Raw genomic sequence first — 144,179 nt, 5'->3', positions numbered from 1 at the left:
TGTTTTCAGACCTCAAATAATGCAAAGAAAACAAGTTCATAATCATTTAGAAACAACAATACTAATAATGTTTTAACTCAGGAAGAGTTCAGAAATCAATATTTTATGGAATAACCATGATTTTTAATCACAGCTTTCATGCGTCTTGGCTGCTTTCCACCAGTCTTTCACACTGCTTTTAAGTAACCTTATGCCACTCCTGGTACAAAAATGTAAGCAGTAGTTCTTTCTTTGATGGCTTGTGACTATCAATCTTCCTCTTGATTACATTTCAGAGGTTTTCAATGGGGTTCAGGTCTGGAGATTGGGCTGGCCATGACAGGGTTTTGATGTGGTGGTCCTTCATCCACACATTGATTGACCTAGCTGTGTGGCATGGCGCATTGTCCTGCTGGAAAAAACAGTCGTCAGAGTTGGGGAACATTGCATGAGCAGAAGGAAGAAACTGTTTTTCCAAAATAACCTTTTATGCGGCTTGAATCATACGTCCTTCGCAAAGTTTAATCTGCCCAATTCCAGCCTTGCTGAAGCATCCCTAGATCATCACCAATGCTCCACCAAACTTCACAGTGGGTTCAAAACACTGTGGCTTGTACACCTCTCCAGGTCTCCGTCTAACCATTAGACGAACATGTGTTAGGCAAAGCTGAAAATTAGACTCATCAGAGAAGATTACCTTACTCCAGTCCTCTATGGTCCAATCCTTATGGTCTTTGTCAAACTTTAACCTGGCTCTCCTTTGCTTCTCATTGATGAAAGGCTTTTTTCTAGCTTTACATGACTTGAGCCCTGCCTCTAGGAGCATGTTAAGAACTGTTCTTGCCGTGCACTGCACCCCAGTTGTCATTTTCCATTCATTTTGTAGGTCCCTTGATGTCATCCTGCGGTTGCTGAGTGACATTCAAATAAGATGACGGTCATCCCGGTCAGTGGAGAGTCGCATTCGCCCTCTGCCAGTCTGTACTTTGGTTGGAATTCAATTGACAATGGAATGGAATGTGTGGCAGACATGTAGAGAAGCTGATTTTTATAAAACTGTGCAGTGGTCTCTTAATTTTTGCCAGAGCGGTGCATTGAGAAGTGGCTACTGGCCCATACAGCAAACACTGGAATGATCTGGCCAGTCACAACTTTGGTCAAGAGGACAAAAGTCACACCAGAAACAGCACAAGAAGGTGACCGATAAGTATTTTATTATGGAACAGACAGTACTGAAATAAAAAAAAAATACACCACAGAGGCACTTTAAATAAAAAGGACACCCTCGATTGATGACAGGTCCTCTTTAAGGATTTATAGTTAGCCTAATCTCACATTTCATTTCAGGAATTTTAGCAATGGTTAGCTCTCTGCTTCCATTTACTCAAAATGACTCAACACAAGCTATTATTGTAAATACATTGATTATATCTTGGCTTTAACCTTGATGAATAATTAACATTTTAGAAAATTTGATCTCTAATTGATCTTACCAATATATTAGTAGCAGTAGAAATTAATATAACTGCTCACATTTCTAAAAAGCTGGAACATGAGAACAAAAGAAAACCATCTGCCAGGAGACGTTAATATCATAGACAGAATGAGTCAATAAATAAATATATTTCGAATGGAGAAAACATAAACTGGAATCAGGAAAAATGTGCAGCGCTTGATATGATTTTAGTTTAATTGTTCACAAATGAAAGAAATGAGTAAAACGAAAAAGAAACAAATTGGATTAGTTACTCGTTATGAGGCCAAAAACTTCTAAAACAGACCATAGTTTACAATTATTCCACTTATATAATTGTTTCCAGCGCTAAGGTGGCTGTTTTTTGCTTCTTCTTTTCATTCGGAAGTTCCCTTTGTCTCTCAAGTTTTGGAAGATAGCAAGATCCAAATGTTGCAATTAAAAATGTATTTTATTGTTTATAAGTCTGAAGTTTGAATTTGAAAAAACAGGATTGCTCATTGTGGGTGGTAGTTGTAGTCAAGGCACAGTCCTTGAACGCCCCGTCCATCTCCAAAAGAGTGGGGGACATTTTCTGTGATGGTGTGGTGGACATGGTTTGTGTGGTACAGGTCATACCTGTGCAGTGCAGGTCATACCTGTGCAGTGGCTGCATATCTCCGATGTCTCAGGTGAACCAGGAGGAGGCAACTAGTTCTTTTCTAATACGTCTTTGAGCGCAACACATTCAGCTTCAGGCATGAGGTAGTGGGCACATAACTGTAGCATTTCTTTATACAAAGTCCGGTGCTCAGCAATAAAGTCTCTTGAGATCAGTTCCTTACCCAATGGACTACCTTCATCTTCCCCTTCTATGGAGAATCTCCAAGAAGTACACTCAATATGGCAGGGATTGAGACCCAGGCCCTCAGATAAACCAAGTCCTAGCATGTCAGGATAACTTCCTCTGAAAGCCCTATCTTCTGAAGACAAGAGGTGAGTAAGGACATCACCATAGTCCAAGAGAAGAGCTCTGCACTTGCAATATCTGCTGAAGGTTCTGTGTCAAAACGTAGCTTCCTGCGGCATCTGAGCTGAGCCTTACCCCTGCCAACAAAGGTCAGGAGCTCAGCTTGCAGTATGTCCACTAAGTCAATCTCTAATATTGGGGCCATTCATCTGTTTCTATCCCTTTGATCTCCCGACTGAAATTGCAGACTCTCAAACAACCTTATTAGGCACATGTACTCCTCAGCAGCTGTTTTTGTTGGTGTTTTAAGTCTGGATACTACCTCCCAGCCTAGCATCACAGTACCATGCATAAAAGTCATTATAGCCCCCATCAGCTCCTCGTTTTCCCACCCACAGGGAGTCGCTATGTGCAAAGTCACGGCACTACCGAACAGGACTACCTACATCGTTTCCCATCCTTTCTTGCATCAACTTGTTCAGCCAAGCCTGTGCTAAGCATTCTTCTCTGGACCTTTCTCTGCTGAGGTCAGCCATTTGTGGTCAGAACTAGCTTCAGATGTTGATCATACGTGACTGTATCTATTTCCTCGCTTTATGCTACCTCACAATTGGAGTTCTGCTTCTATATTACATTCACCCACTAACTGCATCCTTTCAGATATATCATGACCTGTACACCCGAACTGAACTGAAATCAAACTCCATCTTGTCTACAAATACATTGCCTACAAGTAGTATTCAACCCCCTGCAGATTTAGCAGGTTTACACATTCGGAATTAACTTGGCATTGTGACATTTGGACTGTAGATCAGCCTGGAAGTGTGAAATGCACTGCAGCAAAAAAGAATGTTATTTATTTTTTTATTTTTTTTTTTAAATTGTGAAAAGTTTATTCAGAGGGTCATTTATTATTCAACCCCTCAAACCACAAAAATTCTGTTTGGTTCCCCTAAAGTATTAAGAAGTATTTCAGGCACAAAGAACAATGAGCTTCACATGTTTGGATTAATTATCTCTTTCTGACTAATTAAGACCCTCCCCAAACTTGTGAACAGCACTCATACTTGGTCAACATGGGAAAGACAAAGGAGCATTCCAAGGCCATCAGAGACAAGATCGTGGAGGGTCACAAGGCTGGCAAGGGGTACAAAACCCTTTCCAAGGAGTTGGGCCTACCTGTCTCCACTGTTGGGAGCATCATCTGGAAGTGGAAGGCTTATGAAACTACTGTTAGCCTTACACGGCCTGGACAGCCTTTGAAAGTTTCCACCCGTGCCGAGGCCAGGCTTGTCCGAAGAGTCAAGGCTAACCCAAGGACAACAAGGAAGGAGCTCCGGGAAGATCTCATGGCAGTGGGGACATTGGTTTCAGTCAATACCATAAGTAACGTACTCCACCACAATGGTCTCCGTTCCAGACGAGCCCGTAAGGTACCTTTACTTTCAAAGCGTCATGTCAAGGCTCGTCTACAGTTTGCTTATGATCACTTGGAGGACTCTGAGACAGACTGGTTCAAGGTTCTCTGGTCTGATGAGACCAAGATCGAGATCTTTGGTGCCAACCACACACGTGACGTTTGGAGACTGGTTGGCACTGCATACGACCCCAAGAATACCATCCCTACAGTCAAGCATGGTGGTGGCAGCATCATGCTGTGGGGCTGTTTCTCAGCCAAAGGGCCTGGCCATGTGGTCCGCATCCATGGGAAGATGGATAGCACGGCCTACCTGGAGATTTTGGCCAAGAACCTCCGCTCCTCCATCAAGGATCTTAAGATGGGTCGTCATTTCATCTTCCAACAAGACAACGACCCAAAGCACACAGCCAAGAAAACCAAGGCCTGGTTCAAGAGGGAAAAAATCAAGGTGTTGCAGTGGCCTAGTCAGTCTCCTGACCTTAACCCAATTGAAAACTTGTGGAAGGAGCTCAAGATTAAAGTCCACATGAGACACCCAAAGAACCTAGATAACTTAAAGAAGATCTGCATGGAGGAGTGGGCCAAGATAACTCCAGAGACCTGTGCCGGCCTGATCAGGTCTTATAAAAGACGATTATTAGCTGTAATTGCAAACAAGGGTTATTCCACAAAATATTAAACCTAGGGGTTGAATAATAATTGACCCACACTTTTATGTTGAAAATTTATTAAAATTTAACTGAGCAACATAACTTGTTGGTTTGTAAGATTTATGCATCTGTTAATAAATCCTGCTCTTGTTTGAAGTTTGCAGGCTCTAACTTATTTGCATCTTATCAAACCTGCTAAATCTGCAGGGGGTTGAATACTACTTGTAGGCACTGTATATATGTATCTCACAAATGCATTATATGCAATTTAACTGATGACAGTGGTTTCCTGTGTTTGATAGAAAATCATAGGATTTCATATGGTTCATAATGGAATATTAATACAAGTATATAAGATCATTTTTAAAGTTGAGAAGACCATTAGGACATCTTGTTCCTAGTTTAAGAATCCACAACGCCTATCTTTTTATGAGTAAATGAGCCAAGGCTTGGACTGGCCCACTGGAGAACAGGAGGATCCTCCGGTGGGCTGCTTTGCACTTACTCACTTAAACCCCAATTATAATCAATAGTTGGCACAACATACTTGTTTCACTATGTATAGACCAAGGAAGCATCTCCTCATTCATTTTACAAACTTCCCAGTATATTATTATATTGAAATATAGGTAAATTTGTGTATGTAATATTTGAATGTAGTTGATCAGTAGGCCCCTAGAGTCAATATTATTGGTGGGCCCCTGCCGTCCCAGTCTGACACTAGATGAGCCCAATAGCCACTTCCAAGTTGGTGGTTAACTCTTTACCTACCCTCAATGAAAAGAAAGGAGACATCCCTGTTATGTTTTTTCAAAAAATGTCTAGATAGACCTGACAAGGAACGTTTGATTATAAATGGGTCAGGAACAGCATCATGAATATGTTCAAATATTCTTATTTAGAGTTTGCATGTGGTACAACCTAAAGGCCGCTTTACACGCTGTGATATCGCTAGCGTGCGTACCTGCCCCCATCGTGGCTCGTGGCGCACAAAATCGCACAGACCCGTCACACTACTCACCTGCCTAGCGGCGTCGCTGTGACCGGCGAACCACCTCTTTTCTAAGGGGGCGGTCCATTTGGCGTCACAGCGACGTCACTAAGCGGCCGCCCAATCAAAGCGGAGGGGCGGAGATGAGTGGGACGTAACATTCCGCCCACCTCCTTCCTTCCTCATTGCGCGCGGCCGCAGGTAAGGTGAGGTTCCTCGTTCCTGCGGTGTCACACATAGCGATGTGTGCTACCGCAGGAATGACGAACAACATCGTAACTGCTGTAGCAACGATAGATTAGGGGGGATGTCACCGATGAGCGATTTTGAACGTTTTTGCGATGATTCAAAATCGCTCATAGGTGTCACACACAACAACTTCGGTAAAGCGGCCGGATGTGCGCCACAAATTCCGTGACCCCAACGACATCGCTTTAGCGACCTTTAGTAGTGAATAAACTTGGTGATAAAATATTGCCCAGAGAAGTAGAATGGTGTGCCGAAAATCCGACTCCTGAAGAGTGACTATGTGACAGAATATCATTGTGATACAATACAGGCAGAAGATTATGATGTCTCATACTTCGCTTCCAGCATCTTCATCTGTTTCCAGCATTGCTCCCATTGGTCTCCTGTGATTTGTGACCTGCTGGCAGCTCTAATGTTTCATGGAGTGCGCCGGAGGTCACAACTCAATATAAGTCTATGAGAGCCTCGTTCTGGCTTCATTCTGGTCTCATTTTGGCCTTGTTCTGGCTCTCAGAGAGATACATTGGGAGCTTGTGACGAAACTTCGAACTTCCGGCCAGTCAGAAGATACAGTCACAATACGGCGCCGCGGGACTGGAGATGCGAGGTAAAATGATGGAGTTACTGGAAGGTGAGTTTATGACAGAGGGCAGGGGACTTACATTTAAAGCTCCACCCCAGCACTGAACCCCCCCCCCAAAAAAAAACCCCCAAAAAAAACGCTGAGATGGTGCTTTAAATGTATTTTTATCTTTGGGGATGTATAATTTTTTATATCACTGTTTTTTTTTATAAAAAAAAAAAAGGAAATCTTGCCATTTTCCCACTGGACACTGGAGCTATTCTAGACTCCTACTTTCTATTCTTAGAAGAAATGCACATGAACATTAGCATATTGAAGCATCCAACAAGCCTGTGCAAATGTCATTGTTAAGGGAGAGGGAACAAAGTTAGGTGAGATATCACATATTGTGTATGGTGAATACTGTGTTACTGAGAAGAGACTTCTAATCTACCATTGTAATCCTGTCTGTGAAGATAATGAGACTCCTGAAACTCTTCCTAAAAGGACAGGAGGTATGTCACAATGTTACTTTGGTATAGCGAGAGACAGGCGGCTCCTATGTTGTCACTTACACTAGGGTACCTTAGGCTATCCCTCACCTCCAGATTACTCCTAATGGTGGAGACGCCGGAGTCCCGTGCCTTTCAATACTCCTGAGAAATACTACTGTTGGACCCCCAGGGAGGGACAGGGCAGAAGTGAAATGATAAACAGACAAAAATAGACAAGAGAAAACCAAAAATCTAAGGGGTACTTTGCCCGTTACAACAACGCTACTGTGATATCGTCAGGGTCAAATCGAAAGTGACGCACATCCGGCGCCGGTAACGACATCGCAACGTGTAAAGCCTAGATGCGCCGATAAACAATCGCAAAATCGTCGTAAATTGGTGATCTGTGTAGCGTCGGACATTTTCATAACGTCACACCAATAGGAGATACGATGTTGTTCCTCGTTCCTGCGGCAGCACACATCGCTGTGTGTGAAGCCGCAGGAGCGAGGAACATCTCCTTACCTGCCTCCACCGCCAATGCGGAAGGAAGGAGGTGGGCGGGATGTTTACCTCCCGCTCATCTCCGCCCCTCCGCTTCTATTGGCCGCCTGCCGTGTGATGTCGCTGTGACACCGCATGACCTGCTCCATTAGGAAGGAGGCGGGTCACCGGCCAGAGCGACGTCGCAGGGCAGGTAAATGCGTGTGAAGCTGCCATAGCGATAATGTTCGCTACGGCAGCTATGACAAGATATCGCATGTGCGACGGGGGCGGGTACTATCGCACTCGGCATCGCTAGCATCGGCTAGCGATGTCACAGCGTGCAAAGTACCCCTAACACACTGCACACACAGGAATAGACAAAGAGAGAATCAGGAGAAAAACAAAAGCAGGAGGGTTGCAACAAAAAGGCAACAAGGGGAAACTCCACAACCACACACAGAAACAATAATCACACTAAACAGATAAACCATAGCTGGCACTATTGGAAGTGTCCAGCCAGCATATATAGGTGGAGAGCAGATATGATTTGCTCCCCCACAACATGTAATCAAAGATGATTGATAAGCAGACCAGCAGAGATTAATAACTCTTGCTAGCATTGAGTCAAACAGCGCTGATTACAGACCTCAGATAAGTTATCAGGTGCAGTGTCAGAATCAGTAATCTAAACAGAACCCGACAATGCCAAGACAGTCTACAAAGTTTGTGAAAGTCTCTGTGTGACAAGTTATGAGTCTAAAGTAGCTCAGTTTGAAATTTGCAAATTTTCTTATTTTTTTGATATGAAAAAAACAAAACATTGCCATGTCTTTTTAAAATGTATTTAAACACACAAAAAGTTGATTCAAACAATAGGTAATTTGTTGATGATACATTCCTATTCCCATATAAAAACAAATGTAATGCTATAAATACAACACTAAAATATTTTTTATGTTCATTAGCTTTCTGAATATAAAATTAAGCAACTTTCTAAATAGTCTATTAAAAATTTTCAACCGTTTTGCTGCTGCAGAGTGAGTGTAATAGCCAGGTTAGACAGGCTGATACATGGGGAGCTCTTGTTCTCTACTATGAGATAGAAAGCCATGGAACACATAGGGTGGAGGGGGCGACATGACTAGAGGGAAGGGAAGGAGTGATGGGGTTAATAGGGACAGGAGGTGGTTTGTACAGGGCAGAGAGGGGATTTGTGGTAGGAGGAGTTTCCTGGAGGAAGAGGGGGGGGAAAAGATGAGAGGTTGTAAGTGAGGAACTTTGTCTTACCCCCTCTCTTCACTTCCGGACGTGGACCGAGCAGGACGGACGACAGGATGGCTGATCTCCAGGACCTTCAGCGACGGATCTAGGCTGCGATGGCGGTGCACGGGCCCAAGGCAGTGCAGTCCCACATCAGGGCTGCCGGGGTTAACCCGTCAGCACTTTCCCCTTGCTCCCTTGTCAGCAGCGGGCGGCGGTCTCGGCCCCCCTGCAGGTACTCGCCAAGTGCGGGGGTAGCGAGGAGGAGAACTGAAAGCCCCTCCAGGGACCCTCCGCGGCAGGACGGGCAACGGCAGCACTCAGCGGCTGCTCCGGCCGGCGGGAGGAATCTGGAGAACAGGATGCGGCGGTGGCTCCCGGCTGGGAGAGCGCCCAGCGGATGATGGAGGCCAGCAATACCCCCCCCCACAGTCAGCGGGGGCCCCGAGAGGCTGCAGCCTGCGGGGAGTTTGGCACCAGGGTAGGCGAGCGGCGGTCTGGTGCGATGGGCACTCGGGAGGCAGCGGTGAGTGGGGGTGATGTCAGGAGCCCTGCGGTTCCTGCCCGGTCACTCAGATCCGTTGTGCAGTGCTCGACAGCGGCGGTCTCCCTCAGGAGGGGGAGGACTCAGCAGATGGAGGCTTTCGTCAGCCTGAAGGGCAGGAGGCAGCAGCGGCTCTGGGTCAGAGTCAACTGGCAGCGGGACGAGCCACAGGTACCCCTTGCAGGTGGCAGGGGGGTGGACCAGGCCGGAAGAGGATGAGGCCCATGGTGGCAGCTCGTGGGACAGGACGATCTCACGGGTTATCACCGCAGGGTAAAAGACGGAGTCTGGACAGCGGTGCCCACGCGGCAGATCAGAAGGGTGGCCGTGATGGTGGCGGTGCATTGGTTGTGTCTGCTGGACCCAAAGCAGCGGTGGAAGGCTCCAGCGAGGAGGAGGGAGCTGCAACTTCTGAAGAGTCGGAGGTTCAGATGGCGGAGGATGGCGTGGCATCTATTCCAGCATACTCCGAGTCACGGTTGGGTGAGACAGACGTGGATTCGGCAGGGTTGGTGCCATTGGTGGTGCAGGGGGATAGTATTTGGGGGGCGGCTGCAAATACAGCAGCGCCAGGGGGGTCCGGATTTTGAACCAGTTATTGGGGCTCCTGCAGGGTCTAGTTGCAGTGGGTAATGCGGTTGCGGGGGGCGCGCGTGCACCGTCGGCGGCATGGACGGAATTGGCGGCGGACAGCGCAGCGTCAGCAGGTGGAGAGAGGGCGCCTGAGGAGGCCGGGGAGAGTGTTATGGTAGAGGCGACAGGGGGTGAGAAAGAGAAGGAGAAGGAAAAGGAGGATGAGGTGGTGCGTCTGTATAACAGAGCCAAAAGCGAGGTGTATGTGTACTTCGAGAGGCCCGCTGGGTGTCCACCTGAAGAAGGATGTGAGGGATAAGATTTGATTTCAGACAGCAGGAGAAAAGCAGGTTTAAATACCGCGGTATTTAAACTTGCTTTTCTCCTGCTGTCTGAAATCACTCCGTTCCGCGGGACCGCTGCCTTCCACGCTACTTTTATGCTGTCAAAGGGGTTGGAACTGGCACAACCACACCAGGTGAGTGTTCCTGCTAACATTCACCTCCCATTGTCATACCGGGTAAGACCCTATTGCGCCTGATCTTCCCACAATTTTTTTGCTTTAGGGATAAGATTTGGAAAGGGGAGTATGTAGAAATAGTTTCTCTGCTGCCCCTGGAAAAGTTTAACCTGGATAAGGACAAGCCAAGTGACTTCAAGAAGGAGAAGGAGGAGGAAGAGAAGCGCCGTTACAGGCTCATTTCTCGTATATTTGCAAATTGGCTACAGGCATTTGCGATATTGGTGAGTGTTATTGGAGAGACGGAACCGGAACATTGTTCGTCATTGTTTGTTACATGGATGTGATAGGGGAGGCTTATAGGACATACAGCGGTTTAGCCTGGTTGCGGAACGACGAGCAATTTAAGCAGAGGAAGGCGTTGCTTACAAGTATGCGGTGGGATCACAAGGACATATCCTTATGGATGCAGTTGATGGCGGCTCCTAGTCAGCCCTTTCGGGGGGGTGGGGGATCGGGAGTTGGGGCCCCGGCAAACCAGAAGAAGGGTTTTTGTTGGCAGTATAGCAAAGGGCAGTGCAAATTTGGAGCGGCCTGTCGTTTCAAGCACGGGTGCTCGGGCTGTGGAAGGGGAAGTCTGGCCAAGTGTTTCGAGAAGGGTAAAGGAAAGGCTAGGGATGGGGCTGGAAAAAGGGAGGACGCCGGTGAAAATAGAGGTGATGGGGATGTTTTTAAATAGGTACTTGGATGTTGAAGCGGTGCACCTTTTGAGGTTTGTTTTTTCCCACGGTTTTCACATTCCGTCGGTTGTTGGTTTGTCTTTGCCGCCTTATCGGAATTTGCGCTCTGCAAGGGAGCACCCGGATGTTGTGGGTGAAAACTTGGGTAAGGAAGTTGATTTGGGCAGGATGGGCGGGCCATTCAAGGCCCCTCCATGTCACAATTTGGTTGTTTCTCCATTGGGGGTGGTGCCAAAAAAGGAGCCGAACAAATTTCGGCTTATTCATCACTTATCTTACCCGGAAGGGTCATCGGTAAACGACAGCATTGCTCCGGAATTGTCGGCGGTGTATTATGTGTCGTTTCACAGAGCTCTGAAGTTAGTTAAGGCGGCGGGTCGTGGAGCATTGATGGCAAAGGCGGATGTGGAGGCGGCATTTAGGTTGTTACCGGTTCACCCTGATAGCCAGCATTTATTGGGTTGTTGGTGGGATGGGAGTTATTAAGTTGATCGCTGTTTACTGATGGGTTGTTCTATTTCTTGTTCCTATTTTGAGGCGTTTAGTTCATTTGTTGAGTGGGTTGTGCGTGATGTGTCCGGGCTCATATCTATCATTCATTATTTGGATGATTTCTTCTGTGTCAGGCTGGCGGGTTCGATGATTTCTGCGGGTTTCTTGTTTTCGTTGCAGAAGGTGGCGGACTCTTTTGGTATCCCTTTGGCGCAGGAAAAGACGGAAGGTCCAGCATCAATGATGCGGTTTTTAGGGATAGAGATTGATTCTATGGGTATGGAGTGTAGGCTTCCGGAGGAGAAGGTTCTAGACTTACAGTAGATAGATAGATAGATAGATAGACTAGTTTACTTTTCCTATAAAGTATAAATTAATTAATGCTATATTATGCCTCAATAATTATTTCTTTTTTAATTGGATCTTTTGAATCATAACTGAAAATAAACTCTGGTGAATCCTAAATTGTTTGTAATAATTAGCAGATATAGTAGACTCTTTTACCAGTCTTGAAATTTAAAAGAATCAATTTAAGTATTTTGAATTTTGGTGAATCAGTAAAAAACAGATGATTTTCTCTTCACATTAGTTCTGCCCAATGACAAAGTTCACTCTCGCCTTGGTGAAAAATTAGCGATGGCAACATGAAAATCTGGTTCCACCTAGTGGTGCTCCAGATGCATGTGTCCCCTGAGAATTCAAATGTAATCTTTAGGCAATATTTAATTTGTTTGTTTTGTTAGCTATCGTTTTTTTTGTAATTAAATTCTCTTTCCTTTTAATTTTTGGTTATTTCTACAAAATACACGTCAAGCATTGTTCTCTTCATGTACTCATGTATTCTCTATGATTCTGTATACACTGTTATATGACAGATCTAGAACTCTCAGCTTTGGAGTAAAGAACATTCTGCACAGAAATATTATGTGATAGTTTAGTTACGATTCCCAATACATACAGTTTTATAGATTTCATTTTTGCCATAATGTGTTGAAGTCTGCTTTCTATTGTACTAAATGTTATGTGAAAAGGTGCTCGGCTTATAAACAGATTGTATTTTTAACTTTTAAACATTTTATTACTGTAATGAACTGTAACAGATCTGGGAACACACACTATTAAGTATTATTAACTTGTTACATTTTACACTTACGTCTCGCATTTATATATTTGGTATCTAACATTCAATGTAATTCTAAACGTATCACCATTTTACATGGGTTTTAGGTGTTTTTTTACAGGGTGCCAGGGTAAGTGAGATTGTATTTTATGTTACATTCTGTTACTACATTTAGGAAGTACATCATCCATAGTAAAATCAATAAGAATTACTCACCCTTAACATTTTAGTATAGATTTTAACAAGCATATTTGTGGTTAAAGAACTTTGCAAATAGAACAAAAGGATAAAACATAAAGCAAAACTCATTAGACTAAAGTCATTCGAACCCACTGATATTGATTGGATCCGGATGCAGAATAATGTGTATGGTGGCCTCCTGACTCTTCATTTTTAGATGATGTTGGGCGAGAGAAAGATCTGACCAGATGAATCTCAGGGGCAGATCCTTTTGTTCTCCGAGAGATAAGCTCCTGGCAAACGAGTCTTAAGCTGGAGTCACACATAGCGACAGCGACAACGACGTCGCTGTTACGTCACCATTTTCTGTGACGCAACAGCGACCTTGTAAGTCGCTGTTATGATCGCTGCTTAGCTGTCAAACACAGCAGCCGCAGCAGCGATCATAACGACACGTGTCGCTGTGCCTGCACTCCTATCCACAGTACACATCGGGTTAATTACCCATGTGTACTCCAGCCACGTGTGCAGGGAGCAGGAGGCGGCACTAGCAGCGTGAGAGACGTGGAGGCTGGTAACGAAGGTAAATATCGGGTAACCAAGGTGAGGGCTTCCCTTGGTTACTCGATGTTTACCTTAGTTACAGCTTACCGCAGCTGCCAGACGCCGGCTCCCTGCTCCCTGCTCGCTTCAGTTCGTCGCTCTCTCGCTGTCACACACAGCGATGTGTGCTTCACAGCGGGAGAGCGACGAGCAAAAAATGAAGCAGGACATTCAGCAACGAGCGGCGACCTCACAGCAGGGGCCAGCTCGTTTCTGGATGTCACACACAGCGACAGCGACGGGACGTCACTGCTACGTCACAGAAAATGGCGACTTAGCAGCGACGTCGTTGTCGCTATGTGTGAACCCACCTTTACAGGGGCCCTCTCATAGAGATCACAGAAGCGCCCCTGTGTGTTCCTGAGTATGAGAACGTTGGGAAAGCTATTCATTCTGTATTGTGGCCTCCTGACTAGTGATGGGCGAATTCCCAAATAACCGGGACTGGTGGACATAACTGAATTAAAAATAAAATTCAGCTCTGGCTCGGAATTAATCCCTGATATCTGAACGGATGCCAGTCCCCATATAAGTATACTAGAAGGTGGCCCGATTCTAACACATTGGGTATTCTAGAACTTATTGTGTAGTTAATGTATGATTTTTGTTATACATATAGAGGTTGTTGTGTGTAGTTGCCAAGTGTTTGTGTAGGCGCTGTAAATGTTCTGGGTGTTGTCTGGGTGTGGCGGTGTGTGACAGCGGTGTTGTTTGTGTGTTGCGTTGTTTGTGGAGCACTGTGTGTCTGTAGCGTTGTGTGTGTGTGGTGCTGTGTGTGTTGCGCGGTTTGTGTGGGTGTTTGTTTGTCTTGGGGGAGGTATGTTGTGTGCAGTGTGTGTGTGTGTGTTGGAGGAGTAGTCCTGGGGAGAGAGGAGTATAATAGGAGGAGTAGTCCTGGGGAGAGAGGAGTATAATAAGAGGAGTAGTCCTGGGGGGAGAGCAGGATAACAGGAGGAGTAGTCCTGGGGGGAGAGGAGAATAATAGGAGGAGTAGTCCTGGGGGAGAGGAGGATAATAGGAGGAGTAGTCCTGGGGAGAGAGGAGAATAATAGGAGGAGTAGTCCTGGAGGGAGAGGAGGATAATAGGAGTAGTCCTGGGGAGAGAGGAGGATAATAGGAGGAGTAGTCCTGGAGGGAGAGGAGTATAATAGGAGGAGTAGTCCTGGAGGGAGAGGGGAATAATAGGAGGAGTAGTCCTGGAGGGAGGGGAGGATAATAGGAGGAGTAGTCCTGGAGGGAGAGGAGGATAATAGAAGGAGTAGTCCTGGGGAGAGAGGAGGATAATAGGCGGAGTAGTCCTGGAGGGAGAGGAGTATAATAGGAGGAGTAGTCCTGGGGGAAAGGACTATAGTAGGAGGAGTAATCCTGGGAAGAGAGGAGGATAATAGAAGGAGTAGTCCTGGGGAGAGAGGAGTGTAATAGGAGGAGTAGTCCTGGGGGGAGAGGAGTATAATAGGAGGAGTAGTCCTGGGGGAGAGGACTATAGTAGGAGGAGTAATCCTGGGAAGAGAGGAGTATAATAGGAGAAGTAGTCTTGGGGGGAGAGGAGCATAATAGGAGGAGTAGTCCTGGGGGGGAGAGGAGTCTAATAGGAGGAGTAGTCCTGGGGGATAGGAGTCTAATATGAGGAGTAGTCCTGGGGGATAGGAGTCTAATAGTAGGAGTAGTCCTGGGGGGAGAGGAGTATAATAGGAGGAGTAGTCCTGGGGGGATGAGTCTAATAGGTGTAGTAGTCCTGGGGGGGAGGAGTATAATAGGTGGAGTAGTCCTGGGGGGAGGTGTCTAATAGGTGGAGTAGTCCTGGGGAGAGGTGTCTAATAGGTGGAGTAGTCCTGGGGGGAGATGTCTATTAGGTGGAGTAGTCCTGGGGGGAGGCGTATAGGTGCCCAATGTGTGTGGGGGGCGTGGCCAAGCGGGCAGAGTGTGGGGGGCGTGGCCGAGTGGGCAGAATGTGTGGGGGTGTGGCAGAGCGGGCAGAGGTTGTGGGGGGCATGGCCGAGCGGGCAAAAGTGTGGGGGGGACGTGGCCGAGCGGCCAAAGTGTGTGGGGGGCGTGGCCGAGCGGGCAGAGTGTGTGGGGGCGTATCCGAGCGGGCAGAGCAAGCAGAGTGTGTGGGGGGTGTGGCCGAGTGGGCATAGTCTGTGGGGGGCGTGGCCGAGCGGGCAGAGTGTGTGGGGGCGTGTCCGAGCGTGCAGAGTGTGTGTGGGGCGTGGACCAGCAGGCAGAGTGTGTGGGGGGGCGTGGCCGAGCGGGCAAAGTGTGTGGGGGGCGTGGCCGAGCGGGCAAAGTGTGTGGGGAGCGGGGCCCAGGTAACTATGCAAAGTGGTTTCCATAGTTACCCAATGTGTACCATGGTTACCAGCGTACGCCAGCTCCGGCACAATCCCAGCAACGGAAGGAGTAGTCCTGTGGAGAGAGGAGTATAATAAGAAGAGTAGTCCTGGGGGGAGAGCAGGATAATAGGAGGAGTAGTCCTGGGGAGAGAAGAGGATAATAGGAGGAGTAGTCCTGGGGGGAGAGGAGGATAATAGGAGGAGTAGTCCTGGGGGGAGAGGAGTATAATAGGAGGAGTAGTCCTGGGGGGAGAGGAGAATAATAGGAGGAGTAGTCCTGGGGGGAGGTGTCTAATAGGTGGAGTAGTCCTGGGGAGAGGTGTCTAATAGGTGGAGTAGTCCTGGAGGGGAGGTGTCTGGGTTGCCGGTGTGGGCTCCCGGGGGTGCAGCAGTCACCTGGGAGTCGGGGCTCCGTGTGGTTCGTGGAATGCGTGGGGGGGGCAGGGCCAGGCCGAGCGTCCAATGCGTGAGGGGGCGGGGCCTGGCCGAGCGGCCAATGCGTGCGGTGGGGCGGGGCCAGGCCGAGCCGAGCGGCCAATGCGACGGTTGTCACTGTAATGACATCATTGTGGAGCAAGACAGACAGACAGAATAAGGCAATTATATATATAGATAGATAGGGACCAGAATCCGGCAATTACAAATGGTGATAGAAGCAATGGGATGATAGGAGGAAGTGGGCTATACTTACCAAGGCTCCAGCACGGCTGTAACTGCTCCTGCAGTCGCTCATTCACTTTCGGGGTCGCTTATTACCTTCATTGCATATGCACTGCTTTCCTTACCCAGCAGTGTCTATGATTGATTGCAGTTAGACACGCCCCAAGCCTGTGTGACAGAATGTCTGATGTTTCCAATCACAGATCTGGTCTGCGGGTCTATATCGTACAGTAAAAATAAATAGATAAAAATTGGCGTAGGGTCCCTCCATATTAAGATACCCAACACAGATAAAGCATACAGCTACAGGCTGCAGCCCTCAGCCGTGCACTTATCTTGGATGTGTATCAAAATAGGAGGAACCATATGTGGCTTTTTTAATTAAAATAAATAATTTAAAAAAACGTTGTGCAGTCCCCCCAATTTTGATACCCAGTCATGATAAAGCCCAACAGCTAGGGGCTGGTATTCTCAGGCTGGGGACACATAGTTATTGGGTACCCCAGCATAAAAATAGCAGCCTGCAGCCGCCCAGTATTGTCGCAGCACTTTACCCGACTCTTCCCAATTGCCCTTGTGCGGTAGCAATCTGGTAAATAAGGGGTTAATCGCAGCTCACAGCTAACAATAAGCCTTAGATTAGTAATGGGAGGCATATATGAGACCCCCCATTACTAATCTGAAAGTGAAAAGAAATAAACACAAAACACAGAAAAATCCTTTATTTGAAATAAAATACAAAAAAACACCCTTTTTCACCACTTCATTAACTCCAAAAATACTCCTACATATCTGATGTAATCCACACGTGGTACCATAATCATTCCAGCTCTGTTACATCTGGCAGAGACTTAGCAGAGATGAGTGGTGACATCAAGATTTGTTGCACCCACAGCTGGAAGTTCTCACGGCCCTACACCTGTGACCGCAGATAACTTGACCTCAGTATACTTGATTAAATTCAGTGACCCCACCTGAGGAGAGGTCACTGACTTTACTGAGATCACCTGAGGCCAGGTTACCTGCAGTCACAGGTGGAGGGCCATGAGAACCTCCAGCTGTGGCTGCAACTAACCTGAGTGATGTCACCACTCATCGCTGAGCCTCAGTCTCTGCCTGAAGTCCTCAGCTGGTGGTCATGTTCCATGATCACATGCTCTGACTTCAGATGTAGCAGTGCTAGAATCGTCGTTGGACCTGCAGGGGTGTTTTTGGAGTTAATGAAGTGGTGAAAGAGGGTGCTTTTTTGTATGTTATTTCAAATAAAGGATTTTTTTTGGTGTTTGTGTTTACTTTCACTTACAGATTAGTAATGGGGGTCTCAGACACCTCTCAATATTAATCTAGGGCTTAATGGCAGCTGTGAGCTTCGATTATCCCCTTATTACCCTGAGTAAGTGCCTTGTTAATCTCAAAATTAATTACAGGCTCTTTATGCTCTCAAGACTAACTACTGTTTCAATTATATATAATTGTACTAATATACTGTGTGTGTATATATCTAATATACAAAGCTGAATGTGTGTGTGTGTGCATGTGTGTGTGTGTGTGTGTGTGTGTGTATGTCCGGGATTGGTATCTGCACCGTCGCAGCTACAGCCACAAGATTTTGCACACTCACACTTCTGGACCCCGAGAGCGTCATAGGCTATGTTTTGAGGGGAAATTTTAACCCCGCGCTTTACAGTTATTCACCAAAAAACCTGCCTCCAATAAAGCGAATGGAGCTGGGAGCCACAGTGCAGCCAGAACTTCAGAAGAATGCGCAGCCATGCCCTTAAATGGAATGTTGGCGTGTCACAATGCAGCCAGGGAAAGAGACAGACACAGACAGGGAAAGAGGCAGACACAGACAGGGTAAGAAACAGACAGGGTAAGAGACAGACAAAGACAGGTAAAGAGACAGACAAAGAGACAGACACAGGGAAAGAGACAGAGGGAAAGAGGGAAAGAGACAGACAGGGAATGAGAGGGAAAGAGACAGACAGGGAAAGAGAGGGAAAGAGACAGACAGGGAAAGAGAGGGAAAGAGACAGACAGGGTAAGAGACAGACAAAGACAGGTAAAGAGACAGACAAAGAGACAGACACAGGGAAAGAGACAGAGGGAAAGAGGGAAAGAGACAGACAGGGAATGAGAGGGAAAGAGACAGACAGGGAAAGAGAGGGAAAGAGACAGACAGGGAAAGAGAGGGAAAGAGACAGACAGGGAAAGAGACAGACAGGGAAAGTGACAGAGATAGATAGACAGACAGGGAAAGAGATAGACAGACAGGGAAAGAGATTGAGACAGACAGAGAAAGAGACAGAGACAGTCAGAGACAGACAGGGAAAGAGTCAGACAGACAAAGAGATAGAGAGAGTGACAGGGAAAGAGACAGACAAAGATGGAGAGAGAGACAGAGAGATATATACAGAGGGGGAGACAGACATTATAATTACATCTATATCTATTTGTTTTGTGGATTTTGTGTGCAGAATACATTTTTATATATAATATTATTATAATTTATAGCAATAATTGTACAATTAATGCTAATTGTACTATATATATATATATATATATATATATATATATATATATATATATAGTACACATGAAAATAAGACATTTTGTAATGTTTCTTAGACAATTCAGGTTTTTCCTCCTCCTGGACTGATCTTTCATTCTCAAAGTGTCAGTTCCCCAGGTAAAATATATTGATCTCCTCCTTCCTTTTCCATTGAGTTTTAAAAGCACCGACTGTCATCTCATCTCTCAGTAATGGGAAAATCTGTCTTAATTGAATAAAGATTGTACACATTTTATTCATGAATTGAGAATAGATAAAGTAGAAGATATATATTACAAAATTTCTTACATTCATGTATACTATTGATTATAAAAAAGTAAATAATAAACAAGGATTACCCTTTAAAAATTTTATTATGTAATGAATACTATGGATGTAAGTGAGGGCACTATGTTCTGTATTTTAGATTTTTTTTCCCCATAATAATATAGTATATAATATTACAAAACAAACAACATATGAGGTCAACCTAAGATTGGGCAGCGTCCTAATGTGTTTAATCGCCTTCAGAAACTACAGTAAATATATTTATGTTAACACTCATAATATTTTACAAGCACATATGTCTATCAGCTACTTTACAACCCAAAGTTGAGTTATTAATGCCATAATAAAATGGCAGCTATTACAATAACCCCTTTTGAAAAAAATCCAAAACAATTGAAGGCGGAGATCATGAGAAACATTACAATCTGGTCTCCCCTTAAAGGACCTTTCAACTGGAAAACAAGTCTAAAGTTTATGTCAGGCTTAATGATTTGGAACATGAATTATGAAAGCAAAGTGTTCACGTAGAAGACAGATCCCAGGCTGCAGCCGTGGGTAATCCAGCACCTTTGAAGAATTACTGATGATTTGACTTTGCAAAAATGCACAACAAATTACAATGATTTTTTTCTTCTGTCAGTGTCTTGGTTGGCAAGACGTTCGCGCCTCAACCACAGCTGGAATCAATTTCTAATATTTAAAAGTAAAAAGAAAGCAAAATGTGAAACACACACATAGATCAGTCTGTTTCACATTTAGATTTTCCCAAACATTACAGTTTAGAAATAAACTTGGGAGATATTTCTTCTGTGTCCAACTGGCATCTAGCAATGGCACGTATTGTGCTGATATATCTCCTCACATCTGTCAGAGAGCTAACCATGTAACAAGATAAATTGCTAGATGCAACCTCTCGAATACTTTCACAGAAGAAAATTGACATTTCTCAGCAGTATTGTTTTGTGATCTAAAATGCAATATTAGCACAGGCATATTATTTTTTAATACCTTTTAAAACATAACTTTAGTTTCAGGTGACCTATAGATTAAGCTGTTTGTAAATATAACTGATAACAGTATTTCTCATCATTATGTGTCCAGTATCCTTAAAGCGCACCAATCACCAGGATTTTCCTATATAACCTAAAGCCGGTGCTATACTGGCACTATCAGGCTGATTCTATACATACCTTTAGTTGTCAGCTATGATGTAAAGATTTTGAAACACAAGCAAGTAAAGTTTGTAAAATGAGCAGATTTTTGAATGACAGCAGCTGCCGATCAGCTGGCAGCTGTGGTGCATTTTCATAGTCATTCCCGCCCCCCTGCCTGTCCATCCTCCCTGTTATTTATGCTAATTCTATTATAGAATCGTTTTACTAACTGACTAGAAGGACCTGTGCTTATGTCATTCCCATGTGACCAGAAGGGGCGTGGCCTCAGCAAACATAGCTGATACCAGGAAGCAACATTATTTTTCTGTTGGCTGAGGCCCTCCCCGTTCTGGTCGCATGGGTATGACATCAGCACAGGTCCTTCTAGTCAGTTAGTAAAACGATTCTATAATAGAATTATCATAAATAACAGGGGGAGGATGGACAGGCAGGGGGGCAGGAATCACTATGAAACCCTACACCAGCTATCAGCTGATTGGCAGCTGCTGCCACTCAAAAAGCTGCTCATTTTACAAACTTTACTTGCTTGTGTTTCAAAACCTATACATCCTACCTGATAACTAAAGGTATGTATAGAATCAGCATGATAGTGCGAGTATAACACTGGCTTTTGGTTATATAGGAAAATCCTTGTGATTGGTGCAATTTAATGTCAGCAGTTCAACCCACTAGTCAATCTTCAAAAATGTTTCCCATGCACAACATACACAGAGAAGAGGAGATCATGCTCCCCTATATCTATTGTTCACATCTTCAGTAGCAGCATCATACATGACATTATACAGCAGGAATAAGCAGTGTTACTGTGAATCCAGTGCTTGGATGAGAAAGAAGAGCATTTATTAGCAGCAGCAATATATGTGCTCCTCCCTTCTTTGTATCTGCTCCTTTCTTCTTCCACCTCCATTCTCTATAGAGATCCATGGGAAGCAGCCATCTCTTGGGGGAGCTGATAATTAGAGTTGAGCGCGGTTCTAGGTTCGAGGTTCTCCAGTTCTAGGCTCGAGTGATTTTGGGGGCTGTTCGAGATCGAACTAGAACTCGAGCTTTTTGCAAAAGCTCGATAGTTCTAGATACGTTCGAGAACGGTTCTAGCAGCAAAAAGCAGGGCTTTTTACAGCTACAGTGTGCAGGAGCCATCGCTGGCAGCCTGCCAGAAGCTGGTAACCAAGATAAACATCGGGTATCCAACCAAAGCGCTTTGGTTAGTAACCCGATGTTTATCCTAGTTACGTGCAGGAAGCCCACACTTCCCCGCTCAGCTCGCTCCGCCCCCTCCTGCCCGCGGCATGTACACACGTACACACACACACACACACACACACTCTGCACACACACTCTGCACACATGGTCCCGCTCGGCTTACCTGCGGTGATGAAGTCCCGCCATCCCGACCTCAGCGCTGTCACTGTCCTCCATGGCCGCCGCTTGTCACATCACCTCTCGCTTCCGACCCGAGACTGACTAGCGGTGACGTCACGGGCCTCTCGCGATACTTGGTGTGAAGGCGCCGGTCATTGAACTCAGTGACAGGTGCTGTCAGTGTGCTGGAGATCAGCGCAGGTAATGTACCTCACTGACAGCAGCACTTGTCATCCCCTGCAGTGACCTGGGCTGACCCATTGATGTTAGCTCAGGTCACTGCATTGCTCTCCCAGCCAATGGGGAACATCCTGCTCTTCATTGACTGGGACAGTGTGGATCGTCATGGCAACCCCTTGGATTACACCAGACCTGGATTTGTTTTTCTTTCTAATAAATTGGTTAAAGAGGGAATGTTTTGGGGAGTGTTTTTTCAAATAAAAATGTGTTTGTCGTCTATTTTTTTTTATTACTGACTGGGTTGGTGAGGTCGGGTATCTGATAGACGCCTGACCTCACCAACCCCAGGGCTTGATGCCAGGTGACATTACACATCTGGTATTAACCCCATATATTACCCCGTTTGCCACCGCACCAGGGTGCGGGATGAGCTGGGGCGAAGCACCAGGATTGGCGCATCTAATGGATGCGCCACTTCTGGGGCGGCTGCGGCCTGCTATTTTTAGGCTGGGGAGAGTCCAATAACCATGGACCTCCTTAGTCTGAGAATATCAGACCCCAGCTGTCTGCTTTACCTTGGCTGGTGATCCAATTTTGGGGGGACCCCTACGTGTTTTTTTTTTAATTATTTATTTAATTTAAAATAACAGCGTGGGGTGCCCTCAGTTTTGGATTACCAGCCAAGGTGAGGTTGCCAGCTGTGGCCTGCAGGCTGCAGCCGTCTGCTTTACCCTAGCTGGCTACAAAAATAGGGGGAACCCTACGTCATTTTTTTTTTTTTCATTTTTTTGGCTAAATACAAAGCTAAGCACCCCTTAGTGCCACATGAAAGGCACCAAAGGGTGCAAAATTACAAAATGCAGGAGAGTGGGACATTATGTGTCTTTCTGCCATTATAATGACAGAAAAGACTGATATGAAGTGCACAAGCACAAGAAAATCACCAGAGCGCTCTACGCTGTGAAAAGCAGTAGAAAATGACACTGGAGTGAACATGTGACCGCCTCATGTAGGATGAAGCTATGGATCCTGGGTAAATTTATGCATTTACCCTCATTCAGTTTTTTTGCAGTACACAAAAAAAACGGAAGGCACACGGATGACAAACAGATGACATACGGACCGTCTACAGAACGAAAACGGATGCCACACGGATGCACCCGTGAAAAAAACGGACTGTTTTTTGCAGACCACAAAAATGGATCGGTCGTGTTAATGTAGCCTTATTCTGATCTGCCGTTTATAAACAGCAGGCAGAAATAAGTGAATAACGCCCCCCAGCGTCAGAAAATCTCCGGGGTTTCAGGAGTAGCTGAGACCCTGGAGATCATGATTCAGGACGGTTTTTCCGGTCCCCGCTCACGTGATCACAGGTATACACCGTACACCGATGATCACGTTACAGTAAATGACAGCGCCGGTAAAAAATTATTTATCTCCCATCTGGCATGAACAAACACTTCTCCACTTCTTCTCCACTTCTTCTCCACTTCTCCACTTCTTCTCCACTTTTTCTCCACTTTTTTCTCCACTTTTTCTCCACTTTTTCTCCACTTTTTCTCCACTTTTTCTCCATTTTTTCTCCACTTTTTCTCCACTTTTTCTCCATTTTTTCTCCACTTTTTCTCCACTTTTTCTCCACTTTTTCTCCACTTTTTCTCCATTTTTTCTCCACTTTTTCTCCACTTTTTCTCCATTTTTTCTCCACTTTTTCTCCACTTTTTCTCCATTTTTTCTCCACTTTTTCTCCACTTTTTCTCCACTTTTTCTCCACTTTTTCTACATTTTTTCTCCACTTTTTCTCCACTTTTTCTCCACTTTTTCTCCACTTTTTCTACATTTTTTCTCCATTTTTTCTCCACTTTTTCTCCACTTTTTCTCCACTTTTTCTTTTTTCCACTTTTTCTCCACTTTTTCTCCACTTTTTCTCCGTTCTTCTTCTATGGTCGGTCTACCAATTAACTCTGCTATGCATAGTGTAGCTCTACACCTACTGCACATGTTACTTTATGATTGACATCTCTTTCGTACCAGAGCTGTCTAAGCCTACTCTGACCCCATATTTGTCATTACTATATTGTCCTTGTACTGTATTATGACATTTGTATCATGTGTTTCATTTCTTGCTGTGTTGCAATTTTTTTGCTGCATCCCAATTGTACCTCTACATTGTTCGAGTTTTTGTTATTGTTCTCTCACTCTTATGTGATACTGATTATTGTCATTTTTCATGATTACATGCAGATAAGTCCAATCTGACGAAGGCTCAGGCCGAAACATCATTTGTAACTTGTTTTGGACAAAAACATATATGCTTATGAAATTTTTTTTTTCTTAATACGGACCAATAATGATTTTGCATTACTATCCGTTGTGACTTACTGACTTAGTCTGGGAGATTTAGAGTGCCGAGGTTACTCACTAATTTTATCTATTATTACCTCTGAGCACCTATATACCAGTGAGCAGAGCTTCCTCTACAGTAGTTCTCCTGATTAGGCATGCCCTTACCTCATGAGCAGGGCATTGCAGCTTTGGTAGCAACCATTACGACATGGACTCTGCTGCTGTGGACCCGGGGAGAGTGAGTGCAGATTCATTGCACCCACACTCCTCACATGAAGGGTCCGCACTCCTAGAAAATGGGGGATACGTTCCCTGAGTGTCTCCCCCCCATATTCTAGACGGTCCAGAGTCGTCGTGGGACCCCTTTATTTTTTTTCTTACAATAAATTGGTAAATTGGTGAAAAATTGGTGTTTTTTCAAATAAATTTCTTTTGTCGATTTTTTTGTTTTTGTTAGTACTGACAGTTTATGATGTTGGGTATCTAATAGACGCCATGACATCACAAACTGCTGGGCTTGATCTCAGGTGACTTTACAGCTAGTATCAACCCGATTTATTACCCCGTTTGCCACTGCACCAGGGTACGGGATGAGCTGGGGTGAAGCGCCAGGATTGGCGCATCTAGTGTATGCGCCACGTCTGGGGTGCCTGCGGCCTGCTATTTTTAGGCTGTGAAGGCCCAATAACTATGGACCTTCCCACCCTGAGAATACCAGACCACAGCTGTCCGCTTTACCTTGGCTGGTGATCCAATTTGGAGGGGACCCTACTTTTTTTGTGTAATTATTAATATTTATAAAATAATTATAAAAAAAGAGCCTGGGGGGACCTCCACATTGGATCCCCAACCACGGTAAAGCTGCCAGCTGTGGTTTTCAGGCTACAGACGTCTGCTTTACCCTAGCTGGCTATCAAAAATGGGGGGACCCAACGTCATTTTTTTTTAAACTATTTTTTAAATAGAAAAAATTAATGGGCTTCCCTGTATTTTGATTGCCAACCAAGGTAACGACAGGCAGATGGGGGTGGAAACCCATAGCTGTCTGCTTTATCTGCGCTGAGAATCAAAAATACCGCGGAGCGCTATGTCATTTTTTTTAAAGATTTATTTTTACAGCACTGTGATGTCCAGCAATCAAAATACAGGGAAGCCCATTTTGTTTTTAGTTATTTAAATAAATAATTAAAAAAAATATATATGGGCTCCCGCTGCATTTTTTGTATTGCTAGCTAAGGGTAATCCAAGCAGCTACTGGCTGCTAACCCCCACTGCTTGGTGTTACCTTCACTGGCAATGGAAAATCCAGGGAAGCATTTTTTAATTTTTTGGCCGAAAAACTACAAAAAAAGGACGTGAGCTTCGCCATATTTTTGTATGCTAGCCAGGTATAGCAGGCAGGTGCTGGAAGAGTTGGATACAGCGCCAGAAGATGACGCTTCTATGAAAGTGCCATTTTCTGAGGCGGCTGCAGACTGCAATTCGCAGCAGTGGGGCCCAGAAAGCTCAGGCCAACCTGTGCTGCGTATTACAATCCCCAGCTGCCTAGATGTACCTGGCTGGACACAAAAATGGAGCGAAGCCTACGTCATTTGTTTTCTAATTATTTCATGAAATTCATGAAATAATAAAAAAAGGGCTTCCCTTTATTTTTGGTTCCCAGCCGGGTACACATAGGCAACTGGGGGTTGGGGACAGCCGTACCTGCCTGCTGTACCTGGCTAGCATACAAAAATATGGCGAGGCCCCTAAATTTTTTCAGCAAAAAACTTCTGCATACAGTCCTGGATGGAAATTGGTTAAGGGATTTCACCAGCACAAAACTGCAGGCATTTTGTTCTTTAAAATAAAACTTCCTTTATTTTCTTATCATTAAAAAGTCCATGCTATGGTGGTCAAGCCCATGTCAGAGAGGACGCGTTTCGAACATCCAGTTCTTATTCAGTCTCTAAACCATCTAGTCACAGAACTGTTTAAAAAGGGCTGAACCCAAACATGTGATCAAATGTCATTGGGAAGCAGCGTGCAGCCTTCACTCCGTGAGTGATCAGTGCTGCTAGCGGTAACAGCGGTAACGCTGACAGACGCGTTACCATAGCAACGGTGCTCCCGGAGCCGCGGTTAGTGGTGACGTCACCGCTAACTGCGTTGCTATGGCAATGGTAATCTCCGTTAATGACCAGCTGTGTCAGCCGGTCCCTAACGGAACGGGGAGTCGACCGTGTGCTAGAGCATATCGCCGGTACACGGCGATACACAAATGTGCACCGTGTACCGGAGAGATGCACTCGCAGGTCCTACATGACGTGTCATAGTCATGTGACCAGTCTGTAGCCAATGAGATAATAGCCACGTGACTGGTCACATGGCTATTTTGACGTCACGATAGGTCCTGCTTCTCTGCTGGCAGTGCCGGTCACCGGGAGGATTCAGCGATCATCGGATGGAATAGCGGCAGGAGACAGAGTGCATGAGGGATCGCGGGGACCGGTAAGTGTTATGGCAATGTTTATTAACTGTTTGTGTACATTTATCATGCATTTTTATGTGTTTGTGATTGCCTCCCATTATAGCCTATTGGTTCGAGTTTGGTTCGTCGAACGTTCGACGAACCGAACTCGAACGGGACCCCCGTTCGGCGAACCGACCTCGAGCCGAACCGCGACCGGTTCGCTCATCTCTACTGATAATCCTTTTCATTTCAGTGAGTCTGCAGAAACTACCTGAAGACAAGTGCAGGAAGATCACAAATGGCTAAAAAAAAACATTTGGAGACCGTCACTATTGCCAATGGTTGTGCAACTAAGTATTTCCAGCTCATATATAAGGCTTGTTCTTCCATTTTTTGTGGAATGTATCTTGACATGCTATTGAAGGGAACTTGTCACTCATATAATCTGTGGCCACCACCAGTGAGCCCTTATATACCGCATTCTAGAATACTGTATACAGTATACTGTGAGTGCCTAAGCCACTCTGTATAGCATACAAAAGATCCTTTATTATACTCACCTGTGGGGTGGTCCAGTCTGATGGGCGTCAATGCTCTTAGTCCGGTGCTTCCTATCTTCCTTCCATCTCCAGCCTCCTTCTTGCTTCATGTGGATGATGCGTCCTCCGTCATTCACACAGAGTCCTACATTGCTCCTGTGTATACGCATTTTTCTCTGCCATGCTGAGGTCAGATCAAAGAATTTCAGTGCGCATGCGTGGGTGGTCTCTGACCTTTCCCTGCACCTGTGCATAACAGTACTTTGCTCTGCACTCAGTAGGGCAGAGAGACGTTTGTGTGCGCAGGAACACAATCCACTGTGTGGATGATGTAGGACACATCATCCACAGGAAGCAGGGAAGTATGGCGATCACAAGAAGAGAGGAGGCACCAGATCAACATCAGCGATGCCCATCGGACCGGACTGGTTATACAGATCAGCTTGGGGATGTATATACAGCATTCTAGAATCCTGTATATGAAGGCTTAATGGTGGTGGCCGCAGCTTATGGGGGACAAAACTGGTGACAGGTTCCTTTTAAGATATTCCAATAATACACAGTTGGCACTTATTAATGAAGATATTGGCTTTATTTTTTTTTTAATAATAAACGGTGAAGAGTGTCAATAACGTTGACCAGGAATGTGTACATATACCATCTCACCCACCAAACAAATTGCACATACAGTGGAATTAGATTAGAATGCAAAATCAGTACATCCGGCTTTCCAACTCCAAACTAACACTTGGCTTTATTACATTTTTATAAAAAAATCACAGTATGACATAATCAAGGTATATAAAAGTTTCTGACGCATTTTGAGAGTGAAATAAAAATGCTTACACTTCACCTCCAATTCATCAAGACTGGCGTTTTGTACATCAGTATTGATGAAGTGTGTGCTGGAATGAGATAAACCAAATTTATTAAGTTGTGTACTGCTCTTATTTAATTTGACATATTTTTCACTTGCCGTGCTCCGAAAGTAAAGTGCTCCAAACAGGGACTGACGTACATTTCTTACATAGTTTACACCACTTTGGGGGGGGTGAATTATAATGAATTTGTCAGTTGCATTCGGCCACACTTCACCAGTATTCAGCTGCTCCCATGTTTTAAAAAATTTGACAGAGATGACCATCCAATACTTGTGTAAAAATTACATTTTTCTGCTTAATTATATGAGTAGCAACATTTCAAGCAGTTTTATAAAAGAAAATTGCTTGACAAATCAGGGCCTTAGGGGTACTTTGCAAACTACGACATCGCAGGTGCGATGTCGGTGGGGTCAAATTGAAAATGACGTACTTCCGGCATCGCATGCGACATCGTAGTGTGTAAAGTTTCGATGATACGATTAACGAGCGCAAAAGCGTCGTAATCGTATCATCGGTGCAGCGTCGGCGTAATCCATAATTACGGTGACGCGACGGTCCGATGTTGTTCCTCGCTCCTGCGGCAGCACACCATCGCTGTGTGTGAAGCCGCAGGAGCGAGGAAAATCTCCTACCGGCGTCACCGCGGCTTCCGTAGGATATGCGGAAGGAAGGAGGTGGGCGGGATGTTTACATCCTGCTCATCTCCGCCCCTCCGCTCCTATTGGCCGCCTGCCGTGTGACGTTGCTGTGACGCCGCACGACCCGCCCCCTTAATAAGGAGGCGGGTCGCCGGCCATAGCGACGGTCGCAGGACAGGTGAGTCCATGTGAAGCTGCCGTAGCGATAATGTTCGCTACGGCAGTTATCACAAGGATATCGCAGCTGCGAGGGGGGCGGGGACTATCACGCTCGGCATCGCAGCATCGGCCTGCGATGTCGCAGTGTGCAAAGTGCCCCTTAGAGCCTGATTCATTAAAGAGGACCAACCATCAGGATTTTCCTATATAAACTTGAAGCCAGTGCTATACTGGCGCTATCATAATGATTCTATACATACCTTTAGTTGTGAGATCGGATGTATACTTCTTGAAATACAGACAAATTAAGTTTGTGAAATGAATATTTGATGAGGAGTGCAACGGAATATCTAATAGGTGGGTCGGGTTTTTCTAGTTATTCCTGCTAATGTCTGCCTGCCTGCCTGCCTGTCCTTCCTCCCCCTGTCTCTGTTATTACAGGGGGAGGAAGGAGGGAAGAAGGACAGGCAGGCAGACAGGGGCGGGAATAACTAGCAAAACCCGACCCACCAATTAGATATTCAGCAGTACCTATCAATGAAATAACAGTGCATTTCACAAACTTTACTTGCCTGTAATTCAGAAAGTATATATACGATCTCACAACTAAAGGTATGTATAGAATTGGAATGATAGCGCCAGTATAGGACTGGCTTTAGTTTATACATGAAGATCCTGGTGGTTGGGCCTCTTTAAGATTGTCATTATTAATGCCAGTCTTAGTTAAAGAGCAGGGTGGATTAAGATGGGTCTAATTCATTAAGAGGCACACCACACCACCTAATAAATTAAGACTAGACCATCTTACCACTAGCAAACGCCTCCATGTGCCTTACTGGTAATGTTACTCCAGTCAGGGACCTGGATGCCTTTCTTGAAACAAATAATATTACTGGTTATGGGCAGTAGATTCTGTGATTGGTCGTTGATCCAGGGATCTAGTCTGATTGCCGTAGGTGGAGTTGTAAAGAATTTTCCCCCTAATATGGAGCTATTAGTGTCTGCCCCATGGGGTTTTTACCTTCCTCTGGATTAACATTTTAGGCTTTGGGTTGAACTCAATGGACTTAACTCTACCTTCAACCTTAAAAGAAATGAAACTATTTCTGGAAAAAAACATTAAGTGATGTAATTTTTGAAGAATTTGTTGGGTGGGCTGTGTCACCTCTTGTCCCACCAATGTTCTGCCCACTTTGGTAGATCTGACCAGATTGGCGTGAAAACTTGTAAAAACATTTTGCAGCTGAAAAGTCTTTTACCCCAGAATTGGCAAAAACACTTTGATGAATTTTGGGCCTTGGTGTTTTCCAAGTGTTACATACTGTAGTTCAATATTTTTTATTCTAAATTCCCATTGTTCATTGTTCTATATTCAGGGGTTGACAGACATGAAAATGACATAAGGTTTTTCCATTAATTTTAATACTGCAAACAATTTCAGTAAATAATACTTAACGTCTTACAACAGATTAATACCATGATCAAAATATCTTGTGAAAGCCAAAAAAATCTGATGACTTGATAGGCAGATGATCTTTTCCACATGGAAATTTCGGCAGAGCCTGAAATGGAGGCAGGAATAGTCTGGCAGCTTTCTGGGATGAGGTATATATATATGCATGTATGTGAATTTTTGAATCTGCTCAGTGGTTAGGGAAAACATTTGCTGACAAATATATTTTGTCTTATTTCTCTGCCAGGCAAGTAAATACTTCAACCTACACCCATATAACAAAGTCATGGTTCGCCCAATACAATGGGCATGGGCTTCGGATTTAGCAGCCAAAGCTTTCAGTTACGGGTTAGGGTTTGACCTAATCTGGATGCAATCAGATTTTATTGGGAAGTTGTCTGAGATAAGGAATTAGGAAATAAGAAAGTGGATGTTTTTTTTTTGCAAATAATGTTTATTGAAAGAATAAATATATACTGTCATAGTATTGTGAGAATATCTCTAAATATACACCATGCTTTGTTTTTTAATATACAGTACTGTGCAAAAACTTCAGACAGTTGTGGAAAAAATGTTTTGAAAAATGATTTAAAAAAAAAAACAAAAAACAGTAGTGTTAACAGTTTATTGTTATCAATTAATGAATGAACAAGAGAGGAATACATGGAAATCGAATCAATATTTGCTGTGACTTCCCTTTGACTTCAAAACATCATGACTTCTTTTAGATACATGACGCACCCACGTGGTCTTGGGAATTACTCGTCACCGGGCCAGTTTTGGGGGTTTGGGTTGTCACAGTGGCCTGGCCCGGCTCCGTGATCCCGCTGTGTCAACCAAATGATGGGGGGATGATGGTGATGATGGGAGAAGTTGTCTTTCGTGATGCCACCTGTGGTATGTGGCCAGAGGGGAGCCGCTGCTGCACAATGTCTCTCTCTGCTGGGTTGGATGGTAACGCAGCTCAAATGTTGCAGGTCTCCACAGGCAGAGCTAGGCCCCAGGGAGAATGTTGAGGGTGGTTGTCCACTCCAGTGTGGGGAGCGTGGGGTACGGGAAGGATCAGACGACACAAGGGCTGCGGACAAAGTTCTTTTTACTCACTTCAATGTCGTCACCCTTGGAGTTCCAGTTTCCACCGGGATGGACCTCAGTCGATCCCGGATAGTTTGTGGGTCACCGCCGGTGTTGTGAACTGTGTGTTCTGTCTAACGAAAATCCCTCCATGCCAATCCTGGACTGTGGAATGGTTTGCGGGTGCTCGCTGCACGCTCCGCAGACCCTGGAATCCACGTTTAGGTGTAGAGAGCCCGGGCTGACCTTCTGCTCCAAGCCTCGGGCCCCATGCTCCACTTGCTTTCCTGAGGTGTGGTGTTGTCTGGACCAAGGTCCCGACTTGACTGACTATGTGTGAATGTTGCTCCTACTTCCCCCCAGTGTAGCTCCACCCCCCAGGTGCTGAACTAGTGATTGGGAAAGTCCCATTCCCATGACAGCCAAACCCCCACATCTACCCTAGCCAGTCCCAGTGGCTGTCTACTAAGCTGTATGTTGTGTGATATGTGAAGAACACCAGCGATTAACCTCTTTACTACCTGGGATGAATACTGCACCTTAAGTGAAGCGCAGTACCCTGTGGTGACCGAAGCCTAAGGGGCGCCACATACACGTGCATACAGTTTTTGAAGGAAGGTGAGACCGTTCCTTTATTTCTCAGTCACATTTAACATGGTTTTTACACTCTAACGTATACTTGGAGTTTTTTTTATACAACTAAGATGTGATCGGTGGGTCTTGTGATGGTTATTTATGTCTGTTTTGTACATATGCGTCACAGACCACCGTGGTACCTGTTCACACAGGTTTTTCCTTTTGTATGTTATTGGGTACTCCATTTTAACTGTGGTATTAAAAGTTAAGTTATAATTATTTCTCTACCCCTGCTGTATATTCTGTTTAGTTGGTAAATACCTCTCACACGCTGTATTTAACACCTTGGAGAACCAACCGCAGATCTTTTGTGGATGTAGGCTTGCTCAAATTCTTCTGTCTCTTCATGTGATCTCAGACTGTCACGGTCATCTGTCTGCTATAAGAGTTTTGTGACAGATTCTAGGTCTGAGTCTCACTTTACCTTGTCAAACTCTGCTATTTAAATGTATTCCCTTTCCTTTGGGGAAGAGAGGGTTATTGTCAGTATTCCCTGCCAGCAAGCAGTCTCATTGCGATATCAGGTGTTTCTACTTTGGAGCACTCCCAGTCCCTTTATATACTCCCTGCTACCAGAAGAGGGGGCCGGTTATTCGCATTCATTTGGATGCTTGGCCTGGAGGTGAAAGGAGCTGGTGGAGCCCTCTCTTGAAGTTGTTGTGGTGGCTGCAGTCCTGGGTCTGACTGCAGCAGTTTGTTGCTGTTTTCTCCTTGGCCGTGTTCCTTTCCCAGTGTAATTTTTCAGTGCAGCAGTGGGACTAGTGATCGTTACCTACCCAATCCCTAGTCAGGGCTATAGTAGGGTCACTCAGGGCTTCAGGTTTCTACTCGGTGACAGGTGAGGAACCTGTATAGGAACTGGCTAGGTGTGCAGGGTACAGCGGCAGGTAAGTGAAGTAGGTGGCATCTTCCCTCTGACTAGCACTAGGGCCCACCATTGTTAAAGTGTCCCTAGTGTTCCCCCCTGTAAAGTTGTGTGTGTGGCCTGACACCGGACCTTCCCCAAGTCTGTGTCATAACACAGACAATCTCTATGATATTGAAATCAGGGCTCTGTAAAGGCCAAATCATCACATCCCGGAGTCCTTGTTCTTTTTTCACTGAAGATAGTTCTTAAGTACATTGGTTGCATATTTAGTGTCATAGTCCTGCTACAGAATAAATATTGATCCATGCAAAAAACAGGAATGACAAAGTCCACTTGAGTGAAAAATCTTTCTTCTTTTTATTCCATCAAAGTGCAAAAACAGTGCAATGTTTCGACATAGAATGTCTTTGTCAAGCATAGCATATAGCATCAGCTGTCTAATATTTATACAAGTGTCAATTACATGTGAACCAATTAAAATCGATCCCATACCCTCATCTACATAATTGTCAATCCCAGACATAAACAGTAAAGCGGGCTTTACACGCTACGATATTGTTAATGTATTATCGTTGTTTGTGATGCACATCCGGCGTCATTAACGATACCGCACCGCACACTTATGTGCGACCTTAAACGATCGCAAAAGCGGACAAAATCGTTTGCCGCAGAGAGGTCATCCTAAAATAAAAAATCGTTTTCCTCTCATTAGCGATGTTGTTCGTCGTTCCTGCGGCAGCACACATCGCTGTGTGTGACACCGCAGGAGCAAGGAACATCTCCTTACCTGCCTCCACCGCCAATGCGGAAGGAAGGAGGAGGGTGGGATGTTTACGTCTCATCTCCGCCCCTCCTCTTCTATTGGCCACCTGCCGTGTGACGTCACTGTGACGCCGCATGACCCGCACCCTTAGGAAGGAGGCGGTTCGCCGGCCAGAGCGACGTCGCAGGGCAGGTAAGTCCGTGTGACGGGGGTAAGCGAGATTGTGCGACACGGTCAGCGATATGCCTGTGTTGCACAACTGACAGGGGCGGGTACGATTGCTTGCGATTTTGCTAGCAAGATCGCAGCGTGTAAAGCCCGCTTAACAGTACATAGCGATCTAATATCGCCAGGCATCATCAGATATTCTATATATAACAATATAGCCAAAATACACTTACAAAGTAAACAGATGGCATGAAATTGCCGCACGTGTGTGTAGAGCGCAGCGCCATTTCTTAGGAGCATCGTTGTCATGGAGATTCAATACCCAAAGTTCATTGCCGTTATACCACATGACTTTCAAAAGCCAATCCGATTGCCTTATGTTCGCGCAGGCATTAGTGACGTCACAGGTTTCCTCTGAGAGCATCGTTCAGGCTTTATAGTTGTTTACAGAATAATCCAGGCAGCGCAGGCGCAGTAACGCTGCAGGGACATCCAGACCTCCCATTAAGCACCATATTAACGGAGACACGTCACTGCTGCAACAGCGCATGCTCCCCTGATTCACCATGATGTTATAAATATACGGATCACACATATAAAAGGATATAAATACCTCATCATATTCATGACTAATACTATAATCATATGTTAATATGCAGATTTTTTACTTTAGCCCATGAAATGGCCTATTGATATGAAAATAACCTCCCATCAATCCCAATAGACGAGAAAAAGGGGTCAGGACACCTGCACAAATATATCAGTGTACAAAAAGAGTACATAAGCACTATCTTAACAAATGAATATTATAAGACCAGAAGATAGAGGATGGGGACATAAAATCAACATGTCATGTCACCATCCTCCATCTGGTCACCCACAAGGTACTCCATCAACGTGTCAAAATATCAAAGAGGAGGAAGACATAGCACATACATGTCAAGTCGTCGTCCTCTACTAAATCACCTGCGATGTATTCAATAATGACAAACATACATCATCTGAGACAATATGGAACTAGGGGAAAGAGGAGGGAGACATAGAATGTACATACCATGTCACCATCCTCCGTCGCCATGTCCATAAGCACTGAGGGAATAAAGAACCGACAATTAAACATCTACAAAAGTCTATATACAAAAATAGCAACAACGTACACGGATGTAACAAGGACCCTAGTTTGGGAGGCAAAGGCCTTGTTCATATTCAATATTTAAACCCATAGGAGACAGGTTATCTAATTCAAATATCCATCTTAATTCCTTCTTTTTAAGTAGTTTAATCCGATCACCCCCCCCCCTCCTCAAACCAGGAACACTATCAATTACACGAAAATGCAATTGGTTCACAGAATGTCCTTTCTCTTTATCGACCAACCCTGTCCTAATTGTACTTTTGTGTTTCCCAATTCTCGCTCGTACCTCCATCGTTGTCTCACCCACGTACAGCAAACCACAAGGTCAGGAGATCACGTACACCACAAAGGAACTGGTGCACGTGTATCATCCGTCAATGCGGTAAACTTTGCCAGTCTGTGGGTGAGACACCGTGGAGCCTTTAACATATTGCAACAAGCACAGCCCAAGCATGGGAAATTTCCCATTCTTGGACTTCTCAGTGTAGATTGTGTATCCTTTTTCAGAGAACCTATATCCGATCTTACCAATGCATCTTTTAAATTGATTCCACATTTATATGATAGCAAGGGAGGTGATTTAAATCCTTCAATGCCTGGATGTCCCTTGGTTAGTAGTGGCCAGTGTCTCCTCACAATGTCTGCCAATCGCCCACTGAGATAGCTATACGAGGAAACAAACGGAATCCTATTACTATTCCTACGTGTATTCTCCTTGCTTAGTAAACTAGAACGCTGTAAATCCAGAGCCCTGGACTTGTATATCTTCAGAGTTTGATGCGGATAACCACGTTTCAAAAATTTGTCACACATCTCATTTAACTGAACATCCACAATCTCTTCCAAAGAGACCACCCTCCTAACCTAAGTAACTGACTCCAAGGTAAGGAATTAATCATTTTTCTTGGGTGGCAGCTGTTAAACTGTAGAATACCATTCCTATCAGTTTCCTTCGTAAAAATGTCTGTCTGGAGGACCGAACCTGTTTATACACTAAAGTGTCTAAAAATTGAATACTGTCTCTTGACTACGTCAAGGTAAATTTCAATTCAAGTACTATTCCATTGAGGTAATCTTTGAACCCCAAAAGATCTTCACTTGTCACCCGCCATAGGAGGAAGAGGTCGTCGATGTAACGCCACCATCCCCTGACACAGTCCCAAAATGGTGAGGAGTACATGTACTTGTCCTCAAGGACAGCTATATAGATGTTTGCATGCACGAACATACGGCAACGGATTGGCTTTTGAAAGTCATGTGGTATACCTGCAATGAACTTGGGTATTGGATCTCCATGACAACGATGCTCCTAAGAAATGGCACCGCGCTCTACGCACACGTGCAGCGTTTTCATGTCATCTCTATACTTTGTACGTGTATTTTGGCTATTTTGTTATATATAGAATATCAATGTTAGATCGCTAGGTACTGTTACTGTTTACGTCTGGGATTGACAATTATGTAGATGGGGGTATGGGATCAATTTTAATTGGTTCACATGTAATTGACACTTGTATAAATATTAGACAGCTGATGCTATACGAGGAGGTATATGTGTCAGGTTTCCGGGATTTCCAGTTCTCTTTTGAAAGAGCTTGCCCTCGGTTAACATGGAGTTTACTGTTCTGTTGCCCTACTTCCTGTCCAGCTGCTTAAAAGGCCGCCTCTTAGCCTAATCCAGTGCCTGAGTATACTGCTTGCTGTGTGCTCCTGCTTTGCTGCTCCTATTTCCTGATTGCCATTTGGATCCTCCTGAAAGACTACCGACACCGACTCTGGACTTTACCCGGTTTCATCAAGCTGTGCCCGGACTCCGTCTGCCCGGTTCCTTCCGGTTCGTAACCACTCTGGACTATCTTCCCGTACGGACACTTCTGGACTTTACCTCTTGCCCCTTGTGTCCCGGCTGCTGCGCATTTAGGCCTTCCGGGGTGATTGCCAGACAGTCCCTGTATAGGGGTTCGCTCTTGGTGGTCTCCCTGGGGGAGTCCGGTGCGTGGTCCCGGGAATTCCCTCCGCTCCGATCCGGGAAGGTATTTAGTGTGTTATTGTTCTACTGTGTTTGTTCCGTTTGTGTACTTATCGTGGTTACACATTATAAACATCTCTGTACCAAGAACTCGTCTCTGGTTGTCATTGCCCTAACGCTATCGAAATCCTCAGAACATACAATAGTATTACATTATACTCAGGCACATAAAAGGATTTCGCTGGGGCAATGACTGAGACACGAGTAGATCAGCTCTTTTCCATGATTAACTCCTTGCAGCAGGAGATGGAGGCGGTACAAACTAAACTTAGAGATGTGGAGGCACAGCTGGGCCATGATCACCAGGTACTGGGTCCGGCTATTCAGGATCTGCAAGTCAGAGTGGAGGCTCAGGAAGCCGTCCCCACTACGTCCGTATCAGCTGCCGGTATGCCTAGGTTACCCCCATTTCGTTTCAATGGTGATCGTAGTCAGTTTCGTGGTTTTGTCAACCAGTGTATCCTATTTTTTGATGTACATGCTGATTATTACCGTTCTGACCGGTCAAAAGTGTTATGTATAATCATGTTATTAACCTCACGAGCACTGGCTTGGGCTAATCCTATGATAGAGAATCGGGATCTCCGTTTAAATCACCTGGATGACTTTCTGACCGCCATGGCGCAAATGTTTGATGATCCGAATCGCCGTGCTACCGCTGAATCGGCTCTCCTTTCCTTATGTCAGGGAAAGCGGTCTGTCGTTGAATACGCCACTGAGTTCAGGAGGTTAGTGGTAGACACCGACTGGGGAAACAATGCATTATTGTCAGTTTTCAGAAAAGGTTTGTCCGGTACCATCAAGGACGAGTTAGCTCGTTCCGAATCCCCAGGGGATTTTGAACTGTTTCTCCAACACTGTGTGCGTATTGATACCCGCTTGACGGAACGTAGACAGGAAAAATGGGCAGCTGTAAACCGGGTAACCAACTTTGCGTTTCCTTCCAGAGAACCCGCTCTCAGGACGCCACGGGAGGCCGAGGACGTTCCTATGCAAGTGGACTCTCTACAAAAGCGAGAGACCAACGAACGTCGTGAACACCGGCTCCGTGAGCGTTTGTGTTTCTATTGCGGTCAATCGGACCATTTCTTGATCGACTGCCCGAGACGTCCAAATCGCCCAAATAAGGTATTGGCAGCCATGGCAGAGTGTGACAACACGGACGCCGAGTCCGATATCTCTGAGGCAAGTGGACACCTGGATGCGGTATTTCCCTTGACTGTAATGTCAACATCATCTAAGGACTCAGAAGGGAAATTCACCCATTGCTCGCTTCCCATTCAGATCCGGTGGGAGGGACAGTTAATACCTACATCTGCAATGATAGACTCTGGGGCAGGGGGTAATTTCATGGACTCTTCTTTTGCCAGAAAACACGGTATCCGGACTCAGCAAAGATCCTCACCGGTTACCATGGAAACGGTAGACGGATCTCCGTTAGTTTCTGGACCAGTTGATCGGGAAACAGTACCCCTAGAATGCGTGATGAAGCCAGGTCAGCAGGAGACCCTTGTGTTCATGTTAATTTCTTCTCCCCATTTTCCGATTATTTTAGGAATTCCGTGGCTACGGTCTACAAATCCAGTCATCGATTGGGAGACGAAGGAAATATCCTTTCCACCGCAGAGTGGTCCGACCATTAGTCCAACTGTACCGCTTCCAGTAACACCGAATGCGGAGGGCACTGTACAGGTACCTGTTTTACCCCCGGTTTATCATGACTTCGCTGATATATGCGACAAAAGAAAAGCAGATCGGCTTCCCCCGCATAGACCGTATGATTGCCCCATAGACTTACTCCCAGGGGCGGAGATCCCGTTTGGTCATGTCTACCCGTTGGCGGCACCTGAGTTAGAAGCACTAAAAGAGTACATCGATGAAAGCCTAGCCAAGGGATTCATTCGCCCGTCTACCTCACCAGCAGGGGCACCCATCTTTTTCGTGAAAAAGAAAGAGGGGACTCTGAGACCCTGTATTGACTACCGGGAACTGAATAAAATAACCATCCGGAACCGGTATCCGTTACCGTTGATTCCTGAGCTGTTGGAGAGAGTCCAACAGGCAAAGATATTCACTAAATTGGACCTCCGTGGGGCATATAATCTACTTCGCATACGTCCCGGAGATGAGTGGAAGACCGCGTTCCGATGTCGGTATGGACATTATGAGTACCTAGTGATGCCTTTTGGACTTTGTAACGCTCCCGCGGCTTTCCAACATCTAGTTAACGATATTTTCAGGGATATAATGGACCAATTCATGGTGATTTATCTGGATGATATTCTGATCTTTTCTGATTCCCTACAGGAACACCAGGAGCACGTCAAGACAGTACTTACCCGTCTGAGGGATAACCACCTGTACATTAAACTGGAGAAATGCGAATTCCATTGCTCACAAATACAATTCTTAGGTTATGTCATCTCTCCTCAGGGACTGAACATGGAGTCTGGCAAGATCCAAGCCATTCTAGACTGGCCGGAACCGGGAAACATCAAAGAGGTACAACGCTTTGTCGGTTTTGCCAACTTTTACCGACGCTTTATCCGTAACTTTTCAGAGATCGTCCGTCCCATCACTCTGTTAACCAAGAAAGGACAGAAGTTTGTGTGGTCCGCCCAGGCCCAGGAAGCTTTCCATCGTCTCAAGGTTTGTTTTACCTCAGCGCCAATATTAGTACATCCGAATCCCGCACTTCCCTTTATTGTGGAAGTCGACGCTTCCGACTATGCATTAGGGGCAATCCTTTCTCAAAGGACTGGGGACAAGAGTCTCTTGCATCCGTGTGCTTTCTTTTCTCGCCGGTTGTCTCCTGCAGAAAGGAACTATGACATTGCGGACAAGGAATTGTTGGCGATTATTTCAGCTTTTAAGGAATGGAGACACCACTTACAGGGAGCTGCGCAGCAAGTGATAGTACTCACAGATCATCGTAACCTGGAATTTCTTAAGTCTGACAGGTGCCTGTCTCCACGGCAAGCCCGTTGGAGCCTATTCCTTAACCAGTTCAATTTTATCGTTACCTACCGTCCAGGTTCACGTAATGGGAAAGCCGATGCCTTGTCCCGAATCCACGCCGTGGACTCCGTGCCTGGAACCCCGTCTCAGACCGTGTTATCGGATGCCAATTTCGTTGGAGTAATCCAGGACCAGGACTTGTGGAAGGACATCAAGCTGGCCTATGATGGTGACGTATTTCTTGCTGCCCCCCCGAATGATGTAACACTTGTTCTTCGGAATGGTGTGTGGTTGAGAGAGCGACGCATTTATGTCCCGGAGGCCGTAAGACTTCGGGTTCTCAAGTTGGTCCATGACTCCGTGTTGGCTGGTCATAGGGGGGTACAGAAGACGCAGGAATTTCTGAGCCGTTTTTTCTGGTGGCCTACCTGTTTAAAGGATGTAAAAGACTATGTCCACTCATGTGTGGTTTGTGCCCGGTGCAAGGTCCCTCGTGTGGCTCCTACGGGACTCCTCCAACCGTTACCCGTTCCATCTCGCCCTTGGGGATCCATCTCAATGGATTTTATTGTGGAGTTGCCAGTCTCAGGCGGTCACAATACCATTTTAGTGGTGGTGGATCGGTTGACAAAAGCTGCTCACTTTATTCCGTGTACCGGTCTCCCCTCAGCCGCAGAGACAGTGGATTTGGTTATCCAGAACATATTCCGTTTGCATGGGGTACCAGATGAGATCATCTCTGACCGGGGCGTGCAGTTCACGTCTAAGTTCTGGAAAGGGTTTTGTTCGGCACTCCAGATTGATGTCTGTTTGTCTTCTGCATACCATCCTCAGACAAATGGGCAAACCGAACGGACTAATCAAACCCTGGAACAGTACCTTCGATGTTATGTCAGCCATCTGCAGGACGATTGGTTGAATATGCTTCCGTTGGCGGAGTTCTCGTATAACAACACTCAGAGCAGCTCCACTAAGGTAACGCCCTTTTTCGCTAACTTGGGTTACCATCCGAATGTTTTGCCTAGGTCACCGGTTGCGGTTTCGGTGCCAGCGGTGGAGGACAGATTGACAGAGCTACGACAAAATCTGGAGGTTCTAAAGGACACTGTGGCTACGGCTCAGGAGCGTTACAAGAGGTCGGCAGACACTCACCGGAAACCGGCACCCATGTATAAGGTAGGGGACTCAGTATGGTTGTCCACCAAAAACCTGAGATTGGGTGTTCCTTCGCAGAAGCTGGGACAGAAATTCATCGGTCCGTTTAAGATCACCGGGATCGTGAGCCCTGTGGCCTGTCGGCTACGGTTACCGCACCATCTAAAGGTACACCCGGTCTTTCATGTTTCTCTCCTCAAACCCGTTTCTCCTAATACGTTTCCTGGTCGTGTCGTGCCTCCTCCTCCGCCTGTGATGGTTGACGGCGAGGAGCAGTTCGTGGTTGAGGACATTATTGACTCCCGGCTCCATCGTCGTAGGCTTCAGTATCTGGTACGTTGGCAAGGGTACGCCCCCGAGGACGATTCCTGGGAACCGGTGGGTAACATTCGGCACCCCGGAAGATTGCTCAGTTTCATCGGCAGTACCCGGACAAGCCAGGCCCTGATCCGTCCTGAGGCCGTTTCTGGGGGGGGGAGTAATGTCAGGTTTCCGGGATTTCCAGTTCTCTTTTGAAAGAGCTTGCCCTCGGTTAACATGGAGTTTACTGTTCTGTTGCCCTACTTCCTGTCCAGCTGCTTAAAAGGCCGCCTCTTAGCCTAATCCAGTGCCTGAGTATACTGCTTGCTGTGTGCTCCTGCTTTGCTGCTCCTATTTCCTGATTGCCATTTGGATCCTCCTGAAAGACTACCGACACCGACTCTGGACTTTACCCGGTTTCATCAAGCTGTGCCCGGACTCCGTCTGCCCGGTTCCTTCCGGTTCGTAACCACTCTGGACTATCTTCCCGTACGGACACTTCTGGACTTTACCTCTTGCCCCTTGTGTCCCGGCTGCTGCGCATTTAGGCCTTCCGGGGTGATTGCCAGACAGTCCCTGTATAGGGGTTCGCTCTTGGTGGTCTCCCTGGGGGAGTCCGGTGCGTGGTCCCGGGAATTCCCTCCGCTCCGATCCGGGAAGGTATTTAGTGTGTTATTGTTCTACTGTGTTTGTTCCGTTTGTGTACTTATCGTGGTTACACATTATAAACATCTCTGTACCAAGAACTCGTCTCTGGTTGTCATTGCCCTAACGCTATCGAAATCCTCAAAACATACAATAGTATTACAATATGCTATGCTTGACAAAGACATTCTATGTCGAAACGTTGCACTGTTTTTGCACTTTGATGGAATAAAATTAAGAGATTGTTCACTCAAGTGGACGCTGTCATTCCTGTTTTTTGCATGGTACGTGGAACCAAGTGATCCCTTGGTATTGGACAGGCGTCCCAATACCGCCAGTTTGCGTGTTTACACAGGCGGTCAGTGACTTTAGGTGCTGCAGTTTTCTGGTATTTCTATAAATATTGATCCAGTCAGATGTCTCCCTGATGGTATTATATGATGGATAACTATGTTCTTATATTTCTCAGGATTGAGGACAATCTTGACCAATTTCCCAACTCCTATTGCTAATATGCAGCCCCAGGTTTGCAAGGATCCTCCTCCATGCTTCACTGTTGTCTCCAGTGAATAAAAAGCCATTTGTTACAGCCAGATTTTTCACATTTTGATTAATCAGTCCCGAGCACTCCAGTTCCTAAGTTTTTGTGTATAGTTCAGTCTCTAGGCCTTGTTTGCATGTTAGGTGCAGTTTTTCCATGAAGACCACTTCTGTCCAGACTTTTCCGAACAGTTGATGAGCATAGCTGGATCCCACTGTCTGCTACCAGTGCTGATCTGATGGAACTGCTGGACATGTTCCAATTTTGAAGGGAAGTACAGTATGCATGATCTGTCTTTGATCAGCTGCACTAAGTTTCCTTGGGCAACCACTATGTCTACGGTCCTCTGTGTTGCTATTTTCTTGGTGTCCTCAATGCTGAGAAATACAGTCAGATACTGATCCATTATGCAATAACATCAAGAAGGCATCTGATTAGCTCCAAATTTATTCTACAGCAGTATAACGACCTCAAACATCCAGTCAATGTCATTAAGAAATATCTTCAGAGTAAAGAAGAACAAGGATTCCTGGAGTGATAATATGGCCTCACAGAGCCCTGCTCTCAACATTATCGAGTTGGTATGATTATATGGAGATACATCTACAGAAGGTCCAAGATGTTAGGAACAACCTCCCTTCCAAGCTTCCTCAAAAACAGTGTACCTAGAAGTTATGCTTTGATGCTGTTCTGAAGGCAAAGGGTATAAAACCAAATATTGTTATGATTTTCTCTTTTGTTCATTCACTTAGCGTTTTATCGAAAAATAAACTATTTTTTAAAGCATTCTTTCAGCATTTTTTTTTCACACCTACCTAAAACTTTTGCATAGTGTTGTATATGGACTTATCAATATTTTTATCAACCATGACCGTATGAAATTAATAGGTAATTTTCCTTCTGTGGGAAAGCAATTATTACTGCCTTCATTGCTCACAAGAGAAAACTGATTTTGATGCACATTTAATTCTAATATGTCAATGAACTGTCCCAAGATCGGGCTTTGTAACTTGTAGTTCACTCCTTTTCAGTTTTTCCCATTAATCATTATTCCAGCACTCTAGGAGCTAGAACTTACTTTTCCTAACTTCCCAGGTTGCCCTATACTTGTTGAAGTCCTGTGGCTTCTCTCCAACCTAAAAGCCCGCTTGTATGTCATATACATACCAGCAGGAGAACAGAAGCTGAAAAATAAAGACTTGCTCACACTTGTAACTGATTTCAGTTACTAGAGACATATACTTAAAGTGTCGCGGGCGGGGAGGGCGCTGCGCTCACCACGCTCGGGTCCGGCGCTGCTGCTGCTCGGTGGCTCGAGCGGTGGGCCGGATCCGGGGACTCGAGCGGCGCTCCTCGCCCGTGAGTGAAAGGGGGTAGTGGGGTTTGGGGGATTTGGTCCGTGATGCCACCCACGGTTTGTGGTGAGGTTGGGGCACCACCGCTGCTGTTGACAGGGATCCCGGGAGCGATGGCAGGGAGCAGCTGGAATGTTTCTCTCCCCTCCGTGGGTAGGGGGGTTGGTGGTCCCGGGGCCCGGTGAGGTGACAGGGAGGCAGGGTCGGGCAAGGTGCAGGGTCGCTTGGACTGTGCAGCGCGGTGCCGGATGGCACGGTAGTACTCACTCAGCCACAAATGGATGCAAGTCTCTGGTAAAACAAACGGCTGGATGGACGGGTCCCGCAGCCGGCTGCTGTGGTTTCTCCTGGACAGTTGGTGGTGGCTGCCTTTCCCTACACCTTTTGTGTATCTTCGGTCCCGATGGCTTCCCACCGGTAACCCGCTCCCCAGCGTGGATATGTGCCGGAGGAGCCCTTTTGCCCGCAGGCTCTGGCCCTGGGAACTCTAACTGTGGCGGTAGCTGTATTTCCCTTTTGCTGTTTGGACGGTTGCCTTCAATCGGGTCTTGGCTGTTTGGAAACCCCTGGGGTTCCGGTCACTAACGGATTTGACCTATTTATCAGTCACTCCAAGCCTGGTCGGGGTCCGCAGGCCCTGCCGGTTTGTGCTGGCTTCACTTCGGTCCCCGGTTCGGTACCGGCGGTCCTACGGTTCTGCGTTGATCTGCCTCTCCTGCAGACGGCCACCACCGTCTGCCAACCTTGCTCTTGGTGCCCGGGCCACGTACCCGGAAACAGTCAGTTTGCTCCTCTACTACCACTTTACTCCTCTCACTTTGACCTCCCTAACTTCACTGAACTGAACTCAACTCTCTTCTCAACTGACTTCCTTCTCCCGCCTCCGGGACTGTGAACTCCTCAGTGGGTGGGACCAACCGCCTGGCTCCACCCCACCTGGTGTGGACATCAGCCCCTGGAGGGAGGCAACAAGGATTTTGTTTATGACTGATGTGCCTATCTCGGGGTGGGGGTGTTGTGTTGTAGTACCTGTGACGACCTGGCTAGTCCAGGGCACCACAAAAGCACCACTAAAATATTAGTTTTTGTTTCAGTGATGTAGTGGTACTTCTAATCTAAGTCACCTTCTCCTGCTCTTATATTCTCCTTCCGGTATCTTTGTGATGCCTTTGAACTAATCAGGGTGTTACAGGGAACTGCACTCCTTTCTCTCACGGTACAGAGCTCACCCTCCATGGTTCTGGGATCCTAACCTTTGGTATTGCTCCATTAGCATTCAAATTTTAACCACACTTCACACCACACCCTGTCAGGCACACCAGTGGGTGGTCTAGCTGGAAAAAGGCCACCCGCCTAGGGGTCAGGCAGACTGGTGGGAGGGAGATACTCAGTCAGTGAAGTGGTAGCCCTCAGAGAGTGAGAAGCTGAAGGAGTTGTAGCTCCCTAGGAGACTTTGGTTAGGTTGCAGACAGTGGTCTGGGACCGGAGTAGTCAGAGACACGGTCTCAGGGTATTGGAGAAGGGTGCCCAGACTTAGTTTTGGAGAATGGTCGGCACCGGAAAATCTAGTAACCGGACTGGTATCGAGCATGGAGGGGTACTGGACCCTAGATCAGGGAGTAGCTTTATGCAACCTGATAATTAACCTGTGCAGGATAGTCTTTTTATGAACTTTCTCCAAGAGCTCAGAGATCGAAGGCACCAACACAACGAGGGGGATAAGACTTTCCAGCTTATGCGGCCCACTGAGATCCCAAGTGTCAGCTATCGAGAGCACACATCCTCTAACTAATTGTAGGGAGTGGGACCCCGAAAGCTTCAGGCTGAGGGGTCACTCAAAAACAGCTAATATAGTGCATGGAGGCAGGTCCAGAACCATCAGCAATACCAACGGGGACGGATTCTCGGACAAGTTCGCCTGAGTGGCAGCGGCACCCAGAGACTTGGTTTACTCCTGTGTGAGAGTCTGGTAAATGGTCGCACCAAGACCCACACGACCTGAGTGCGTACGCTGCATTCCCCTGAATCTCCCCACCTGGCCTGCACCACGTTCCCCTACACCTCCACCATCCAAAGTCCCGGGGCCTACCCTACCCGTGGAAGGAACGTCATCTGGCTGCCCTGCTCCATCTACCCCCGGGTACCCCCGTCGGTAGCAGTGTTACTCGCCTTTACCGCGAACCATGGGTGGCTTCACAAACACTAACCCCCCTTTTATTTTCGGGTGGCCATAAGCCCCCGGGTCCGGAGAACCTCGACCACAGCCACCCCGGATCCAAGCAGTCCGACTGCTGCAGGGGCGGTACATCTTCATCTGTTATCTGTGCTTATCTGGTCATTCTTCTGCAGTTTGTGACTTTCCGGCTGCTTCAGTATTTCATAGAGCAAGCCGTAGGTTACTCAATGCAAGTCTATGAGAACTTTGTTCAGAAAGAATCTCTTGCCTTTACCCATTGTTGTTTGATTGTCAAAATTAGAGGTGAGCAATCCTGCCAAGGAGCGTTTCAGTTCAAGATCACCAAGCCCGCCTGAGATCGCCAATCAGATTGTCGATCCTAGCCGAACCCATTAAATTCAATAAGAGGCAAAAGTGATGTGTTGTAAAATGATGTAGGGGGGCTATAAAAGAAAGCAATTAAAAAAGGGTTAAAGCAGTACCTACTTACCAAGTCCCCGTGGCTGTATCGCTACTTCCGGGGCCGAGAATTATCCCTCATCCATATTCACTGCATTCCCCTTCCACCGCCGTCTCTGATTGGCTGTTTTGAACTACACCCCCACCCTCTGAGACAGCATCTGTGATTGATTGAAATCACAAACACTGTATCTTATACTGGTAATAAATAAATAAAACAATTGGCGTAGGGTCCCACCATCTATTGATACCAGCACAGAAAAAGCCATGGCTACAGGCTGCAGCCCCCAGCTGTGCGCTTATCTTTGCAGTGTATCATGATAAGAGGAACCGCCTACAGCTTTTTTTTGTTAAATAAAAAATGTAAATAAATTATTTAAAAAAAACGGCTTGCCCTTCCTCCCAATATTGATGCCCAGCCAAGATAAAGCCCAACAGCTGGGGGCTGGTTTTCTCAGGCTGTGGAGATCCATGTTTATTGACCCCCCAGCCTAAAAATCGCAGCCTGCAGCTGCCTGGACTTGTTGCATCCATTAGCTGTGACAGTCCCGGCACTTTTCCCCGACTCTTCCCAATTGCCCTGGTGTGGTGGCAATTGGGGTAGTAAGGGGTTAATGTCAGCTCACAGCTGCCACTAAGCCCTGGATTAATGATGGGTAAGTTCTACAAGACCCCCCATTACTAATACTATAAGTTAAAAGAAATAAACACAAACACACATAAAAATCCTTTATTTAAAAAAACAAAGCAAAACAAAAAACCTCCCTCTTTCACCAATTTATTAACCCCCAAAATACTCAGGTCCGACATAATCCATACAAGGTCACATAATGATTCCAGCACTGCTACATCTGAACTAATGGCATGCAGCTATAGAACATAACCGAACGCTGTGAGCTTCAGGCAGAGACTGAGCCTCATGATGAGCGTTGACATCACTCAGGTTAGTTGCGGTCACAGCTGCAGACTCCCACGGCCCTCCACCTGTGACCACAAGTAACTTGACCTCAGATGACCTCAATGAACTCTTACTGAGTCCACAGACCTGCATCGCCTGGCAGAAAACTGTGGGGGTTTTTTTGCCAAGGGACGCAGATTTGGTGCTAAAATGTTTACACTGCATTCCTGCACCCATTCTACACCTCCTGGCAAAAAAATGCATCACTACCACATGCGGTATGATGCGGTAGTCATGCGTTTTTTGTCAATTTGTCAGGAAGTGTAGATTGGGTGCAGGAATATGGTGTAAAAAATTTAGCACCAAATCTGCATCTCATGGCAAAAAATGCACAAAAACAGTTTTGATGCTGTTTTGGTGCAGTTTTCTTCCAGGAGGTGCAAATTTGGTGCTGATATGTCCAGATTTCAGCATTAAATTTGTACTTTCTGGAAGAAAACGCCATCGAAACGGCGTATTGGCATGTTTTTGCCAAGAGATTCTTTGGTGAAATTTCACTCTGTACAACATTAAGGCTTCCCTTCATCAAAGCTTTTATGCCAAAAAACTTACTGCAATAAATCCGAGATCAATCAATTCACAATCACACTGAGTGATGATATATTACTTGAACCTGTGGATTAGTGCACACAGACTGAGACTATTGCTCCCATTTTCAATCGGGAACATCGATACTGATGTATTAGATCACAAGCGCATTTTGACTTTTTTCTATCCCTATGCTGTGTGCTCTTAGATCCTATCCCCTCTACACTGAACAAGCATACAATTACATTTCTTGTCCGGCCCCTATCGTTTATATTGACTGTGATATTCCCTCCTGATTGGCTAGGTGAACTGATTACTGTAGGGTATTGTGGGGTATTATGGGGAAACTCACTCAATTTTCCTGTAGTAATTGTCCTTGGATTTGAGCAGATAACAAAATTCATGTAGAAGGCAATTCCATTCAATCAAAGTGTGAATGAGAAATCCTTTTATTCTTTCAATTATCCTCTGTACAACTTGTTATTATGAGATCTTTGGCCAAATTTAAGATTACCTTACATAGAGAGTTTTTAAAGATTAGAATTAAATGAGAAATCACAGCAATATAAATAAGGATAACCCCTAAAATTGAAAGAAATGTAAGAAAATATATTCTATTACAGGATTTGACATATTTATGCTTCTATTGAATAGTTAGTTGTCAGAAGTGGAAACTGCGTTTTGGAAGATAACCCTTACTGCCTAAAAAAAAATAGAGCAAACCATATTGAACATAGCTTATACTAATTGTTAGTGATACATTTACTAAGCCCATCTAATATATTGACTTTGCATACTTAGATTAGACAAAATGGCTCATGGTGGATGGTAAATTTTGCACATCTTTAGAAAGTTTTATCTCACTTTGCAATACTTCTTGCTCCATTTTAGACAATTTGTTTTGCTTAATAAATTTTAATGCTCCTTAACCTACACAACTTTCCAGCTAAACCCAAACAATTTTGACCAAGCAAAGCCCCCTAGAGGAGTGTAGCACTAAAACTGTCTTGACGCATATGGACGTAACTGTACTTATACGTCCGTGTTTGCATGTGTAGTGGGCTCAAGAGTTAAAGGGGATCTCCAGAGAGAGAAAACATTTTTGTATTTTCCCTGCCCTCATACACTATGAATCTGAGCTGGCCACTGCAGTTCTAGTATATTTAGATCACTTGTAAATCAATAAAATAGTAGCTACTTCTCACCCGTCACCCCTCCCATATAGGACATTATGTCACAGAATAGTGTAAAGATCCATGCTGTAGTAGAGAACATGAAGCGTAGCGGGAGCGTAGCATGTAGGAAGAGTGTGGAGCCGGTGACCACGTCCCCACCGCGTTCCCATTCACACGGAGCTTTTCACAAACTTCGCAGACTGTCATAGCAGCGTCGGACTCTGTTCACATTGCAGATACTGACACTCCGTCTGATGGTTTCTACGGTGTCGGGGATCAACACAGGCATTAACCTGCTGTTTGGTGTCCCAGATTCTCTGGTGAAGATTGTGCTATTTGCTTGTTGTGGTTTTGGACGTTTACCCGTGTTGTTTTGTAGCTTCCTTCCTTGTGTATCCTCCTGGATATCTTATTGTCTTTAGCTATGTGTACACATGTGACACCCTGGACAAGCCAGGTAGTCACAGATAGAGCCCCGCACAACACCAGTCCCCTCACTAGGTAACACCAGCCAACGACATTAAACCCTAGTCACCTCCCTCAGAGCTGGATGGGCACACCAGGGGGCGGAGCCAGGTGGTTGGACACGCCCACAGAGAAGTCTCAGACAGCCTGGGGCAGGAAAGTTCAGATCAGTTTTAGTACTGAGCAGAAGTGGAGGTCAGGCCTGTGTGTGACAGGCCTGAAGTAAACTGAACCGGTGCCAGGGTAGGAGCCCTGGTACTGCTGGCTAGGAGGCATACGGAGGCCTCTGTCTGCAGGAGCCGGGAAGACGGCTCGGTGGAACCGTGGTGGACCGGGACAGGGTAGTGGCCCGCCGGTACCGACCTGGGGAACCGACTCTGAAACCGGAGCACAAAGGGGGTTACTCAGACCCTGAAGCTATTTCCAGAAGCTACTGGGGGCTAGCTAATTAACTGATTGCGGCCAGGACTAGAGGTCCTGTCCCACCCAAAGTCCCGACTGAAGGCAACAGCCCAACGAGGGGGATAGAAAGCCACTACCACAGTACAGAGTTCCCATGGGCCAGCATCTGCGGCCAAAAGGCTCCTCAGGCAACCACAAGCTGGGAGTGGACTCCTGAAGTTGCAAGCGCAGGTAGTCCACCATCACAAACAGGTGCAGGAGAAAGACAGAGACCACCAACCGAGTGGGGGATCAGACTGCAGCCGGCTGCAGGCACTGACCACCATCACCTTGGTTTACCAGAGACTCATGTGTTTATTAATAGTGAGTACATCAGTGCCCTCCGGTCGCCCTTCTCCCTGCACCGCCAAACACCCCCAACAGGTCCCAGAGCCACCATCCCTGCCCATGGAGGTGTTAACAACTTGCAGCGCAACATCTCCCCCGGGTGCCCTGTAACTGCAGCGGTGGTGTCCACCTTCACCACATCCCGTGGGTGGCGTCACGAACTTAACGTGGCTCCGGCCGTACACCTACGTCCCCAAATCGCAAACTCCTTTTTGATTGACATGACCACTGGACCCCCGGGTCTGGAGACCCTCGAGCCACCCACTGAAGGTCCGGATCCGAGCGGCTCGGCTGCCGAGAACGGGGCGGTACACCTCCTTAGAAGGTCTGGATGGATGAGCACTAATCAGACACTTTAAGTGGCAAATCTGCCCCAAACTTGATCACCTCACCAGATTACCAGTCCAGAACAGGCTCTTGATTAAGGTGCCAAGGCAGACCCAGAAGAAGTGGGCAAGATAGGTTTAGAAGCACCACGAAGGAGATCTTCACTGAATGTGAATTTTCCACTCGTAGTTCCACTGGTTCAGACACAAAGCATATGGGTTCACACAGGAGTACCCCATTGACAGAAGACACCATCAAGGAATTCTAAAGGCCTCGTATGGGGATCTGGTACCAATCCACCACAGCCTGTTGTATGAAGTTTCTAGCCAATCTGGAATCAAGGAGGGCCATCTCGGAGAACCAAATTCCTCACTGCGGTACGGACATGCACTGGAGTGATGGAGAAGAGGGATTGTTCTTGCCTAGGGTAGCCCCTCCTACCGACCTAAGACAAAAGAGTCATGGCCTCACAGGACAAGCATGGATGAAGTATTTAGCTCCTCCACAGTAGAAACACAGACTCTTGGCTCGATGATGTTCTCGCTTGCTCGGACATCTTGATATAGTCATCCTGCACAGGTTCGGGAGCAGGAACAGCAACTAGAAACTGGGACACCAGTGGCTTCTGGAGGGATGATGTCACACAGAATTGTGCACAAACTTTGTCAACTGTCATGGTGGTATGGGCCTCTGTTCACAGGGCAGATTCTGACACTCTGCCTAATAGTTTCTCTGGTGTCTGGGATCAACACAGGCAGACTATGAAATCAACCTGCTGTGTGCTGATTCATAGGCAGGCTAGTCGAAGTCAATCTCTGCTAATCTGCTTGTTAGGTGCCTTTGATCACATGTGGTGGGGAAGCCAATCACATCTGCTCCCCTTCTATGTAAGCTGGATGAAATATTTTACCCATGCCAGCTATAGTTTCTATATTGGTTTGTGTGGTGTGGTGTCCTAGATTCTCTGGTGAAAATTGTGTTATTTCCTTGTTGTAATTGTGGACGTTTACCCCTGTTATTTTGTAGCTTCCTTCCAACTCATGTGTTTCCTCCTGAATCTCTTATTGTTTTTATCTACAGTACAGACCAAAAGTTTGGACACACCTTCTCATCTCTAGAACAACTGTTAAGAGGAGACTTTGTGCAGCAGGCCTTCATGGTAAAATAGCTGCTAGGAAACCACTGCTAAGCACAGGCAACAAGTAGAAGAGACTAGTTTGGGCTAAAGAACACAAGGAATGCACATTAGACCAGTGGAAATTTGTGCTTTGGTCTGATGAGTCCAAATTTGAGATCTTTGGATCCAACCACCGTGTTTTTGTAGAAAAGGTAAACGGATGGACTCTATATGCCTGGTTCCCACCGTGAAGCATGGAGGCGGATGTGTGATGGTGTGGGGGTGCTTTGCTGGTGACACTGTTGGGGATTTATTCAAAATTGAAGGCATACTGAACCAACATGGCTACCACAGCATCTTGCAGCGGCATGCTATCCCATCCGGTTTGCGTTTAGTTGGACCATCATTTATTTTTCAACAGGACAGTGACCCCAAACACACCTCCAGGCTGTGTAAGTGCTATTTGACGAAGAAGGAGAGTAATGGGGTGCTACGCCAGATGACCTGGTCTCCACAGTCACCAGACCTGAACCAAATCGAGATGGTTTGGGGCAGGGCCGGCGTCAGCACCCGGCATACCCGGGCAAATGCCGGGGCCCTGGAGAGCCGGGGGGCCCCACTCGGCCTTGTCAGTTCTGGTGCCCCTTGGCCGGGGGTCAATCGCTTTAGTTCTGCTGCCCCCGGGCCGAGTTCCGGGGACCGCAGTCCTCGGCAGGAATCTGCGGCGCCGTCCCTTTAAGGCATGCAGACTTCCTGGTTTGAACTTCATCTGTGGGCGGAGCTACTGACCGGCGTCCTGCTCAGTCCCACAGATGAAGGAGGCGCAGTGCCAGCCAGCGACCCCAGCACAGCACTTCTTTCCAGCGCTGTGTGGGCCCCCTCTCCACCTCTCCACCATGATCGAGCAGTATGTTCCCTCCCCGCCCCCCGATTTATGGGCCCCGGTGAGCTGTATGGGCTTCTCCCCTCCTAGGTGTATGCCCTGCCCTCCCGGTGCCGTATGTGCTGGCCCCCGGAGCTGCGTGTGTGGGTCCCCCCAGAGCCACGTTTGTGGGTCCCCAGAGCCGTGTGTATGGGCCCCCCAGAGCCACGTGTGTGTCTCTTTATGTATGCAGGAGAGCTATGTGTGTCTATATGTATGTAGCAGAGTTATGTGTGTATGTATGCAGCAGAGCTATGTGTGTCTGTATGTATGTAGCAGAGCTATGTGTGTCTGTATGTATTTAGCAGAGCTATGTGTGTCTATGTATGTAGCAGAGCTATGTGTGTATGTATGCAGCAGAGCTATGTGTGTCTGTATGTATGTAGCAGAGCTATGTATGTATGTATGTAGCAGAGCTATGTATGTATGTAGAAGAGCTATGTATGGATGTAGAATAGCTATGTATGTATGTAGAAGAGCTATGTGTGTATGTATGTAGCAGAGCTATGTGTGTATGTATGTAGCAGAGCTATGTGTGTATGTATGTAGCAGAGCTATGTGTGTATGTATGTATGTAGCAGAGCTATGTGTGTATGTATGTAGCAGAGCTATGTATGTATGTAGCAGAGCTATGTATGTATGTAGCAGAGCTATGCATGTATGTAGAAGAGCTATGTATGTATGTATGTAGAAGAGCTATGTATGTATGTATGTTGCAGAGCTATGTATGTATGTATGTAGCAGAGCTATGTGTGTATGTATGTGGCAGAGCTATGTGTGTATGTATGTAGCAGAGCTATGTGTGTCTGTATGTATGTAGCAGAGCTATGTGTGTCTGTATGTATGTAGCAGAGCTATGTGTGTTTGTATGTATGTAGCAGAGCTATGTGTGTATGTATGTAGCAGAGCTATGTGTGTATGTATGTAGCAGAGCTATGTGTGTATGTATGTAGCAGAGCTGTGTGTATGTATGTGTCGCGGGCGGCGGGGCGCTGCGCCCACCACGCTCGGGTTCGGCGCTGCTGCTGCTCGGTGGCTCGAGCGGTGGGCCGGATCCGGGGACTCGAGCGGCGCTCCTCGCCCGTGAGTGAAAGGGGGGGTAGTTCGGTTTGAGGATTTGGTCCGTAACGCCACCCACGGGTTGTGGTGAGGTTGGGCACCATCGCTGCTATTGACGGGGATCCCGGGAGCGATGGTAGGGAGCAGCTGGGATATTTCTCTCCCCTCCATGGGTAGGGGGTTGGTGGTCTCGGGGCCCGGTGAGGTGTCAGGGATGGCAAGGTGCAGGGTCGCTTGGACTGCGCAGTGCGGTGCCGGATGGCACGGTAGTACTCACGGTTGGTGGTGGCTGCCTTTCCCTGCACCTTTGTGTATGTTCGGTCCCGATGGCTTCCCACCGGTAACCCACTCCCCAGCGTGTATATGTGCCAGAGGAGCCCTTTTGCCCGCAGGCTCTGGCCCTTGGAACTCTAGCTGTGGCGGTAGCTGTATTTCCTTCTACTGGTCGGACGGTTGCCTTCAATTGGGTCTTGGCTGTTAGGAAACCCCTGGGGTTCCGGTCACTGACGGATTTGACCTATTTAACGGCAACTCCAAGCCTGGTCGGGGTCCGCAGGCCCTGCCGGTTTGTGCTGGCTTCACTTCGCTCCCCGGTTCGGTACCGGCAGACCACCGCCCGTCCCCGGTCCTACGGTTCTGCCACCACCGTCTGCCAACCTTGCTCTCGGTGCCCGGGCCACGTACCCGGACACAGTCAGTTTGCTCCTCTACTACCACTTTACTCCTCACTCTTCCACTTCCCTAACTGATCTGCTTTCCTTTTTCCGCCTCCAGGACTGTGAACTCTTCAGTGGGTGGGGCCAACCGCCTGGCTCCACCCCACCTGGTGTGGACATCAGCCCCTGGAGGGAGTCAACAAGGATTTTGTGTCTGGCTGATGTGCCTATCTCGGAGTGGGGGTGCATGTTGTAGTACTTGTGACGACCTGGCTAGTCCAGGGCGCCACATTCCCCCTTGGTTAAATGCAGACTGTCCGCGGGCTGCCCGTCCATCACCGGTTTTATTTTTCAACTGCAAAAGATATAAAACATGTGAAAACATTCAACAAAGCATATTTATAAATCTTTCCTTAACGGGAGGCACGGTACTTTAACGTTACAAACACATTTTTATTAATAACGGTCGGCTTCCGCTCTCCCACCCAAACAACCTGGCCCTGATGCTGCCCCTAAGAAGTGGGCAGCACCCCTTGACCCCAGTCCAGATCCAGGCTGCCCAAGCGGGAACAGGTACGGTGTCTCGCACCCGACTGTCACCTCAGGGGACCCCACGTCCAAGGGGGACCCATGACCCCCGGAGGATCGCCACCGGTTGCGGTAGTGGTGGGCCTGGGCCATCTCTTTCCTCCAGGCCCATCCTCCAAATCAGCCTCTCCGGAGGTGGCAACGGAAACATGCCCAACATATTTACATTTCCACCAGTTTGTGGGTGCCCTGCAAGTTCTCAAGCATGTCCATAAGCAGTTTCTTATGCAACGGTACAAAGGGTCCCTACGGGGACTACTTGCCGGCAACGGCCGGATCAATCAAAATGCCAATCAGGAAAAAACTTCGGTTGATTCACAGTCATTCATTCTCTTATTTACACACTCAACGCTTAATGTCCCTAAATGGTAGTTTCCCTGTACCTAAGCGGGGGTCGACCTAGGTTGGGATGTGTGGACCTTCGGGGCCCAATGTCAGTGGTGACAGGCAGTGGGGCAGAGGAAACAACTGGTTCCTCTTCCCGTCTATCGTGTGGGGCAGGCGGAGACAAAGGGGAACTGGGTACAGGCGCATCCCTGGGCACTGGCTCATTGTCGGCTACTTCCATCTCTTTTTCCTCCACGGGTTGTGGGAACAGTATCACTGGAAGAATCACTGCGCCGTTCTGTGTAGGCCAGTCTGCCGGGAAATCGCCCATCATGGTGTGGATTACCCCTTTCTCTTTCTCCCCAGCCGATCTGGGGACCGGAGCTTCAGTTGCCACCCTCAATGGCAGTGGGCACCTCTTCAGGTGGTCCCTGGAAACCATGCCCAAAGTCTTCCCCTGGTCCCTGGTCACGAATGATCTGGTAGGCCTTCCCATTCTCCCATTCTGTGGGTTGTATGACATACGGGGTCTTCTCCCATTGATCATCCAGCTTATGGGTTCTTCTCTTTCGCTTCAGTACTACATCCCCAGGCTGAAAGGGACCTGCAGGAGCCTTCCTGTTGAAGCACTGCTCCTGCTGTCCTCGACTCCAACTCAAGTTTGTTTATACGTATTCTTGGACCTGTCGGTACTGTGCCCTTTGCCGAGTGTCCCATCCAGCAGTCGAAGGGAGGGCTTCTGGGGCTTCCAAACCCATCTTAGGTCTACTGGCAGCCGACCGGGCCGAGCTCTCATCAGGTACGCCGGTGTACATTTGGTAGAGCTGGATGGGATGTTATTGTACATATCGACTAGGTCAGGTAGCTTTTCTGGCCACAGGTTCCGCTCCTCTAGCGGTAATGTCTTGAGGAGACCCAGGACCAGATGGTTCATCTTCTCACACATGCCATTGGTCTGGGCATGGTAAGGCGTGGTCCGAATTTTCTTGCAGCCGTACAACTGGCAGAATTCTTGAAACACCTCTGCTTTGAAAGCCGGGCCCCGGTCAGTAAACACCCTCTCCGGGTACCCGTGCGGTCGACAGAAATAGGCCTGGAATGCTCTAGCGGCGGTGCGGCCGGTCAGGTCCTTGACTGGGACAACCACCATGAATCTTGAATAGTGGTCTACAATGGTCAGAGCGTAGGTGTACCCACTTCGGCTAGGGGTGAGCTTCACGTGGTCGAGGGCGACCAGCTCCAGCGGCTGATGCGTAATGATTGGGCGCAAAGGGGCCTTCTGGCTGGCCTCGTCCCTTCTCCTCAGTGCACAGGGACCACATTCTCGGCACCAGGCCTCCACAGACTCCCGCATCCCACTCCAATAGAATCGCTCCCTCAACAGCATCTCCAGCTTCTTCCACCCAAAGTGCCCGGCACCGTCATGGTATGCCTGCAGGACAGTGGGCACGTTAGTCTGGGGAATCACCAGCTGGCGAACCTTCTCATGGGTCTTCGGGTTGATCAATTCCCGATAGAGCTTCCCCTGGTGCAGGTACAGCCGGGCTCGTTCCCTCCACAGTCGCTGGGCCTCGGCGGGGGGCGGCAGGGTCTATTACGGCAGAGCCTTGTTCCACCAGGGTCTTGACCAAGCTGACAGCAGGTGCCTGGTCCTGGGCTTCTTACCACCCCTGGCTGGGCAGCGGATCTAAGTTCACTTGTTGTTGATGGACATGCAACTTCTCGGCTGGCGGCCGGTGGAACGCAGGCAACTCGATTTCTTCGAGGTCATCATCATCCGGCCCTTCTCCCAACAGGTGGGGCATCCGGGAGAGTGCGTCTGCATTAGCATTTTTACGGCCTGCTCGGTACTTGATGGTGAAGTCATAATTGGCCAACCTGGCCACCCACCGCTGCTCCAATGCACCCAGCTTAGCTGTATCCAGATGGGTTAGCGGGTTACTGTCCATATAAGCGATGAACTTGGCTGCCGCTAGGTAATGGCGGAATCACTCGGTGATGGCCCACACCAGTGCTAAGAGCTCAAGCTTGAAAGAGCTGTAGTTCTCGGGGTTCCTTTCCGTAGGTCGGAGTTTCCGGCTAGCATAAGCGATCACCTTCTCTCTTCCGTCCTGGATCTGGGATAGGACTGCTCCCAAGCCTAGATTACTGGCATCGGTGTAGAGGATGAATGGGAGACTGTAGTCGGGGTACGCCAGGATTTCTTCCCCGGTCAAGGCCATCTTCAGTTGGTGGAAGGACTCTTCGTACTTTTCTTCCCACGCCAACGGGGTTCCAGGGGACCTGCCACCCTTGGTCTGTCCCACGAGGAGGTCTTGCATGGGGGCGGCCATCTTCGTGTATCCCTTAATGAAGCGGCAGTAGTAGCCCACCAGACCCAGGAACTGTCTCACCTCCCTCACCGTGGTCGGCCTCGGCCAGTCCTGAATGGCAGTGATCTTTTCGGGATCTGGGGCGACGCCTTCCGCGCCCACCACATGTCCGAGGTACTGCACCTTGGGCTTCAATAGATGGCACTTGGAGGGCTTCAATTTCATCCCGTACTTGGCAAGGGACGCGAAAACCTCCGCCAGGTGCTCCAGGTGAGCTTCATACGTCTGTGAGTATACAATTACATCGTCCAGGTACAGCAAGACGGTCTCAAAATTCAGATGTCCCAGACAGCATTCCATCAGCCGTTGGAAGGTTCCAGGGGCGTTGCACAGCCCGAACGGCATGCTGTTGAACTCACAGAGTCCCATGGGTGTAGCAAAGGTGGTTTTCTCACGGTCTTCAGGCGCCACGGCCACCTGCCAGTACCCACTGGTGAGGTCAAGAGTAGAGAAGTAGTTAGCGATTCTCAGCGCGGCCAGGGACTCTTCAATACGGGGCAGAGGATAGGCATCTTTATGCGTTATCTGGTTAATCTTCCGGTAATCCACACAAATCCTCATGGTGCTATTCTTCTTCTTTACCAGCACCAGCGAGGCGGCCCAGGGACTGCAGCTATCCCGAATAACCCCCGCCTCCTTCATGTTCCTCAACATGTCTTTGGCGCATTGGTAGTGTGCAGGTGGGATAGGTCTGTATCTCTCTTTAATGGGGGGATGCTCGCCGGTGGGGATGTGGTGTTGGACCCCTTTAATCTGCCCAAAATCTAGGGAATGTTTGCTGAAAACCTGCTCGTACTCCTGTACCACCCTATATACCCCTTCTTTGTGATGTGTGGGGGTATCATCAGTGCCTACATGTAACTCTTGACACCACTCATCTAACCGCTCCGGGGAGAGGTGGTGACTGGCAGGAGGCGGTGAGGTCGGGGGAACGGCCTCCTGGATGGTGTGGGGGTCTAGAGTAAGCAGCTTGGCGAGGGTAGAATATCGGGGAAGCCTAACCTCCTCCTCCCCGCAGTTTAACACCCTTACGGGCACTCTCCCTTTCTTGACGTCTACCACCCCTCGGGCGGCCATTACTGTGGTCCAGTGTTCGGAGGGCATGGGCTCTAGCATGGCTGGGTAATCCTGTCCCTGGGGACCTACCGCTGCCCTGCACCAAATCATCATCTTACTCCTGGGAGGCACAATCAAAGGGGCCGCATCCATCACTCTCACTCCCCCAATCTCCCCTCCTGTTGAATTCACTTGCTGCCGATACATCAAGGCCCGGATCTCACGCTGCTGCTGTGGTGGCCAGCTGCTGCAGTAGGGTCAACACCTCACTCATGCAGTGCTCCATCACATTAGTCCCTAGCACTACCTTCGGGTTATGGTCGCTGGGTTCATTCATTATCACAATCATTCCCTGGTGCTGCAGTTCAGCCCGTCCCACGGTCATGGCCACTTGTTTGTACCCCACTTGGGTCAAGGGGAGTCCATCGGCTGCGACCAGTGTCATGCTATCGTCTGGGGAAGCAAGCTCATCATTCCCCCAATACCACTGATACAGTGTGTAGGGTATCGTGGTTACCTGGGATCCAGTGTCCAGGAGTGCCATCAGCGGGATGCCGTCCACTGCCAGAGGGATGATGGGCCGGGCTCCGATGTACTGGTCCCACCAGTCTGGGGGGCCACTGGGTTCTACTCCTGATGATTGGCCCTTGGCCCCAGGGGTTGCTCGTTTAACGGACACCGTCGGGAGTAGTGGCCGGGCTTGCTGCACCTGTAACAATTTGGAGGTCCATACCGTGAGTCATTGGCCCTTCTCCGCTGCATCCAGGGGACGTCCTCCGGGCTGTTGGTGAGCTGCATCCTCCCCGGGGGCTTGGGTCTCGTCGAAGGCTGGATTGCGGCAAGGATCTTGGCGAGGTCTCCATCCATGCGACGGACCTTGGCAGCCAGCTCCTCCATCATCCCTCCAGGGGCTGCAGGTGCCGACGGAGCGGGGAGAGAAGGGGCTACCACGATGGGAGCCGTCTCAGCTGGCCATGGGGCCACATCAGGGACGTCGGATGCTGGGGGCTGCAGAGCTTTGATGGCCCGTTCTTTCAGCACAGCAAAGTCCACATTAGGGTGTTCTAAGGCCCACAGCCGGAGCTGCTTGCGGTCCTCCGGGGATCCCATCCCCTGCACGAACTGCTCAACTAACATTTTGTTGCTGTCCACATCATTAATGGTATCCACCCGCTTCAGTGTACGTAGGGAGGTTTGCAGGCGCAAGGCATAGTCTCTGATACTATCTGCAGGCCACTGTCGACATTGATAAAACTGCATCCGCAGCTCGGCTTCGGTGCGGGTCTCGAAGGCAATCTGTAGCTTTTCAAAGATAGTGGTCACGGAGGCCCGGTCCCCCTCGGTCCAGGTCTCCGTCTCCTGCTCAGCCACGCCGGTTAGCTGCCCCAACACTACTGCTGCACGTTGCTTATCGGTCAGGGGATACAGTTCTAAGACCGGGTTAAGCTTTTTCCGGAAGACCTGTAAAGCGTCAGGTTTCCCGTCATACTGCGGCAGCCAGGTAGCTCCGGGCACATAGGGCAAGAACGGCATCGCCTGAGCAATGGCGGGGGCCGCGGCCTCCCCTGCTCGTGCGGCCGGAGAACGGCCTGGCCCATTCTCATTCACAGGCGCCGCTGCGGCTGCGACCGCCGCTCCTCCAGCGGCTTCGTCGGGTGCAGACATCTTGTTTCCGCCCCCCTTGGTCTTTTCTCAGCACTTTCTCTTCAGGGGCGGGGCTTTGGCTTTCGCGCCTCCACTGCTCGAGAAGACGCTCGAGCGGGAAAATCTTCGCACCCAAGATGGCGGATTCTGAAATTTTTCGGCCGGACACCGCCGGCGGGACGCAAGGCGCACTTCTACCAGCCGGTAGACGCCAAGTTGTCGCAGGCGGTGGGGCGCTACACCCACCACGCTCGGGTCCGGCGCTGCTGCTGCTGCTGCTCGGTGGCTCGAGCGGTGGGCCGGATCCGGGGACTCGAGCGGCGCTCCTCGCCCGTGAGTGAAAGGGGGGGTAGTTCGGTTTGAGGATTTGGTCCGTGACGCCACCCACGGGTTGTGGTGAGGTTGGGCACCACCGCTGCTATTGACGGAGATCCCGGGAGCGATGGTAGGGAGCAGCTGGGATGTTTCTCTCCCCTCCGTGGGTAGGGGGTTGTTGGGCCCGGTGAGGTGTCAGGGAGGCAGGGTTGGCAAGGTGCAGGGTCGCTTGGACAGCACAGCGCGGTGCCGGATGGCACGGTAGTACTCACTCAGCCACAAATGGATGCAAAGTCTCTGGTAAACCAAACAGCTGGATGGACGGGTCCCGCAGCCGGCTGCTGTGGTTTCTCCCGGACGGTTGGTGGTGGCTGCCTTTCCCTGCACCTTTGTGTATGTTCGGTCCCGATGGCTTCCCACCGGTAACCCGCTCCCCAGCGTGTATATGTGCCGGAGGAGCCCTTTTGCCCGCAGGCTCTGGCCCTTGGAACTCTAGCTGTGGCGGTAGCTGTATTTCCTTCTACTGGTCGGGCGGTTGCCTTCAATCGGGTCTTGGCTGTTAGGAAACCTCTGGGGTTCCGGTCACTGACGGATTTGACCTATTTAACGGCGACTCCAAGCCTGGTCGGGGTCCGCAGGCCCTGCCGGTTTGTGCTGGCTTCACTTTGCTCCCCGGTTCGGTACCGGCGGGCCACCGCCCGTCCCCGGTCCTACGGTTCCGCGTCGATCTGCCTCTCCTGCAGACAGCCACCACCGTCTGCCAACCTTGCTCTCGGTGCCCGGGCCACGTACCCGGACACAGTCAGTTTGCTCCTCTACTACCACTTTACTCCTCACTCTTCCACTTCCCTAACTGATCTGCTTTCCTTTTCCCGCCTCCAGGACTGTGAACTCTTCAGTGGGTGGGGCCAACCGCATGGCTCCACCCCACCTGGTGTGGACATCAGCCCCTGGAGGGAGGCAACATGGATTTTGTGTCTGGCTGATGTACCTATCTCGGGGTGGGGGTGCATGTTGTAGTACCTGTGACAACCTGGCTAGTCCAAGGCGCCACATATGTATGTAGTAGAGCTATGTGTGTATGTAGCAGAGCTATGTGTGTGTGTATGTATGTATGCATGTATGCAGCAGAGTATCTGTGTATGTGTGTCTGTCTGTATGCAGCTGAGCTATGTCTGAATGTATGTATGTATGCAGCATAGCTATGTGTGTCTGTCTATATGTACCCAGCAGAGCTGTGTGTGTCTGTATGCATGTATGATGTGTATCTATGTATGTCAGTGTATATGACTGTATAGATGTGTCAGTTCTATATGTATTTTTGTGAGTTTGTCTTTAAATATGTATATGTATGTGTACGTATGTGCATGTCTATGTGTGGATGTGGCCCACTGGGACTCTTCCGCCCGGGGCCCACAAAAACCTGGAGCTGGCCCTGGTTTGGGGTGAGCTGGACCGCAGAGTGAAGGCAAAAGGGCCAACAAGTGCTAAGCATCTCTGGGAACTCCTTCAAGACTGTTAGAAAACAATTTCCGGTGACTACCTCCTGAAGCTCATCAAGAGAATGCCAAGAGTGTGCAAAGCAGTAATGAAAGCAAAAGGTGGCTACTTTGAAGAACCTAGAATATAAGACATATTTTCAGGTGTTTCACACTTTTGTAAGTATTTCATTCCACATGTTTTAATTCATAGTTTTGATGCCTTCAATGTGAATCTAAAATTTTCAGAGTCCTGAAAAAAAAGAAATCTCTTCGAATGAGAAGGTGTGTCCAAACTTTTGATCTGCACTGCATGTGTGTGCGCGCTGTGTAACAGAGTTTTGTTTTTCCCTTGTTTTATCTATATATGGGATTTTCATTATACTCCTGTTTCTGTCCTGTGCCTGATTATTCCATCCCATCATGAAAGGCAAGTTCAGGGACAGGTAATGGGGAGAGGATACATGACTTTATACTGTCCCATATTTGGAAAGTTGTCCAAGGAGGTCAGGGGAGATAACAACCTCAGCTGGCTGCGAGCAGCATGGAGAGAAGAGTGGCTGGGGCACAGGCTGCTTTATCAGCATCAATAATGATCTCTCCTCTGTTTTGCAGGAGGTTAATGTGTCTAGTAGGTGGCAGCATTGCTGTGTTGCTCCTACTGGGTTTACAATACAGAAGCTATGAAACTAGTTGGTGCTGCCATATGTAAAGCGGTCCTCCTTCCCTCTTTTCAGCCCAGCTGCAGTTATAAATAGGCTCCTCTCCGGGACGGGACTTACTACATAGGTCAGCTGCATTGTTTACTATTAAATTTAGAAAGAGGTGATGGAGCTCCTGGAGATCCTATATCCCTCTGTTATGGACAGATGGATACTTCAGTGAAATCAGTTTTTCAGTGGCCCTTTCCCTCACTCAAAAGTGTTTTTCACCTGGTGTACTCCTCTAATCCTCAATAAGAGTTCCTAGGAAGCCATGTCCCTCTATAATTTAAACCAAGCCATCGAGATCCCCTGCCACCCAATCCAGTATCCCCCTCTAATCCCCACCAAGAGTCCCTGCCACCCAGTGTTTCCCTCTAATCTCCACCAAGATCCCCTATCACCCAATGTGTCTCTTTAGTCATCACAAAGAACCTCTGCGATGCACTGTCTCTGTCTAATCCCACCAAGATCCACTGTCACCCAGTATCTCCATCTAATTCCCACGAAGAGCTTCTACCCACCACCTCGGACGAAGCCGTTGCAAAACGCGCGTCAGGTGTGGGCGGTGTACTCCGGTGGGACCTTCTTACCTTGGTGGGTATGACCCAAGCTTTGTGCTTCCTGCAGCAATGACTGGATCCTGATCTATTTGAATGTGGCACACAAGTAATGGCAATGTTATTTTGACTGGTGGACTATTCAGTATTTTTTTGCATGTATCACTTGACAGCAATAATATATCAGACACTTTATATAAATAACCAATTATTTTTAATTTCATCTGAACATCATAATTCATATTTCAACCAAGTAACAATACATACAGTGCTGGTGATCACAGAAGATTAAAAACCCCTACCCCATAAAAACATGCAGAACCAAACTGGTGCGTTGTGGATCCAAATTGTATACAACTGGTTGTCAAAATTCCATATGAAAAACCCCCCAGGTTAACACTCACAGTGTACATAAAGTGCTCGTGCATTCATATAACCATAGTACAGATCACTAATACAAGCCCAAACCCAATTGGTTTGAATAGCAGCAACCTCAATTATTGAGTACTCTAAGATATAAATATGTCACCATATACTTGCATTTCAATTCATTATTCAAATAAAAGAGTCTCTAGCCACATGTCTGGGCGGCCATTGAGGTTACCGTTATGGCAGGAGGGTAACCACGAGGAAATTAGTAGTGATAGTGACACTCCGAGTTGGTGAACCACAACGCCCAGCACCTCGACGCGCGTTTCGCCTCTCGCTTCGTCAGGAGGTGCTGGGGTAGCTGTGGGGTCACCTATTTGTCTTGTGAAGCCCACCTGAAGTCAATTGTGGCGCGCGCTGCGCGGAGGACTCCGCGTCATCCATCTCAGTCGGCGTCCCGAAGGGGATCCTGCGCATGCGCAGAAAACCTCCCTCAATTGGACACCGGCCGAGAAGGGGAGGCAGACTCCGACGCGCAGACTCTATTGAACGTGGTTACGATAGGGCTAGAACAACACCAAGGGATGACCTGTTACGACCAGCGGCAAGGAAAATAGATAACCAGGTGAGATTAATAACACCATATCATTCTAAATGGGTTGAAATGAAACAGGTTATTGAAAGATACTGGCCCATACTCCTGGCAGATAGGGACTTGAAATCCGTCCTGTCAGACAGACCCTCCATTACCCCGCGGAGATCCAGGACTCTCAGGGATATGATGGTAAAAAGCCACTATGTGCCTCCACCTTCGAATTTCTTGGAGAGAACTAGAGGACCCAGATGGGGTTCCTCTAGCTGTGGGGACTGTGGGGCTTGTTTACAGATGGAAAGGGTAACTACCTTTCACAATTCTGCTAATGATAGGAGTTTCAAGATAGTCCACAGTATCAACTGTAGGACAACCTATGTGATTTATTGGGCAAAATGCCCCTGTGGACTCATCTATGTGGGCCTCACCTCTCGTGAACTGAGGGTGAGGATCCTTGAGCACATTAGGGACATTAAGAAGGCTGCCAAGATTGTCAAATTGGAGGAAATTGATATGTTAAAAAATATTCCCAAGCATTTCAGGGAAAAGCATAACTGTAATTGGCGCCTCCTTAAATTTCGAGGTATTGATAGGATCTATTTGAGCCCGAGGGGTGGTGATCCCAAGAGAATTCTTGCACAAAAAGAGGTTAGGTGGATCACCGTGCTGGAGACGGAAAAACCAAATGGTTTGAATGATTTTATATCCTTCAAGCCATTTTTATGATGGCATTCTCCAACACGTGATCTGCCCAATATGCCCCCCTTGCCGTTTGCCTCCCTTCCTTGTTCTCTGCCCAATAAATCTCCCTACCATTTTGCTCTCCCTGCCTCCTTATTTTCCGCTTTGCTCTCTTCGCTTTCTGTGGGTATGGTCCTTTTAGATTTTGATGGTTCGGGTTATATAGGATTGGGATTGAGGACTGGATTATAGGGTCGGGTTTCTGTCGTTTTTGTCTGCTGCCAACTGTCTCATTTTTAATTTGTATGGTCACCTTCTAATATTAAGTATACATATATGTTTTTTTACATAGAATTTGTGCGACCATGGCGAGCATCTGATTGGATGAAGTTTATATATGGACTATATGGATTAAATATTGTGGAGTATGGAAAACTACCAATATGAAAGTCATTAAATTCTATACATTTGGACACCAAGGCTTGGGAATTGTTGGAAATTGTCCTTATATGATGGATCCTGCAATTCAAAGTGATATATATACATATGTATGGTTATTATACTGTCTAGATCTCACCTTGTTGTATATTTGTGTAATAATAAGGACCTCCCATATTTATTATATATTTATTTGGTATATGGGGAATCTTTCATATGTATTTGATTGCGACTTTCACTAAATATGCAATTGCTGTTCGTATGTCCTGTTATTTTTGCTTGTTACGGTTGCCACTACCTTTGCCCTTTCTCAATATGGCCACAAGGCTGTACTGACGTCAGAGCGCGCTCTGCGCGTCGGAGTCTGCCTCCCCTTCTCGGCCGGCGTCCAATTGAGGGAGGTTTTCTGCGCATGCGCAGGATCCCCTTCGGGACGCCGACTGAGATGGATGACGCGGAGTCCTCCGCGCGGCGCGCGCCACAATTGACTTCAGGTGGGCTTCACAAGACAAATAGGTGACCCCACAGCTACCCCAGCACCTCCTGACGAAGCGAGAGGCGAAACGCGCGTCGAGGTGCTGGGCGTTGTGGTTCACCAACTCGGAGTGTCACTATCACTACTAATTTCCTCGTGGTTACCCTCCTGCCATAACGGTAACCTCAATGGCCGCCCAGACATGTGGCTAGAGACTCTTTTATTTGAATAATGAATTGAAATGCAAGTATATGGTGACATATTTATATCTTAGAGTACTCAATAATTGAGGTTGCTGCTATTCAAACCAATTGGGTTTGGGCTTGTATTAGTGATCTGTACTATGGTTATATGAATGCACGAGCACTTTATGTACACTGTGAGTGTTAACCTGGGGGGTTTTTCATATGGAATTTTGACAACCAGTTGTATACAATTTGGATCCACAACGCACCAGTTTGGTTCTGCATGTTTTTATGGGGTAGGGGTTTTTAATCTTCTGTGATCACCAGCACTGTATGTATTGTTACTTGGTTGAAATATGAATTATGATGTTCAGATGAAATTAAAAATAATTGGTTATTTATATAAAGTGTCTGATATATTATTGTGACCCTTCTTGGGAACAGCACTCTCCTCTTATTGGGGTATATGCATTTTTCAGTGAGAATTGCTGCAATATGTATTAAATTATGATATGGATCTGTATCCTCTTTTTTGGTTTAATCACTTGACAGCAAGTATGCATTTCTGATTGATGGAAAATATTCTTGGTTCTTAATAGGTGATTGCTCCCATTTACAACTGTTTATGATCTACCATATGCATGCATTGTTAATCTTTATGTATGTATCTGGTTGCAATTAACTATATATATATATACCACATCAGCTTTAATCAATCCCTGATTTAGTCTTCCTCTGACACTTGTACCTGGCCACATAAGATTTTTTGTGCCATTATTTCATTGCCATTTATTTGATTTCCCAATTCCCTATATGGGTTTATATATATGGTTCCCTATACCCTTGATCCTTGTCATACATGTTTTTTACCTTCCTGCAAGGTTGAGCTCCTTTCTTACCATAGTCTAAATTGTATGGGATTATATCCTTTTACAGGGTCCCACCCTTTGTAACACCGCCCTCTGTTTTGCTGTCTTGAGTTTAACCCACCATCCTTCTGTGTATGTCCTTTATGTGTCACAATGATTAATAAATACTTTTGTATTTTTTCAAACACATGTTTGTATTATTGATTATTACATTAGACTTTTTGGACTGAATCAACTTTAGTCATATATCTTCTACCACCCAATGTCTGCCCCTAATCTCCTCCAGCAGTTACTGTTTCTGTTTAATTTACACTAAAATTCTCTGTCACCCAGTGTCTTACTTTAATCTTCACTAGTGATGAGCGAGTACTAAAATGCTCGGGAGCTCGAGGCTCAGGCCGAGCATCTCAAAATACTCGTGTACTCGGCCCGAGCACCGAGCCCAATGTTATCCTATGGGAGACCCGAGTATTATTCTGAAATGACCCCCGGCAGCATGTAGAAACCATAAAACTGTAAATTAAAAAAAAAAAAACGTGCGTGTGTGTGTAAGCGTGCATATATATATACACGCGGAGTGGAGTGCGGGAGGGGCCGTAGCCGAGCGGGGAAGTGTCGGGCTAAAGGCACGGTCACGCTGTGCGGGCTGGCCAATCACTGCAATTCCACAACAGGGCTGTGGCATTGCAGTGGTCTGCCAGCCAATCCCTGCATAAGGGATGGCTGTAAAAAGAGCGCCAACATGAAGACCACGAGTACAGCATGAGTATCGCGAGATTACTCGGTCCCCGCCGAGTAGCCCGAGTGCATTGATACTCGTGTGAGTACCGAGTAGTAACAAGCATACTCGCTCATCACTAATCTTCACCAACAGTCCCATGCCACCCAGTATCTGTCTAGTCTACACTAAAATGTACATGTACCACCCAATGTCTCCCTCTATTTCTCACCACTGTCTCCCTCTAATATTGCCACCCTTTGTCTCCCACTTATCCATACCAAAAGCCTAATAAACAGGACTGGGGGAGTTTAGAACACTGACCTAGTGTAAAAAAAAATTGCCGTTGCTCTCTAAGTATTTGTCCCTATTTCTAAGAAAGTTTGTCCACTGGTCCAAGAAACCATTCACTGACCCGGAGGAGCAGACCCAAGCAGCTACCACGACTTCACTACAACCACAGTAGGTGGAAGCAGACAGATCACTGATAGGTAGTCCGCCAGGAGGCAGCCCTGGGGAATCCCGATATCTCGGCAGCTCGCACCATAGGACGATGTTCAAGAAGAACGGATTTGGTGGTAGCTGGTGCGGGCTGGAGAAGACTGGAATCAGTGGTAACATGCAGGCAGAGGGTGGTTGCAGATCTCGGGAACATAGGATGGACATTGGTGGTTCACGGGCACTACTAGGCAAAACAAAGACAGAGTCACAGAGCAGCACAAAGTATGGGCAAGAGCACGGGGACCTGACCACTAACATGGGCAGACAAGCTACGGGAACAAATTGAACAAGCACCTCCTAGTGGGGAGGATGCCTTATATCCACTTTGCATAAACAGGTGTCAGGAAGCACTTCTGGGTTTATGTCGCACTGGCACTTTAAGAAAAGAGAGAGCAGCACGTCCACACCCTAAGCGCACTTCCGAGAGCCCTACAGCGCATATGCAGTCCTCTGGACCCAGGGGAAGAACCGGGATGTGTGAAGCAGGAGGAATGTTAGCGCCCCTGACACATGGGGACCGGGGGTGCCAACAGAGGGACCCCGGGACGGGATCAAGGTTGCCAAGGCAGCGGAGGTGAGCAGGGAAGCTCGTCAGTACTCCTGGGCTGGGAGCGCTGACTATGTGACATTTTTTATCATTCAAAGTAACAATAAAGTTGGGAAGTATGGTTCCAAGAGGAACTGCAATGTTGCATTAAGATATGGCTAAATAAAGTCTACTTTTTCACTTAGAAAATTGGAAAGCTGCCTTTTTTGCTATCTAGCTCTACTTTTTTTAAAGCATCTTTAGTTTTTGGTGCCAAGTTTTTTGTCACAGTAATCTGTGGCTATCACAAGTGCAAACTGCGTCTATATTGTGCTTGGTCCACCAGAGCTGCTCTCTGATGACACGACGGAGCAAGGGATTGTTTGGTGTGTGGCAAAAGGGGGGGGGTCTAAAGGGTACTTTACACGCTGCGATATCGGTACCGATAAAGCTAGTGAGCATACCCGCCCCCGTCAGTTGTGCGACACGGGCAAATCGCTGCCCATGACGCGCAACATCGCTAACACCCGTCACACGGATTTACCTTCCCTGCAACGTCGCTCTGGCCAGCGATCCACCTCCTTTCTAAGGGGGCAGTTCGTGCGGCGTCACTGCGACGTCACACGGCAGCCTTCCAATAGCAGAGGAGGGGCGGAGATGAGCGGCCGGAACATGCCGCCCACCTCCTTCCTTCCTCATTGCCGGTGGACGCAGGTAAGGAGATGTTCGTCGTTCCTGCAGTGTCACACATAGCGATGTGTGCTGCCACAGGAATGACGAACAACATCGTACCTGCAGCAGCAACGATATTAAGGAAAGGAATGACGTGTCAACGAGCAACGATTTTTCACGTTTTTATGCTCGTTGATCGTCGCTCCTTGGTGTCACACGCTGCGATGTCGCTAACGGCGCCGGATGTGGGTCACTAACGACGTGACCCCGACGATATATCGTTACCAATATCGCAGCGTGTAAAGCACCCTTAAGTCAGCATAGGGGATCACCACCAAACTTGCCTATGGCTGTTAGCTGAGTTCTTTAACATCCCTCAACAGGTCCTTCCCCCCCGTGTGCGATCAGATGCATAGGCCCTGCCTGATCCTGGACTAGATCTGAAGAGTGCGCATGCCAGCAATACACAAGTCTTACTACTAATATAAAGACAACACGATGAAAGAGGGACAAACAAGGGAGACAGATTCAACAAAAACTCCAATTCTTCTCCACAGAGGGACTCCACCGCATTCACTGGAAAGATCACCATTCACAACAGCTTTCTTCAGAGACAGCTCCTTCACAGGACAGCATAGAATGAACTATAATCGGCATAGGCGTGAGTATGGAGTAGGATTATATAGTAGAAGGGAGTGGATGCAGATGAGTTTAACAACTACATGTCAATCACAGCAGGATAGAAGAAACCTTAACCCCTTCAGCACCAAATGGAATGAAATACACTCTTAGGGGTACTTTGCACGTTGCCACATCCCTACTGCGTTCTCGTCGGGGTCAAATCGAAAGTGACCACATCCGGCACTGGTAACAACGTCGCAACGTGTAAAGCCTAGAAGCACCGATAACCGATCGCAAAAGCGTCGTAAATCGGTGATCGGTGTAGTGTCGGTCATTTCCATAATTTCGCTGCAGCAACAGGTACGATGTTGTTCCTCGTTCCTGCGGCAGCACACATCGCTGTGTATGAAGCCGCAGGAGCGAGGAACATCTCCTTACCTGTGTCCCGCCTGCAATGAGAAAGGAAGGAGGTGGGCGGGATGTTTACATGTGACGTCGCTGTGACACCGCACGACCCACCCCCTTAGGAAGGAGGCGGGTCGCCGGCCAGAGCGGCGTCGCAGGGCAGGTAAGTCCATGTGAAGCTGCCGTAGCGATAATGTTCGCTACGGCAGCTATCACAAGATATCGCAGCTGCGACGGGGGCGGGGACTATCGCGCTCGGCATCGCTACAATCGACTAGCGATGTCGCAGCATGCAAAGTACCCCTTACTCAGGATAAACGTCGAGCGGGCACTAAAAAAGGTCTGCGATCAACTAAGGTCACATCAAGCCGTGACACACTCGTGACATCTGGCACATACACAGGAGCCTCTGAGATTTGGGATGGTGATAGAAGAGCTATGTGCAGAAACAATGTACATAGCTTGTTCGTATAATGGCCTATATAATAGTATACAGTTAGGTCCAGAAATATTTGGACAGTGAAACAAGTTTTGTTATTTTAGCTGTTTACAAAAACATGTTCAGAAATACAATTATATATATAATATGGGCTGAAAGTGCACACTCCCAGCTGCAATATGAGAGTTTTCACATCCAAATCGGAGAAAGGGTTTAGGAATCATAGCTCTGTAATGCATAGCCTCCTCTTTTTCAAGGGACCAAAAGTAATTGGACAAGGGACTCTAAGGGCTGCAATTAACTCTGAAGGTGTCTCCCTCGTTAACCTGTAATCAATGAAGTAGTTAAAAGGTCTGGGGTTGATTACAGGTGTGTGGTTTTGCATTTGGAAGCTGTTGCTGTGACCAGACAACATGCGGTCTAAGGAACTCTCAATTGAGGTGAAGCAGAACATCCTGAGGCTGGAAAAAAAAGAAAAAATCCATCAGAGAGATAGCAGACATGCTTGGAGTAGCAAAATCAACAGTCGGGTACATTCTGAGAAAAAAGGAATTGACTGGTGAGCTTGGGAACTCAAAAAGGCCTGGGCGTCCACGGATGACAACAGTGGTGGATGATCGCCGCATACTTTCTTTGGTGAAGAAGAACCCGTTCACAACATCAACTGAAGTCCAGAACACTCTCAGTGAAGTAGGTGTATCTGTCTCTAAGTCAACAGTAAAGAGAAGACTCCATGAAAGTAAATACAAAGGGTTCACATCTAGATGCAAACCATTCATCAATTCCAAAAATAGACAGGCCAGAGTTAAATTTGCTGAAAAACACCTCATGAAGCCAGCTCAGTTCTGGAAAAGTATTCTATGGACAGATGAGACAAAGATCAACCTGTACCAGAATGATGGGAAGAAAAAAGTTTGGAGAAGAAAGGGAATTGCACATGATCCAAGGCACACCACATCCTCTGTAAAACATGGTGGAGGCAACGTGATGGCATGGGCATGCATGGCTTTCAATGGCACTGGGTCACTTGTGTTTATTGATGACATAACAGCAGACAAGAGTAGCCGGATGAATTCTGAAGTGTACCGGGATATACTTTCAGCCCAGATTCAGCCAAATGCCGCAAAGTTGATCGGACAGCGCTTCATAGTACAGATGGACAATGACCCCAAGCATACAGCCAAAGCTACCCAGGAGTTCATGAGTGCAAAAAAGTGGAACATTCTGCAATGGCCAAGTCAATCACCAGATCTTAACCCAATTGAGCATGCATTTCACTTGCTCAAATCCAGACTTAAGACGGAAAGACCCACAAACAAGCAAGACCTGAAGGCTGCGGCTGTAAAGGCCTGGCAAAACATTAAGAAGGAGGAAACCCAGCGTTTGGTGATGTCCATGGGTTCCAAACTTAAGGCAGTGATTGCCTCCAAAGGATTCGCAACAAAATATTGAAAATAAAAATATTTTGTTTGGGTTTGGTTTATTTGTCCAATTACTTTTGACCTCCTAAAATGTGGAGTGTTTGTAAAGAAATGTGTACAATTCCTGCAATTTCTATCAGATATTTTTGTTCAAACCTTCAAATTAAACGTTACAATCTGCACTTGAATTCTGTTGTAGAGGTTTCATTTCAAATCCAATGTGGTGGCATGCAGAGCCCAACTCGCGAAAATTGTGTCACTGTCCAAATATTTCTGGACCTAACTGTACATGTACAGATATCCTGGTCTACCATGATCCCTTATTCCAATGATTTTCATGCAATCTTGCCATGTCATGACCATATTATGTCTACACACAACGTCTGAGTTAGACAGAATCCAAATATAACATCAGGACCCAATTGTTACAAATGCACTACTGATTTAATTGAGAAGCATGTATAGAATTTATAAGACAAATCATGACATTTCCAAAGAAGACAATGATAAATTCTTACTAGGAAACACTAGAATAAATCAATAGATTTGAAACATTTCAACATTGCCTCCTGATCAATTCTAAAAATCAGGCGTTCTTGTGCCACGTAGGAACATCACTACATATTCTGCTGCCCGACACCCACATCATCTCCATCTATTTAACTACAATTATGATTACAAATTACAAGGGAACTAAAGATAACATGGAGGGTGAAAATGATGAGAAAAAGCAGGAGAATGCAAACTGTATAAATCCTGAAACAACAAACACGACGGGAGGTTCACTCCGCATCTTTCCTCGACATCTAAACAATAAGTCTTGCAAGATACACAAATATTTCATGGAGGATTTTCTTACTGCTGTGTTTACATTTTTCTTGCAATAGCTTCCATCAGTCGCAGCAAAGTAAATGTGTACCTTCATTTCATGTTCATGTTCTTCTCTGTAACTTGATGTACAGCTTCATATAGTGTAGTATGGCAGAAAATGAGAAATGAAACGGAAAAGTATTGAACACATTTACTAAAATGTATTTAATAACTCTTTGAAATTTGTAATTTGTTGGTGATGACAGCTTGAAGATGCCCCCTGTATGGAGAAACTAGTTGCGTCCATTGCTCAGGTATAATTATGGCCATTCTTCCACACAATCTTAAAAGCTTGAAGGTCCCATGGGCTCCATCTATGAACTCTGAGTTTTAGTTCCAGGTCATTCTAGCAGCTTTATTTTCTTTCTTTGAAACCAGTTGACAATTTCCTTGCCTGTGAGTTTAGAATTATTGTCTTGTTGAAATGTCCACCCTCGTTTCATCTTCATCATCATGGTAGGTGGCAGCAGATTTTTTATCGAGAATGTCTCAATACATTAGTCCATTCATCCTTCCTTCAAGAATATGAAATTTGCCTGTGCTGAAAAACAGCTCCACACCATGATGTTTCCACCTCCAAACTTTACTGTTGGTATAGTGTTTTGAAGATGATATGCGGTGTGGTTTGGAGGTGATATGCGGTGCCTTTTGACCTACAAACATGGTGTTGTATTATGATACCCTGGCAAAACCAGGTTGTCACAGGAGACTGCATCCATCTTCCAGATGCAGGATCCCCTCCTCCTTAGCCTTCCAACACAACCCCACACAGGTACAAACACAAGCCACAAAGCCTAGTCACCCCCCCAGGACAATAGGGAGATGCCAGGCAGATGGTGACACCCATCTAGGGCTCCTGAGGTGTCAGGGGAGGGAGCACAACGGTTTTAGTGCTGACAGAAGAAGTGAGAGGAGTGAAGTGGTAGTTGGGCGTTGTAGCTCCCGGATTACCTGAGCTGACTAGGTGGCAGACGGCAGAGCAGGGCCACAGGCAATGGAGATCCAGTCGCAGGAGACCTTAAGTGGACCAAGGCAGGGTTGTAGCCCGTCGGTGCCGACAGCGGGAATCCGGTCCGGAGGCCGTGCACAGCAAGTATAGCAAGAAGAGAATGGCACTTCCTATATACAGTGCCTACAAGTAGTATTCAACCCCCTGCAGATTTAGCAGGTTTGATAAGATGCAAATAAGTTAGAGCCTGCAAACTTAAAACAAGAGCAGGATTTATTAATAAATCTTGCATAAATCTTAATCATAAATGCATAAATCTTACAAACCAACAAGTTATGTTGCTCAGTTAAATTTTAATAAATTGTCAACATAAAAGTGTGGGTCAATGATTATTCAACCCCTAGGTTTAATATTTTGTGGAATAACCCTTGTTTGCAATTACAGCTAATAATCGTCTTTTATAAGACCTGATCAGGCCGGCACAGGTCTCTGGAGTTATCTTGGCCCACTCCTCCATGCAGATCTTCTCCAAGTTATCTAGGTTCTTTGGGTGTCTCATGTGGACTTTAATCTTGAGCTCCTTCCACAAGTTTTCAATTGGGTTAAGGTCAGGAGACTAACTAGGCCACTGCAACACCTTGATTTTTTCCCTCTTGAACCAGGCCTTGGTTTTCTTGGCTGTGTGCTTTGGGTCGTTGTCTTGTTGGAAGATGAAATGACGACCCATCTTAAGATCCTTGATGGAGGAGCGGAGGTTCTTGGCCAAAATCTCCAGGTAGGCCGTGCTATCCATCTTCCCATGGATGCGGACCAGATGGCCAGGCCCCTTGGCTGAGAAACAGCCCCACAGCATGATGCTGCCACCACCATGCTTAACTGTAGGGATGGTATTCTTGGGGTCGTATGCAGTGCCATCCAGTCTCCAAACGTCACGTGTGTGGTTGGCACCAAAGATCTCGATCTTGGTCTCATCAGACCAGAGAACCTTGAACCAGTCTGTCTCAGAGTCCTCCAAGTGATCATGAGCAAACTGTAGACGAGCCTTGACATGACGCTTTGAAAGTAAAGGTACCTTACGGGCTCGTCTGGAACGGAGACCATTGTGGTGGAGTACGTTACTTATGGTATTGACTGAAACCAATGTCCCCACTGCCATGAGATCTTCCCGGAGCTCCTTCCTTGTTGTCCTTGGGTTAGCCTTGACTCTTCGGACAAGCCTGGCCTCGGCACGGGAGGAAACTATCAAAGGCTGTCCAGGCCGTGGAAGGCTAACAGTAGTTCCATAAGCCTTCCACTTCCGGATGATGCTCCCAACAGTGGAGACAGGTAGGCCCAACTCCTTGGAAAGGGTTTTCTACCCATTGCCAGCCTTGTGACCCTCCACGATCTTGTCTCTGATGGCCTTGGAATGCTCCTTTGTCTTTCCCATGTTGACCATGTATGAGTGCTGTTCACAAGTTTGGGGAGGGTCTTAATTAGTCAGAAAAGGCTGGAAAAAGAGATAATTAATCCAAACATGTGAATCTCATTGTTCTTTGTGCCTGAAATACTTCTTAATACTTTAGGGGAACCAAACAGAATTCTGGTGGTTTGAGGGGTTGAATAATAAATGACCCTCTGAATAAACTTTTCTCAATTTAAAAAAAAAAAAAAAAAAGAAATAACATTCTTTTTTGCTGCAGTGCATTTCACACTTCCAGACTGATCTACAGTCCAAATGTCACAATGCCAAGTTAATTCCGAATGTGTAAACCTGCTAAATCTGCAGGGGGTTGAATAATACTTGTAGACACTGTATGCATCAAGGAGATATTGGGGTGCACTTCAGGTTCCAAAGCCAAACAGTGAGAAGTATACAAGGCACTCCCAAGATGATTTGAAGAAAAATTTATTCATGTGCGTAACAAAAACGTTTTCGGTCCTATGTGGACCTTCCTCAGTAGCACATGTGTGAGGGAACACGCTGTGTGGGCTGTCAGACGCGGAATCCACCGGAGGCCGTGCACAGTCGGGGTACCTGGACCTCAGGGTGAGAACAGCTGCAAGCACTTTGTGAATTAGCCAGCAGGGGACAAGGTTCCAGATCTTGTCCCACGAGTAGCCCCGATAGAGCAAGACAGAAGCTTAATGCAGGGGATAGAGCGTCTGCAAGTGCCTGCAAAAATCCCAAGGGTCAGATCTCGCGGGCGACAGCTCCCACAGCAAAGACACTGGGAGTGGACTTTTCCCGTTCCATGCGGACTAGTCAAGACATGAGACACCAAATTAGAGGGCAGGAGGAAGGGCCCCTGTTCTGTTCACCGGTGTGCGGGACCCGAGCACACCCCTCCAGAGGCTACCGGTATCCGGCACTTGGTTTACTACTTGGACTTTGTGTGACTTATTTCCAAACTGTGAGTACACCGGTATCATCCGGTCCAGCCTGCAAAATGCGCCCCAGCGTTCCGCTCCCCCTGCACCTGGGCCCCGAGAGAACACCTCCCCTACCTGTGGAAGGGATACCATCCTGCGGCCCAGCTCCACCAGCCCCGGGTGCCCCATACCAAAGCAGCGGCTGTGTCACCAAACTAACACCGCAACCCACGGATGACGTCACTGACAAACTCTACCCCTGTACATAACCCCCTTTATACAGTTGTGGGCGGCAGACTGCTGCACAAGCCCCAGATGCGGCTGCCACTCGAGCCACAGCCACGATCCTGGATCCGAGCGCCTCGGGTAGCCTCCCCTGCCATGGTCTGTCCCCCTGCCCGCAACAGTATGGCATCCACAAAGTTCAAGTTTGGTCTCATCTGACCAGACTATATTCTCCCAATTTTTCACAGGCATATCTAAATGATGTTGCGCAAGCTATAAACATGCTGTCTGTTCAGCAATGGAGACTTGCATGGTGAGCGTGCATACAGGCCATGGAGGTTGAGTGCATTACTTATTGTTTTCTTTGAAACAGTTGTGTCTGCTGATTCCAGGATTATGGTGAAATTATGTCCTTTCCACATGTGGATTTTGGCCACAACTGTGCTCACTGGAGCCTTGAGTAGGTTCCAAATTCTTCTCTAACCAATACCATCAGTATGTTTTCCAAAAGTCTTGAGAGTCTTGAGATGGCTCACTGGTTTTACACATCATGAGATGTTTCTTGTTTGGCACCCTTGTAATGAGACACTTTTTATCTACCAACAGATGAACCTTGTTTAACTAAGTGGCAGCCTCACTAATTACTGATAGATTTCAGATGGTGTCATGACTTTCCATGGCTTTTTTTTACGTCTATTCCTACATTTGCTCAGTACTTTTAGCCTGTGTTATTTGTCATTATTACATATCACTTAATTTATGGACATGGTTTGATTTATTGGCCGGTGTGTACTGGATGGGTTATTATTGACATCTGGTGAGGAATTAATTTCAATAGCACCTTTAAAAATATATTTACTTCGAAAATTGGTAACATGTTTAATACTTATTTCACCCACTGTATAAGAAAATTCAAGCTCCATTTAAAGGGCTTTGTTAGGATCTTGCATAAGTAGCAATCATTTTCTACTATCCTTTTCTACATTATGCTATCTCAACTTCTCCTGCACTGGGGCTCAGTCTGAAGCCAACTTCTCATAAGCAATGTAGGCCACAAGTTCTTCTGCAGTAGGTTGATTGAGTGATTGTAACTGTAATGTGAATGTTACCTACCACTCCCGGATCGAGCACAAGGCAGTGAGACTTCCTTCTGCTGCCATCTGGTCTCTCTTCTTCTCTGTGCATCACTGTTAAGTCATTCTCCCAAGCCAAAAATGCCCTGTTTAGGTGGTCACATGCCATTTGAGAATTCAGGCAGTAGGTATCTTCATTGCTGCTCAGATCTACTCACCACTTATCTGTGCAGATAAAGCAGACAGCTGGGGTTTTGTATTCTCACGCTGGGAAGGTCCATAGTTAGCGGGCCCTCTCCTGCCTGAAATTGCAGCCTGCAGCCACCACACAAATTGCGCACTATTATATGCACCAATTGGGGAACTCTACCCGGCTCCTCCCCATTGCCTGGGTGCTGTGGCAATTGGGGTAACATATGGGGTTGATAGCTGTGATTTATGAGACCCCCACATTACCAACCCTGTAGGTAAAAAAAAAACAACAAACACACCAAAATCCTTTGAGATATATATATATATATATATATATATATAGATATATATATACTGTGTGTATATATATATATATATATATATGTATACTAGAAGGTGGCCCGATTCTAACGCATCGGGTATTCTAGAATTTATTGTGTAGTTAATGTATGATTTTTGTTATGTATATATAGATGTTGTTGTGTGTAGTTGTCAAGTGTTTGTGTAGGGCTGTAAATGTTCTGGGTGTTGTCTGGGTGTGGGGGGGGTTGAGAGCGGTGTTGTTTGTGTGTTTCGTTGTGTGTGTTGCGTTGTGTGTGGAGCGCTGTGTGTCTGCAGCGTTCTGTGTGTGGTGCTGTGTGTGTTGCGCAGTTTATGTGTGTGTGGGTGTGGGGTGCGTGTGTGTGTTTTGGGGGAGGTATGTTTTGTGCAATGTGTGTGTGTTGCGCGGTATGTGCGTATATTTGTGTGTGCCGCGATGTTTGTGTGTTGTGTATGTGTGGCGTTGTCTGTGTGTGTGGGTGTCTGTGTAGGGGGGTGTTTGTGGTTCCCAGTGTGTGTGTGGTGTGTTATGCGGTGCGTGTGTGGCGGTGTGTGTGTGTGTTTTGGGGGGAGGTGTGCACCCCCCATCGTGCTCCATCCCCCATGCTGCACATCCCCATCGTGCTCCATCCCCTATGCTGCGCACCCCCCATCGTGTGTCATCCCCCCATTCTGGGCACCCCCCATCGTGCTCCATCCCCCCATGCTGCACCCCCATCGTGCTCCATCCTCCCATCGTGTTTCAACCCCCCCATTCTGGGCACCCCCCATCGTGCTCCATCCCCCATGCTGCACCCCCCATCGTGCTCCATCCCCCATGCTGCGAACCCCCCATCGTGTTTCATCCCCCCATTCTGGGCACCCCCCATCATGGTCCACCCCCATGCTGCACCCCCATCGTGCTGCATCCCCCATGCTTCACCCCCCATCGTGCTCCATCCCCCATGCTTCACCCCCCATCGTGCTCCATCCCCCATGCTGCAAACGCCTCAGAGAGGAGTATAATAGGAGGATTATAATAGGAGGAGTATAATGGGAGGAGTTGTCCTGGGGGGAGGTGTACAGGTGCCCAATGTGTGCGGGGGGCGTGGCCTAGTGGAACAGTGCGGGGGCGTGGCCTAGCGGCATAGTGGGGCGTGGCATAGTGCGGGGTCGTGGCCTAGCGGCATAGTGTGAGGGGCATGGCCTAGCGGCATAGTGTGAGGGAGCGTAGCCTAGCAGCAAAGTGTGAGGGGGTGTGGCCTAGCGACATAGTGTGAGGGGACGTGGCCTAGCGACATAGTGAGGGGGCGTGGCCTAGCGGCACAGTGTGAGGGGGCGTGTCCTAGTGACATAGTGTGAGGGGCGTGGCCTAGCGGGATAGTGTGAGGGGGCGTGGCCTAGAGGCATAGTGAGAGGGGCGTGGCCTAGCGACATAGTGAGGGGGCGTGGCCTAGTGGCGCAGTGTGAGGGGGCGTGGCCTAGTGACATAGTGTGAGGGGGCGTGGCCTAACGACATAGTGTGAGGGGGCATGGCCTAGCAGCACCGCGTGAGGGGCGTGTCCTAGCGGCACATCGTGAAGGGGCGTGGCCTAGCAGTATAGTGTGGGGGCGTGGCCTAGCGGCATAGTGTGAGGGGGCGTGGCCTAGCGGTACAGCGTGAGGGGGCGTGACCTAGCTGCACACCGTGAGGGGGCGTGGCCTAGCGGCACAGCGTGCGGGGGCGTGGCCTGGCCAAACGGCCAATCCGTGGGGGGGCGGGGCCAGGCCGAGCCCAGCGGCCAATCCGACGGTTGTCACTGTAAGGACACAATTTTGGAGCAAGACAGACAGACAGACAGACAGACAGGCAGACAGAATAAGGCAATTATATATAGATAATATAAAAACCCCAAACAAACACTCCCTCTTTCACCAATTTATTAACCCCCAAAACACCCCCACAGGTCCGACATTATATACATACAGCGTGCAAAGACAATGACGGCTTTGCTACATTAGGGGTCCACGGTGAGTGATGAAGTTAGCACATATTACCGCACACCACAGCCTCCAGGACACACTGAGACCAACATGGGAGCTGCCAGAAGTGACCACAGGTGAACTCATTGACGTAGTGTCTGGCTGCATGTCACGGCAGCTGTGCAGTCCGTCAGTCTGGCCCTGACTTCATCTGAGGTCACTTCTGGCAGTCTTCATAGTACCCTCTGTGTAAGCCACCAGCTGTAATCTCAAGTGAACTCAGTTCCGGACTGTGACTGTGTGTCATGGTGGTAGCGCAGTTCGGCAGTCTGGCACTCAGTTCTCTTGAGGGGACCTCTTCTGCTGGTTCTCCTAGTACACTCTTTGTGAGCCACTACCTTTGACCTCAGGGACCTCAGGTGAACCCAGTGCCGGACTGTTGGACTGCGTGGCACGACAGCAGCACAGTCCGACAGTCCGGTAGCTGTGAGTCCCGAAAAACCTTAAAGGCACCTTTAAGGTTCCTAGAGTTCCCAGCTGTTGGGACATCTGAAGGCTGTGAACTCTGGTAAGACCTAGAGACTGTGAACTCTGGTAAGATTACAAATCTTGGACTAAAATAACATTTTAGTGGAAAAAAAACGTAATCATCATGTTCATATCCACATTTTAAAATGGGTTAAAAATGCTCAATGCTCAACACACCCTTACATAAATTCCTTGATGGGTCTAGTTTTCAAAATGGGGTCACTTGTGGGGGGTCTCTGAAGCTTTGATACCTTATGGGGCCTGCAAAATCGACATGGTGCCCACAATCTATTTCAGCCAAATTTGCTTTCCAAAATTCCAATATTGATCTTATGTTCCGAGCCCTCCTGTTTGCCCAAACATAACTTTTTGAATACATGTGCGGTATTGCTAAATTCATACATAAGTGGGTAACAACCTCTGTAAAAGTGTGAAATTTGATGATAAAATAAAATTTTTGTAAAAAAAATGAACATTTTCTATATGATATGACCTAACGTTATCAATTTCTGTGAAGTACCTGTGGGTTCAAAATGCTCACTATACCCCTGTAAAAAAATCCTTGAGGGGCCTAGTTTCCAAAATGGGGTCACTTGGTGGGGGGGGGTTTCTGCGGTTTAGGTACTTTTGGGGCCCGCAAAAGCGACGTGGTTCCTGCGATCTCTTTCAGCCAAGTTTGCTTTTCAAAATACAAATATTGTTCCTTCTGTTCCGAACGCTACTGTTTGTCCAAACAGAACTTTTTGACTACATAAGGGGTATCACCACGCTCATAAGTAACTGAGTAACAAATTGTGGGGTACACTTTTTGGTCGTACCCTTTGTAAAATGGAAAAATTTGGTGTTAAAACAACATTTTTGTGAAAGAAATGAAAATGTTCAATATGACAAGCTAATGTCATCAAATTTTGTGCAATACCTGTGGGTTCACTATACCCCTGGATGAAACCCTTGATGCATCTAGTTTCCAAAATTCCAAAATGGGGTCATTTGTGGGGGGTTTCTGCTGTTTAGGTTCCTTATGGGATGCCCAAGTGCAACATGGAGCCTGCAATCTATTTTACCCAAATTTGTGTTCCAAACTTCAAATGGCACTCCTTCCCTTCCGTGCCCCGCCATGTATCCAAAGAGAGGTTTCTGGCCACATGTGGGGTATCAGAGCGCTCAATAGAAACTGGGTAACAAAATTTGGGGGTCCATTTTGTTGTGGCTCTGTGCGACTTGTGCCATCAGCTTGGGCAGAGCTGCTGCTGAGCTCAGATATTGGCTGCAGTCTATCGATGTGTCGTCAGCGCTGCAGACAATAGCAGACACCAGAAGCAACAGGGAAGACTCAGCTCTGGATCCAGGGAGGGTAAATAAAACAAACTGCGGCAAGGAGACAGGGATATTTTGGAGTTTTGTAAATAACCCTAAACAGCCAACAATAAAAAAAAAATTAAACTTATCAACATACTTATCTAGTTCTGCTTTATTTCATCATTGTTGTCTGTGCCCTTTGTAATTTCTCTTTTGTCTTTTTTAGCGTGGTTCAGTATTTTAGTGAAGTTATTTAGACAGGACTTGACTTGGCATACCAGTATTTTCTGCTCTGTAATGATGAGACTAAAAAGACCCAAACACTTCTGTACATAAAAGCAAAGTTTTAATAAGTTTTAAGACACTAAAATAGAATCAAACAAGGAAGCCCAGAGGAAAGATGCCGAGCCGATGCGTCTCACCATGCCAGGCTCCTTTTTAAACTGTTTTCTCTGAAATTCTGCAGCGCATTGTTCTCTGTAATTTGAAATCGTGTCAACATTTTTTAACCACTGGCAACTAGATCCGTTTTTCTGATGGTGCCGACATTGCATCACTATTGATAGCCTTGATAAACACTGCCAAAAGGCTGGAAGATCAGATATTATATCTGTATACAGTGTGTCCACCCATATCCTGTCCACCGCCATTAACTTGAGAATGGCGGCAGCTATAGGCATAGAAGTGGTGTCTAGGTATAGTAAAGTATCCATGCGCTACACAATGAAACCACCTATAGCGCCACCTGGTGGAGAACAACGGAGTTAGCATTTTTATCTAGAAAACGGAACGAGATAGAGAAAAAAAGTGAATTACAAAGTTGTAAGGCATGATCAATTCAATACGAATCGACACCTTGCATATAGAAATGCTATGAATAGAATGTGTAAAACTCACAAGGCTGTGGACGTGAAGCGATACCTCTTGGAGACCTTCCTACAAGTCATTGGGTAGGTGGCTGCATGGAGTGGCCTCCACGCTCACCTGACCTGACCCCACTGGACTTCTTTCTGTGAGGTCACATCAAACATCAGGTGTATGCGACCCCTCCACCAACATTGCAGGATCTACGACGACGTATTACAGATGTTTGTGCAAACGTGCCACCTATCATATTGCACAACATGTAGCAAGATACAGTATGCTGTCCAGAGTCCAGATGTGCATTGCAGCTGACGGTGGCCACTTTGAGCATCAACGTTAAATGAGCGCCATATGCGTGACCAGCATTCAATGTCTTTTTTTTGGGGGTGGGTCATATCATAGCATTTTTGTATGAAAGGTGTCGATTCGTATTGAATTGATGATGCCCTACAATTTTTTAATTCACTTTTTTTCTCTATCTCCTTCTGTTTTCGAGATAAAAATGCTAACTCCGTTGTTTTCCACCAGGTGGCACTATAGGTGGTTTGCGTAGTGCATGGCTACTTTACTATACCTAGACACCACTTCTATGTCTATAGCTGCCGCCGTTCTCAAGTTAATGGTGGTGGACAGGAAATGGGTGGACACACTGTATACTGTACACCTCTCGGAATTAATAAATACAATAGACTTTCCCATTACTAAGATAGGAGATGGCAGTTGGTGCTGATGAGATTCTATGTAGATAGAAGAGGGATGATGGGGTGGAGCTCTACCTCTAGCTCCTCTCTGTCTCCAGCTCCTCTCTGCCTGTTGCTCCTATCTCTGCTTCCAGCTCCTTCCTTTGCCTTTTTCTCTTCCCTCTACCTCTAGCCCCTCCCTACTCCAGTAATCATAGAATCTCATCAGCACCAACTGCCATCTCCTATCTCAGTAATGGGAAAGTCTTCACGGAATACAGATTTTACCTCAAAATTGAAGTTTGAGAGAGAAAGAAGCAGATTTGTCTCATAACATATATTACAAAGTCACTTATTTTCATTTGTACTAATAATTTATTACATTAAAATTAAAACAATGATTAATATTTAAAGGGATTTTATTCATTTCAGAAAACTTTCTTTTTTTTTTTTGCAGTTATGATGCACAAGCTGAGCATTACTTACCCTCCATGTGTCTAGTAATGAGTTTACACCATTGCCCCAGTCTTTTTGTGTCTATGGAGCTGACATCATGTTGACAGCACTGCAGCCAGTCAGTGAGCTCAGCTGCTCATGCAATGTTGGAGTGCTGCTGGACCCAGGGAAGTAGTATTTAGTTTGTTATTATAGCAGAAAGTTGTCTGAAAGGGGACAACCTCTTTAAAGGGAATCTGTTAGCAGGCTTTTGCCTTGTAATTTAAGGGTATCATAAGGTATGGGCTGAGACACTGATTTCAGAGATTTGTCACTTAATAAGCTGTGTGCTGCTCTTTCAGTACATTGAGGGTTTTATCAGTAGGAGATCATCACTGTGACCAGACTAGGTATTCCTGGCCTTCTAGACCAACCCCACCCCCAGCATTGATTAGCAGCTCATTGTCACTGTGCAATGTACACAGAGAGCTGTGTTGTGGGTGTGGTTTGCTTTCTGAGCTCTGCTGCATGCTAAATATAAGAACTCTGATTTTATCACAACTGCAGCACCCAGCAAACTAAGTGATACATCGTTGGAATCAGAGTTTCTTTCCCTACATTATGCTGCTCTCAGATGAGGTAGAAAAAACATGTAACAAATTCCCTTTAATATTTTGGTATGATATATACAGTATGTGAAATAGAAAAAAATTCATAAGTTTAAATTTAGCATTTCTTCATCTATTTTATTATTTTTACTCTATTTCTCATATGGTCATGTTCTTATTGTATCAATGTAAAGGCTTGTGAAAATTTGTGATAAAATAATTCTGACAGCAAAGGGAATGTCTGTTTCCTAGACGTGAATTTATATAGCACAGAACACTAACCCTCATGAACATCAATGGTTGGAGGCTGTTTAGAGCTATTATTGCTGGCCAGCGATTTGCTTACACAGTGCTGAATACACAGCCTTGATTAGACAAAATATTTGTTTCTGCTGAAGAATGGAAGCAGAGCATTCACTAAAAAGCAAATGGAAAAGTTAACTGAAATTATGACATTGCGACAGATAATGCAGTTAATAGTATGGGAGGAACAGTAGCCTTTAGTGATGGGCAAACTCGAACTGTAAAATTTGAGATCTGTACCGGATGCCTAGTATCCATGCACAGACCCGAAACATGGAGGTCTCAGGGAACTCAGTGTAACTATCCGGATTCGGCAACCCAGATAATTGAAAAAAAAGGAAAAACAAAGAAAATAGGGAATAAGCAGGTGCGTTATACTTATTGAGTCTCCCACACGGCTGTAACACTACATCCAGGGCCGCTCATTACCCTCATACATACTGACCCTCCCATTACTAATCTAGGGCTTAGTGGCAGCTGTGAGCTGTCATTAACACCTTATATTACCCTGTTTGCCACCACACCAGGGCAATCAGAATGAGTGAGGTAAAGTGCTAGTATTGTCACATCTAATGGATGTGATAATTCTGGGAGGCTGCAGGCTGCTCTTTTTCAACTGAGTAGGCCAATAACCATGGGCCCCCAGTTCTCAGTTAATCTTGGCTGGGTATCACAATTGGGGGGACTGCACACCATTTTTTTAAATTATTTATTTAAATAATTTTTTAAAAAGTCACATGTGTCCCTCTTATTTTGATACACAGCCAAGATAAGAACATGGCTGGGGGCTGCAGCCTGTAGCCATATGCTTTATCTGTGCTGGGTATCATAATATGGGGCGACCCTATGTCAATTTATTTATTTATTTATTTTACACCACTATAGAGATGCAGACAGCATGTATGAGTCCAAGCAATCACGCATGCTGTCACACAGGGTGGAGGCGCGGTCTGACTGCAACCAATCACAGACACCGGGACTGCCAATGGGCGAGGGAAGCAGTGAATATGTATGAGGGTTAATGAGCGGCCCTAGAAGTAGTGTTACAGCTGCGCGGAAGACTCAGCAAGTATAACACTCCTACACTAATTCCCATAGCCCTTTCTGACACCATTTTAAAGCACAGTATTCAGGTTTCCATATACTTATATGGGAATCTTCGTCCGGGCACGTATGTGGGATTAATTCTGGTACCGAACAGTTTTATTACAAATTCGGTCGGCCCAGCCAGTCCCAAATATTTGCGGATTCGCTCATCTCTAGTATCTTTCTTATATGGTGTATGATGGCAGTTTCATCAATACAGGGACACATCATCACTTCCATATTTCAGGACAGTTGTATTAATAAAAGTATAGAAAACCCAACAGGTCCAAACACTCTCCTTCTTTCCTTTTGGAAAATAATCCAATTATTTATCAGTGTGAAATAATGTTTCTGTGAGTCAACCATGATACAATAAATCATCATTAATATTTTAGATGTAAGTGAATGTAAGGGTTGTAGTATTAAATATTTAATTACTACTTGGATCAACTGCTGTGCTGAGCCTTCTCTCTGCTCAGATTTCAATTGCTTTATAATTTGTGAGCCCATATATTGTCTGAGGGTTAAATCAATCGTCTAATATCCTACGTGAAGCGATGTAAAAAAAATATAAGAGCTTGCTATGTCACTGGGAATCTGCATTTACAGGGAAAATCTCATGCATTTCATTTCAGTTGGGTTAAAGTGTAGCTAAACCTTTGAAAATGTTTGCACCTTTTTTAGCTGTTGTGACGGGGTGTACAGCAGAGCAAGGAGAGACAACAGGCCGAGGAACGATCCAACAGGTTTATTCACAAGAACACTGGAACAGCACACGATAAGTCCACGTAAAACAGATTCGGGGGCCCTTCCCGACAATCCTCGGACCGGATTACAAAGCAATCGTCCTTACAGTAGTCCAAACAGTTCCACACAATCCCACGGGCCGCCACACAGGCCTAGCTCCGTCCGTGTCCACAGCCACACAGGCTGGAGCTCCTGCTCCCTTCAAGTTTCAGCTCACTCTGCCTGAATCTCCCAGGTAAGCAGAGTTTACACTAGTTGGACTCTAGGCCCACCTCCCCCTACTCCCAGGGATGGAAGTGCCTCAAGAGGATATAACCTTGCATTTTAGGGGGTGATTACCTACAACAATAGAAATGTACACAGACGTAGTTCAAATAAGACAAAGAACCCAGCTTGAAATAGGAATCTGTACAGCATATACAGTGAGAGGGTAAATTACATCTTCACAATCCCTCCCCCTCCCAACTTGTGTACGTACTAGGGACCTCTACAGGTCACTGGTTAAGTACACACAGGCAGAGCGTTACTTACATGTGGCTTCATGCAGCCACGAATTGGCATCGTAGCTCTCCCACATCATTGCCCAGGAGAACAGCTGCAGGCAGACCACCCATCACCCCAACCACACATCGCCGGACCCCAAAACCAAAGTTCAGATCCACAGTGGCTGTGGGAATAGTCCTCCATTGTCCACCAGCCAGTTCAATGACAATCCCAGGTCCTCTATGGATTGCCTCAGGCCGAACCACTCGGGGATCAGCCAGTGTGAGGAAAGCACCCGAGTCACAAAATCCAACAAGTCTCTGTCCATCCAGCACAACCTCCTGCAAGTGCTTACCTCGATGAGCAGAAGTCGTCATAACTGCAGGTCGCACCCCGTAAACTCCTGGTGGTGCAACATGGGGGGCTGAGTCACTAGGCCAGTCCTCACATAGCGGTGCCACATCTTCCTCCATGGCGCTGGGCTGTAAATAATTAACAATCCGATTGGGCGCAGGATCAGTCCACATTTGAACAGCTGGGCAGGAGACTTGCCGATGCCCTGGCTGTCCACATTGATAGCATCTGAGCTGGGTCTCCCTCCATCCAAGGCGTCCTCTTGGGTAAGGGGTAGGGGAACTTGGAGGCCGGCTCCCACCTGAAGGTGCTGTAGGGGTTTGAGGATGATTCCTCCATGGCCTGGCTGGGCATGAGGCCTGCAAATGCCCGGGATGCCTACAAACATAACACCTGCGCTCTGTTACTTCCTCTCCCCGGCGTATTCCAGAAAGTGCAGTAGAAGCAACTGGAGGCACATTAACACGGGTATCAACATGTGGTGGCTTAGAGGAACGGGGAACAATGGGGGCAGAATAACTGGGGGCATCCGGTGTTGTGGAGCTGTTAGGCGTCTCTCCATCCTCCAACAGAACCCTCCACTGAGGCTTGATGGTGAGAGCCTCATCAGCGAGAGCAGCAGCTTCCTCCACTGTCGCTGGTTTTCTCTCACGCACCCATTCCCGGATCTCAGCGGGGCACTGGGCAAAGAATTGTTCTTTTAGGATGACCTGCAGGAAGGTCTCCCAAGATAAGGCCTCCTCTGCCTCCAGCCAGCGATTACATATTTGTTTGAGTCTATGAGCATATATCTTAAAAGACACTTCCCCATCACAGGCTAAAGCACGGAACTGAGTCTTGTAAGTGTCTGGGGTCACAGCATAATGTTCTAGAATAGTCTGTTTAATATCCGCATACTCACAGTTCCACCGAGGGTCCATAGCTCTATAGGCTTCAGCAGCTCCCCCCTCTAGGAGCCCAACCAGATGCCGGACACGCTCCCTGTCCGGGACTTCCATTAATCGACACTGATGCTCAAAGTCCTGGAAGAAGCCCTCAATGTCGCCTGCAGCCTCATTAAACGGCTTAAAGTCTTTGCGGGACACCCTGGGAAGTTCCCTCATGATGGGTGCTGGGGTTACAGTCTGTCTGGAACCTCTCGCGGCTTCCACAGCGAGCTGCTTATCCAGCAATGCCATCTCCTCCATCCTGCGCTCCTTCTCTTCAGCTCCACGCATGGCCTCCCTCTTATCTTCTATGGTGGCCTCATCTCCAAGCAGTGCCATCTTTTCCTTGTACCACACAACCCATTGACTTTTTTGGGTATTCACCTCCAGCTCCCGTCTTTCCTCCCTTTGCTGTGAGGATCCTTCCTCCACGTCATTTTGCGAGCAGACTCCTTCTAGCGCCTCAATCAGCTGCTCCTTGGAGAGTCCTTTGAAACGAACTCCTACTTCACGGGCCTTTGATTGCAGGCTCCCCAAAGTCCAGGTCTTGTACTCTGCAGTGCTGGTTCCTGATATTGAGCCATTGTCCTCCATTCCTTCTGCTCTGATCCCAGCGCTGCCAACCAGTTTGTGACGGGGTGTACAGCAGAGCAAGGAGAGACAACAGGCCGAGGAACGATCCAACAGGTTTATTCACAAGAACACTGGAACAGCACACGATAAGTCCACGTAAAACAGATTCGGGGGCCCTTCCCGACAATCCTCGGACCGGATTACAAAGCAATCGTCCTTACAGTAGTCCAAACAGTTCCACACAATCCCACGGGCCGCCACACAGGCCTAGCTCCGTCCGTGTCCACAGCCACACAGGCTGGAGCTCCTGCTCCCTTCAAGTTTCAGCTCACTCTGCCTGAATCTCCCAGGTAAGCAGAGTTTACACTAGTTGGACTCTAGGCCCACCTCCCCCTACTCCCAGGGATGGAAGTGCCTCAAGAGGATATAACCTTGCATTTTAGGGGGTGATTACCTACAACAATAGAAATGTACACAGACGTAGTTCAAATAAGACAAAGAACCCAGCTTGAAATAGGAATCTGTACAGCATATACAGTGAGAGGGTAAATTACATCTTCACAGCTGTATCATAGCCCTGTAAATTGGTTCTAGTCCTAAAAACGTCACTGATCCCTAACTACAAGGCAGAAGAGCTCAGCTTATGCATGAGGGTGCACAATGGTGTACAGGCTCTGCCCGACCATGTAGACAAGCGTTCGCTGCTGGTAGGCCCATGCTGTTTTTACTGATTGTGTCGCGGGCGGCGGGGCGCTGCGCTCGCTAACGCTCAGGTCCGGCGCTGCTGCTGCTCGGTGGCTCGAGCGGTGGGCCATATCCGGGGACTCGAGCGGCGCTCCTCGCCCGTGAGTGAAAAGGGGGTTGGTTTGTTTTGGGGATTTAGTCCGTGACGCCACCCACAGGTTGTGGTGAAGATGGGCACCACCGCTGCTGGTGACGGGGATCCCGGGAGCGATGTTAGGGAGCAGCTGGGATGTTGTTTTCCCCCTCCGTGGGTAGGGATTGGTGATCTCGGGGCCCAGTGGTGAGACGGGGAGGCAGGGTAGGTGAGGTGCAGGTTTGCAGGGACAGCGCGGCGCGGTGCCGGATGGCACGGGTGTACTCACTCAGCAAGAGATGCACAAAGTCTCCGGTAAACCAAACGGCTGGATGGACGGGTCCCGCAGCCGGCTGCAGTGTCTCTCCCCGGACAGGTGATGGCGGCTGTCTTTCCCTGCACCTTTGTGTACTGTCTTGACTACGATGGGTTCCCAACGGTAGTTCGCTCCCCGGTGTATGGATGCTGGAGGAGCCCGTTTTGCCCGCAGGCGCTGGCCCTTGGGTCTCTAGCCGTTGGCGGTGGCTGTATAACCTTACGGTGCGGACGGTTGCCTTTTAACGGGTCTTTGGTTGTTAGGAAACCCCTGGGGTTCCTGTCACACTCGGATTTGACTGTTGACGGCGGCTCCAAGCCTAGTCGGGGTCCGATGGCCCTGCCTGTGTGTGCTAGCTTCACTTCGCTCCCTGGTCGGTACCGGCGGGCCACCGCCCGACCCCGGTCCTACGGTTCCGCGTTGATCCACCACTCCTGCAGACGGCCACCACCGTCTGCCAACCTTGCTGTCAGTGCCTGGGCCACAAACCCAGACACTCTCCACTTTACTCCTCTCACTTCAACCTCCAAGACTCCACTCTACTTTACTCCTCCACTCCTAAACTGAACTGCTACTTTTCCCGCCTCCAGGCCTGTGAACTCCTCGGTGGGTGGGGCCAACCGCCTGGCTCCGCCCCACCTGGTGTGGACATCAGACCCTGGAGGGAGGCAACAAGGGTTTTGTGTCTGGCTAATGTAACTGTCTGGGGGGGTGGGGGTGTGTGTGTGTTACCTGTGACGACCTGGGTAGTCCAGGGAGCCACATTTGCACAGAAGGAGGAAAGATATGAACATTAAATATGAATATTCTCTACTGATGCTGGTGGTAGAGGCTATTCCATAGCTATGACGTTACTCATCCCCAGTTGTTCTTATAAGTAGTGATGGTAAGTGCTATCAAGTGGCGTAACTAGAGTTCGATGGGCCCCGATGGAAAAATTGGACCTGAGCCCCCACCGTACACAGACACTCTGGATACAGGATAAATACACCGACACTGATAATGATAATAATAATAATAATATTTATTCACTTATAAAGTGAATATAATGATGCCGACACTCGAGGTACAGGATTATAACGCTGGCACTCGGCTCTTTCCCTCATCACCTAGCTTTCCCATGATCTGAAATCCCCCTTTCTATCAGCATCCAGCTTTCCTATGTTCTGATATACATTTTGTCCTCTGCACACTGCTTTCCCATGCTTTGCTATACATCTTTCCGTTACACCTAGCTTCCCCATGCTCTGCTGTACATCTTTCCCTCAGCACGGAGCTTTCACATGCTCTGCTATACATCTTTACCTCAGCACCCAGCTTTCCCTTGATATCAGAACATTATAGGTGATAGGTGACATGATAGGTGTTGAGGGAAAGATGTTTAGCAGCGTATGGAAAAGCTGGGTGCTGAGGAAAAGAGCCTCATGCATGTATTTTTGTCCCCCATCCTTGTATATATGTTCCGATTTTGGTTTATTGTCCTCCTCTTGGTATATATGTCCACATACTGGTTTATTACCTTCGCAACTCTGTGTTGCTGACAGCAGTGTGATGACGTCGCAGAATGATGACCTCATCATGCTGCTGCATGCTATGCTACTGGATGATGAAGTGACACTGCCGGCTGCAACTGGGGCCGGGTAAAGAGGGGAACCCGGTGTGGACACACATTCAGTTGAAGCAGAACCTGAGATCCACAGGCCCCCTGAACCTCTTGGCCTGGTCGCGACCCCTGCAACTGCGCTAGTTCCATCCCTGGTGCTATCTATACCACAAGAACTTTGAGCTCACCCAAATAAATCACATCAATTCAATGCAAGGAGTTCAGTAGTGAGACATATATGCTGTTTTTTCAGTTTATACAGGGCTTTGAAAACAAAATTCCTACCCTGTGAAATTTTCCACATTTTTCATATTACATCATCAAACTTAAAATTATTTTATGTAATATACCAACAAAAGTACTAAGTATTTATGAAGTCTAAAGGAAATAATACAGAGTTTTCTAAGTATTTTAAAAATATAAATTTGAAAATTGTGATGTGCATTTGTGTTCAGTCCACCTGAGTCAGTATTTTGTAGGATCACCTTTTGCTGCAATTATTGCTGCAAGTCTTTTGGGGTAAGTGTCTACTAGCTTTTCACATCTAGATGCTGAAATGTCTTGCTGTTTGTCTTTGCAAAATATCTCTAGCTCAGTGAGATTGTTTATATGTGTCTGTGAATAGAAATTTTCAAGTCTTGCCACAGATTCTCAATGGGGTTTAGTTCTGGACTGTGATTGGGCCATTCACACACATTAATATGCTTTGATCTAAACCATCCATTGTGGCTCTGACAGTATATTTAGGGTCATTGCCGCTTGATGATGAACCTACACCCCAGTCTCAAGTCTTTTGCAGCCGCTAACAGGTTTTCCTCCAGGATTGCCCTGTATTTAGCTCTATCAATCTCTCCATCAACTCTGACCACCTTCCCTGCCCCTGCTGAAGAAAAGCATCCTGACATCATGATGCTGCCACCACCATGTGTGACAGTGGGGATGGTGTTTTCAGGGTTATGTACAGTGTTAGTTCTCTGCCACATATTTTTTAATGACCTTCATCTTTATCGCAAGCCATAGCTACTTAATAGATGAATGGATCTGTTGAAGAATCGATCTTGTGCAAGTCTAGATAGGTCCACCAGCGTCTTCTCCACTGTTATCTTGATAAGAACTGCAGAGGGCTGAATATAAATGCAAGTCACAATTTTCATATCTATATAAATATTTAGAAACACATGTATCATTTTCTTTATACTTCACAGATAGTTGCTACTTTGCATTAGTAAAAATCCCAATAAAATACATTTCATTTTGTGGGTGTAACGTGAAAAAATGTGGAAACGTTCACGGGGAATGAATACTTTTTCAAGGCACTGTACACCGTGTGCAGAATTATTAGGCAAGTTGTATTTTAGAGGATTTTTTTTAGTATTGATCAACAACTATGATCTCAATCAACCCCAAAGACTCATAAATATCAAAGCTTAATATTTTTGGAGGTTGGAGTGGGTTTTTTGTAGATTTGGCTATCTTAGGAGGATATCTGTTTGTGCAGGTAACTGTTACTGTGCAGAATTATTAGGCAACTTAATAAAAAACAAATATATTAACATCTCACTTGTTTATTTTCACCAGGTAAACCAATATAACTGCACAAAATTTAGAAATAAATAAACATTTCTGACATGCACTAAAAACCCCCCAAAAATTAGTGACCAATATAGCCACCTTTCTTTATGATGACATTTAAAAGCCTACCATCCATAGTCTGTCACTTGCTTGATCTCTTTACGATCAATATTGCATGTAGCAGCGACCACAGCCTTCCAGACACTGTTCCGAGAGGTGTACTGTGAACAAGGGGGCCATGTCATTATTTTTTCATCTTTTAGACCTTTACTTGCCAGCCACGCTGTGGAGTAGTTGGATGCATGTGATGGAGCATTTTCCTGCATGAAAATCATATTTTTCTTGAATGATACCGACTTCTTCCTGTACCACTGCTCGAAGAAGTTGTCTTCCAGAAACTGGCAGTAGGTCTGGGAGTTGAGCTTCACTCCATCCTCAACCCGAAAAGGTCCCACAAGTTCATTTTGATGATACCAGCCCATACCAGTACCCACCTCCACCTTGCGGCGGTCTGAGTCGAAGTGGAGCTCTCTGCCCTCTACTGATCCAGCCTCTGGCCCATCCACCTGGCCCATCAAGAGTCACTCTCATTTAATCAGTCCAGTCTTAAGATATTTCTTGGCCCAGTCTTGACGTTTTATCTTTTGTTTCTTGTTCAAAGGTGGTCGTTTTTCAGCCTTCCTTACCTTGGCCATGTCCCTGAGTATGGCACACCTTGTGCTTTTTTATACTCCCGTAACGTTGCAGCTCTGAAATATGGCCAAACTGGTGGCAAATGGCATCTTGGCAGCTTCATGCTTGATTTTCCTCAATTCATGGGCAGTTATTTTACGCCTTTTTTGCCCAACACGCTTCTTGGGACCCTGTTGGGTATTTGCCATGAAACGCTTGATTGTTCACTGATCACGCTTCAAAAGTTTGTTAATTTTAAGACTGCTGCATCCCTCTGCAAGACATCTCACAATTGTGGACTTTTCAGAGCCCGTCAAATCTCTCTCCTGACCCATTTTGCCAAAGAAAAGGAAGTTGCTTAATAATTAAGCACACCTTATATAGGGTGTTGATGTAATTACACCACACCCCTCCTCATTACAGAGATGCACATCACCGGATTTACTTAATTGGTAGTTGGCTCTTAAGCCTTTACAGCTTGGAGTAGGACAACATGTATAAAAATTATTATGTGATCAAAATACTCATTTGCCTAATAATTCTGCACACAGTGTATATGTACCTACACATTAGACTTATATTACCAGATGTGCTGACCCTTGTTTTTGTTTTTGCTTAAAAGGTATATCCAAGACTTTAAAAAAAAAAAAAAAAAGTGCCCAAGTACTAACAGGCAGGTAGTAGCTACCTACCTGGCTGTTGTGCCCGGTTCCGTTCTTCGCCGGCACATATCGGTTACACACCACTCTTGCCAGAGATACAATAGCTTTGTCAACAGAGTGAAGGCGTCTTTTCTGCACTACTCTGTAGATGGGGCAGTACAGCTGGCATCATGTTAATTGACAGCCAGCTCCCCACTGCCTAACTAGGCATCCAGCTGTCAATCAGCATGTCACTGGCTATCCCTCCCCATCTACAGAGTAGAGTGGATGAAAAGCTGTCACTCTATTGTTGAGACATCAGCGGAACCAGCTGAATTGCTGGCAGGAGCGGTCTATGACCACTTTGTGCCAGCAAAAAATGGCACTGGGCACAACAGACAGGTATGAAGTAATTACCTACCTGTTAGTGCTTAAGGCTTCTTTACACGCTGCGATCTCGCTAGCGAGATCGCTAGCATGCGTACCCGCCCCCATCGTTTGTGCGCCATGGGCAAATCGCTGCCCACGGTGCACAAAATCGCGCGGACCCGTCACTCTACTTACCTGCATAGCAACGTCGCTGTGACCGGCAAACCGCCTCCTTTCTAAAGGGGTGGTTCGTTCAGCGTCACAGCAACGTGACTAATCGGCCACCCAATCGAAGCGGAGGGGCGGAGATGAGTGTGGCGTAACGTCCCGCCCACCTCCTTCCTTCCTCATTGCCGGTGGCCGCAGGTAAGGTGAGGTTCCTCGTTCCTGCGGTGTCACACATAGCGATGTTTGCTGCCGCAGGAACGACGAACAACATCGTACCTGCAGCAGCAACGATAATTGGGAATAGGGGAGCATGTCAACGATTAGCAATTTTACACGTGTTTGCGACGATTTTCGATCGCACGTAGGTGTCACACGAAACAACATTGCTAACGCGGCCGGATTTACGTCACGAATTCCGTAACCCCAACAACTTCGGTTTAGCAATGTCGCAGCGTGTAAAGAGGCCTTTAGGCACATTTTTTTTAAATAATCCCAGATAAAATCTTAAAGTTTATTAGTTTTTTGTATGTGGCACTTTTAAAGGGGGGGGGGGTCCCCATTCCCCATTTTTGGTGTGTGTACCTTTATCTACTCAGCTTTTCAGAGGTAGGAGTTAAAAACAGTCATGCCTAGGTGCTGCTCTTCACCTGTCCATTTTGAGGACTGATGACATATAGTAAGGTGAGTTACTGGATTTAGGGACCATCCTGATTGGGTATACCTTGTCGCTGTGGGTTTTTTTTTTACTTTTTTTATTAAAAAAATGACAAATAAGTACGCTGTTTTTTACATGCATTTATATTTACTTGCTGCAGTCTTTATATACTTTTTTATTCTATCTATATCCCATACAATCACTACTTAAATTACAGTAAGAGGTAGATTTAGACAGTTATTTTCCCCTGTGTGCCATCACAAGCCTAGGCCCTCGCTAGCCCTGAATTCACTCTGACTAGGCCAGCAAAATGCTAGTCTCGCCACTACAATAAAACAGGAGAAAGGCACAAAAAATAGTTCTCAACAACTACTCAAGCAGGAAGCTTCTCAGGTGCAACAGTAGCAACACTTCAGCTGCTCCATGGCCAGGCTTCTTCATAGAGGTCAGTTATAGAATAAGCTATAGCCGGCATAGGAGAGAGTGAGTTTATATAGCTAAGGCCGGCTTCACACTTGCGATTAACTCGCATGAGTGCAATGCGAGAAATTTTCGCATTGCACTCGGACCCTTGTTAATCAGTGAGGCAGCTCCCATGTGCTATTTTTTTCTCAATCCAAATCAGGCTAAGAAAAAAATCGCAGCATGCTGCGTTTTGGTGAGTTTCTCGCGCGAGTCTCCCCAATGAAACTCTATGGGAGCAGGTAAATAAACGGATGTCACACGGACGGCACACACACCATCCTAGTGACACCCGTTTTTCTAAATACATTTATCGCATGTTGCCGAAAAAACTGGAAATGAGTGAGGTCTGACAATGTCGGTCAATCTCTATCTCTGCCAGTCGGTCTCTCTCTCGGTCTCTATTCCCTCTCTGTCCATGTCGGTCTCTTCCTCCCACCCCCTCTCTCATACTCACCGATCCCCGATCACCGGTGCAGCGCTGCACGGCTGTCACACTGCTCCGGCGGCTTCTCCTCTTTTGAAAATGCAGGCCGCTCATTTTTCCATCTAATATTCCCTGCTTCCCCCGCCCACAAGCGCCTTAGATTGGTTGTAGTCAGACACGCCCCCACGATGAGTGACAGCTGTCTCACTGCAACCAATCACAGCCGCTGGTGGGTGGGTCTATATCATGCAGTAAAATAAATAAATAATTTAAAAAAACGACGTGCGGTTCCCCCCAATTTGGATACCAGCCAAGATAAAGTTATACGGCTGAAGGCTGGTATTCTCAGGATGGGGAGCCCCTCGTTATGGGGAGCCCCCCACCCTAAAAATATCAGCCTGCAGCCGCTCGGAATTGCCGCATCCATTAGATGTGACAGTCCCGGGACTCTACCCGGCTCATCCCGAATTGCCCTGGTGCGGTGGCAATCAAGGTAATAAGGAGTTAATGGCAACCCATGGCTGCCACTAAGTCCTAGGTTAATCATTGCAGGTGTCTCCCCAAGATAACTTCCATGATTAACCTGTTAGTTAAAGAAAATAAAGACATACACCCAAAAAATCCTTTATTTATAATAAATGACAAAAAACAACAACCTCTTTCACCATTTTATTTAAGTCCCCAAATACCCCTCCAGGTCCGACATAATCCACAGAGGTACCACAACGCTTTCAGATCTGCTACATCAGAAGCTAACAGGAGCGGCCGTAGAGCACCACTGCTCTCTGTGAGCTCTCCGCAGCGACTGAAGTGAGTCGCGCTATTAGCGATGACGTCACTCAGGTTACCCGCGGCCACAGATCTCAGCGGGAGGACTTCTGCTGTGGCAGCAGGTAACTTCAGTGACTGCACCGCTGATAGCGAACTCACTTCAGTCACTCAGGGGATTTGCGGTCACCGGTGACCGAAAATCAGGCCACGACACAGACAGAGCCGCGGGATGACAATGAAGTCGGGTTAAGTTCATCCGAGTTCATTCTGATCGTGCGGCTCTGTCTGTGTCTGCTGTCAGCGGCCACGTAGCAGAGCTGAATGGCAGATGACATAGCTGCTGAGAATAAAAACGGATCCCATACGAATCACACAAGGATTGCACGGACTACAATCAATTGAAAAATCACAGAAACGCATTGCACACTGATCAACACTTGAACAGAGCTCATGCTACTTTCTAGCATGAGACTCAGTCCGATTTTACACGCACAAGTGTGATTCCAGCCTAAAGCGTGTGGATGAAGCTGAGATAAAACAGTTACAAGTTAATCTCAGCAGTATAGAAAAGAGACCTTGATCCCTTCAGCACCAAATGTAATAAAATACGCTCCTACTCATTGTGCCGCCCCCGTGCCTGCTGCTCGCTCAGGTCCGGGCCTTCAGGGGAGGTGGCTCGAGGGTCTCCGGACCCAGGGGTCTCGCGAACACGCCGTATAAATGGGGGGACGTAGATATACGGGCTGGGCCGTAATAAGTTCGTGATGCCACCCACGGTGTGTGGTGAGTTGGGACACCACCACTGCTGTTATGGGGCACCCGGGGGAGATGTTGTGCAGCAAGTTGTTAACCCCTCCGTGGGCAGGGATGGTGGCCCCGGGACCCGGTGGCTCGGTGCAGAGGATGGCAACCGCAGGGGGTGCCGGTTTACTCACGGTTAGTAAAACACACAAGTCTCTGGTAAACCAAGGCGATGGTGGCCACTGCCGTGGCCGGTTGCGTTCTGGTCCCCCACCCGGCTGGTGTTCTCTATCCTTTTCCTGCACTGTTTTGTGTAAGGTGGACGTTCCTAGTGTAAAACTCAGGAGTCCGCTCCCGACTGGATGTGGCCTAAGAAGCCGTGCCCGCAGACGCTGGCCCGTGGAATCTATGGGCCCTGGTGGTGACCTCTTATCCCTAATCGGTGGGCTGTTGTCTTCTATGAGGGACTTTGGGTGGGATAGGACCTCTAATCCTGGCCTCAATCGGTTAATTAAACAGCTCCAGTTGGTTCTGGTCCTGGCTTCAGAGTCCGAGTACCCCCTTTTGTGCTACAGTTTCCGGGTCGGTTCCCCGTGTCGGTACCGGCGGGCTACAACCCTGACCCAGTCCAACTCTGTTCCACCGAGCCGTCTTCCCATCTCCTGCTGACGGAGACCACTGTCTGCCTCCTAGCCAGTGGCACCAGGGCTCCTACTCTGGTACCGTTCAACTTGAACGTCACTGCTGGAGCTACCCTTAGCTCCAGCCCACACTCCTCTCCAAACTGAACTTCAGACTCATCTGTTTGTTTTCCCACCCTGGGCTGTCTAGACCCCTGGGTGGGCGTGTCCCAAGCGCCTGGTCACGCCCACTGGTTTGTCTATCTTTCCCTAAGGGGGGTGACTAGGGTTTTCTGGTTGGCTGTGTGTTTCCTAGTGAGGGAACGGTGTTGTGAAGGGGCCTAACTGTGACTACCTGGTTTTGCCAGGGCGTCACATCATAATAAATGATGAGCAGATTCTAAAACAGACCTAAACCCCGAAGTCTCAGGAGGGCTCGACACACTCGTAACAGGGACCAATACAATCAGCATGTGCTGATTAGCAGCTAAAACACCTCTACATGGCCGAGGGCAGGCAGTTGTGCAGGATACAACAAGGGCATCATTATAGGCAGCTCTGCCCAGCAACAATTTTTTTTAAAACATAAAATTGTGAAAATGCTTAATGAGTATTCAACATTCTACAGCAATGATGATGTGTATAAAGTGCTGTGGAAATTAATGGTGCTATACAAATTAATAAAATAAATGAATAAAGTCTAAAGGGGTCTTTACACGCTAGCGATATTGGTACCGATATCGCTAGCGTGCGTACCCGCCCCCATCGTTTGTGCGACACGGGCATATCACTGCCCGTCGCGCACAAAATCGCGCTCCCCTTCACACAGCTTACCTGCCCTGTGACGTCGCTCTGGCCGGAGATCCACCTCCTTTCTAAGGGGGCTGGTAATTCGGCATCACAGCGACGTCACACGGCAGGCATCCAATAGAAGCGGAGGGGCGGAGATGAGCGGGACGTAACATCCTGCCCACCTCCTTCCTTCAGCATTGGCGGTGGAGGCAGGTAAGGTGATATTTCTCGCTCCTACGGTGTCACACACAGCGATGTGTGCTGCCACAAGAACGAGGAACAACATCGCTAATGAGAGGTAAACGATTTTTGGTTTTAGGACAACCTCTCCGCGGCAAACGATTTTGGCCGCTTTTGCGATCGTTTTCGGTCGCACATAAGTGTCACACGCTGCGATATCGTTAATGACGCCGGATGTGCGTCACTAACGACGTGACCCCGACGATAAAACATTAACAATATCGTAGAGTGTAAAGCCCCCTTAACTATCATTTTAGTAGAATTTGTAGCAGAATGTTTGTCTGCTTCAGACTCCTCCGTCCTTCCACCTCCTCTCTCCTTACAATCTTATCGGTAGCAACTGTCATCTTCTATCTCCGTAGAATACAAAATCTGTCTTCATTGAGCACAGATTTTACCCATAAATTGAGAATGAAAGATCAGTCCAGGAGGAGAAAGAAGCAGATATCTCTTTTAAGATATATTACAAAGTTGTTTACGATATATTTATGTGTACTATTGATTTATGAAATAAAAAAATTAAATGTTGGTTACTCCTTAATTTTTAATTATCAATTTTATAAAAAAAAAGCACATTTGTTAAGGAGACAACCCCTTAAATGAAAAATAAGTCAGCAGAAAATAAGTAATATGTTAAGTAATGTGTGTAAAGAGTTTGTCCTTTGTCCAAATGTTGAAGGTATATAATTTAGAATTTTTAAACTTTCCTGGGGCTGCCATAATAAAGATTCACACTCAGTGTATGTTGGGTGTGTGCAGCAGGGTGTACGTACTTCATGGTATCTGAAACAAATGAGTTATTTGAGAAATGTCATAGACTATTACAGTCTCCAGGAGGCCAGCCCTACCCAAGAGAACAGGGAGGAATAAGCTGCACATTGAGAACTGTTTGTATAGTTTTCTTATCCTATCTTATCCAGGTTTCCAACAGAAGAATAGATTTATTATTAGTTCATAAAATTTGTAATGGTAATGAGATGCTTCTGCTCAACATGTACAAATCTATACAGAAAAGCTGAGAAATGACCCATGTAACGTATCAGATTATTAAAGGGAATCTGTCAGCAGATTTGGGGCTATAAGCTGCGGCCACCACCAGTGTGCTCTCATATACAGCATTCATGCTTTATATAAGAGCCCAGGCCGCTGTGTAGAACGTAAAAATCACTTTATAATACTTACCTAAGCGGTCGCTGTGGTGGAGTTGGGTCATATGGGTGTCTCCGTTCTCCGGTGTCAGTGCCTCCTCTTTGAGGTTTAAGTATTAAATACGCTGTTAATGTATGTGGTAAAGTTACTGCTGCGACTAATGAAGCACGGGTCCCCAATGTAGCAGAGTCGGGGACCAGGTAGCGGCCAGTGCACCTCGGATAAGAGCAGAGTGAGCATAGATACTACCTTAGGTAAGATTGGAGGAGGAGTAACAAGTGGTCAGTGGGTTGGTTAGAGAGTTAGGCCTTGGCTTAGTTCTACAGAAAAGTTCAAGGACTAAAGACACAGCATGGAGTAAAGGCCCCGTTACACGCTACGATTTATCTGACGATATGTCGTCGGGGATCACGGTTTTCGTGATGCACTTCTGTTGTCGTTAGTGACGTTGTTGCGTTTGACACCTACGAGCGACTCTGAACGATCTTAAAAATAGCAAAAATCGTTTATCGTTGACACGTCGTTCAGTTTCAAAATATTGTTCGTCGTTTCGAACGCAGCAGACTTATTGCTATGTTTGACACTCTGCCAACGACGAACAACATCGTTAGTGCGTTCGTCATCAGCGACGCAGGCGTGTCGTTATGAGCAATGCTCCAAGCCTCCTCCGCTCTGATTGGTGGTACCAACTGCGTTCTGATTGGCAGGCATGGTTGACAAGGTGGACACAAAGTTTCATTGACGTCCTTTGTGCCTGCCCAGGACCTCTGGGAATCTTCAACCTTTTTCATCTCTTTTTTTAAATACTGTGCGGAGGGCTTGTATTTTTTTTAAACAACATATTCGTCAGCAGGTTCTGATGAGTAATGCTTTTTAAATACAGCAACAAGCTGTAAATATATGTCTTTTTTTTGCAGCTTGTTGCTGTATTCGGCTGATTTTATCCTCCACAAACAAGGTAGTGTCTGGTACTTTTCGATAAACTCCCTTATGAATGAATCATTTTGGGGCCCAGACATCTGTAAAAGGTAAAACAAAAAAAATAAATTAAAAAACAAAAAACCTTAAAAAAAAACATACCTTGGAGAAGACAGGCGTAAAGGATGCCACACACACAAAACATATCACTCGTGCGGCAACGGTGGTTGCGTCACACGGGGCAGCCGCAAATGCGGTGTTTTATTTCACAGACAAACAATCACGTAACAGAAGACCGGAGGAGATTCTGACAGTATGGAAGTTGGGGCGTGGAGAGGGCGAGGCAATCACACACCAGGGTGTATACTGTGGACAATTATACGCCTCTGTCGTTGCCGGAATCGTTGGGAGGAATGCTGTGTGACGGCGTGCACATGACTGCCTTGGTCAAACAATATATCGCTGAACGATGTAGTGTCGTTTGTGAGATGGGTACGTGTGACCGCTACAAAACGACCTATGAGCGATCTCAGCAAATTGTAACAACGATCTGGGCGTGTCACTTTGCTAACGAGATCGCTAGCGATATCGTTGTGTGTTAAGTGGCATTAAGAGTTAGTCAGGGAACTCTGAGATTATCTCCTAAAGGTCCGGAGCCCACGGCTCACCCTGAGGGGCCCGGGGAAAACTTCCGACTAGACAGCTGTTGGGGCTCAGAAGCAGACAGCAGTGAGAATAAGAGTGGGGGAAAGAGGCACAGGTGCCCGAAAGCTTGCAGACTTGTTCCAAGATAATGGCGAAAGGCTGAGAGAGGGTACCACAGATTAAACAGCAGCAGAACCGTAGGAGTGAGGCCACGTCTGTCATAACGGTGAAAAGGAAAATAAAATGTTCAAGTTTGGTTTGCCAAGAGAACTCTGGAGTCACGTTTTTGTCTACTGTGTCTACGACGCGGATTGGCTTCGGAGTTATGGACACCCCACCCTACACACCTACAGACCTACACACACAATGACTCTCTCTGGTGAAGGAGTGCGGAGCCCCCACGGCCCGGCGTCCGTACCTTCCTTGATATATACAGATGTATGCAATACACAAAAAACAGATATTGCATATCATCCATCAAGTTGTATACACTGCTATAACAATGCTCCTCTTATTAGCTGAACTAGAGATTCAGTAGTTTGATGTACCGTCACATTCACTGGGCATTTCTACTCTGGCCTTTATGTGATGAATTGCTGTGGGACTTGCCAGATAATGTTAAGTAATTCATTACAGGAGGATTATAATTGTTTATTTCCACTTGTTGGCTCTTGAAACGCAGGAGCTTGCTGTGAGACATTGTAGCTGCGAGCACTACAAACTGTTTATCTTGAAGAAACACAAAGGAACACATCGGTGAAAATGTTTAGAATTCTGCTGGAATGAGAAGCTTAGAGCAAAATGGAAAGAATTGACGATAGTGTTTCTACAACTTTACTAAACCTTCTGTCTCTCAAATCTAGAATGACCTCATAAATTTGCGAATAATCCAGTAAAAGCAACTAATAAAGTCCACTGTTAAATGACGACTTTATATATAGATTAGATTAAATTTAATTTTATTAAAATTTCTAAATTCAACTTGGGTTTTCAGTGTTTATCAGAGCTGATATTAGCATGGGCAAGGTTTATAGATAACTAGGCATTTTTAAAAAGTGAACTAAGATGAGTGATTTAGACTATACCCAGTGGCCTAAATTAGGACAGGATGCGCCATACACACATTTAGTATATTGTTTGGTTTTTCTTTTGGTTTTTTTTTTTACTAGATTTGCTGCTTGTTGACACCATCCATGACCATGTGTAGGTACTTAACATGCGTTGAGGCCAACCTCTAATGTCAATGGGTGCCTCTGTAGCATGTACACCATTGGTGTCTGACAGAACTTACTGACTGGGATCTGTTGAGTTTCCGCCACAGTTCCTCATTACGTTACCATATTTTGTCCAGCATTTTTGGTGATATCTTTAACAGAGCTTCCAGCATAGGTGAGAACAGAGCCTTTTACATTCAGTATATGCTGCTGGTTAACATTTAGCAAATTTAGTGATTAAAGGGAAGCTGTCAGGTGCAATATGCACCCAGAACCACAAGCAGTTCTGGGTGCATATTGATAATCCCTGCCATAGAGTCCCTGTATACGCTAGCATAGATAAACAGATCTTTAGAAAAATTATTTTTAAGGATCATTTATTATATGCTAATGAGGCCATGGACTAGTCGCAAGAGCAGAAATTCCCTTGGCTAGTCGGCCCCCTTAGCATGTTAGCACGTCCCTGTGGGTGTACTAACATGCTAAAGAATGTGCAGCACCGCCGTACATACCTCAGTTTTGATGACGGCTGGCGGAGTATGGATGTGCACGGGGCACGATCCGGAGCCCTGGGTCTTCTGGTCATGCGCACTATACCTCACTGAGGCCGGGACGCTTACATCTGGCATCAATTTAGTGCGCATGATCGGAAGTCCATGAGACTCCGGATCATACGCAGCACATATCCATCTTCTGCCGGCTGCCATAAAGACTGAGGTATGTGCGACGCTGCTGCACATTCATTAACTTGCTAGTACGCCTACAGGAGCGTGCTAATATGCTATGTGGGCTAGCTAGCCAAGGGAACTCACGCCCTTGCGACTAGTTGTGGGCCTCATTAGCATATACGAAACGATGCTGTCTATTTATCTATGCTAGTGTATACAGGGACTGCTAGGCAGGGATTATCAATATGCAGCCAGAACTGCCCGTGGTCCTGGGTGCATATTGCACCTGCCAGGTTCCCTTTAACATACTCTTAACAATTCAGGGTGTACATGATTTAATACTGTCTTCAATCATTAGCTGCTCAGCCTTTGTCATCTCAGTCACTGCCTATGTGACACCCCTGGACCATCAGGTCGTCACAGGGTATTGCACAATCTGCCCTCCCGTGCAATATCCACCTCCTTCTTGGTTATGGGTCTCCAACTACATGGTGTTGCCTACATCAGCTAATTAAATCCTAGGTACACTCTGCACCACACCCACCAAGCACACCAGTGGATGGCCTGAGTGGAATAGGGTCGCCCACCTGGGGGGTTGGATAGGGGAGGTCAGGAGTGTCAGGACTAGAGAGGGAGAAGTGTGTTGGAAGCGAAGGAGAGAAGAGGTAAGGAGCAGGGCTCCTAGGAAGCTATCTAGGTAGCAGACGGTGGTCTGGGCCTAGAGGAGCTGGACCCCGATCGCAGAGGATCGTGGCAAGGGGCACGGAACTGTCAAGGAGGACAGCCGGCGGCCTTGCACCATCACCGGGCTGGGACCAGGGTACGACGGAGTACGTGGACCCTAGGTCAGGGAGTAGCTTCAGGCAACCTGATAATTTACCCGACGAGAACGGAGCCTTCAAGATGCGCTCTCCACCACCTGGCAGCCTTCAGGGAGCTGCACATTGTGCATCTGCTCTGTCTCGTGTCCAAGCTTGTTCTAAGGTAAAGTGAAAATGTTTTCTACTCCTAACTGCTCATGCCCCCACTTTTGCAAGTTGCTATGGCAACCTGGGTCTGCTAAGAACTGGCTGAGTCACTTCCTGTGTCTGTAGAAACATTATTAACCCTTTCCTAGTGACTGCTTCTCCCTGCTGTATGGTGGTGTGAGGTGTGTGTAGAATTTACTAGATTAGCATCTTGACCTGCCAGGGAAGGATATAATGATATACCCTGTAGCGACCAGTCTCAGGGGTGCTACATCTGCTTTTATCTAAGGGGTTAAAACCCCAGTAGTTTGTCCCCAAAAAGTGGCTCACTTTTTGCACATTTTCCATGACCTGTCGTATTCTCATTTTTCGGGATCTGTGGCTCAGTGACAGATTATTGTGGGTTCATTTTTTCAAGACTGGAGTGGTGCTTTTAATTTAATGTCTCTGCCCCTATTGTTATACTCATTCTCTGAGGAGAGTGTGAGTCCGGGCCGGGTGTTGCAACGCGAGGCTCGTGCAAGATACACGAGAGGCACTTGCAAGTGTGACACCATCCTTAATGCAAGTCTGGACATAGCTCTCATAGACTTGCATTGAAAAATGACCTCTGGCACCTCCATGAAGCACTGAAGCAGCTGAAAGGTCACAAACTGCTGGAGACTGACCAGAGTGGCCACTAGTGAAGGTGATGACGTATGAGTAGGGTCAGGGAACTTGAACTTAAAGCACCACAACAGCAATACAATAAAAGAAATGCTGGAGTACCACTTTAACTTTTTTTTAAACTTTGGTTTTAAAGCGCTTGTATGAATAAACGATATTATACTGTAAGCATATAATGCCGTCATTAATCTCTTTGTAGTTTGGACATGGATAGTCCTGCACATTGTTCATTCTCTTAGAACATTCAGCCCATGATATGATTTTGGATAGATTACTGTATTATGAAAACAAGATAAATAGAGATAAGGGATTCCTCATCTGAAAATAATGAGATCACATTTCATCTGATTGTAGAGTGATCTTCAAGTGAACCCATGACCTGGTTATTATGAACATGACTTCCAGGAAACAGGATAGCCATGCAGATCATCTTCTGTTTGGACGTGGATTGCCAACCGTAGGGCTGTTTACTATCACTAATCAAACCCCACGGATAAACGCAACATCTATGGCTCTTGTTTTACATAATGGAAACCTAATTTGATAATCAAAGTAAATAAATTTTGGCTGTTTTGATAGAAGAGATTGCCAATCAATCAACATGTTTGGAAGGACTATTTTTCAACAAACTAACCACAGTGGACATCTGCAACATGACTCATGATCATCATCACTCGGACTAAACATCTTCAGGTCCAAAGAAAACCAAATCAGATTACACTTTGTGTTTTGGAATGTCATGACATCGGAACACGTAATCCCATAAATCACCATGCCTGCTTCTGCCTTTTCTTTGTAAGAAAACACTGAGCTGGTCGGATGCAGCGACTGATGAGATATATTCACGTGTTGCTTACGGAATAATTCATGTAGATGTATTCCTATTTCTATTGCACAACCATGTTTGTTGTGTTCAAATAAAAATAAAATCATTTATAGCCCAGTTATCATACAAATAACAGGTAACATACAGAATTTACACTAGCATTAGATATTCATACAATAAAGTGGTAATATCCATATCATGTGGCAACAGTAAAATCACTACTATCTATTACTGAACGGTCAAGAATCTGTCCATCATCAGGCATTTAGATCATGGGCATGCATCCTGGATTATGCTGCGTTTTGTGCCGAATTTTGTCGCGTTTTTTGGTGCAGTGTTGTTCTCAGAAAGTTCTGACTTTTGACTTCCCAGCAGTCTATGAGAATTCAGATTTGCTGTGCGCACGTTGCAGTTTTTTTTGTCTGCAGTTTATGTGTCACAAACGTCTTGCAAAAAAAAAAATGCAGCATGTTCATGCTTTTTGCGTTTCGCACTAGTAATGGGAGAATTTGCAGATTAATCCTCCACCGACTCGGGGTCAGCAGGGGATTGATCCCCGGTATCTGGCTAGATACCGGTCACCATATAATCTATGGAAACCAGAATTCGGTGCAAAGGGGTAGGAGCAAGTGCTCCATACACACCGATCACCGTTGGAGCTGTCACACTAGTCCCGCAGCCATTCATTCTTCTTTCAGGGCCGCTCATTATGCTCATACATATTCAATGCTTCCCCCGACCACTGGTGTCTTTAATTGGTTGCAGTCAGACGCACCCCCACGCAGAGCGACAGCTGTCTGACTGCAACCAATCACAGATGCTGGTCTATATCATACAGAAAAATAAATAAATAATTTAAAAAACGACATACGGTTCCCCCAATTTTGATACCTAGCCAAGATAAAGCCCCACAGTTGGGGGCTGGTATTCTCAGACTGGGAAGGCCTATGGTTATTAGGCTGCCCCCATCCTAAAAATATCAGCCTGCAGCCACTCGGAATTGCCGCATCCATTAGCTGTTACAGTCCCGGCATTTTACTCGGCTCTTCCAGATTGCCCTAGTCGGTGCCAATTGAAGTAATAAGGAGTTAATGGCAGCCCATAGCTGCCACTAAGTTTGAAATTAATGATGGCAGGTGTCTATGAGACCCCCATCACTAATCTGTAAGTGGAAGTAAATAAACACAAACACTCAAAAAATCCTTTATTTGAGATAAAAGACAAAAGCATCCTTTATTCCCACTTTATTAACCACCTAAACACCCCTCCAGGTCCGACGTAATCCACACAAGTAAGCGAATATGTCTGGCTCACTGTGTATAAAATAGGTGCCCAGAAAAAATGGGAGTCAATCAAAATAGTAATAGTTCTGGCACACTAAGAGGAATGAGGACATGAAAAAGTATTCTTGAATGCAGTTGGAAAAGGTATATAGACGACATTTTCATGATTTGGCGTGGTGACCTTACCTCTTTATTGCAATTCTACACTGACATGAATTCCTTTAAGCAGGGCCTCTCCTTCACCATACATCATGACGATCACAGAATTAATTTTCTTGACACCATGGTGATATTATCAGGGGGTTCCCTTAGCACTGATTTGTTTGTTAAACCGACCGATCGCAACAGCCTGTTGCATTACACTAGTTGTCATCCCCGTCACACGAAACAAGTACTCCCCATTTCCCAGCATAGACGGGTTGAGCGGATAGTGTCTGATCCGGTACAACGGGATGTAAGAGCCTTAGAGATGAGTGAAAAGTTCCTACAAAGGGGATACCCAGTTGAGATTGCGGATAGGAAATCTTCCCATAGACCCATTATTGATAGGATGGCTCCGCGCATCACGTGCGTTAATACATATCATCCTTTTTCTCCCTTGATTAGGGGTATTATATGTAAGCATTGGCCACTCCTTGGTAAATCCTACCCTGATGTTAGGGAATTTGATTCACTTCCCTTGTTCTGCAACAAGAGACCCCGCAATCTCCGGGATAACTTTGTCAGGGCTGACATTGGTTTCAACAAATCTATACTGAAACAAACCTTCCTAGGTACCCCCAGAAAGGGAAACTTTCCCTGTCACCACTGCGTACAGTGTAACAATCTCACCAAGGGGGACACCTTCACTCATCCCCTGTCGGGCCGCATTTTTCCTATACGTGGATTCTTCACGTGTGAATCCTCTTTCGTGGTTTATCTGATCAAATGCCCTTGCGGTCTCGGATATGTTGGGGAGACTACCCAACATGTCCGAGACCGCATCAGTAAACACAAATCCACGATACGATGCAAACAAGTCCTTTTACCTATTCCATATCATTTCATCACACATGGTCATACCATCGCCCAACTCAAGTACCAGGTACTTGAACACGTCCCTCCTTCCAGAAGGGGCGGTAACCGTATACGTACCCTTAAGGAGAGGGAGTCTTACTGGATTTTTACCCTGAACACTCTAGAACCCAAAGGTCTCAATAGGGAACATGATATGTGTTTATGATGCTGTTTGTTCTGCAACTTTGTCCCCTTCTGCTTATGATGGTTAGATGAAATTGTCTCTGCGTTTCTAGTGACACTTACACTTTTTATGGGGCCTTGTGATATTTAAGTGAATTTGATGGTAACTCATTATGTTCTCTATACATTAGACTGTGAGACGCTAGTATAAAGACTGTAAAACTCCAGTATAAGGACTAAGTCATGATATGGTATTTACATATAGAAACCTTGTCTCTAACCTTCTTTCTCTTTGTTTATAGGCACCTTCTTCTACTTGACCCCTCACCTATTGGCACCAGCATCGGTTATCCTCAGTATAATCACCACCTTCACCTATGTAAGAACGTCACCAGGCACTATGGATGTAGCTGTAACATTCTATCCCCTGACACTACTAACAGCCATACACTCTGACCTGTGCTCTGTGCCCGGCTCGTGCGTTGTGCAAATAGCCAGGCACGGCGCGCAAGCGGCGCGCAATCCACAGGCCAGCTCACCATCACCCCACACCCAGTATGCCTGCACACACGCCCCCTGCTCTCCGTCCGCCTCCCTGTCTTGCGGTTCGCCCCCTGCGCATGCGCGGTGCTGATGACGGCACTGCGCATGCGCGGCGTGCGTTCCACTGGCAGCACACTGCGTTCCACAACCAGGAAGTGGGGTTATGGACGCTAACCTCCTCATAATATAAAAAGGCCCCCGCGACACAGCAGGTCGCACTTTTCCCAGGGGTCTATACCCTATGCCACCACCATAAGGTATGTGTTATTCGTCCTCCCTTTTCTCTCCCCCCCCCCCACGCCTGACAGGTTACCACTGATTTTTTCCTTTACCTCCCCCTAGAACCTTTTCACCTATACTGCCTGACAGTTTACTTAGCTTTTCCAGTGAATTTCTCCAGGTATGTGCTTCCTTTAGTGCCATGTCACTGGGTCTTTCCCGTTTTCTGTATATGATTCTTAATTGAATGGCTTATACAAGGTTCCTTATTTAGTCCTACAGGGACATATATCCCCCTGTTTATGGCAACAGCTCCTTGTGGCTTCCCTCTGATTGCCACATAAAGGTAATACTGATAAACTGCTCAGCATATCCCTGCACAAATGTACCTTATACTGGTGTTACTTGCCTTTGTATGAATCTCCTTTCCTGTATATGTCACTTTCAGTATTTGCATATCTTGGAGGTAACTGAGAACCAGTCAGTGAGGGAATCTTTTTGTTTCCCTTTTCTACTATCAATTATTACACTGTATTCCAGGTAGTATGTCTATCTTGTATACTTTCTTACATGTTACCCCCCTTGTCATGCGATCTGATGTACACCTGAGTGATATTTATATTCATGTTGATCTCCTTTTAGAAACAACTACAACCATAGATTGCCTCCAGCTCTGTTTTTCGGTTACCATAGACCAGTGCAAGAGGTATAGACCTGTACAAATGTATCTTATACTGGTGTTACTTGTCCTTGTATGAATCTCCTTTCTTGTACATGTCACTTGCAGCATATGCATATCTTGGAGGTAACTGAGAACTATTCAGTGAGGGAATCCTATTATTTCCCTTTTTCTACTATCAATTATTACACATTATTCCAGGTAGTATGCCTATCTCGTATATGCTATATGTTCTTATACGTTACCTCTCTCGTCATGTGGTCCGCTGTACCGTACACCTGAGTGATGTTTATATCTATGTTGATCTCCGTTTAGAAACAACTACAACCATAGATTGCCTCCAGCTTGGTTTTGCTCGTTACCATAGACCAGTGCAAGAGGTATAGACATTTTTATCCGTTTGCTCACTGGACGCCATATATGGAAAAGAGTGTGTTTCATTAGGTTTTTAGTCTTGTGATGTGTCACATACCATTTATTCCTTTTTTTAGACATAGGATCGTAACCTCCTGATCTCTTATACCTAATGGTGATGACCATTTCCTATTGAACGTGCATTCTCCCATTATGATATAGGTGGGTTTATGCTTGCTGTACTCATATTATTAACATCATGCATTGTTTTAGCCTAATAGGTCATGCATACGTTGTAACGCTTTCTTCATATATCACCAGGAATTATGTGCTACATAAGATGATTTGTTTATTCATGGCATCAGCCATTTTATGATGCTTACTGTGAAAGAATTCTTTTGTATTGGTTTTGTTATACCATGTACTGATGTATTTTCTATGATTTTCTCTGTTAGATAATACTATCCTTGATAACGACTAACACAATCGAAACGTTGGATGAATTAGTCTTGTTTTTTGCACTAATAAAATCGATTCTGCATTCAAGAATACTTTTTCATGTCCTCATTCCTCTTAGTGTGCCAGAACTATTACTATTTTGGGTAATCCACACAAGGTCCCACGATGCATCTAGCACTGCTACAACTGACAATCACAGTGAGTGCCATAGAACATGACTGCCTGCATCACGAAATGAGCTGCATGTGGAGAACTCTCCTGAGTGACGTCCCCGCTGATCACGCGGCTCACTTCAGTTTCAGTCGCGGCCTGAACCTCACAGCGGGCAGTCATGTTCTATGACGCGCGCTGTGATTGTCAGATGTAGCAGTGTTAGAAGCATCATGAGTCCTCATGTGGATTAATCGGACCTGGAGGGGTTTTTGGGGGGTTAATAAAGTGGTGAAAGAGGGTGTTTTGTTTTTTTTATTTCAAATAAAAGATTTTTTGGGGTGCTTGTGTTTATTTACTTTCACGTACAGATTAGTAATGTGGCGTGTCTCATAGATGCCTGCTATCACTAATCTAGGGCTTGGTAGCAGCTGTGGGCTGTTATTAACTCCTTATTACCCCGATAGCTACCACACCAAGGCTATGGGAGCAGCCGGTTCCAGTGCCAGAATTGGCGCATTTTATGGATGTGGCACTTCTGGGGCAGTTGTGGGCTGCTATTGTAAGGCTGGAAAGGAACAAATACCCATGGCCCGACCCACCCTAATAACATCAGCCCCCAGTTGTCTGCTGTACCTTGGCTGGTTTTAGAAAAATGGGCGACCCCACGTCATTTGTTTATTTTTAAATAAATCCAATCAGTAAAAAAAAAGCATGGGATCCCCTCTATTTTTCATACCATACCAAGATACAGCACACACCTGAGGGTTGTAGCCTGCAGCTGCTGCTGTTCCTATGCTGGATATGAAAAATGGGGGACCCTATGTCATTTTTTTACCCCCGCAAAATTAATAAAAACAGCTGACCAAGCTAGCTATCCCTATAATATACCCAAGAAGCTGCCAATTAGGGATGTGAGAGGAGTTATTTTTAGCTCATCAGTCATAGCACTGCCCCATCTACTGCAAACAAAACAGGGATTTTATGAAAAATGCACCAAGCAGTCCAGTAAGTAATACATCATTGGAATCAGGCTCTCTGCCACCAAATCATGCTGTTCTCAGATTCCATAGCAAAAACCTGCTGCCACATTCCCTTTAAAGCAGGCTGTCCTGAACCTCCTCAGGAAAAAGGCCACAGTGCCTTTCTCTTCTCATCTCCTGCTCCTTCAACACAAAGATAAAGCTGTACTGCACAATGTACCTGCCTTTGCTCGTACCGTACATGATCTGTCACAATCCTCAGGGATGTGTTTCCAGACAGATTAAGCTTCTATCACATTTCCTGTAGGTAGGTGGGGTCACTGGCGGACGCAGGCAAAAGAGGGCTCCTGTGAAAGAACAAAACATAGTCCCTTTGCAGTCCAAAAGCCCATAATAATGGACAATTCCAGCTGCTTTGGAGGGAGTAATGGGCTCACTAACCTCTTGGGTCCTTGTGCGTCTGCACAGGTTGCACCAATGATAGTTTATAAAAATACTGTTCAGGATCACTCAGGCAGGAGCTCAGGGCTTCTTCCCAATGAGCTAAATTAATCTAAATAGTATTTTAAGCAATGTAAAAGAGTCTTAAGTGTGCTTTACATGCTACAACATCGCTAACGATATATCGTCGGGGTCACGTCGTTAGTGAAGCACTTCCGGCGCCGTTAGCGACATCGCAGCGTGTGACACCAAGGAGCGACGATCAACAAGCGCAAAAACGTGAAAAATCGTTGCTCATTGACACCTCGCTCCTTTTCCAAATATCGTTGCTGCTGCAGGTACGACGTTGTTCGTCGTTCCTGCGGCAGCACATATCGCTGTGTGTAACACCGCAGGAACGACGAACATCTCCTTACCTGCATCCACCGGCAATGAGGAATGAAGGAGGTGGGCGTCATGTTCCGGCCGCTCATCTCCGCCCCTCCTCTGCTATTGTACGACTGCCGTGTGACGTCGCTGTGACGCCGCACGAACCGCCCCGTTAGAAATGAGGCGGTTCGCCGGACAGAGCGACGTCGTAGGGAAGGTAAGTCCGTGTGACGGGTGTTTGCAATGTTGTGCGCCACGGGCAGCGATTTGCCCGTGACGCACAACCGGCGGGGGCGGGTACGCTCGATAGCGATATCGGTACCGATATCGCAACGTGTAAAGTACCCTTTAGGACCTGGACTCCCATCTATTTGCTGGACTTAAGGGCTTATAAAACTGATATAAAATCAGATCCAAAATTTAGTTACATTTTAAAATACACTGCTCAAAAAATTAAAGGGAACACTTAATCAACCGAATATAACTCCAAGTTAATCAAACTTCTGTGAAATCAAACTGTCCACTTAGGAAGCAACACTGATTGACAATCAATGTCACATGCTGTTGTGTAAATGGAATAGACATCGGATGGAAATTATTGACAATTATCAAGACGCATTCAATAAAGGAGTGTTTCTGCAGGTAGGGACCACAGACAACATCTCAGTACCAATTCTTTCTGGCTGATGTTTTGGTCACTTTTGAATGTTGGTTGTGCTCTCACACTCGTGATAGCATGAGACGGACTCTACAACCCACACAAGTGGCACAGGTAGTATAGCTCATCCAGGATGGCACATCAATGTGAGCTGTGACAAGAAGGTTTGCTGTGTCTGTCAGCGTAGCTTCCAGAGGATGGAGATGCTACCTGGAGACAGGCCAGTACACCAGGAGATGTGGAAGGGGACATAGGAGGGCAACAACCCAGCAGCAGGACCGCTACCTCCGCCTTTATGCAAGGAGCAACAGGAGGAGCACTGCCAGAACCCTGCAAAATGACCTCCAGAAGGCCACAAATGTGCATGTGCCTGCATAGCATGAGGGCCCGACGTTCACAGATGGGGGTTGTGCTCATTGCCCAACACCATGCAGGACACTTGGCATTTGCCACAGAACACCAGGATTGGCAAATTCGCCACTGGTGCCCTGTGCTCTTCACAGATGAAAGCAGGTTCACACTGAGCACATGTGACATATGTGACAGAGTCTAGAGATGCCATGGAGAGCGATCTGCTTCCTGCAACATCCTTCAGCATGACAGGTTTGGCAGTGGGTCAGTAATGGTGTGGGGTGACATTTCTTTGAAAGGCTGCACAACCCTCCATGTGCTTGCCAGAGGTAGCCTGACTGCCATTAGGTATCAAGATGAGATTTTCAGACGCCTTGTTAGACCACATGCTGATGTGGTTGGCCCTGTGTTCCTCCTAATGCAGGACAATGCTAGACCTCATGTGGCTGTAGTGTGTCAGCAGTTCCTGCAAGATGAAGGCATTGAAGCTATGGACTGGTCCACCCACTACCCAGACTTGAATCCAATTAAGCACATCTGGGACATCATGTCTCGCTCCATCCACCAACGTCACGTTGCACCACAGACTGTCCAGGAGTTGGCAGACGCTTTAGTCCAGGTCTGGGAGGAGATCCCTCAGGAGTAGAGATGAGCGATGTTCTAGTCGAACGGTTCACCAATTTCATGTTCAAGTGATTTTGGGGGGTGTTCGAGTCGTTAGACGAACTCGAATGATTTGCTAAAAGTTCGACAGTTCGAGTTACATTCGAAAACGGTTCGATCACCAACAGCGTGGCTTTTCACAGTAAGTATGTGCGCACATTGCATATCTGCATGCATCCTGCGTCCCCAGCACAATCCCTCTCTCTTCCCTACTCACCGATCACGGGCGCCTCGCTGCACGGCTGTCACAAATCTCTGGCGGTTTTTCCGCTTTTGAAAATGGCAGCCGCTTCATTATTCAATCAGGTATTCCGTGCCTTTCCCACCCAACGGCGCTCATGATTGGTTGCAGTCAGACACGCCCCCACGGTGAGTGACAGCTGTCTCACTGCAACCAATCACAGCCGCCGGCGAGCGGGTCTATATCGTGCAGTAAAATAAATAAAAAATAATAATTAAAAAAAAAACAAAAACATGCGGTACCCCCAATTTTGCTACCAGCAGGGTAAAGCCACACGGCTGGAGGCTGGTATTGTCAGGATGGAGAGCGCCACATTATGGGGAGCCCACCACCCTAACAATATCACCCAGCAGCTGCCCGGAATTGCCGCATCCATTAGATGCGGCAGTCCCGGGACTCTACCCAGCTCATCCCGAATTGCCCTGGTGTGGTGGCAATCGGGGTAATAATGGGGTTAATCATGACAAGCGTCTCCCCGAGACACCTTCCATGATTAACCTGTAAGTGAAAGCAAAGAAACACACAGAGTGAAAAATCCTTTATTTGGAATAAAAGACAAAAAAAACCCTCATTTACTTCTTTATTAATCCCCAAACAACAAGCCAGGTCCGAAGTAATCCACACGACACTGTCAGCTCTGCTACATGAAGATGACAGGAAGCCCCGTAGAACACAAGCGCTTTGTGTCCTCTCCACGCAGCACCTGAAGTGAGCCGCGCTGTCACCGGGGACTTCAATCTGCAATGCTGAGGTCAAGATAACCAAATCTTCCTATGTTTCTCATTAGAGCCAGGTTCTTAATGGTTAGAGCTACTGCCTAAGAAGCATTAGTTCACGAGTTCAAGTCCCGGCCATCCCGGTAAAGAATTTAATTTATTTTTAAATTATAATTATAATTTATTTATAATTTAATTTAATTTAATTAGGCACTGAGGGGAGGAGCCGGACATCAGCTGTGAGCCGCGGGCCACACATCTAAAATCGGAGCAGTTCACGGAATGAGGCTGCATTGCTCTGTCCTCTCTCTCTTCTCTCTCTCTTCTCTCTATTTCTCTCTCTTGTTCTTGCTCTCTCTTGTTCTCTCTCTCTTGTTCTCTCTCTCGTTCTCTCTCTTTCTCTCTCTCTTCTCTCCTCTCTCTCTTCTCTCCTCTCTCTCTTCTCTCTTCTCTCTCTTCTCTCTCTTGTTCTCTCTATGGTTCTCTCTCTTGTTGTCTCTCTCCTCTCTCTTCTCTCTCTTCTCTCTTTCTCTCTCTCTTCTCTCTCTTGTTCTCTCTCTTGTTCTCACTCACTCTTCTCTCTCTCTTCTCTCTCGTCTCTCTCTTTCTCTCTCTTGTTCTCTCTCTCTTGTTCTCTCTCTCTCTTTCTCTCTTTTTCTCTCTCTCCTCTCTCTCTTTTCTCTCTCTCCCTCTCTCTTCTCTCTCCTCTCTCTTCTCTCCTCTTCTCTCCTCTTTTCTCTCTCTTCTCTCCTCTTCTCTCTCTCTCTTCAATCTCTCTCCCTCTCTCTTCTCTTTTCTCTCTATTTTCTCTCTCCCTCTCTCTCTTCTCTTTTCTCTCTCTTTTTCTCTCTCTCTCCTTTCTCTCATCTCTCTCTTTTCTCTCTCTCCCTCTCTCTTCTCTCTCCTCTCTCTTCTCTCCTCTTCTCTCCTCTTTTCTCTCTCTCTTCTCTCCTCTTCTCTCTTCTTCTCTCTCTCTCTCTTCAATCTCTCTCCCTCTCTCTTCTCTTTTCTCTCTATTTTCTCTCTCCCTCTCTCTCTTCTCTTTTTTCTCTCTTTTCTCTCTCTCTTTTCTCTCTCTCTTTTCTCTCTCTCAGACCTGGCGATGATCAGCTGATGCAGTCACCTGACGGAATTAGCTGACACTGTTAGTCGAGCGTTGAGGCCGTTTTTTTTTTACCGCTCGGCCGGCTAAACTATCCGCTGATGCTGTCGGACAGGAGTCTGCACAGAAGTGTGTAGTTTGTTTTTCTTTTGCACTGATGCATCAGCTGATTGTATAAAAGCCGTTTATACAATCATCTGCTGTGCCATGTGATTCAAGCCCTTGAACCTGACACATCATCTGATCGCTTTGCCTTCCAGCAAACCGTTCAGATGATATTGGATCCAAATTGGACGGCGCGGGAACCTTGACCCAGGATTACTGTGGAGGGGGTTCTTTATTTCAATAAAGATGGAGTCACTAATTGTGTTGTGTTTTATTTCTAATAAAAATATTTTTCTGTGTTGTGTTTTTTTTATCTGTACTAGAAATTCATGGTGGCCATGTCTAATATTGGCGTGACACCATGAATTTCAGGCTTAGGGCCAGTTGATAATATAAAGCTAGCCCTAACCCCCATTATTACCCAGCGAGCCACCCATCACCAGGGCAGCTGGAAGAGTTGGATACAGTGCCAGAAGACGGCGTTTCTATGAAAGCGCCATTTTCAGGGGCGGCTACGGACTGCAATTGCGGACTGCAACTGCAAAATTCAGCAGGGGTGCCCAGAAAGCTTGGGCACCCTGCGCTGCGGATTCCAATCCCCAGCTGCCTAGTTGTACTTGGCTGGACACAAAAATTGGGCAAAGCACACGTCATTTATCTTTTTAATTATTTCATGAAATTCATGAAATAATTAAAAAGAAAAAGGGCTTCCCTATATTTTTAGTTCCCAGACGGGTACATATAGGCAGCCGGGGGTTGGTGGCAGCCCGTAGCTGCCTGCTGTACCTGGCTAGCATACAAAAACATGGCAAAGCCCACGTAATTTTTAGGGGGGCAAAAAACTCCTGCATACAGTCCTGGATGGAGTATGCTGAGCCTTGTAGTTCTGCAGCTGCTGTCTGCTGCCTGTCTGTATGGAGGAGAGCAGACAGGAGCTGCAGAACTACAAGGCTGAGCATCCTCCATCCAGCACTGTATGCTGGAGGGAGAGGCAGGGGGAGCAGAACTGCAAGGCTCAGCATACTTCACTAATGTATGCAGCAGAGCAGACAGCAGCTGCAGAACTACAAGGCTCAGCATGCTGCATCCAGGACTGTATGCTGGAGGGAGAGCAGAACTACAAGGCTCAGCATGCTCCATTCACTAGTGTATGCAAGAGAGTAGACAGCAGCTGCAAAATAACAAGGCTCAGCATACTCCATCCAGGACTGTATACAGGAGTTTTTTGCCCCCCAAAAAAATGACGTGTGCTTTGCCATATTTTTGTATGCTAGCCAGGTACAGCAGGCAGGTACGGCTGCCCCCAACCCCCAGCTGCCTATTTGTACCCAGCTGGGAACCAAAAATATAGGGAAGCCCTTTTTATTAATTATTTAATGAATTTCATGAAATAATTAAAAAAAAAAAATGCCGTGGGCTTCGCCCAATTTTTGTGTCCAGCCAGGCACAACTAGGCAGCTGGGAATTGGAATCCGCAGCACAGGTTGGCCCGAGCTTTCTGGGCCCCTCTGCTGCGAATTGCAGTCCGCAGCCACCCCAGAAAATGGCGCTTTCATAGAAGCGCCATCATCTGGCGCTGTATCCAACTCTTCCAGCAGCCCTGAAGCTGGGTGGCTTGCTGGGTAATAATGGGTTAATACTAGCTTTGTTTTACTAGCTAGTATTAAGCCAGAGATCCTTAATGTCAGGCCAGTTTGACCCGGCCATTAAGAATCTCCAATGAAGGGATAAAATAAAAAGACACCACACAGAGAAAAAATACTTTAATAGAAATAAATACACAGACACATTAGAGACTCCATCTTTATTACTCCCTGTCAGCCCTCCACAATCCTGGTCTTCTGTCTTCTTTCTCCTTCAACCCATGCAGCTCTGCTACATCAGACAGCACTGCATGGGAGGAAGACGCTGCTGCTCCGTGCAGTCTAATCACTCAGTGAGTGAGCAGAGGCTGCAGGCTGTAATCAGTGACATCACTGCTGCCACCGTTACTATAGCAACTGCAATCTCCGATCACGTGATTACCGGTGCCGCTATTTAACGGCTGTGGCAGCCAGTCCCTGCATGTGGACTGACTCAGTAATGAGTGCCCACATGCAGGAATGGGGAAGCCGACCATGTGCCAGAGCATTTCGCCGGTACACGGAGATGCTTGAACGAGCACCACGTAACGGAGAGATGCATTGACAGGACCTAGCATGACGTCTAGCCATGTGACCAGTCTGTAGCCAATGAGGTAATAGACACATGACTGGTCACATGCTATTTTGACGTCACGATAGGTCCTATCATCAGTGCTGGTTACCGGGAGGACGCAGAGATTGGGATTGGAGAAGCAGGAAGTTGATTTGCATATTTCCAGTGCATTCTGGGAAGAGGAGAAGAGTCGCCTTAAGCTGATTGATTGCTGGGACTTGCCGGGTCTCGCTGTTTGAGGACATCGCAAAACCAGGGATTGGAGAAGCAGGAAGCTGATTTGCATATTTCCAGTGCATTCTGGGAAGAGGAGAAGCGTCGCCTTAAGCTGATCGATTGCTGGGACTTGCTGGGTTTCGCTGTTTGAGGACATCGCAAAACCAGGGATTGGAGAAGCAGGAAGCTGATTTGCATATTTCCAGTGCATTCTGGGAAGAGGAGAAGAGTCGCCTTAAGCTGATCGATTGCTGGGCCTTGCCGGGTCTCGCTGTTTAAGGACATCGCAAAACCAGGGATTGGAGAAGCAGGAAGCTGATTTGCACTACTAAGAGGCACGGAGGCAACTATCTGCAGGCCGGACATAACCGCACGAGAAGTATGCTGCCTCCCGGGAGCAAAAATCAAGGATGTGGCCAACAGGATACCAACTATCCTCGGATCCAAGGACGAATACCCATTCCTATTGATACATGTAGGAACAAACGACACGGAAAAAAATGATCTACCAACTATTTGCGAAGACTTTGAAATTCTGGGGAAGAAAATAAAGGAACGGAACGTACAGGTTGTTTTCTCATCAATCCTCCCAGTCGATGGCCATGGTGTCAGAAGATGGAATAGGATACTAGATTTGAACAACTGGCTACGACAATGGTGCAGGCAGCAAGGATTTGGATTCTTGGACCATGAAGTGAATTACCTCTACGATGGACTTCTCGCAAGAGACGGGATACACCTCACAAAACCTTGGAAACACACGTTCGCCAGAAGGCTTGCCACACTCATCAGGAGGGCTTTAAACTAGAAGAAGAGGGGATGGGAGAAAAAACAGCAGACAAGAACATGCAGCAGAAGGACAAACTAATCAAGGGCACTAGATGCCGTAAAGAGGACCCAAGACAGGGTACTAAGAAGGAAGCTAAGAAAAGGGGAGCAAAACTTCTTTCCTGCATGCTGACCAATGCAAGAAGCCTGACCAATAAGATGGAAGAACTGGAGCTGGTAATGTATGAGGAAAAATACGACATAGTAGGAATAACTGAGACATGGTTAGATGACAGTTATGACTGGGCGGCTAACCTGCAAGGATATGAATTGTTTAGGAGGGATTGTAAAAAAAGGAAAGGGGGTGCAGTCTGTCTATATATATATATAAAGTCCAGTTTAAAGCCCAGACTAAGAGAAGATATCCAAGAGGGAAATGAAGAGGTGGAGTCTCTTTGGGTGGAGATACAAGGAGGGAAAACTAATAAAATCCTCATAGGGGTTTGTTATAAGCCACCAAATATAACAGAAACCACTGAAAATGTATTATTGAAACAAACAGACAAAACAGCAAATCACAATGAGGTGATTATTATGGGGGACTTCAACTACCCCGATATAGACTGGGAAACTGAAACCTGCGTATCTCAGGAAGGAAACCGGCTTCTGTCAGTAACTAAGGATAATTACAGTTAGGTCCAGAAATATTTGGACAGTGACACAATTTTCGCGAGTTGGGCTCTGCATGCCACCACATTGGATTTGAAATGAAACCTCTACAACAGAATTCAAGTGCAGATTGTAACGTTTAATTTGAAGGTTTGAACAAAAATATCTGATAGAAATTGTAGGAATTGTACACATTTCTTTACAAACACTCCACATTTTAGGAGGTCAAAAGTAATTGGACAAATAAACCAAACCCAAACAAAATATTTTTATTTTCAATATTTTGTTGCGAATCCTTTGGAGGCAATCACTGCCTTAAGTCTGGAACCCATGGACATCACCAAACGCTGGGTTTCCTCCTTCTTAATGCTTTGCCAGGCCTTTACAGCCGCAGCCTTCAGGTCTTGCTTGTTTGTGGGTCTTTCCGTCTTAAGTCTGGATTTGAGCAAGTGAAATGCATGCTCAATTGGGTTAAGATCTGGTGATTGACTTGGCCATTGCAGAAGGTTCCACTTTTTTGCACTCATGAACTCCTGGGTAGCTTTGGCTGTATGCTTGGTGTCATTGTCCATCTGTACTATGAAGCGCCGTCCAATCAACTTTGCGGCATTTGGCTGAATCTGGGCTGAAAGTATATCCCGGTACATTTCAGAATTCATCCGGCTACTCTTGTCTGCTGTTATGTCATCAATAAACACAAGTGACCCAGTGCCTTTGAAAGCCATGCATGCCCATGCCATCACGTTGCCTCCACCATGTTTTACAGAGGATGTGGTGTGCCTTGGATCATGTGCCGTTCCCTTTCTTCTCCAAACTTTTTTCTTCCCATCCTTCTGGTACAGGTTGATCTTTGTCTCATCTGTCCATAAAATACTTTTCCAGAACTGAGCTGGCTTCATGAGGTGTTTTTCAGCAAATTTAACTCTGGCCTGTCTATTTTTGGAATTGATGAATGGTTTGCATCTAGATGTGAACCCTTTGTATTTACTTTCATGGAGTCTTGTCTTTACTGTTGACTTAGAGACAGATACACCTACTTCACTGAGAGTGTTCTGGACTTCAGTTGATGTTGTGAACGGGTTCTTCTTCACCAAAGAAAGTATGCGGCGATCATCCACCACTGTTGTCATCCGTGGACGCCCAGGCCTTTTTGAGTTCCCAAGCTCACCAGTCAATTCCTTTTTTCTCAGAATGTACCCGACTGTTGATTTTGCTACTCCAAGCATGTCTGCTATCTCTCTGATGGATTTTTTCTTTTTTTTCAGCCTCAGGATGTTCTGCTTCCCCTCAATTGAGAGTTCCTTAGACCGCCTTTTGTCTGGTCACAGCAACAGCTTCCAAATGCAAAACCACACACCTGTAATCAACCCCAGACCTTTTAACTACTTCATTGATTACAGGTTAACGAGGGAGACGCCTTCAGAGTTAATTGCAGCCCTTAGAGTCCCTTGTCCAATTACTTTTGGTCCCTTGAAAAAGAGGAGGCTATGCATTACAGAGCTATGATTCCTAAACCCTTTCTCCGATTTGGATGTGAAAACTCTCATATTGCAGCTGGGAGTGTGCACTTTCAGCCCATATTATATATATAATTGTATTTCTGAACATGTTTTTGTAAACAGCTAAAATAACAAAACTTGTGTCACTGTCCAAATATTTCTGGCCCTGACTGTATCTGTCCCAACTTGTGCCGGGCCCAACTAGAGGGGCAGCCCTTCTCGACTTAATTTTAAGCAACAGGCCAGATAGAATAACAGACGTACGAGTGGATGGGCACCTAGGGAACAGTCACCACAATATAATACAATTCCACTTGTCCTTCAGTAAGGTGCCTTGGAGGGGGGTTACAAAAACGCTGAATTTCAGGAAAGCAAAGTTTGATCGGCTTAGAGAAGATCTTCGCCGAATTGATTGGGACAATGTCCTCAAAAATGGGAGCACAGAAAATAAGTGGGAAATTTTTAAATCGGTATTAAACACCCACTGCGAGCGAGCCATACCATACGGAAATAAAAGGGCTAGGAACAGGAGAAAACCAATGTGGCTAAATAAGGATGTAAAAAGGGCAATGAATAATAAAAATAAGGCATTTAAAAAGCTAAAACAAGAAAGCAGCGAAGAAGCATTAAAAAGATATAGAGAAAAAAATAAAATGTGTAAAAAACAAATACATTTAGCAAAAGTAGAAACTGAGAGACTCATTGCTAAGGAAAGTAAAACAAATCCCAAACTATTCTTTAATTATATAAACAGAAAAAAGATTAAAATTGATGGTGTTGGCCCTTTAAAGAACAATGAGGGTAAAATCATAGAAAGCGATGTGGGAAAAGCAAATGTTTTAAATGCTTTTTTCTCAACTGTGTTCACACAGGAAAAGCATATGCCACGGGAAATACAGAGTGATCATGTAAACGCTTCATTAAGTATGACCTGTCTAACCCAGGAAGAAGTGCAGAACCGACTATGTAACATTAAAATTGACAAATCACCAGGCCCTGATGGCATTCACCCTCGGGTATTAAGGGAGTTAAGTAATGTGATAGACAGGCCTCTATTCCTTATATTTAAAGACTCTATAGAACATGGGTCGGTCCAATGGATTGGCGGCTAGCAAATGTGGTACCAATATTCAAAAAAGGGTGTAAAAGGGAACCTGGAAACTATAGGCCGGTAAGCTTAACATCTGTTGTGGGTAAAATGTTTGAAGGGTTTTTAAGGGATACTATTATGGAATGTCTCAATGTTAATAATTGTTTAACTCCATATCAACATGGATTTATGAAGGATCGCTCCTGTCAAACTAACCTGATCAGCTTCTATGAGGATGTAAGCTCTCACATGGACCGAGGAGAATCATTGGATGTCATTTATCTCGACTTCGGTAAAGCATTTGACACTGTCCCACATAAAAGACTGATAAGTAAAATGAGAAAGCTTGGGCTCGGGGAAAATGTGTGTAGATGGGTAGGTAGCTGGCTTAGTGATAGAAAACAAAGAGTGGTTATTAATGGCGCATACTCAGATTGGGCCAGGGTTACTAGTGGGGTGCCACAGGGGTCTGTATTGGGCCCCCTACTATTTAATATATTTATTAATGATCTGGTGGATGGTTTACAGAGTAAAATATCAGTATTTGCAGATGATAAAAAACTATGTAAGGTAGTTAACACAAAGGAGGACAGTTTGCAACTACAGATGGATTTGAGTAAATTGGAGAATTGGGCTGAAAAATGGCAAATGAGGTTTAACACAGATAAGTGTAAGGTTATGCACATGAGAAGGAGAAACAGATGCTACGATTACTTACTAAATGGAAAACTGCTGGGGAAATCAGACATGGAAAAAGACTTAGGCATATTAGTCAATAAGAAGCTAAATTGGAGTGCCCAGTGTCAGGCAGCTTCCACCAAAGCAAATAGGGTGATGGGATGCATTAGAAGAGGTCTGGGGGCACAAAATGAAAACATCATTCTCCCTCTGTACAAATCACTCGTCAGACCACACTTGGAGTATTGTGTGCAATTTTGGGCGCCGGTGCTCAAGAAAGACATTACTGAACTTGAAAGGGTTCAGAGGCGGGCTACTAAAATAATAAATGGAGTGGGTGCATTACAATACACGGAAAGGTTATCAAAATTATGTCTATTTAATCTAGAAAAGAGAAGACTTAGGGGAGACCTAATAAATATGTACAAGTATATCAGAGGGCCATATAGAGATCTATCCCATGATCTGTTTGTACTAAGGACTATGACAAGAACAAGGGGGCATTCTCTACGATTGGAGGAAAGAAAATTCCTACATCAGCATAGAAGAGGGTTTTTCACGATAAGAGCAGTGAGGCTCTGGAACTCTCTTCCTGAGGAAGTGGTGATGGCCAACTCACTGAATGAATTTAAGAGAGGAATGGAGGCTTTTCTTGATAGCAAAAGTATAGAAGGTTATAAGTAGCATAATCTTTTTTTTTTTTAAATTCTTTATTTTAAAGACCGACTCGAGAACATACAAAATAACCACTGTTCCACCAAGAGCAGAAAAACAGATTTCAAATATTTAACATTGACATGTAGCCCACCCTTCCGCTCCCCTATACATATCTAGTAACTGCAACTGCTCGAGTCAGGCCCATTTTAATCCTTTTATGAACCAACCCAACATGGGTAGAATACAGAACATAGAAAGAGAGAGCAAAGCCCGAAAAGAATTTAGAACAGGATAAGAGAAAGAGGTAGAAAGATAATAAAGGGGAGGGGAGAGTAGGAGAAGATAGGGGGCAAAGAGGTGAGAGAAAGGGAAAGCAAGAGAAAAAAAAAAAAAAAAAAAAAAAAAAAAAGGGAAAAGGGGGGGGGGAGGGAATGCTCCACCAGAGCCTCACAGCAGACGTGGAGGAGCGAGTAATCTGGCGTAATCCGCCGAGTAAGTGAACTCCAACCATGGGAGCCAGGTCCTTCGAAAACCTTCCTGACTGTCATTGAGAGAGGATGTCAGGTCCTCCATGTGCCTTAGGTCGTTAACCCTTGAAACCCACTGTGCCAGTGTGGGGGGGGTAGTAGACTTCCAGCCAAGCGGGATACAAGACCTGGCGGCCATTACCAGAAATCTAAGCAAAGAGCGCTTGTATCTATGAGCCGGGAGTTCCGAAAGCTGTAAGATATACAGTTCCGGACCCAATGTCTCAGCCGTGCCGGTCACCAGTCTAGTTACCTCCCTCACTCCTGACCAAAACCGTTGCAAAGAAGGGCAAGACCAAAAGATGTGCACGTAGTCACCCTCCCCCGAACCACATCTCCAGCAAACGGGATCGACTGAGGGGAATATCCTATGAAGTCTGGTCGGGACTCTATACCACCTGGTCAGTAGTTTGAAGTTGGCCTCCAACATTCTGGAACTGATCGAGGTTTTATGTGCCAACATTAGGACGTTGTTTCGCTGCGTGTCTGATAAGGCCGTCCCAAGGTCCCTTTCCCACTGCCGCAAATAAACCGGGGTGGGCAAATCTCCCGGGTCTGATAGCAGATTGTATGCCAGGGAAAGTGAGTGCCGCAGGGCCCCCTCTCCCAAGCACAATTTTTCGAATCTAGTGAGAGGCCCAGCATACCGGGCGAAGCAGGGAAGGGAGCTCAAGAAGTGTCTCAACTGCATGGCCCTCCATCTCCCCAAGGGGTCCGGCGGCAGGAGACCACAAATATCCGAAAGAGATAGCCAGTCACCCTCTCCTCCCATCTGGTAAGCTCTGAATCTGCCCCCCTGTACCCAGCTCCGAAAAACTGGGTCCGAGAGGCCGGGACGGAAATCCGGATCTCCTATAATTGGTGACATGGGAGAAGGCAACGGCAGGAGGAGGCGCCGAACCTCTCCCCTCGAACAGCATTCCAGAGTAGCGCCAATGGTGGGATGAGATCTCACAGAGGCCGGGAATAAGCTCCCGACCCAAGGCATGGCCGGTAAATGTACCTCCGAGAAGCTCTGTTCCAGGGCGACCCATGGTTTCATCCTAGAGTGGCGGCACCAATCCAGAACCCTGACCATATGTGTGGCCCAGTAATATTTTTTCATATCAGGTATTCCCAGCCCACCCCTACGCTTAGGTCTGCACAGTAGGGAACGGGAAAGCCTCGCCGGCTTATTTGCCCAGATAAATTTAGAATATAGTGAGGCCAATTCCTTGAAAAAAGAGCTCGGGATCTTAATTGGCAGGGCCTGGAAGAGATAAAGAAGCCGTGGTAATATGTTCATCTTCAATATTGCACACCTCCCAAACCATGTGAAAAGACCCCTCGCCCAGTTTGCACAGTCTGTTCTAATGGACTGCAGGAGAGGGAGATAGTTCAGCTTATAAAGTTGGCTATTTTCCGCTGCCAGCTGGACCCCCAGATACCTCAGAGAGTGATTAGCCCACTTAAACCCGAACGCAGATTGAAGCGCAATAACAAGATCTTGGGGGAGAGATACATTCATAGCCTCTGATTTTGACATGTTAATTCTAAAATTAGAAAGAGAGGAGTATGTTTCCAGCTCTCTCAGTAGATTGGGCAGGGAGACCCGAGGGTTAGTAATAAAGAAAAGTAAATCATCCGCGTACGCCGCGATTTTGTAGGTGGAACCCGCAACTATAGGGCCGGAAATGTCAATGTTACCTCTAATTCGGCAAAGCAGGGGTTCCAGGGTCAGGATAAAGATCAGGGGTGAGAGGGGACATCCCTGCCTTGTGCCGTTAAGAATGGAAAATCTATCCGAAAGGAGACCGTTCACCCTGACCACAGCAGAGGGATTGCTATACAGAGAGCAAATCCACCTGAGCATCATCCTCCCCAACCCCACCTCCCGCAGAACCTCCTCCATGAATATCCAATTGACTCTGTCGAATGCTTTTTCTGCGTCGGTCGACAAGAGCATCAGGGGCAACCCTTCCGAAGTAGCCCTGTGGATTAAGTTCACCGCCTTAGTGGTGTTGTCCCTCGCTTCCCTTCCCATCATGAACCCAGCCTGGTCAGGGTGGACAATCTCCCCCAGCAATGGAGAGAGTCTCTCTGATAATATTCTGGTGAAGAGCTTCAAATCTGTGTTGAGGAGGGAGATGGGTCGGTAACTAGAACAAGAGGTAGGGTCTTTACCCTCTTTAGGGATGACTACTATATTAGCGGCCAGAGAGTCTCTCGGCAAGTGGACTTTTTCAGAGAGTGAGATATTGTTAAAGGCCGAGAGAAATGGGGGAAGCAGCATGGAGCCCATCTTTTTGTAGTAAAGCAGGGGGAAGCCATCCGGACCAGGGGCTTTACCAGTGGGGGAATTTTTAATTGCAGCCCAGTACTCCTCCTCTGAGATGGGTCTTTCCAGGGCGTCCGCATCCTCCGGTTTAAGGTGTTTCAACCCGGAGTTAGAAATGTACTTCTGGATACGCTGCCGTAGTTCCGTCCTGGCCCTCTCCGACCGCCCCCCATCTATTGAGTAGAGAGAGGCGTAAAAGTCTTTAAAGGCGGAGGCAATGTCTTTCGGAAGAGTGGCCCACCTGTCGCCAGACACGTGCACTCTAGGAACATAGCCCCTCGCCCTCTGGATCCGGAGGGCTCTAGCCAGGGTCCTGCCACTCTTATTGCCATATTCATAGAAATGCCGCCTGCATTTAGCTAGCACTCCCTTGGCCTTTTGATATAGCAAGGACCTGAGTTCCTCCCTCTTCCTGGCCAGATTGGCGCCCACGTTCCCTCCCAGAGACCCCTTATGTACTGCTTCCAACTCCCTTATGTCTGCTAGTAAAGAAGTAACCTCAGCTTCCCGTTCCCTTTTCAGACGGGCCCCATGTTTAATGAATAATCCCCTCACGACACATTTGTGAGCTTCCCACACAATGTTGGGGGACATCCCCTCCCCCCCACTACAGTCAAAGTATTCCTTCAGGACCCCCCTTATTTCTTGCATTGTCACCGGCTCATTGAGTAGCGAGGTGTTCAATAGCCACTGACCCTGCCTCCCGATGGGACATTCAAGGGACAGAGTGACCGTGATCAGTGCGTGATCAGAAAAAGATATGCACTCAATTGACGCATCCACCAGAGAGTGTAGGTCCCCATGTTTAATAAAAAAGAGGTCCAACCTAGAATAGCAGTCGTGCGCTGCAGAATAAAATGAAAAGTCTTTGTCTGATGGGTACAGCAATCGCCAAGTGTCTATCAGTTGGTGGTCATGTAATCCCCGTCTCATCCGGCGCAGCGTCATGTGTGGCATACCGGACACCCCTTTTGAACTGTCTCTCAACGGTTCCAAAACTACGTTAAAGTCACCCCCGAGAACCAGAGTGCCCTCCGAGAATTCCTCTATCTTCTCAAGGTACCGCAACAAGGTGGGACATTGGCCCACATTAGGCAAGTATACTGCCACAAATGTGAATATCTGAGTAGCTATGCGTCCCTTGAGCATCATAAGTCTACCCAGGTCGTCTGTCTGAGAGTCTAACAATTCCCACGGGAGCGTGCTGGACATGAGGATGCTCGTTCCCCTAGATCTAGGATCAGGGGAGGGTGAGTGGTGCACAATGGGGTACCTTCTGTCCGAGAGTCTGTAAGGCTTAGCTTCACAGTAATGTGTCTCCTGGAGGAAGGCTACCTGGATTCGGTTTCTCCAAAGAAGGTTCAGCAGGATAGACCGTTTCTCCGGGCTATGAAGGCCCTTGACATTCAGTGAGCCCACCCGCAGTTCGGCCTGCCTCTGTTTTGCCATTTTCTGTTGCGAGGTCCTAGAGGAGCAAACCAAGAGAAAAGAGGGGAAGGGGGGAGAAAAAAAAAAAAAAAAAAAAAAAAAAAAAAAAGGGAAAGAGGGAAAGCTGGTAAAAAGAGAGGAGGGGTAGAAAAAGTATTGACAAAGAGGGAAGTAGCTGAGACCCTTTAGCAGGGGGAAGAGAGAGAGGCAAGAAGTTCAGAGGAGAGAACAAGAAAGAGGAAAAGCAGCGAGACTGCCGCTCGCAGCACCAGGGACCAGCCCAGGGACTACTAAGAAAAAGATAGGGACAAGAACTGACATGCGGCCAGAGCGCAGACCCGCGCCCCTCTTATTAGCACTAAATGACCCCTCTCCCCGACGGAGAGGAAGGGTCAGCCGATTAACCACCCACACACCCCACCACCCAGGATGAACGCGGTAAAGAAAAACATCCCCCCCCCACCCCCCCCCAATCTTAAACTAGACATTGCCAAAGAAATAGAATTTTCAAAAACTTTAGACAGTATACTATGTCCAGAAAAAACTAGCCCAAGGCCAGGGCTCCTGCTCAGGAGTCGTAGAGACAAGAGAGAGCCTCCCAGCTCCCCGTACTTTGACTCCGCCTCTCATCAAAAACACCTTCGTCTCACATCTTGGACCACTCCTTCCTCCCGGCAGCATCCGGTACATGCCAAACCCCTCAAGGATCGCCGCTTTGAGCAGAACGGGAGCCTCCCTTCCTCCTCCGCGGCCTCGGGGGTGCCTGGGGTTCCCACTCCAACCAGTCCGGTATTGAGCAGTCTGGTATTCCCAGGAATGCAAAAAGATCAGGAAGCTCTGAGTGCCTCCTCAGCAAAAACACGGAGTCCCCCTTGCGTACTATCAAATGGAAGGGATGGCCCCATCTATATGAAGCGTTTACTTCTTTGATGCCGAGCAGGAGAGGATGAAGCAGGCGTCTCATATATAGTGTGCGGCCGGAGACATCAGGGAATAACTTCACCATGGCCCCATCCATCTCCACCGGTCCGTATGACCAAGCTCCCTGTAGGATCCTTTCTCTGTCTCCATAATAGTGCAAACGACATAGTACATCTCTAGAGGAGGGGGCAGATCTAGGGCCCGTCCTTGCGACTCTGTGAATTCTGTCGAAGAGGTAGGTAGCCTCCAATGGGCGATCAGTGACCCGGTTGAAGATGTTTAAGACTTTAGTACGCAGGAGTTCCTGGGGCCAGTCCTCCGGTATACCCTTCAGTCTGATATTATTTCTTCTGCCCCTGTTCTCTTGATCATCCAAGAGCAGGGCAAGGTCTCTGATGCGGGCATTGGATGACTCACAGTCTCTCTCAATCCTCTCCATTCTGCTCTCCAAGGACTCCTGAGCCTGCTCTGTGGCTTCAATTCTGTCCTCCAGTACCACCATTTCCTCCCTCAGGGCAGACAGCGCCATCTGCTGGGAGGATTCAATTCTAGCCACAACATCCTCCAGATCTTTCTTGCTGGGGAGGGCCAAAATGAGCTCTCTCAGGGCTTGTATGTCCCCCTGTGGGGGGCCAGCATGCATACTGTTTGGTATCACCTGAGGTTCTGTGTGCCCCGTGGGCGGGGGGGTCTCCTGTGTGCAGAGCATGGCCGGTATCCCCGGGTCTGGAGATCCCCTCAGGGCCCCCCCCCCATCCACAGCAGCGTGCTGCGAGGCAGGCTGAGCAGCCTCCCCCCTCCTCCAGTCCTCTGTACCTGGGCCCGCTCCGTCCAGTGCCACCGCCGCCTCCGACCTCCGTTTCTCTGCACCGCTGGTCCCCTGCTCTGCTGCACAGGCTGTGGGAGAATGCCGAGCGGCACCTGGGGAATCCCCCGCTGGAGGACGCCGCGCGCCCGCCGGCGCCATCTTGCTTCGGGCCGCCTGCGGAGGTTCAGAGCCCGGCGCCGTCAGAAACTTTGTGAGGCTCCCCTGGGGTCTCTGGCTCGTCACCGGGGAGGCAGAAGCGGGCGCTACCCCCGGTCTCTTCTTGGGGGCCATCCTGGGTAAGCGGGGGCTGCAGGATTTAGTATATTTAGGCTGTGGGCGCAGGAGCTCTGGGATCCAGCGTCCTCACGCTTCCATGTCAGGACACGCCCCAAATAAATAGCATAATCTTACAGGTAGATAGAAGACCAAGATTATTAGAGGAATGGGTGGGCTGCAACACCAAGACAGGTTATTAAACTTGGGGGTTATTTAGTTTGGAAAAACAAAGGCTTAGGGGGGATCTAATCACAATGTATAAACATATGAGGGGACAGTACAGAGACCTTTCCAAAGATCTCTTTACACCTAGGCCTGCGACTGGAACACGGGAGCATCCGCTACGTCGTGAGGAAAGAAGGTTTAATCATAATCACAGACAAGGATTCTTTACTGTACGAGCAGTGAGACTATGGAACTCTCTGCCGCATGATGTTGTAATGAGTGATTTACTACTAACATTTAAGCAGAGCCTGGACGCCTTTCTTGAAAAATGTAATATTACCAGTTATGTATATTAGATTTTATGACAGGGTGTTGATCCAGGGAACTAGTCTGATTGCTGTATGTGGAATCAGGAAGGAATTTTTTTCCCCATGGGAACTTGTTTGACACATTGGGTTTTTTTTACCTTCTTCTGGATCAACATGTTAGGCTACGGGTTGAACTAGATGGACTTAGAGTCTCCCTTCAACCTTAAAAACTATGAAACTATGAGAGATTATCGGAAGGAAAAGCGTCGGGAGACAGAGTGCAGGACGCATCGCGGGGACCTTTAAGTGTTATGGCAATGTTTATTAACTGTATGTGTACATGTATAATGTGTTTCTATGTGTTTGTGTTTGCCTGCCATTGTTTTCAATGGGGTTCGAATTGGTTCGTCAAACATTCGACGAACTTGTCCTCCGTTCGACGAACCGAACCGAATTCGAACACTAGGGGGGTGGCTCATCTCTACTCAGGAGACCATTCGCAACCTCATCAGGAGCATGCCCAGGCATTGTAGGGAGGTTATACAGGCACGTGGGGACCACACACAATACTGAGCACCATTATGACTTGTTTTCACTTTTATTTTGTGTGTGTCTTCAAATCCACGCCTCCATTGCTTAAAACATTTGATCTCTTGATGATTTTTGTGTGATTTTGTTGTCAGCACATTCAACTTTGTACAGAACGAAGTATTCAATGAGAATATTTAATTCATTCAGATCTAGGATGTGTTATTTGAGTGTTCCCTTTAATTTTTTGAGCAGTGTATATACACTACTCACAAAAAGTTATGGATATTTGGCTTCCTGGTGAAATCTATGTAAAACGTAAAAAGTTCACACTACAGTGATATTTTATCATGAAAGTAGGGCATTTCAGTAGACACATGCAATGGTGATTTCCTTATCAGAAACAATAGCCAACAGTGGTGAGTTATCCCCAAAATGTCAATGTCAATTTTTCAATAACTTGTCATGGGGCCTTGAGCATAAATGACAGCTGACAACGATGTCTCCTGTTGTTCATAAGTGGAGTTATTGTCTGCTGAGGCATGGCATCCCACTCTTCTTGAAGGGCAGCCCTGGGTGTAGAGTTACGGCCTCTAGGCGCCTACTCAGCTGATTCCATAGGTTTTCTGTGGGATTCACATCTGGAGAAATTGCAGGCCTCTCCATTTGAGGTGCCCCAGTCTCTAGCAGCCGCTCCCTAATGATGTGACCTCGGTGAGCTGGAGCATTGTTGTCCATGAAGTTGAAATTAGGCCGGTGTTGTTCATGCAGAGGCACAATGACTGGATTAATGCTATTATTTCAGTAGTAGGGGCTGTCACTGTGTAGGGCAGTTCTGTATTAACTAGACAAACTGCCCACACTAACATCATCATTACATCATTACTTTCATCAATGAACAACACTGAGGACTACTGGTCCCTTGTCCAGCAATACAATGACGCCTGTGCTCAGTGCTGTGGTCAGGTACCCTTGCAGGTCATTTAGCATGCAGACCACGCTGATGTAAAAGGTTTTAATTGGTCTGACGTGACACTTGGGTGCAAGTTGTGCAAAAAGTAGTGAAACATTGAACAGTTGGACATATGCATTCAAAAGTTTAGAGAAGGTCACGTTAAGTTCACCTGAAAAGGTTGGAGTGCATTTTAGGATCATCCTGAAATTTAATCCAAAAGTCAAATATCACAAACTTTTTGTGAGTAGTGCATATTGTTTAAATTTCTAGGCAACAAATGTTAAAAGCCATGATAAAGCCCGACAACTGGGGGCTGGTATCCTCAGGCTAAGGAGACCCATGCTTATTAGGCTCCCCCAGCCTAACAATAGCAGCCTGCAGCCGCCCAGGACTGTCTCATCCATTAGGTACGATAATCCTGGAACTTTACCTGGCTATTCCGATTGCCATGGTGCAGTGGCACTAGGGGTAATAAAGGGGTTAATGGCAGCCCACAACTGCCACTATTCCCTAGATTAGTAATGGGAGGTGTCTATGAGGCATCTGTAAGTAAAAAGAAATAAACACAAACACTGAAAAAATCCTTTATGTGAAATAAAATACAAAAAAATCCTCTTTCACCAATTTATTAACCCCAGAAACACCCAGGTCTGACCTAAACCACACGAGGTCCAACGACGATTCCAACCCTGCTACATCTGAACTGACAGCGGTCGGCCATAGAACATCACCGCCCACTGTGAGCTTCATGGCCCTCCACCTGTGACCGCAGGTAACCTGACATCAGATGACCTTCTGAAGTGAGGTCATTGAGTTTATTGAGGTCCCCTGACATCAGATTACCTGTGATCACAGGTGGAGTGATGTGGGAACCTCCAGCTGTGACCACAACTAAACTGAGTGATGTCACCATTCATTCGTGCAGCTCAGTCTCTGCCTGAAGCTCACAGTGGGTGATCATTTTATGGTCACACACTGTGCCTTTATATGTAGCAGAGCTGGAATCATCATGGAACCTTGTAATGTGGGTCTTTTGGTGGTTAATAAATTGGTGAAAGAGGGTGTTTTTCATTTTATTTTTTTTAATAAAGAATTTTTCTGTGTGTTTGTGTTTATTTCTTTGTACTTATAGGTTTAGTGGGGGGGGGGGTCTCATAGACGCCTCTCATTACTAATAGAGGCCTTAGTGGCAGCTGTGAACGACCATTAACCTGCTATTACCAGGGCAATTGATAAGAGCTGGGTAAAGTGTCGGGATCGACGCAGCTATTGAATGCAGCAATCCTGGGCAGCTGCAGGCTACTATTTTAGGATGGGGAAGCCCAATAAGCATGAGTCTCCCCAGCTTGAGAATACCAGCCCACTGCTGTTGGGCTTTATCTAAGCTGGGTATTAAAATTGGGGGGAACCGCAGGCAATTTTTTTTTAAATTATTTGTTTGAATAATTTTATAAAAAAAGCCGCATGTGGATCCTCTTATTTTGATACACAGCCAAGATGAGAGCATGGCTGGGGCTGCAGCCTGTAGCTGTGCCTTTATCTGTGCTGTAATCAATACAGGGGGACATTTTTATTTATCACCAGGAGAAGGACACAGACAGCGTTTGTGATTCCAACCAATCACAGACACTGTCTCAGAGGGTGGGGATGTGGTCCAACGGCAGCCAATCAGAGACACCGGTGGAAGGGGAAAGCAGTGATTATGTTAGAGGGACAACTAGCAGACCCAGAATTATCAGTGCAGCCGCTGGGAGAATCAGTAAATATGTACTGCTTTAATCCTTTTTTATTTTCTTTATTTTACAGCCCCCCCTAAACCATTTTACTACACATCACTTTTGCCTCCCATTGAATTTAATGGGTTTGGCTAGGATCCAGAATCTCAGGCGGGTTCGGCGATCCTGAACCGATCCAATCCTTGGCAGGACTGCTCATCTCTAGTCGTGTCTAACCAACATGCTGAGTTTCTATGAGTAGGTAAATGCGAATCTGGATATTGGTAATGCTGCTCATGTGATTTATTTGGACTTTGCAAAGGCATTTGGTACTGTATCACATAACAATTTTATAATGAAGCTGCGGAAGCAGGGACTAGATGAAACTGTAACCAGATGAGTAATGAATTGGCTAAAATATAGGAAACAAAGAGTCATGGTACATTCTCTAAATGGACGATAGTCAGCAGTGGGTACCGCAGGGATCTGTGCTAGGACCAATTCTGTTTAATCTCTTTATTAATGACCTTGTGGATGGGATTGATAGTAAAGTGTCAGTCTTTGCTGATAACACCAAATTATGTAGGATATTAAAACGGACCTTGATAATACAATATTAGAAAATGATCTGGATAAGATGTCAGAATGGGCAGACACTTAGCAGATGAGATTTAATGTTAATAAATGTAAAGTAATGCACCTAGGATGGAGTAATCCTATAGCTGCATATACATTAAATGGAAGTAAACTGGAAAAGGACTTGGGTATTCTCATTACAAATAAGCTGAGCAGCAGCACTCAATGTCAGGCAGCAGCTGCTTAAGCAAACAAGATTTTAGGGTGTATAAAAAGAGAGATTAGATCCCGTGGTCCCAATGTATTGTTACCGCACTATAAATCACTTGTAAGGCCACATCTGGAATATGGGATTCAGTTTTGGGCTCCACATTTTAAAAAGGATATTCAGAAGTTAGAGTCAGTTCAAAGGCGGGCAACTAGACTACTATAAGGAATAGAAGGCCGCCCATATGATGAAAGGTTGAAAAAGATGGATTTCTTTAGCTTAGAAAAAAAGACGTCTCAGGGCATATCTCATTTATATGTATAAATTCATGTGTGGTCAATATAAAGGACTGGAACATGACTTATTTCTTCCAAATACAATACTAAGGACCAGGGGGCACTCACTGCGAGTGGAAGAAAAGCGATTCCGACAGCTAAATAGGATTCTTTACAGTTAGAGCAGTCAGACTGTGGAATGCCCTACCACAAGAGGTAGTAATGGCAGATACTATAACAGCTTTTAAAAAAGGGCTGGATGATTTCCTCAGTACACACAACATTGTTGGTTATAAATGACTTTGTGACATAATATTTAATTGGTGGAGGAAGGTTGAACTAGATGGACCTAGGTCTTTTTCAGCCTATGTACAGTGCCTTGCGAAAGTATTCGGCCCCCTTGAATTTTTCAACCTTCTCCCACGTTTCAGGCTTTAAACATAAAGATAAAAAAAATGTTAATTTTATGGGGAAGAATCAACAAGTGGGACACAATTGTGAAGTTGAACGAAATTTATTGCTTATTTTAAACTTTTGTAAAAAATAATAAACTGAAAATTGGGGCGTGCAATATTATTCAGCCCCGTTACTTTCAGTGTTACAAACTCACTCCAGAAGTTCATTGAGGATGTCTGAATGATCCAATGTTGTCCTAAATGACTGATGATGATAAATATAAGCCACCTGTGTGTAATCAAGTCTCCGTATAAATAAATCTGCTCTGTGATAGTCTCAGTGTTCTGTTTAAAGCGCAGATAGCATCATGAAGACCAAGGAACACAAGAGGCAGGTCCGTGATACTGTTGTGGAGACGTTTAAAGCTGGATTTGGTTACAAAAAGATTTCCACAACTTTAAACATCCCAAGAAGCACTGTGCAAGCGATCATATTGAAATGGAAAGCGTATCATACCACTGCAAATCTACCAAGACCCGACCGTCCATCCAAACTTTCATCTCAAACAAGGAGAAGACTGATCAGAGATGCAGCCAAGAGGCCCATGATCACTCTGGATGAACTGCAGAGATCTACAGCAATCAGTCGTACATGGCACAAATCTGGCCTTTTTGGAAATGTGGCAAGAAGAAAGCCATTTCTCAAAGATATCCATAAAAAGTGTCATTTAAAGCTTGCCACAAACCACCTGGGAGACACACCAAACATGTGGAAGAAGGTGCTCTGGTCAGATGAAACCAAAACCAAATTTTTTGGGCACAATGCCAAATGATATGTCTGTTGTAAAAGCAACACAGCTCATCACCCTGAACACACCATCCCCACTGTCAAACATGGTGGTGGCAGCATCATGGTTTGGGCCTGCTTTTCTTCAGCTGGGACAGGGAAGATGGTTAAACTTGATGGGAAGATGGATGGAGCGAAATACAGGACCATTCTTGAAGAAAACCTGTTGGAGTCTGCAAAAGACCTGAGACTGGGACGGAGATGTGTCTTTCAACAAGACAATGATCCAAATCATAAAGCAATATCTACAATGGGATGGTTCACAAATAAACATATCCAGGTGTTAGAACGGCCAAGTCAAAGTCCAGACCTTAATCCAATCGTGAATCTGTGGAAAGAGCTGAAAACTGCTATTCACAAACGCTCTCCATCCAACCTCACTCAGTTCCAGCTATTTGCAAAAGAAGAATGGGCAAGAATTTCAGTCTCTCGATGTGCAAAACTGATAGGCACATACCCCAAGCAACTTGCAGCTGTAATCGCTGCAAAAGGTGGCGCTACAAAGTATTAACTTCAAGGGGCCGAATAATATTGCACGCCCCAATTTTCAGTTCATTATTTTTTATAAAAGTTTAAAATAAGCAATAAATTTTGGTCACCTTCAAATTGTGAACCACTTGATGTTGATTCTTCACCCTAAAATTTAAATGTTTTATCTTTATGTTTGAAGAATGAAATGTGGGAAAAGGTTGAAAAATTCAAGGGGGCCGAATACTTTCGCAAGGCACTGTATGTATAGTCTCTGGCTTTTCAAAGTATTTTTCTCCTAAAAACTATTTTTATTTGCTCAGAATTAAACTTCTCTTATGGCATAACACAAATTACATTTCATAGAGCTACAGAAATTGTATCTAGATAATGTTGTTTGCACTTTCATAAGTTAATGTATGTAAGACTTGTTATTATGCAGAAGTTAATATTCTTTCTCAGATATTCATTTGTTATTCACCAGCTCAGCAGAGTGGGTAATTTGTGACTTGCGGAGAATGCACAATGCAAATCTCTTTGATTTTGTATCTGTTAGTTACACTCTCCGGACCACTCATCTCATTTCAAAGCGCATGACTAGTTTCAGGTCCTTAGAGACATCTTCAAAGGTTTCAGATTCACATATACAGATAAAACTCAATTCCAATCTACATTTCTTTATAGTCATTTCATCAAATATAGAATTTATATATTTCTTAACATGAAAGTGACTGAAGGAGGCTTTAAGTTCTCTGTTTTGGTAAACACTTGAATTATTAATTAAATAATTGTATAGGAGCATCTCTTTTAAAACGTACGGTATTTTTGTTGAGTTCTTCTTCGTTCTTGAAACTATATAAACAAATTGATAACTGGGCATTACCATTCCACTTTTCAGTGACGTGCGTCTCATCATATTTTGACACTGTCTAGTCAGTGCTGAAAAAGAGAAAAGCTCTGCCAAAAGAGTGAATGGGCACACCATTTGTCAATGTACTTCTACACTTCTAGTACAAATAACAGAGGAACGATTCAACACAAAAACCTAACAAATTCTGCTTAAGAATTTTTATTTTAAGCCAGTATTTACTAAAACACACGTCAGGAAAACTCTTGAACTAATGGTTGTATTTACAATAATAAGAACCAGTAAATGGTCAACTAGCATATGGCACTTTTCAGTATATGTGTAGTGTGCCGCCCCTGCGTCAGCAGCAGGGCTGCTCGGATCCGGTTCCACGGTGGCTTGAGGGGAATCCGGACCTGTGGGTCGTGTGGCCACTCAGAATAAAGGGGAGATATGTACAGGGGATGGTGTGGAAAGTTTGTGACGCCACCCGTGGTGTGTGGTGAAGTAGCACCGCTGCGGTTGGGAGTACCCGGTGGCGATGGTGTGGGCAGCCAGGTGTTTAACCCCTCAACGGGTAGGGGGATGTCCCGGGAATCGGTGTGGGTATCGCGGAGGTGCCGTCGAGCCGGTAAGGGTTAATTGCGTACTCACTCGGTCCAATAACACTGACAACCATGGTAAACCAAAGTTCTTGATGCCACCGCAGCAGGGAGGGAACATGCCTGGATCCCGTGCCCATTGGTGTTGCTTGTTAGCCTGTGATCTTAACCTTGGCACTTCTCTTTTTTAGTTGGTCCCTTTTAGTTTGAAACTAAACGGGTCCTGCTCACCCGTATGGCTAATGGAGTGAGCTTGCTCTCAGGGTTCACGCTTGGGATTTTCTGGACTAGGCAGTGGGAAAGTCCTATCCCCCTTGTTGCGCTAGTACCCCGATTTTGTAGCGGGTAGAGAACGGATCTTGAAGGCTCCGTCCTCGTCGGGTGAATTACCAGGATGCCTGAAGCTACTTCCTGGCCCGGGGTCCACGTACCCCGTCGTGCCCTGGCCCCTGCCCGGTGATGGCACAAGGCCGCCAGCTGTCCTCCTCAACAGACCGTGCCCCTTGTCACAATCCCCTTTGATCGGGGTCCAGCTCCTACCAGGCCCAGACCAACGTATGTCACCTAGTATACCAGGAGCCCAGCTCCTGACCTCTCCTCTCGAGAGTCACCACTCAACTCTCTTGTGACCTCTCCTCTTGAGAGTCACTCCACACTGACTTTCTCCTAACACTCCTGACCTCTCCTTAAACAACCCCCCAAATGACCATCCCTATTCCCTTCAGGCTGTCCAATGGTGTGTCTGGTGGGTGTGGTGCAGAGTGTTCCTAGGGTTTTGATTAGCTTGTTCTTAGCAACACCAAAGGTCAGGGACCCGTAACCAAGGAGGAGATGGATATCATGCAGAAGGGCAGATTGCACAATACCCTGTGTTACTGGGGAACCGGCAGATTAGGACCAGGGGGTATATATCCCAATCGCCAGTCGGGGCCCACCGTGCTCCAGATGGTAATGGAGCTGCTGGCACCCTGTGGGTTAGGCGGAGACTATAGAGCTGGATGGCTCTGAGATAACCCAGGGAACCGGTCACGTGTGTAGTGACACGTCAGACCGGACAACAACCCAGTTAGCGTGTCGGTGGAATTGGCGCAACCCCGACCACGTGTGCAGGGAACACGTCAGACCGGATGGTGATCAGGTAGCGTTGACCGAGAAGACCACTGCGACAGCGTCCTGTCGGCCACGTGTGTCAGACACGACAGGCCGAGCGGTCCTTCGATTAGCGTTTCTGGTCACTACTCGAATGGCCACGTGTGTAGAGGACACGTCAGGCAAAGGGATCACACCAGTAGTGTTGACTGGGAAGCCAAGGAGGACAATAGGTTCACACACCCAATCCTGGAACACCCTGTTAACTCCACAGGAGTCCTGGGGTATGCAGTCCATGCGCGTAGGAGGCACAACCGGACAGATGGTGCAACAGGTGCGTTGTCCGGGGGCGTAGAGGGCAGTCTCGGACAGGTGACGCAGCAGATATGCTGTCCAAAGGGCGTAGGAGGCACAACTGGACAGGTGACGCAGCAGCCGCAGTCCAGTTAACGCCACTGGACTGCTATAGCACAACAGGAACGGTAGCAAGGAAGCACGGCGCCTGACCCTCATGTGCTGAGCCACGAACCATGGTGTGACAGGCACCATTCGCTTAGCCCTACCTACCGCTTCCAACAAGGATTATGCCACCATGAATTCTAAGTGAATATGAGTGAAGACTGCGTGCCTCCATGTTGTCTCCAGCCCCTTTTATAACCTAGATCCACCCCAAACCCAGGGTGGAACCACCAAGGTCGAATAGCAGAGTGCCATATCATCAGCAACGTCACCAGCGGCCTATCCGGAACCGTCATGTCAATGATGACCTTATGCCAGGCACGCCCCAAACACTTCATCTGTCATCGTCTGACGACCAATGGTGAGGTGCCAGATCGTAGGGGCGGGCCTCTGCGAGCCAGTCCGGAGTGGCCACGTCATCAGGACACCTGACACCCTCTGCTCTATCAGGGCCTGCCACCTCACGGACATGCTCAGTGAGGTCCTTACCGGATCGAGCCTCTGATGCACTAAGTGCCTAAGCATGCTCAGTAGCCTGAACAACTGACTCAGAAATCAGACTATCTGCCTGAGCATGCTCAGTAGGCACATCCCAGAACTTAGACATAGCACGAAGTCCAAGTACCTGTGCAAAGAGGCTGCTAGGATTAATTGTGGGAGCATGCTCAGTAGCCTGAACTGAGGACTTAGTCTCAGAAATGACACAATCAGGCTGAGCATGCTCACTAGGCAAAACACTGGGCTTAGACTCTGGCTGGGGTACATCGGCGCGCGCATGCGCACTAGCCGCCTCTCCACACTTAGACGTGGTGGAAGGAGCAGCCAACTGGACGACCCGAGGCACGGCCAAGAACGGCAGCCGGAGCCTGGGCGCAACAGGAACCGCAGCAGGCTGCTTGCGGCTATGGCGGTGCCGGTTCGTAACACCCTGTGATGATCTGATAGGCCAGGGCATCACATTAGCATTCACTATTTTGGCATTGACATAAAACATTTAAAGGGAACCTGTCAGGTGCAATATGCATCCTGAACCATGAGCAGTTCTGGGTGGATATCTCTAATCCCTGCCTAACAGTCCCAGCATCTAGTAGCATAGATAAATAGATATTTTGAAAAGGTATTTTAATTTATAATATGCTAATGAGGCTAGGGACTAGTCACGAGGGTGTTACTTCCCTTGGCTAGTTAACCCACTTAGCATGTAAGCACACCCCTGTGGGCGTGCTAACATGCTAATGAATGTGCAGCGTCAGAGGATGATCTCACCGCTCTCTGCTGCCATCGCACCAGACATTGGATTTTGGCTCAGTGCACATGATCAGAAGTCCCGGACTTCCAGTCATGCGCTCTACGAAACCAGGTAGATGCGTCCCGGCTTCAAACTGGTGTAGTGCACATGACTGGAAGTTCGGGGGTGTTCTGATCATGTGGACTCAGCCGAAAACTAGCAGTGGCAGCTGAGGTGAGCCCAACCATGCCTCTGATGCTGTCTAACATGCTAAGGGGACCGACTAGCCAAGGGAACTAACGCCCTTGCGACTAGTCCCTGGCCTCATTAGCATATTATAAAGAATCTTTAGAAGTACCTTTTCTAAAGATCTCTTTATCTATGCTACTAGATACAGAGATGGTTAAGCAGGGATTAGCAGTGTGCACCCAGAACTGTTCAAGGCTCTGGGTACATGCTGAACTTCACAGGTTCCCTTTAAGCGATATGAAAAATATTTCCTGGTTCTAGAAAGTATCAAAGATTCGGTCATCTAAAATTGAAGTTGATGCAAGACAAAAATTATTCCATCTTCCGCTTTGTGTACATGGAGTTTTTTGAGGCTGACACATCTGATGAGTTTTTAAAGCAGAAACTGCTTCAGGAGACCCTTCTTTTTTATGGTGTCTTTTTTTTTTCCTGAAGCGGTTTTGAATACTTTTAGTAAATATTTTCTCCTAAAGCTTTTTTGCAGCCTTTTAACTTGACAGTGACTAGTTTGGGAGGTTTCTTGTAGGATCCACTTCAGAGAAGGGATTTGTACTTTCTTTTCTCCACAAGGAATTTTTCAAAACCTCTACAGTAACAAAAAAAAAAGCTAAAAAAAACACCTCCTAATGAGCAGCAAGGTGAATTTCTCATAGAAAGGAATAGGAAAAGTTTAAAAAAAAAAATAAAAAAAAATCCATGTTAACAAAGCCTAAGACTATGTGCACATGGACTTTTTTTGCAGAGTTTCTGGGGCAGAAACTGAGCAGAACCTCCACATTTTTGAGGAGGGTTTGAGTTTTAGGAGGATTTGGAGAGTTTCTGCTCCAAAACTTCCCTGAAAAGCTCTGTGTGTACATTCCCTAAGGTTCCTATCTTAAATTCCACTTAAATACCATGGTATGACGTTACAAGGTATTAATCATATGACATAAGAGATACCATGTATCGCTCACATAACATATACAGTATAGTATTTGCTATGTCAGCTGTACACCAGTAAATAATTCAGAAGAACTGTTCAGATTATTCATGATGCAATCTGAATTTGCAAAAACATACCGTGATCCGTGATTGCATATGGACATTACTCATCTGCCTTCACTGCTGCTGTCTATGGTGCTGATCTCCTCAGGTCTCCAGCGTCCGCCCACCACTCTCAGCACCTACTTCCTGGTCGGCTGTTCCTGCTCTCATGAATATTCATGAGCCAGGCAGAAACTGCCGAGAGCGGAGGCTCCAGAGCGAATCTCAGGCAAGGTAAGTTGAAAATATATAATATGTCCGTGATTTTCTGGTACGTGTTTCACTGATCACACACGGATCACACCATAGTGGGGTCCGTGGGTCATCAGTGATGCCAGAAAAAAACTGACTTGTCTCCGTGCAGAATCACGGCCTTGCGTGAACGCTGCACGGAGACATGTTCAGTGAAAAATCACTGATATGTGAGCAGACCCATTGATTATAATGGGTCTGCGTATGTCAGTGATTCTAGTACGTGTTAAAAAAAGCAGAAACGTACCAAAATCACTGACGT

The sequence above is a fragment of the Anomaloglossus baeobatrachus genome, chromosome 6, assembly GCF_048569485.1.
Source record: "Anomaloglossus baeobatrachus isolate aAnoBae1 chromosome 6, aAnoBae1.hap1, whole genome shotgun sequence".
Taxonomy (NCBI): domain Eukaryota; kingdom Metazoa; phylum Chordata; class Amphibia; order Anura; family Aromobatidae; genus Anomaloglossus; species Anomaloglossus baeobatrachus.
This window is presented reverse-complemented; position numbering follows the sequence as displayed.